Genomic DNA, 144,179 nt, shown 5'->3' on the forward strand with positions numbered 1-144,179 from the left:
TCAGAAAGAGATGCGTAGGGTATGGGAGGGGGGAGGGGGAGATGCCATGCCCCCTCTCTGAGTATGCCAACCTCCCAGCAAACCTATGTCTTCACCAACCCAGAAGCTCCCTGAACCCCATTGTTTAGGGGTTTTTATGGAGGTTTCATTATGTAGGCATGATTGGTCACACTATTGGCTATTCATGATTAAATCAGTCTCCAGCCTCTCTCCCTTCTGAGGAAGTTGGCCGGTGGGGGGGGTGCTGAAAGTTCCAAATGCCTAATCAAGGCTTGGTCTTTCTGGTGACAAGGGGCTCCTATCACCCTTATCACTAGGGAAATTACAAGGGATTTAGGAGCTCTGTGCCAGGAACTGAGGACAAAGACCAAACTATCTTTCTTATTATACTACCCCATTATATTCACCTGCCTTGTAAAAGCTTTCTAGAAATGTCTCCTTAGGGTGTTAGCCTTTCTGGCTATTTCTGGCTCTCCCTCTCTGTGTACTCTCTATAACCCCTTAAGAGATTGACCAGAAACCTCCTTTTTGTTCTTCATTAAGCTCTGCAACACATAAGTAGTTCCCCTGTGGCAGACTTCTTTATCTGTCCCCTCCAAACAAACCATTCATGGGAACAAGCATTCTCAGAGCATTGGAGTTGAATGCCCATGCTACCTCTCTTCCTTCCAGAAGAATCTTAGGATGCCTATGGTAAGGGTGAACTTAAATGGCCAAGGAACTCACCCCCCAGGGCCCCCTTTCACACAGTCATCTTCCCTACTATCCTGGGCCACCTCCATTGGCCTCTGGGTCACTGATGTCCCATAAAGGAGAGTTGAGTCATTTTGAGTGTCCAGGGAGGCCTGTTGGCTCTTATTTGTTCAGATCTCTATTGGGAAACTCTCAGAGCTGGGTCCTGAGATTCTGGAATGGAAGACCAGGAGCTTGACTCGTTAAGATGGGATGGGATGGGTTGAGGACCAGTTTGACTGAAGCCCTCTTGCGTTCTGCCCCCACTGCTGCAGGTTTCTCTCCCGGCACATGGTGAACATAGACAAAAACAAAAACACCACCACAACAACAAAACTCCCGGAAACAAAGCTATTTTTAAAAACTGTTATCAAGAGATCTTCCTTCTGAGGCAAAAACCTCACTCCCTCCTCGTTGGGCTTTACTAATCTGTGGCCCCGGAATGTGTTGGAAGGTGAGGGCCTCAAGCTCACACTGGTTGATCTGAAATCCGTGTTTATGTCCCAGCATGTGGCAATGTGCTCCACTCTGATGACACTTTTCGTTTCTAATAATAGAGCAGATGAAGTAATATTGCAATTGATGTTCCCGGGGATTTGATTGGATAAGTGCATAAACCCTGGAGGGGGAAGGGGGGTGTATGGACGGATCACATTAGTATTCCTGTCCTATCAATGTGCGGGGCCGCGAACAACGTCAGCCGGACCGATTCCCTGCGTCTGCCAGTCCCGCCACGGATTCATTAGGGATCCTCAAACAGATGAGCCCCGTGGAGACGAGGAATCAAGACAACGACCAACTGCCTGCTTCGGGGACTGCCAGCCCTTCCAGGCCTGGTGACGGGGGAGGGAGGAGATAGACGAACGGAGCGCCGCTGCGGGAAGACACCCGAAGCTAGAGCGACAATCTCCCCCTGCCCGCCCTCCCCTCCACCTGGCAGCGCAGGCTTTGAAAGCTGCTCACCCATCTGAATGGAAACTAGGAACCGCCGGGCGGCGTGTTCCTTCTCGCCCAGCCTTGCGATCCATGCCGAGCGGAAGGCAGTGCAAGCCCGCGCCAGCGTCCAGCTCCCGGGACAGGGCCGGCAGTGCTGCTGAGCAGAACTTGACCGAGCTCCTTCCTCGCTGCTAGTGGAAGCGATGCTGCACGGCACAGCCAGCGCTTCCCCGGCTCTCCTTCAAGCTGAAGGTTACCCACCCGCGCAGCCAGTCCCAAGCCTGTGAGCGCCGCGCCTCGGGTCCCGGCTCCGGCTGCTTGGCGGCGGCGCGCAGGGCAACTACCTGGCCGCCCGCGCCGGGGCGCACTGCACCAGCGGCTTCGGCTTGGTGGATGTGTATGCATGAGTTCTGCACCGAATGGGCGCAAAAAGCGCCCCAGCCGGTCCACCCGCTCCTCAATCTTCCAGATCAGCAAGCCCCCGCTGCAGAGCCGGGATTGGGAGCGCAGGGGCAGCGGCTCCGAGAGCGCCCACAAAACCCAACGAGCCCTGGACGATTGCAAGATGGTAGGTGGAAAATGCGCCTCCTTTTGTTTTTTTGTTTTTGTTTTTGTTTTTGTTTTTTTTGGAGAGGTGGGGGGAATCGTGTACGTTAATCTTTTGCCTGAGTGCCAGGAACTCCGCCACCCTCAGCTCCTCAATGCCGGTCACGTGCACATGCACTATTTTTAAATCTGCAGTCCCCCAGATTCGGGGTGACACCCGGGTCGTATTGGCCCCGCCAACAAGTGCCGCGGAAATGGTCTTGGGGTCAGCGGCTGTAGGTCGTGCCTCTACCCCCTCGGAGAACGGCAGATAGGAAAGACACGGTGAACTGGCTGGCTCACCAGGGAGGGAGGGGCTGAGTAGGTAAGAGTGCTGCTTTGTGGGGAGACAGTAGCAAACAAACCCAAATAGAGTGCACGGGGCTCTGCGGAGGGGACGAAGGTTCCAGCTCAGAGTCTGTAGCCCGTCTTCCCGTCAAGCTCGGAGCCCGGCCGGAGCGGTTCAGTGGTCCGGCAGGAGGTGAATGGTTTGCCTAATATAACCCACCTTTGGCCTTTATCCCCAGGCCAGTTCAAATCCACATCCCAGCTGTGGTAGAGGGGAGAATTCTATGCGAGAGTTCCCAGCATCACTCTCTAGTTACCTGGGAGTGGCATGGTAGCTCTCCAAATATGCTCTGGCTCTTCAGAAACTGAGTCTGAACGGGTGGCGGCAAGTAGGTCTGGAAACAGAGCTTCCATGACGAGACTTACTGATGAAAAATAAACACTTGCTTTGGATGAAGAGAACTTACATCTTTGTGCCCCAATCTTTAAACAATCTGTAGGCTCTTTAGCAGGAGATTTGTGGAGGTGGCTCAGGGGTCAGCGAAAGCCTCTGTTTAGGTACGCAAAATAGGAAACTCCCTGATCAGTGTCTTACGAAAGAAACTCGCTCTCTTTTCCAGCTTGTCCAAGAGTTCAACACGCAAGTGGCCCTGTACCGAGAATTGGTCATTTCTATCGGGGACGTCTCTGTCAGCTGCCCCTCACTCAGGGCGGAAATGCACAAGACAAGAACCAAAGGCTGTGAAATGGCCCGCCAGGCACACCAAAAACTTGCTGCCATCTCGGGGTAGGAGACTCTTGGCATTATTTGGTAATTCATATACATGATGTGTGCATGCGGGCAGGTATTTATGGTGACCGAGGCCTGAGAGATGTTCTCTGCAAATGTGAGGTTTTAACCAATCACCCCGAGATCAGGATTTTCTAGAGAGCTATGAACAGACTGTAGACCAAATTATAATCCAAAAGTTGTGTGATTCTTATATATGTATTGAATATTCGGTTTATTAAGTGATTTTTTTTAAAATTAACTTTCAATATGCTGGCCACATGTTGGAATTTGGGGCTTAAGATGTTTTTGCAGAATGTTTGGGCACCAAACTGAAGTTAAATCATCATGCCTCAAGATTATTTTGTCATCTGCTGCTAAACATCTACTGCACAAAAGCCCACAAAATTTACTAAACTATTTACACCATGAGATAAATTCCTATGATATCATTTAAAATAAATTCCCTAAAATAAAGTCTTGGATATAAATTACTCTCTTCACTGTAGTGTATGAAAGGGAAGTTTTAACATGAGGAAACCTTTTTAAAGATTGGGGAAATTCACAAATCTAACTAAATTTAAGCTTTTTGTGCCCCCCCAATTATTTTTATTTCTTTTTATCACATTTATGGATTCTCATGCCTAATTTAGGTGATAAGACAGTGAGTGAAAACTTCTCTCCTGAGACCGCACTCACTCCTTCCCGATCTCTCAATAGTGGGAGAAAAGTTAGTCCTGGATTTTGTTAACAGTTCCTATTTTCAGATAAGTACAGAGAGCAAGGAAACACAGGACTCCTTATGCAGATACATTGATTTAAGTGTTTGATTCAGTCTGGATATAGCTTTTATCTATTTGTCTTCGTGAGTATGGTTTTATCACAGTAGAAGTTCTAGTTAGTCAGACTCTCCTGATAATGTTGCAGATTGATCACTTGTAGGGATTGTATCTAATTTACTTTTTTGAAAGAGTCACTCCTTGTTATCTTTAATGCCATTAATATATATAGTGACAATTATTAGTATATAAAGGATAGCCATATGTCGCCTCTCTTAGTAACTAGTCTACGTTTGACAACAGGCATTTTACATGATGAAAAATGATTCACTGTGCTAACCTCCTTGAAGTGAGAGATACATAAAATATGTTGCAAACCTATTTAATTTAGTAGAAATATTGAAAAGTATTATCCTTTTCTGTTTTAACTGTTATACTGTACTTAACAGGAAGTAAATCTGGGAGTGAATCTAGGAGGTGGAAAGGAATTAAGTGTTTAAGGAATTGGGGGAAGAAATGCAGCTGTGATAAATCTCAGAGAAGAAGAGAGAAAAACAATCAGAAACACAAAAGGGAATCATGGTGGACTGAGAACTGTGGAGAAACAATGATTCAGAAGGAAAAAGAGGGCTCAGGGCTAAGGAACTGCATCTATGTAAACTCTGTGTCCAAGAGTGCATGGTGTGCTTATATCCAGAGTTCCTTTAACTTGGAACTCAAATTGATATGTTCTAATGAGAGAAGATGGACTGGAGAAATGAACAAGGAGCTCAATTTAGTCTATTCTGCTACACACATGAAATTCAGGTTCTTCTAAAGGTTTAGGAAAGAAAGAGTCTGAAACTATTGGCTAAAAGTTGAGTTTTGAGGATTTGAGGTGAATTTTATGAATTCAGGGGGTTATAGCCCTTTACTACTTACTTACATGTTATCTGAGGGTTGATGTTATTGGAGGCAGTTTTATAAGAATTAGTGGGAAAATAGGCTGTTCTTAGAGGCTTGCGAAAGTAAGGCCAACTCTGTGGAATGTTCTAGAATACAATTCGAAACATTTTCCTCCTTAAAATAACAATGAAATACAGTTTAACCTTCTTTCTAAAAAATGACAGCAATATTGAAGGAAATCCCTTTAGATCCTCACCATCTGGGCTCCATTAATTAAGGATGTGATTCCCCTTGGCGGAATTCCATTCCTGATATTGCTAGTTATGTGGGCTCTCATTTCAAGCTTCATGTGAAGGCTGGTAGGGAGGCTGTAGGATTCACTTTACAATTTAATGCAGGGGTAAGAAAACAGTGATTCCTGGGGAATGTGGACAGAAAGACTAGATTTCTTGACTGCCCACTGTTTGCTGGCAAACATTGGCAAACAAATCCATTTAGTTGATAGAATAATCCTCTGAGGGAGGGATTAGTATCCTTATTCTACAAATGGGTCTTAGAGAGGTTAAGGAAATTGCCCAAAGACACACAACTAAGAAGTGGTACAACTTTGATTTGGCCCCAGGTTTGCATGCTTCTGAAATCTGTGAACTTTCCTCCATATAATGCTGCCATTCAAAAAGGTGTCACGTAAAAAAACAAAGTACTGAGATGTGCTAATGTATAGATGAACCTCCAAAAGAGTACACAAAATGAAAGAAGCCAGTCACAAAATACCAAGTATTATATGATTCCATTTATATGAAATGCTGAGAGAAAGCAAATCTATAAGAAACAGAAAGATTAGTGGTTGCCTAGGGCTTGGAGTGGGAACAGGGTGTGAGTGCAAATGAGCTTGAGGTATCTTTTTGGGGTAATGGAAATGATTCAAATTTGAATTGTAGTGACGCTTGTACAACTGTATGTTTTCTGAAAATCAATGAATTGCACACTTAAAATGAGTGAATTTTATGGTATGTAAAGGATACCTCAATAAATGTTTCTAGAAAGGTATGATCACCATCAAAAAGGTATGATGAACTCATCACTTGACTTTCATTGGCTTTATTCTTTTCTACATATGTAGCTTTTAGCGAAAGGGATACGAGCTACAGGGATGGGATAAAGTAAATCTTGACTCTCTGTGCATTCATCAAGATGCCTGCCTGATAGTGGTCATCTAAGCACCAATGCGTTGTTCTTTGTAGGAATACAGGTGGGGGAAAAGGCAGGACTTGAAGGAGTAAATGAATTGTCTCATTTCTTACCAACACAGACCACTCCTTTCTTCTCTACCACCTGGCTCTGGGGCCAGAGGAGGAAGGCAGTGTTGAAAGTGGACAGGGTAAAAGGAAAATGAGGCAAGATAAACAGAGAGGAAGAGCAAAAACAGAGTTGGATTAAACCACACAGGTAGCCCATGGCATTGTGAGACCTCTCTATTGAGACCCACAATTTCATCATCCCTAAGGTCTTTAACATTTTAATGTCTCTGAATTTACAGTTCATTTTACAATGGATGATGCATCATATTGAGTGGCAGCATCTTTTCTTACCTAATGGTACATAAAACAGTGGTGTTTCTTACAATGGATGATGTCTAAATTTAATAAAATACAGTTTGGGTTAAAAGTAAAAAAAAAAAAAAAAAAAAGAATTAAGCCACAAATGCTACATCCCTTTCATCCCTGACCAGTTGAAACCCTCAAGGAATGGTGAACACAAGAGAAGAAAACTTGGACTGTGTTTCTCACTAGCTGACCCTGGGTAAGAAGGCCATCTTCACAGATACAACTGAAACACTTTCTCAAATTGTGTTTAGATCAGCAGAAGTTCAGGTACAGCCCTTTCTTTCAAAGGCATTGGATGCTTTCTGGGCAGAGCCAGCCAGCTGAATCCAAAGTCTCCTCTGAATGGCTTGATTTACCACAGTTATTATACCTTCACCATGCTGATCCTCTCCTAGGCATTAAAGCTAAGAGGGGCACTGCTCGATGTTTCTGTGTATGTGTGTGTGCACACACGCACTTATGTGTGTGCACATGCACAGACATCAAGGGTAGGCAGTTGTCTGGACCCTGTCTCCTTGAACTTCCCTCCAAAAATGACTTCTGAGACATCTTTGAAGAATCCCTAGGGCTCCATGATCCAGAGAGTACTGATTTAGCAAAATATCCTTGTTTTATGTTTGAGGAATCTGAGATTTGGAGGATTTAAAGTGACAGCTTGGTCGAGTGTACATGAGGATTTTACAGTCAGGCAAACCGGAGCTGAATACCATCTTTGCTGACCTTGATGGAATTACTTACTCTCTAAATCTCAACTCCCTTATCTGTAAACTAGTTGTCATGCTCACTCCTGGGGTAGTTGAGAGGATTTAGGGAGCCAGGTGGGTGATGCCTACCCTGACAGGGGTATTCTGCCAGTCCCAGGCTGCTCTAAGACTGGAACCCAGGTTTCATGCTCTCTGGTCTAGTGCCTGTTCTATCAACCACACCATCTCCTGAGAGTGAAGAGAGAAGAGTACAGCATATAAGCCAGGAGGGCCTGGAAGAACCAATAACCTCCAGCAAACCCCAGGAGTTTATGCTATGGTGGTGGGCTGGTTATTAGGAGTCCTTTTCCTTTGCTGATGTGGTACCTTTGTTGCACTGGATATTCACACCGTGACCTTCTGTTAGTGGCTGCCGACTAGAGTGGAAGTGAGGTTTGAGTATGCTGATGTGAGAGGCAATATAGCTGTCGTGGGAAAGAGCATTGACTCTAAATCAGATTAGACCTGGAGAAAATCCTGTTTTTACCACTTACCAGGGATACATGTGTACTGATATTGCAAATTGCTTCATAGGGTGGTAAATGGCAGTGCGGCACAGCGGTTAAGTATATAGACTTTGGCGCTAGACTGCCAGTGTTCAAATCTCAGCCTTACCACTCATAAATAGTGTGACCTTGGGCAAAGATGCTGTCCTCTCTGCCTCAATTTCTTAATCAGCAAAATAGGGCTAATAAATAATGGGACCAAACCATACAGCATTCTGAGGATTGAGTAAAGTAATATACAGGAAGCGCTTAGAAGACTGCCTAGCATACAGCAAATGCTATTATTAAGTTCAGATTAGTGTTACTGTAATTACTAATAAGACATTTAAAATTCAGGTGGTCAAGGTACATTTATATAAAAAAAAATCTGCCCCTCAAATATTTTTCAAATAAATATTTACCTGAAATAAATTTTTGTTTACTTTGGTTTCTTACACTATGTTCTGAGGAATTTTCTAGGTTGAAACTTCCCAGATGGCTACCAAAAGGCCTCTTCTATAATATCTTAAAAGCAATATGGAGATGTGAAAGTTCAAAAGTAGTTAAGTTTTGAAATACTTTCTTGGTATATATCAACCTAGATTCTTCATAAATCATAATATTTACAAAATATTTTGGCCTAGCTCTGGTATAAGCTATGTGGACAAGCTTATGCCATTGGACAAGACTATTAAATTCTCTGTACACCTCAATAATTGAACTGAATGATTTCTGAGTTGTCCGGCTTCATCATTCTAGTGTTCTATGTTAATTCGTGTAGAATCACATAGATTTTGTTTACAGAACTGAGCTATGAAAAAATCAGCACGTGCAGGAAGTTTGATGATTGAAGTCCAGAAATAATTTGTCAGGATGTGAACATACTATGATCACAAGGAGAATCTTAATCTCCTAATGGCTTCTGGGAACAACAGAATGATTATCCTAGGGATCCATATCCACAGATTTTAGGTTTTTCCTTTCAGCAATTACTTTCCTGGCCAGCCATGCCTGTGTTTTTCTCCTTTCTCCTTGCATCTCTCCTTGTGTTTTTTCTTCTAGTTTTTTGGTCTATTTTAATTTTGTTTGATTCTTATTTGACTCTTCTGCTCTGTATTTTCCAGCCCCCCTTTTTGTCCATTCCCTGTTGTGTTTGCTAGGATGCTGAAATGGGAGAGGGAGAATACAGAACTGCAGCTTAGTCAGTGATGCTTCCTCTCAGCACTTTGGCTGAAACTGCAGCAATTACGTGGGGTGGTAGAGAACGGAAGGAGTATTTGTTGACCATGGAGGCAGCTCACTCAGCTTTCTTTAATCCACATGATGGAGGAGGCCTGAGGTATAGTAAAATAAGCCTGATTGGCAAGCATGCCAAGCCACCTACACTGTCCTTTATGTTTCCTTCCTATTACAGGTGTTTGGGTTTTTAAATTTTAACTCTTACTGGTCAAATAGTGAAAGGTGAGTTATGTCTGCACCAAAAGAATATGCTATCCATCTGAGGTAATGATGGGAGCACAATTCTGTGTCAGTTTTCTAGGGCTATAGTAACAGAGCACCACAAACCGAGTAGCTTAAACAGCAGAAAGTTCTCGCCTCACAGTTCTCGAGGCTAGAAGTCCAAGACCAAGGTAAGGCAGGGTTGGTTCCTCCTGAGGGCTGGGAGGAAGAGTCTGTTCCTGTCTCTAGCCTCTAGTGGTTTGCTAGCAATCTTGGTGTTTCTTGGCTTGTTGGAGTATCTCTGCCTCCATCTTCACATGTTCTTTTGTGTGAGTGTGTGTCCATATTTTCCCTTTTTATAAGGACACCAGTCTTACTGAATTAGGGGCCCACTCTACTGTACCAGTATGACTTCATGCTAACTTAACTAATCACATCTGCACCAACCTATTTCCAAATAAGGTCACATTCTGAGATGCTGGGTGTCAGAGCTTCAACATATGAATTTGGGGGGTGGGGAGAAGAAAGTTCCACCCATAGCAAATTCCCTTCACCCATCTGCAGTAGAATACACACTTTCGGTTGTTTGTTTCGCCCAGTGGGGATGGTGTTTTGCCCAACACTATCTACATACTTTCTCAACACTTTTGCACACAGACTTCCCAGCACCCAGTGTTTTATCATTTGCAAGACTGTAGCTCATATTAGGGGTGGGGTTTGTGACCATGGAATAGAATGCTTTCTGTATGAAATGGATGTGTTCACAAAGAATCCCCAATATGGTTAGCACTTTACTATAACCAGTTTAGTTACTGCTGTCTGAAGGTGGAGCAAAATCCAACTGCCAAAGAGAATGTTAGGAGGAGGTATAGATGCACCTACAGTCCACACGTAGGACGTTCACTTTCTCTGATCTGCATGGCTAGACGTGATTAGGTGGTGGTCCCTCAGTGGTGCTGATTCTGTTGCTTCAGGGCCGTAGCATACTCAGGAGCAAGTGACAAAGGACTGCCTCACACCAAATTAAAGAAGTGTGCTATTCTTATCAACCAAACTAAACGTGATAGGGAATCTAGATACATGGTCTCCCACTGCCAGTTGAAGTTTAGCCTTTTTATGTTTTGAACAGATCTAATGACTTTCACCTTGTTAGAGCTTTCTAATAGATGTTCCAATTAGAGGGAAAATTAAACCTAAAACAAACTCTAGGAAACTCATCATCACTTTATTATTTATACCGTGAAGTACAAGAGGGCAAGGCTGTGTTTCATTCATGTTTGCACCAAGTGCCAAGCTCGTGAGGAAATGTGCATCTTGTTTGTTCATTAAGTTTACTTGGTAATTTTAAATCTATTCTTAAAAGACACTGTGTTATATACTTCAATTTAAAAATCAACTATACTTCCCTGGTGGTGCAGTGGTTAAGAATCTGCCTGCCAATGCAGGGGACATGGGTTTGAGCCCTGGTCCAGGAAGATCCCACATGCCACGGAGCATCTAAGCCCGTGCACCATAGCTACTGAGCCCGTGCGCCTAGAGCCTGTGTTCCGCAACAAGAGAAGCCACCGCAATGAGAAGCCTGTGCACCGGAACGAAGAGTAGCCCCCATTCGCCGCAGCTAGAGAAAGCCTGCGTGCACCAACGAAGACCCAACACAGCCAGTAAATAAATAAATACATACATAAATACTTTTAAAAAACAATAAAATAGAAAATGTTGAAAAAATCAACTGTAGTTCAATAAGAGGAAAAAAAGAAACTGTGTCTTGACACAGACACACACTTTAGTAAAAAAGGAGCAAATACATTAGCTTACATTTTATATTTCTATTACATTTGACTGTTATTTCTTTCTGGTTTGTAACTATAAAACCAATGTTGGTTTTTAAATGAGAGGACTTGAAGAGCACACTTAATAGTGTTTTCTGAGGCATAGGGGTTCCTTATTATAAGGAATCAGTGGGCAGTGTGTATTTTAGAATTACTCAGAAGGTAATCATGTTTGAGGTTATTTGATAAAATATCACCCTAACATCTGCTTGGTGGCTTTTTAGTGAATAGTTAAATAACCATTTTCTATTGAGGTCATTTTTAAAAAACCATTCTTTAAACTTTTAGCCCTTGCAAGTTTAGATGTGTCTCATCCAAAAAGATATCTACATACAGCAAGCTCCAGAGCAGTAACTAAACCACCAGTCAGTTCATTTATTTCCTCTGCTCTAGAAGACATGACGTTTTTTAAGAAGTAAAAATCTCATGAAAAACATTCAATTGCTTGTCTATACACATATTTACACATATGTATATTGCTTGTGCATATACATATATTTAGATATATTTATAAACAAATACTAAAATTTGTGAAATAGACTCTTGCTAGGATAATGTGTCTAAGTCTTTAAATAGAAGCGTTGATTTAGCAAATAATGTTTCCAATCTAATGGAAAACTCTAGATACAATCAGGTTAACAAAAATTACATTTGCAGGTGTAGATAAACAGTAAACTAATAATCTACAGCAATTTAACTGAGTTCGAGCAAAAGGGGGAAGTACATACTAACCCAGAAGTCATCAAACCCCTAGGGTATTATTCAGTCACTAAAAATAAGTATCTTAAAGTCGCCCTCGGTCTTATTCTGTCAGTTAGTAAGTCCTGTAGCATTTTATCTTTTTCAGTGTCTATTGTATCTTCCCCTTTTTCCCCCATTTCTGTGGCCACCCACTTAGTTCAGAATCATGTCCCCTCAGGCCATCAACTATTGTAGTACCTCCCAGTTGTTCTCCTTACCACCAGTCTCTCACCTCTTCTTTTCAATTTATTCACTAGATCCAGACTAATCCTCCTAACACTCTCCTCTGATCTTGTCACTTCTTTGTTTTAAAACTTCCAAAGATGCCCCATTGCCTAAAGCAGTGTTTCTTCACATGTGTTCCCTGCATTGCCTGTCTCAGAATCACCTGGGGTGCCCTCGGACCGAAAGAACAAAAATTCTGGGGAATGAGCCCTGAAAATCCAATTTTTTTAACATGCACCACCCCATCCCCCAGGAGATTCTTGAACTTGCTAAATATGAGGACTGTCAGCCTGAAGCAGTGATTCTCAACCTGGGCTGCACACTGCAATCACCCAGAAAACTTAAAAAAATTGTCGATGTTTGAATTCTATCCCTAGAGTTTCTGATTTAAATGATCTGGGAGGCAGCCTGGGCATTGGGATATTTTTTTAAAACTCCCCAAGTGAGCATTTGTATAAAAATGGATTACATTTGCCTACACTGAACAAAAAATTCAAAGACACCAGTGTTTATTCTCTCACAGAAAAGAAGCCCTAGAATGGCCAATTCGGAACCGGTGTGCTGGCTCCAGGAAGTCAGCATTTCTGTCACCCACTCTTTGTTTATGTCTTCCATCCTCAATCTGACTTTATGATGTGAGATTATTATAGGAGCAGCAGCCATGAGTCCCAGTTCCAGACTGGAAGAAAGGATGAAGGGGGAAAGCCACTCTTCCCAGCTGGGTCTGCTCTTTTTAAGCAGACCCAAACAAAACTTCTTCCAGAACTGCATCATATGGTCACATCTAACTACAAAGGAGACTAGGAAATGTATTCTTTTATCACTGCCACCTTAAATAAAAGGAGGACTTTATTACTAAGGAAAAGAGAGAGAGCAGATATTGGGAAACAACTAACGATCTCTCTCCCCAACCTGTATTCCCGGACTTAACTTTTACCATTTAACTTGTAAATGCTTTACTTACTCGAACTAGTCTGCTTTTTATTCCTTACGGGTGTGTAATAGGATGGCCCTAGTCTATGAGTCTACATCTATGGTTTTTATATGAAAAAGCACATTCTAGCTATTAAAAGAAATAATTTACTCTCCTAAATGTCAAGGTCTTACTTGCAGTCTCATTGCCTGCCATGCTCCTCGCACTGAAATTCAGAGCAGATGGAAGGGTCCCAAAGGGATTAAGAAAATTTTGCTGTTTTTAAATGGGCCCATGGAAAAGATTAGAGGTTCAGGAACCACTTGGGAGGACAGGAAGTCAGGCAAGGTGCCTTTGAAAGGGCTTGAGTATAATTTTCACAAAGCAGGATGTGAAATTAGATAGGGCCTGTAAGGAGGATAAGTAGTGGCACTCAAGAAATCAATTTTTAAAAACCTACCAGAGATTGAGTGGGACTCTTCTTTTAAAAAATAAATTTAAACTTTCTTTTAAATCAAGGAAAAAAATTCCATCAAGGAGTTAAAATCTGATGAGCTATAACAGGAATAAAAGGGAGGGAGGCAGGGTTTTCTGGATATGGGGATAAGATGATCTGTGATCAAGATTATGAGTTTATTAAAAGAAATTGAACTTGAAATTCATTATCTCATGTAAACAATGTTATATCCAGTAGTCAGTACATAAATGGTATTTAATCTATAATTTCCTAAATTATAAACCTATTCAACACATATGACATATATTCGATGGGGAAATATATTCATTTCCAACTCTGGAAGTCATCTTCCTTTCTGGGAACCTATTCATAGAGCACCCACCATATGCCACATGCTTTTCTAGGTGCTGGAGACATAGCAGTTCTGAAATAGAGAAGGGCCCTGCATTCATGGTGAAGATAATCAAGAAGTGCTATGGTCTGAAGATTGGTGTTCCCACAAAATGTGGATGTTGAAATCCTAATGCCCAATGTGATGATACTGGTAGGTGAGCCTTTGGGAGGTACTGAAGCCATGAGGGTGGAGCCCTCATGAATGGGATTAGTGCGCTAATAAAAAAAGGCTCCAGAAATATCCCTCACCCCTTCCACCATGTGTGGACACAGAAAGAGGACACTGGCTATGAACCAGGGAGAAGGCTCTCACAAAACATGACCAAGCTTGTGCCTTGATCTCAGACTTCCTAGCCTCCAAAACTGTGAGAAATAAATTTCTGTTGTTTTTAAGCCACCCAGTCTGTGGTATTTTGTTATAGCAGCCTGAATGAACAAAGACAAAAAGAAACATGCAAAGGATAGAGCATTTCAGAGAGTGATAAAAGCAATGAAGAAAATAAAACTGGATAGTATTATTAAAGAATGATGGATGCAACGTGGTGACATCTGAGAAGGTGACGTTCTAACTTGATATCTGACTTTGAGAAGGGACAGTCATGTGATCATCTAAGAGAAAAACATTTCAGGCAGAAGGTATAGCAAGTGTAAAAGTCCTAAAATGAAGTGACCTTGGCAGGTCTGAAGAAAAGAAAGGAGACTAGATTTTCAGTTTGGAATTGTCTTCAGCTGTAAGTAACATAGACCAGATTTTAGTGGCATCCATACATAAAGGTTTATTTTCTCACATAATTATAAACCCAGGGATAGGGGATAGCACACATTGCTTCATGGTTTAAAGATATCAGGCCTGAGATTTCTATAATCAGGCCTTTTCCTCTAGGTCCCAAGATTGCTGCTTCACCTCCAGAAGTTCTGTCCATGCTCCCAGCAAGTAGGAAGGACGGAAGGCAAAAACATAAGATAATTGTGTCCCTTTTAAAAGAGCTTTCTCAGAAGCCTCACACGACAACTTCCATGAACATCTTGTTGACCAGGACCGTGTCTTGTGGCTTTCTTGGCTACAAGCTTCATGATTCGATTTACATATATCTCTCTCCATACTAGCTATCTAGTGAGGACAAAAATTTCCCAATCTGTAAGCCAAAGTGATGCTTCCTGAGGCCTAGGTTAGGGGAACTTTAGCAAGATTGGGGAGACAGGAAGGGTAGGGAGCTTGGATGTGAGAAGTGAGCAAAGGGGTGCTAGAGGGGGAGAAAGTAGTGGGAGGACATGCCCTAGCATCTACCTCTCCTTCCTGCCCATTTCCTTCTTGGTTTATTGGTCCATCCATTCCTTCATTAAACATTGAAGGGCTTCCCTGGTGGCGCAGTGGTTGAGAGTCCGCCTGCCGATGCAGGGGACACAGGTTCGTGCCCCGGTCCGGGAAGATCCCACATACCACGGAGCGGCTGGGCCCGTGAGCCATGGCCGCTGGGCCTGCGCGTCCAGAGCCTGTGCTCCGCAACGGGAGAGGCCACAACAGTGAGAGGCCCGCGTACAGCACACACACACACACAAAAAACATTGAACACCTACTATGGGTCAGCCACTGTACTAGACTCTGGAAGTATAAAGATAAATACAACACAGCTCCTGCCCTTTGAGGAGCTCATCACCCAGCATCTGTGTAAGACAGGCATGTAAACAAATCATTGCAAAACAGTGCGATCACTGCTACAATAGAAATATGTGGATGATATAGGAGAGGCATAAAGGAGGCGGCAATCAGCTCTGCCTGGGTGGGTGTAGGCAGGAAAGACAACTTCATAAAGGACAGGATGCCACTTGGACTGAGCTTTGAGAGCAACGAGCAGTGTACTTTCGCTTTTATTTGTGTAGCCTTGGGCTTCCTGCCATGAGCATACTTTAAGGGATGCTATTTGTCTGTCTTGAGCCAAGGGGAAGCAGAAATAGTTTAGATGTGCTGAGAACCAACTGTGTGCTATACCCTTTGCATACATTCCTTCATGATTAAATGAGTTCATCTGAAATAATATTTACTTAGAACCCAGTGAGATAACGTTTTAAAGTGAGATGTGTTGGCTAAGAAATGCATTTACCTACAAGTAACAGAAACTAGCCCATAGTGGCCTAATCAGAGGCCACTCTGTAGGTAGGTGGGAGCTGGGATTATTTTACAAGTTGGAGCATGTCAGGACAGTGGTCCTAGTGATTCTTGTGGTCCTAGTGACTTGTCCCTTGTGGTTCCAAGATAGTGGCCCCATCCAGAGCCAATAAAACACCAGGGCTGGCTCTTGATTCTAGATGAAGCATGCCTCACCTGGAAGCTTTCCAAAGCACGCATACTGCTAAATATTTTTTAAATTTCCATTTTTTAGTACATTTAGTTCAGAAAGTTGAGGTATTTGGTCAAGATATTGGGTGGGGCTGGGGTTTGAACACTGGTCTCTCTGTGGCCAGAGTCTTTATTCTTGACACTACACTGGGCTGTTTTGTTTCCCCAGACAGCCCCTTCCTTTCTTGGAGAGGCCCCAGGATTGGCCGACCTGCTTTCCTTCCCTTCCACTGTCACAAAGTATTATTTCCACTCAGAGTCTCTCTCCTTCCCTGGACTCACTTCAGCACAAGGACCTCTTCATCCGGCACACAGCTGATTTGAGGGTTTTTAAGGTTTCCTCAGTTAGTAAGGAGAGGAAAACAGGCAGGCAGGAAAAAAATAACAAAATTATGGCCTTGCTGAAGCTGCCAGTGGAATGTGAATGGATCTCGGCTCTGCATTCTCGGGGCCTCAGCACTTCTCTCTGGGCCCTGAATTTTTCAGACTTCCTCTCTCAATACTGTGTCTATCTCAAATTGCTCCATCCTTGAGCACCTTCTTTCTTGTTTGTTTGCCTACATAAGTCCTAGAAATGTTGGACCCAGGTCAAGGTGGGCTGAATTCTGGGTTTCAAGAAACAACCTGCTTCTTCCCCACAGAAGACATTTAAAGAAGAGGGGGACACTCCATTACCACAGTGACACTGACCACCCAGCTCCTCTCCAAGGCATCAGTGAGTAGAGGGGTGAAAAGAGAAATGGAGGTGAGGGTGAGGAGTGGTATCCAGGGCTAGAGAGCTTCCCACTGGGTGATGGGAACACTCAAGAAAGTAACATTGAGGCTGGGTGAAAGGATGGGAAGGACTCATCGGTGACAAGAATTGGAAGAGATTACCAGACCAGTCTCAAAACATCACTTCTTTAAATACCCAAATCTTGTCAATAAGCCCACAAGAGGTCCTGCTTTCCCGAAAATGGAGTTTAAAATCATAATACATAGTAATTATCTAAATTGCCCTCTTTGTGGGATTTCTAGTTTTCAGCCAGAATGATGGCTTGTTAGAGCTTCAGGCTCTGAGTTTTAGGCCCTTTTATTCCCTTAGTGGGTCTAATTTTGAAGCATTCAAATTTGGCTTGGAATTCTCATTTCCATTCTTGCCATCCACTCCCTGAGCTGAGGAATTATGCAAAGCTGATGGTTTTTTCTCTCTCAGATATTCATTATCACTATACAGATAATTTTTGATTTTTTATCTTCAATATCATATTCCTATGAGTCCATTACTATGAAAATTCCTATTTGTCTTAGAATTAAAGAATAAACCATTCCCCTTCACCCTCACCAAAATATTTCTGATGTAGGAAAAATTTAGGTAGAAAATAGAAATTAATTCCTAAAATTACCTCTGGTGTATAATCATGTATAATTCATGCTTCTTGAATTATACACTTCAAACATTTTGGGGGTTTGTGTCATTATTTCTGTTTAAAGGGGAATTATTTGGAAAAAAAAAAATCCACTCCTGTCTGTCCTGTTCTGCTGTAAGAAGAAGCAGATGTGGTAAGAAATGAGTATTGGGAAAGTGAGCAAAGGATAAATCACCTGAAGAGTCTTGTTCTTGTTCTTACTAGCACTTTATTAACTTTTATAAAAATCTATTTGTTTTGGTTTTGTGATAATCCGCATCTGGGTCCTGCTCAAAAATAGTGGCAGATATAGAAAAACCTTCTCTCTGAGGACCACGGCAGAGTTTTCACTGCCAAATGAGCTATATGAGGCAAATGTAAATGATCAGAATCTGTCTGTGGTTGTGATTTGGGGATGTATAGTTTGGATGAGCACAGCTGTCCTCACCGTGGAAGAGAGAAACACTACTGAGAGGTGAGTGGAAAATCTTTCCCAAACTGGGCGTATTCGGATTCTCCAGAGAAACAGCAACAATCAGGAGTGTGTGAGCAGGGGCTGGGGGCTGTAATATAAAATGAGGAATTGGCTCACACAACTACGTATGGAGGAGGGGCAGTCCCACGATTTGCCATCTGCAAGCTGGAGACCCAGGAAAGCCAGTGATGTAATTCACTCAGAGTCCAAGGACCTGAGAACCAGCGGAACCAATGGTGTGAGTCCCAGTCTGAGAGCAGGAGGGGAATGATGTCCTAGCTCAACAATCAGGCAGAGGGAGAGAGAATTCAACCTTCTTGCACCGTTGTGTTCTATTTGAGCCCTCAAGGGATTGAATGATGCCCACCCACACTGGAGAGGACCACCTGCTTTACTCGGTGCGCCAATTGAAATGCTAATCTCTTCCAGAAATGCCCTCACAAACACACCCAGAAACAGTGTTTAAACACATATCTGGGCATCCTGTGGTCCAGTCAAGTTGACACATAAAATTAATCATTACACTGGGTCAGTTGCCTTGACCATAGCAGATGGCTGAAAGCCCCAGAATTCATAATTCTGAGAGTGGCTATGAGGAGATCACCTGTGGACATTTGAGAAGACTTCTCTCTGTGCATGGTGAGAGGGGAGACTTGACGTGGTTCCTGCCCGTCAGCACATAGTCAGGAATCAGGACTCAGTTGGTCCCCACCTGAGAGTACAACAGTGTTTAAAGGAGACAGCCGTATCTTCCAAGCTGGGTGACTTCCACGAACATTTTTTGCCGTACACCATGTTCTCTTACTATCTGAAGTTTGAGCTCAAATGGCTGCCTCTGTTTGCGTACTGTACCATCATTGAATAATGAGGAAACTGCTCAGATTATTTTAGGCCACAGCATGTACCATAATGCAAAATCACTCAGCAAATGTTCCCTCCAGGAAACAAGCCCTATCAACTATTTTTATATTCATGCCTTCAATCTTTTGTTTTCTGAGGAGGAAATATGTTTTAAGCTACCAAGTCTGTTCAGACTCAGAGTAGCTTGAAATTATTCTCAAAATTTTCATATTAGGTTACCGTACAGGCACCATGGTAGATTTGATGTGAAAATGTGAAGCAAGTTAAAATATCTATTTAGGTGTGATCTTTCCAAAAGACATGTCATCACAGTTCATTTGGGGGAAAGTCTTGCTTCATGGTTCACCTTTATAAAGACAATCTCCAACTTCTGAGAAAGAAATGTTGTGGGATGTGAGGGGGGAAGAGGCAGGAAAGGGGAATGATTCAGCTGGAAAAGAGGAAAGAAAATAGGGAAGGAGGAAGTAATTAGTTCTTTGGGAACTATGCTGATTAAGGAGTTGGCACTGCCAGGGGATAAAAGGAATGAAGCTAAAGGGAAAAGAAAAGGGAAAATGCAGTTGTAGGATTGGAGGCAATGTGCAATTCAAGGTCTCCAAACCCAGATCCATCAGGGGCCACAGAGGTGATGTGAAAAAGTGAAGCGGGTCAGGTGGAGTGCTGGTGGTCTGGGGAACCCATGCCTGTGGGTCTGAAGCAGGCTGCCACACAAGCTCCACTGATTACTGATTCCCATGCGGAAAGATGGGCCAAATGTGCCACACTTGTGGCTTTTTTTTCTTAAGAGAGTCCATGAATTCATGTTTGTGTGTGAAATATGATTTTTTAAAGTTGGCCAACAGAAAATGTCTGCCGACTGAAAGTGGCCCTCAGCCATTAGTGTCTACCTCTGTTAATTAGCATGCACTTGCTTGCTCAGAATATTTGCAGATCAGTGGATGTGAACAATTAGAGAGATGCCAGGATGTCTTACCATTTTCTGTTTATGTTAGTAACTGTATCCACTTCTTAATTTCTTTGTTACTTTCCGAATAGCACATTGTGGAGTATTAAAACTTGTCAATACCTGTCACCTCAATAAACAAAAACAACCCCCCCTGCAAAAAAAATCCCTACCAAATATAGAAAAAAACAGAGATATGTATTTTGGCCTTGAATTGTTAATGAAGGTTAAACATATTTAATTAGCCTTAGGAACATGTTAAACATTTTTGGAATTGAACCTAAGGAAAGAAATTACAATATTTGTACATGTGTCCTGAAGTCAAATTGCTTGAAAGATCCTTTCTTTTGCTAAGACAGTTATTTAAATTATCATATTACACATTACTCTTTCATATCACACAGGACCCATTGATCTTATTAGGATCAACATCAAGACAAATAACCTGTCAGGCATATAACAGAGTCTGAGTTCTACATGAAAGTTAAATATAGGACATACATATTTTACTTTATCTAAATGAGATCCTAAGGGGGGAAAATACTCTCTTAACCTGATTTCATATTACTTATATGATTTACTATCTAGTAGGATTTAACTGAAAGAGGATGTGGTATACAAAATAGTGACAAACGTCAATTTGCACAAAAGAGTTAAGGCCATTTCTAGATAGCTATTTCTGAATTCCCAGCAAAGAGTATTCATTCTCTGATCAGTTTTCTCTGCTTACGAGTGTGGAACCTACATCAAACATTTCCTTTAACTCAATGTGTCCCTTCCAGACTCAAGATTTAATGTAGCCCAGTGGACCATCCATTCTTCTCTTGCCCTTCCCCCTGCCCCACCTCTCCCTCCCTCAAGCAGTTGGAAGAACAATTACTGGGGCTCATAATCCATCCCAGGTGGTCTTATGAAGACTGTTCCCTTGCCTATCATTGCAGGGGTTCTTTGGGCCTACACCTTTAGAGCTAAAGTGGGTGCTGTCTAATATTCTAATATTTCTTGATTTCTTGGAGCCTGAGAGGCCCCTGAGAGGTGCAGTTACCCTTTACTAAATAAACAGAACCCCTGTCATGATGGATATCCACTGCTTTACAGGATGCAAAATGCTTCCACAAATATTAAGTCATTTAATCCTTTTTATACTTCTCTGAGCTGGAATTATTATCCCTATTTTATGTATGAGGAAACTGAAGCTCTGAGAGGTGAAGTGACTTGTCTTTGGCCAGATAGCATGCAAGTGACAGAGCTGGAATGAGAAGCCGGGTCTCCTGCCTTCCAGTCCATGATCCTGTCCACTGACCCCCAGGTACCACTCTCCAATCATCCTGTTATTTGTCTCTAAGGAATTTCTGGAGAACCAGAGCTGAGACCATGGAGGTTTTTCTCTCTCTTGTAAATGGACATGAATCACCTCCATTTGTAAATATTTCCTTATTTCCCTTCAGCTGGTGTTCTGCCGTATTATACAGATCTGAGGAATCCAGATCATAGCCAGGACAGCAGGGAGTCCCCAGGAACAAATCCACGATAAGGAAGGAAGAATCCGGCACTTTTCTGTAATTTCTAAGAGAGTAGTATTCTTGATATAGCATGGTCCCTAAACTCTTTCCAGCCCAGGCCCTGGGATAGAACCTGTGGCTTTGAACTGGAAGCTAAATCATTAAATGCTACAGTTTTGCAGTCCAACTAACTTTGCTTCCAGATGTTTCTCCAAATAAATAGAAGACATAGCAAACAGTCTTTTTCTAACTTTCAATCTCTGACCTGCTGGAATGATGGGTGAGCTTCACTTTCCCCAGCCTCAGGATACAATCAATTTCCAACTCCACTGCAGCCAGAAAGAGACCATGGCAGTGATGGCCAGTTTTAGTTCGATTGGCACCTTTGTGGGATAGTTGGGACCTGGGGCAACAAAGTCTCAGGCCAGCTTACTATGCCAGTGAGCAACTAATGTGACTGTTTAGACACCTACCGGTATTTTCCAGAAACACAACCCTGGGGTTCCTGGAGTTGCCTCGGGAGGCTGGCTGCAGCCAAACAGCTGGGAGAATCAGAGCCTCTGAGATCTCAGGGCTAATTCGAAAGGGCTTTGTAACTGTGAGTACATGAAGGCACTCATATTTCCCTCAGGCTGCAGCTCCTCATTTGCCCTCCAGCCCTCCCCCTGTACCTGCTCTAAAGCAAACATTCAAAGCTGTCTAAAACCTGAGCAGTTACAAGAATATGCACCTGTCTTTCAGCTTTCAAGACCAAATGCCCCATGAAAATTGACTAAGAAGTCACGAGAGTAACATACTCGAGTGCTATTAGCTCAAGAAAGAAAAATTAATTGTAGGATGTTTCGCTTTCCCCCTTTAACTTGCGGAAGTGAATGCCGAGAGGATCCCAGAACACCTCTCTGTGTGCCCTTGATTCCAGAAGCCCCACGGTGTCAAGCAGTGGTTCTAACTCTGCTGCACATTAGACTTCCTGGAGGAGTTTTTGAAGATACTGATACCTGGATTCCACACCCCAGATCAATTACATCAGAATGTCTCAGCGCGAGGTCTGGACAGAATATTTTTTTAAATTTCTGCAAGGTTGAGAACCACTGGTGTAGAGGAACGAGGCCCAGACTGGTAGTCAGTTTAGAATTTCAGCCAAGCTTTCAACTGAGTAATTTTGATCAATCCCTTCCCTACTCTGAGCTGTAGTTTTCATATCATTTCTAAGTTTCCTTCAAGCTGCAAAAACGTGTGTCTGTACATTACAGAATCACTTGTCATGGTCAAAAATGAGTAATGATCTAAATATCCAATAGAGGATTCATTAAATGAAAAACAGTGCACCCAGGTGCTGGAATACTGTGCAAACACTGAAAATGACAGTAAGTGGGAAAAGCAGATCATAAAACAGTTTTACAGTATGACCCCATTTTTGAAAAAAAAAAATGAAAATTATACAGCTAGATATAATTGCAAAGATATGCACCAAAACCTTTACAGTTTTTCCTTTCTGGATAAATGATTTTCATTTTCTTTTTTATATACCTGTGTTTTCTAAATATTCCATATTAAACATTATGGGAGAAAATCGACTCACATGGCAAGCGTTGAATATCCATTTTGAACACAGCTGTAGAAAATCTCAAAAATAATTATATTTGTCTATGTGGAATTCTAGCTCTTCTATTTATTGGGCAGATATATGCAAAAACCTGATGCTTTGCTTGTCCTCTACGTTACCTTCAAAACTGTACTAGCTTTAGACGCATTCATTTTCCTGATTTGGAACTACTGATCTAGAGAAAAAAAAATGGGAGAAAGAATTTCTCCTGCAGTATTTGTTCTGGGTCCTGGCGGGGCTGCCCCCATTTCACTGGAGAGAATAATTAGAGAGGAAGCAGGATCGAGAAAGTCGGGAGGACAGAGAGCCAGGAAGCTTTTGATCTGTTCTTCTTCCCTAGAGCATCCTGTCATATTTTTTGCCTGTGTGTCAGTGGTTATGAAGATAAAATGAGAGACATCAGAGCAAGGACTTAGCACACCTTTCTGTACACAATTGCTCACTAAACTTCCATTCATTCACGCATGCCTCTGTGAAGGGAATAACTTAGCTACTTACCAAGAGCGTGACCTCACAGCGTCCTCATCCCCTGCAAGCCTCAGATTCCACCCCTGAAAAAGTAACAGTAATAATGGCACCAACCTCACTGGGTTCCTGTGAAAATTAAATGATGTGATGTAGGTAAAGCACTTAAGCAAAACATCAAACACCTCATAAGTGCTATTATTATTATTATTATTATTACACCTTTTTCCAGTATTCCTTAACCAAAAACACCTTTCGGTACGACTTTCGTTGTACTCCAGAAAAAGAGAATGGTACAAGCTTATAGCTTTAACAATTTGGGAGGGAAATGATAAAAATAGCTTGGAAGATTATATTTTGATTAGAAAAATGTATTTTTCCTACCATTTCAGTACTAAAAAAAAGAGTTTTATTTCAAGTGCTCAAGAATAATCCTTCTGTGGTTTGACACCAAGAATAGAATATTTCATTTCAGAAAAAATGCCTTAGAGAAATAATGAGCCACTGATAAAGGCAGTTACACTAGAAAATGACTTTGGGTTTAAGGCAAGTCTTTTTCTTTTATAAAAGTGGTTAGGCCTTTAGAAATGTTTTCAAAACAACACAATATATGCATATAATATAATGAGTGTATCTTGGCCTTTTATTGTCAGACTCGAAGTTCAAGAGGACTAAGAGGGGAATGGGGAAAAAGAAACTCTGACATTGATGGCTGCAATTCACAAGCTTTAGTAACATAAACAGGATCTGAGAACAACATAGACCAGAGGTTCCTAAACTTGTGTTGCCTGCTAGAATCACCTGGGAAGCTTCAAAAAATATTAGGGCTTGGGTCCCACCCTCAGAGGTTCTGATTTAAGGGTAGGGGGCATGGCCTGGGCTCCAGAATTTATTAAATATCCCCAGGTGATTCAGATGCGTAGACAAGTTTGAGAACCACTGGCACAAAGAAAGGATCCACCAAGCAAACATGGCTCCCAGGCGTCTCCCTTCCTTTTTCCTCAAGGGGATGTTCCCAGGCTGTGGCAATGGAGGGCAGCCCTACATGGGACCTTCTTTCCTTACCCCTCCTTTTCCTGCCCTCTGCTGGAAGGGTTATATCAACTGCCCGTAAACAATTTATGCTACATCATCTAAGATCAATGACCAGACTTCAGACTGTAATCCTTGCTGGGCCAGCATCATGCCACCTCCCTTTCTCTGCCTCAGTTTTCACAGTCTTCCTTTAGCTGTGCCTGCATCACATGACCAGAAAACTTCCATTTATGTCCCACTTAAGAGCCTCCATGGGCAGGCCTTTAGTTCTATACTAAATGACGTCAATAAACTGGGAAAACATGTTTCAATCACAAATTTTAGGTAGAAGCCAAAGTTCAAATGGTAGCTTTGAAGGATCTGGTGATCAATAGGTAAACAAGCTATGGTTTGAGCTCTGCTCTGTCTGTCTGTCTGTAGGGGAGTGACATAAGTTGGGTCAAATATAAACTCAGCTGTTGAATTGAGAAGGAAGGAAGTCATCTACTCATATTTTCAACAGAGTTTTAGCTTTATTGCTTACATTGGAAGTAATAATATAAGGTACCTTTTTGAACAAGAATTTGAAGCCATAAGTATTTCACCTTTCAGGCTATACCCGAAGAAGAAACTAGGAAATACATAACAGATGTGGACTATGGACAAGATGAGATTCTATAGAAGAGACTGGTTGGCCTGGAGTGATAAAATAGCTTTAAGATTTAAAACTGCTTTAATGATAAAAATAATCTCCTATTGTCTTTAGAACATACCTGTGTGATATTTTTACTCTTGTGCTATAAGTGAGGAAATGGAGGCTCATAGAGATTAAGTGTCTTGCCCAAGGTCACATAGTCAATAAATGGTAAGGTCAGTACTTGAACTCATGACCTCTTGATTCAAAGGCCACTAGATTTTCCCCTGTGCCACCACTGGAAGAACATAAATAATGTCTGAATGTGATTCAAATTTATTTGATAATTTATAATTTTTTACTTTCCCCTCCATTTTTAAATAACTGCAAGGAACTGTTTTGTTATTGATCAGTAATTGTAATACCAATTTGGGTTTTCGTTGCAAGTAAGAGCACCTTGCTTTAGATATCTTAAGCAAATAGGAGGATATTTTGGAAGGTTATGTGGGGATCATACAATCCAATGGGGAAGTGTGAGGGAGGGCTTGGAAAATGGACATGAACCAAGGAGACTGTATAGGCTACATAGCAGAAACAGGCTGGCCAGGTTGTTGCCCTGGCCAATGCCACTGATAGACTTTGCTGCTCCAACTGAGTCCTAACCACCCTTTCCTCTTGGGTCACACATGCAGCTTCAGAGCCCTGGTAAGATTGCCCAGCTTGTCATGTGCAACATCCTGGCTGCAGGGAGTAAGGAGAGAATGGCTGACCTCCTTTCAGCTTCCATAATGGGAAGCAGGACACTGTGACCCCTCAGTACCACTGATAACGGGGAATGTCCCAACAGGAAGAAGGGTCGAATGTTGGACGGCTAAAGAAAGGACAAACGTCTTCTGCAAAACAATGGTTTAAAAGATATATCTGCATTTTTCTATTTTCCTGCAGTGTTAGGAAAAAAAACCTCACAAGAGAGGTTTCTAAGGAAAATTACAAGCTATTACAAAAAGAAAAATATCTATATTCATTCTTTTAATTTGAAAAGTCTGTGGTTCATGCCCCAGAGTCATTGGAGACATCAATTTGCATAACAAGAAGAAAATAAAACTCCGCACTTGGGGAGTTTGTTATCTGCCATCTCCCAAGTTCAGAGGTGTGTGAGGGCCACACTCTCTTCAGGGTTCTAATCCAGCTCCAGTGCATGAAGAGTCACCCCACGTAACTGGGTCATGGCTGCTCCAAGCCAGACTCTGGAAACGCCCTCCTTGTTTGTTCATTTATTCTTCCTATAGTCATCATGCACTTCTCTGTGTGCTAGGCACTGAGGCTTCCAGTACCTTGTTCTGGGATTTCAAAGTTAAAAATTCATAGATCCTTACAAACAATATCTTGTTTGTTCATGTGTGTGGTGGGCTTGTCCTTGCATGTATGAATTTGCATGTATGAGTCCTCTGGTCTTAAGTATGCTGCGATGTAAGAATTAGAGATAATCTCATTTTTAAAACCACACAGTGGACATAGGTAATTTAGAGAACCCCGTAGTGATAACACTGGAGTGGTAGAGAGACTAATATGTTTAAACAGTGTTAAAAATGTTCATCATCTTGGAAATTCACCTCCTGTTCTATCTTCTAGTTTCCTACTTGCTAGGTTTTCCCCCCTTTTCTGCTACGTGCATACACGCACAACTAAAGTGTAAAAATTCCGTACTGGTCAGTGCTGTTTTTAGAGAGACTCTTAGGTCTTGAAAGATTTTGTTCCATAAATCTTTTTGACATGCTTACTGCCTTTCAGAAAAATTCAAAGGAGGGAGCTCACTAAAGACAAGTTTATACTGAAAGTCAGACTAATTTAGATGATAAAAATGGAGCTGGAACCGTAAATGGGAAGAGCTGTACAATGACTTAATGTTATCATTGTTTAAATCTTTTTCTAAACAGTGCAAGCACCACCACAGTTTGTTGTAATATCCTTTTTTCCTGAAGCTGAACCTGGGTTGTATCAGCTCCGTGTCTGTTTTCATAAACCAAAACAGAAAGAGCTTCCTAGAACAAAGGGGCTTTATCTGTAAAGCAGAGAGAGGCAGAATGGGCTTTATAAAGAGCATTTACTTTTAGGAGAAATTGTGTAAATACCTTTTCAAGTGTCAAAATAATAACCTTTTGTTTCAGGAAGTTGAATTGTTAGAGCATCTATGTTTGCTTTTCTAAGTATTTGGAAGGCCATTTGCGTTTAAAAACAATGAGTAAAAAGAATGATGATCTAGTCTCCTACTTCACAGAGAAAGTAAAAGCATCAGCTACTCAAATACCTCTATAAATAATGAAACTATGTTTCTCTGTTTTTCAGTCCCTGGGGAACTACTCTTACCTTTAGTCCACCTCTGACCTTCTCTGGGGAGTCTGGTGCTTCCCGGACTCCCTTTCCAAGAATTCTGCTCTGGTACATTTGGCTAACAGGGAGCTTGTCCTATGTGCGCTGCTGAGTCAGCCCATGCTGCAGCCTGAATCACTAATGTTACCAGACTACCCCACTCCAGGATTGCTCTTGGCTCTTGTGTCTCTGAATCTCTTTCCTCACAGCTTCATCCTATACACATACTGACTGAAATCGAGACTACTGCTCTGTGTCTTCATTTCTCAAGACACTGCTAACATGAGGCTGCTGTTACCAGTTAATCTCTCCTCCTGCCCAAGCATCCCCCGGGTGTTACCCCTGAGAACTCTTCCATCTATTGATATGGTCCAGGAGAGAATCATTCCAATTTCTCCACTGAATCGCACACGTAGCCCCTTACTTTCTTGCCTCTTGAGTGGAACATCATCTCTTAACTGCATTCAATTCTCTTCTTATTGCTTCTGAAATGTCATCAGCCTTTTTGTTGCCTTCCCAGCTTTAGAGAGACTGATGTGGTTGGTGATACTGAAACTCAGCCAGGATATAGTAGGCCTTTCCAACCCTGGTTGTACTAATGAATAAGAAGCTGTGGAAACCTCAGATACTAGGTTCTAAGACAAATGGCTCTATTTTCAAGATTTCATGGGTTTTGGAAACCATATTTCATGAGGTCAAAAAATATCCCCTAGAACAAAGATTCTCAACTTTGGCTGCATATTAGAATCACCTGAAAAGCTTTTAATAACTACTGATGCTCAGGCTACAACCCACATCAGTTATAGCAGCATCTCTACGAGTGAGACACAAGCCAGGCAGGTGATTCCAGGAGGCAACCAAAGTTGAGAACCACTGCCCTTGAAAGTGGCAGGGTAAGGAATTAAATATGGAGATCATCACCTGATATTTTTTCTTTCATAAATGAACTTATATACCTTCCAGAAGCCTGGATTTTAAGAACAATTTCACACCCATTCAAAGCTTTATGCCTCTTTGTAATTCAACACAATGCAGTAAAACTGTGTCCCAAGTAAAAGTCGGAGGTTACTCCAATCTTTTTCTCATGCTTATTTCTGAACTACAGTTACTCTTTCAACAAAGATTTATTGAGCATCTACTATGTAACAGGCACTGGGGTTATCCCAGGAAATAAAGCAGATGTGATACACCCTCATGGAATTTATACCTGCTAGAGGAGACATGATAAATAAGAAAACAAACAAGATAATTACAAAAGTGGTATGTGTTCAAAGAGTATAATATAAAAGGACAACGTGACAAGTGTGTCACATCCAGGGCAAGGGAAAGGCAGCTGGTTTGCGTGGACAGGGAAGTCCTCTCTGAAGGGGTGACATTTGAGATGAGACCTGAATGGTAAGAGGAACTAGCTCTACGAAGATCTGGGGCAGAGCATTCCAGGCAGAAGGAGAAGCAAGTGCCAAGACCCTGAGGTAGGAACAAGCCTGGTGAGCTCCAGAACCTGACAGACTGGGGAGTGGTGAGAGGGTGGGAGAGCAGGGCAAGACAAGATCAAGGAGGGACTTAGAAGCTAGCCCAGCAGGGCCTTGTGAGGTCACAGGGTGGATGGGATTCAAAGTGCAGTGAAAAGCCATAGGAGGATGAGATTTATGTTTTTTTAATATACGGGAGAAGACCGTAGAGGACAAGAGAGGAATCAGTTCCGCGGGTGGGAGTGGCTTATTTTAGAGGTGAGGCCAGAAGGACTTCCAGATGGACTGAAAGCTGGAGGGGGTGAGGTGGGGGAAGAGGATGAGTGGAAGGGGAGAATCAAAAATGAGTCCTTCATTTTTGGCCTGAGCAGCTGACCGGATGGTAGCGCCTTGTCATGGAACAGGGAGGTCTAGGTGAGGCGCATTTTGGGGGATGAGAGAGCAAAAATCAAAAGCTCTGTTTGAACATAATAACTGTGAGATTCCTTTAGGCATCCATTAATATCCATTAGAAGCTAATGTCCATTAGGACAAGTCTGGAGCTCAGAGGAAAGGTCGGGACTATACATTTAAATTTGGAAGTCATTGGCATGGAGGTGGTATTTAAAACTTTGGGACTGGATGAGTTGACTTAGGGAGATAATGTAGATAGACAACAGGATAGAGCTCAGGGATGAGCCAGTTTAGGAAGAAAGGAGAGATCTGGTCAAGAAGACGTAGGAGGAGCCAGGAATTTCGGGTTGGAGGGCCCTGGGAGTCAAGAGAGAAAGTGTCTCAAGATGGAAGGTGTGACTGTCGTGTCAAATGCTGCTGAAATGTCAAGTAAGAGGACAGAGGGATCAGGGCAGTTTGTGAGAGAGAGGTTCTTGGTGACCTTGATGTGAGGAGCCAGCAGAGCGATGGGGACAGAAGTCCAGACTGGAGAGGTGAAGACACAATGGGAAGTGAGGAAGTGGAGACAGTGGCTATTGACACACATACCAAGAAGTTTTGCTGTGCCTTAGAAGCATGTATTTATCTCTGTCCTGATCTAGATCACTGAAGAAACCCATTACAGTGTATACATTTCTCTTGTCAAGGCAGGTGAATACATCAGATGCCTGATCCCAATTTGAATGTCATATATTCAAGGCATCCCCTGGTTGGCATAATGGCTGCAAAAAACTTGAATGAATGCTTGGGATAGGATTGGTTCTGCTCTCACCCCAAGCGTGAATAACTTCTGGAAAGTTGCTTCCTACCAGGCTCACCTCTCCAGCTAACCATCATAATAGAAGAGCAAAATATATGGTCAGCTTAAAAGCTATAAGTAAAAGTTGATTATTAAATGACAAAAAGGCTATCTAGCATAGCTTAGATATTAAATAGCATAAAGTAAACCTTCCTCAAATTCCTATTCATTTCCATTTAAAACTTTTAGCTGAACTAGATTTTTCACCCTCCTTCTCTAGCAGATAGGAAGATGCACATCTTCCGTTACGGAGATTAAATTGTCCTGCCAACACCTTTTAGGTGGTGGCCTCAAGAAGCAATTGAATGTGCTTGACTAGTTACTGTCAGTGGAACAGCTTAATTTCAGTTTTTAAAAAGGCAAAAATCTAGTCTTTTGAATTTATTTTATTTTTGGCTGTGTTGGGTCTTCATTGCTGCGTGCGGGCTTTCTCTACTTGCGGCCAGCAGGGGCTACTCTTCATTGCGTTGCACGGGCTTCTCATTGCGGTGGCTTCTCTTATTGTGGAGCACAGGCTGTATGCACGTTGGCTTCAGTAGTTGTGGCACGCAGGCTCAGTAGTTGTGGCACACGGGCTTAGTTGCTCCACGGCATGTGGGATCTTCCCGGACCAGGGCTGGAACCCATGTCTCCTGTATCGGCAGGTGGATTCTTAACCACTGTGCCACTAGGGAAGCCCAAAAATCTCGTCTTTTGGAAGAGAGTCTTGGGAATCAAAATGTAAAACACAAAAAAGATTCAGAGACTTAGTTTTCTAGAGTGTCCATATAGATAAGCCTTTAGGGTGCAGTCATGATTGAAAAAAAAATGCTATGGAGGTACCAATTTATCCTTTTCTCTATTTTGCAGAAAAGGATAATTTGTAACTCTCAGAGTCAAAATTGCCTTGCCATGTATAGCAGGGCTTTCAGAACTGGAGTCCAGAAGTCTCTTCAGGTAGGTAATATCCTCATTAAATATCAAGGAACAGCCAAAAAGTGGATCATAATCTTGGAACAGGGCCACGTTTAAAGACAGAAACCTGTAGTCGTAGCAGTAAAAACAAGATATTTCTGATTTCTGTGGGCAAACCTCAAGTGGGAGCAGGAAGTGATGATCATGGTGAGGAAGAGGAGAAATAAGAAAATTCTGAGAGGGACCTTTTAAGCATCAGATATCCTGGGAGAGGACAGCATGAAGAAAAAGAAATTATGTTAATCACGATGATTATGTTCCTTCTGGTGTTCATTGCCATGTACACTCACAATTTTTAAAAATCCAAATATGTGTAGTAGTAGTAGTATGAAAATCTTAATCCTGTTTGCACTCATTCCTGCAATTTATCTTTGTTCGAGGGGTTGATCTCTCATCAAGGCAAGGAATACATATCACACACTTTACTTCTCAAAAAAAATGTGTATAAAGCATACATGTCATGTCATCTGTCAACCAACAGCACAGAATATCTACATTTCAGCTACTACAGGTATCCTTCTATTTTTTTTAACATCTTTATTGAGGTATAATTGCTTTACATTGTTGTGTTAGTTGCTGCTGTATAACAAAGTGAATCAGCTATACGTACACATATATCCCCATATCTCCTCCCTCTTGCGTCTCCCTCCTACACTCCCTATCCCACCCCTCTAGGTGGTCACAAAGCACTGAGCTGATCTGCCTGTGCTATGTGGCTGCTTCCCACTAGCTATCTATTTTACATTTGGTAGTGTATATGTCCATGCCACTCTCTCACTTTGTCCCAGCTTACCCTTCCCCCTCCCCGTATCCTCAAGTCCATTCTCTATGTCTGTGTCTTTATCCCTGCCCTGCCCCTAGGTTCTTCAGAACCTTTTTTTTTTCTTTTTCAGATTCCATATATATGTGTTAGCATAAGGTATTTGTTTTTCTCTGAGTTACTTCAGTCTGTATGACAGACTCTAAGTCCATCCACCTCACTATAAACAACTCAATTTCGTTTCTTTTTATGGCTGAGTAATATTCCATTGTATATATGTGCCACATCTTTATCCATTCATCTGTCGATGGACACTTAGGTTGCTCCCATGTCCGGGCTATTGTAAATAGTGCTGCGATGAACACTGTGGTACATGTCTCTTTGAATTATGGTTTTCTCAGGGTATATGCCCAGTAGTGGGATTGCTGGGTCATATGGTAGTTCTATTTTTAGTTTTTTAAGGAACCTCCATACTGTTCTCCATAGGTATCCTTTTAACTGACCTTCACTTACTTGAGCCACTGGATTAAGGGAAGCTCTCCATTTCCTCTTATAGAACCTCCAAATGCCCACGTTAGCAAACATCTAATACGTGCCATGGACTTCTGCACATCCCCACCCCACCCCAGTTGAGTTGTATGCTTATCAAGAGTCAGTTATGTTGGTTTCCAAATATGTTTATTTTTACACTGTAATTTTGATTAGGTAAACTGATGAGATAGGAGGGGCAAAAAGAGAGCTGTTAACATACAAACTAAGTAGTTGAACACCTTAGAAAGTGACCATAAATGTGAGCTGGTAAGAGAAAACTACTATCAAATTAGGCATGCACAAGATAACTGTAAAACACTATGACCAACAATCATAAAATTTTAGGAGGATTCTGCACTTGGTGTGCATCAAAAGTGTCTTTAAGTTCTTGCTGCACTTTAAAGAAATTGAAACTGGAAATTGGAGATGATGTTATGGGTGTGGGGTTTTGTTGTCAGACGAAGAATCCCAATCAATGAATCCACATTTAAAGGGAACCTTAGCCTTTCATCAGAAAACTGGTGGATGATTGTAAAATTATGTCTCAGCTTAAAATAACAGTTTAAGATATAGAGCTAGAGCTGACTTACTAACCACACAATGACCAGTCTCAGTGACACTGGATAAGAGAGTTCTACTGTACCTGATAGGGTTGCTCATTTTGGAGTCTCTGAGCTTTACTTCTCACTAGAAGCTTGGCTAAATCATTTAGATTCAAGAGAGATATCCTAGAAATAGGTTAGCCATGAGTTTCTCTCAGTTCTATCCCTGGATCAAGTCAGATCCCCAGAAAGCTACATCACAGACCATTTTGATCTAGATTATGCTGGATATTCCTTCAGAGAAATGTTTCAGTGTTAGGCTCTTGACTTTTATCAAGAATCCATAAAAGAGATGATCATATGAAGACTATCTCTGCCTGGTCTGTCAAACTGCTATTCTAAGCTTTCTGATATACTCTTCAAAGTCCATGAAGACCCACAGGAAAACTTCACGCAGCGTTAAATGCCTGAAGGCAGCCACATGGGAAGAGTAGGAGAGAGAGGGAAGGAAGAGGAGAAAGATCACAGCCTTTGATGTAATTGTCTCAACTGATTAATTATAAAGCTCCTCTTTCCCTCTGCTTTAACATGTTTTCTTGTGGGTTTGTGAATTTTAAAAGTTGATAAACCTAATAAATATGCATTATTTTATCCACTTAATCTAAACCATACATATAGCTAATTTAATTAGTGTTAGATCTGTTTTGATAGAAAACAATTTTTTCAGCTTCAACAATTAACTTTTTCCAAGCTTTTCCATTTTAGTGCCCCTACTTTATTTATATCTTTTAAAAATTTATTTAACTTGTATAGAGTAAAATTTACTTTTTGCTGCACATTTCTATAAGTTTTGACAAATACATACAGTTATTTAAGCACCACCACCATCAAGATACAGAAGAGTTCAATTACCCCAAAACATTCTCTCATGCAGCCTTTCATAGTCAGTCCCTCCGGAAATCCCCAGCCCCTGGCAAACGTTGATCTGTTCTTTGTTACTCTAATTTTGTCTTTGTCAAATGTCATGTAAATGGAATCATATAGCATGTGGCCTTTTAACTGTGTCTTCTTTCACTTCTTTCACTCCCTTGAGGTTCTACTTGATTCTACTTGAGCTTCCACCATGTTGTTGAATGGTCATTCCTTTTTATTGCTCAGTAGCGTTCCATCATACAGATATGCCACCATTTGTTTATCCTTCCACCAAATGAAGGATATCTGGGTTATTTCCAGTTTGGGTGATTATGAATAAACCTGCTGCAAGCATTGACATACAGGTTCTTGGGTGAACATAATTTTCATTTATCCTGGGTAAATACCGAGGAGTAGAAGGTCTGGGTCACGAGGCAATTATGTACTATGTATTTAACTTCATAAGAAGCTGCCAAACTGTTTTCCCAAGTGATTGTAACATTTTGCACTCCAGCCAGCATGTTTAAGAATTGAAGTGTCCCTGCATCCTTGCCAGCACTTAGTATTGTTAGCTTTTGTTCATTTTAGGCATTCTAAAAGCATATAGAGGTAGTTCGTGTTTTTAATTCGAATTTCCCTAATGACCAATGATGTTGAGCACCTTTTTTGTTCCATTAATTAATTCATTTATTTATCTTTGGCTGCGTTGGGTCTTTGTTGCTGCGTGCAGGCTTTCTCTAGTGCAGCAAGCAGGGGCTACAATTTGTTGCTGTGCTCGGGCTTCTCATTGCAGTGGATTCTCTTTGTTGCAGAGCACAGGCTCTAGGCGCACGGGCTCTAGACCACAGGCACAGTAGTTGTGGCGCACGGGCTTAGTTGCTCTGCGGCATGTGGGATCTTCTGGGACCAGGGCTTGAACACGTGCCCTCTGCATTGGCAGGCGGATTATTAACCACTGCACCACCAGGGAAGTCCGTGAGCATTTTTTATGTCCTTATTTGCCATGCACATATCTTCTTCTGTGAAGTGTCTGGTTAAGTGTTTTGCTTATTTTTTATTGGGTTGTTTTCTAACTGTTGAGTTTTGAGAGCACTTAGTATTTTCTGTATAAGCCTCCTTTGTCAAATATGTAATTTGCAAATATTTTTTCCAGTCTGAGGTTTGTATTTTCACTTTCTTTTATTTATTCATTTATTTAGTTAGTTTAGTTTTTCAATTTTATTTTATTTATTTTTTTGTACAGCAGGTTATTAGTCATTAATTTTATACACATCCGTGTATACATGTCGATCCCAATCACCCAATTCATCACACCATCACCCCCACCCCCTGCCACTTTCCCCTCTTCGTGTCCATACGTTTGTTCTCTACATCTGTGTAGCTATTTCTGCCCTGCAAACCGGTTCATCTGTACCATTCCCAAGGTTCCACATATATGAATTAATATACAATATTTGTTTTTCTCTTTCTGACTTACTTCACTCTGTATGACAGTCTCTAGATGCATCCACATCTCTACAAATGACCCAATTGCGTTCGTTTTTATGGCTGAGTAATATTCCATTTTATATATGTACCACATCTTCTTTATCCATTAGTCTGTTGATGGGCATTTAGGTTGCTTCCATGACCAGGCTATTGTAAATAGTGTTGCAGTAAATATTGGGGTGCATGTGCCTTTCTGAATTATGGTTTTCTCTGGGTATATGCCCAGTAGTGGGATTGCTGGATCATATGGTAATTCTATTTTTATTTTTTAAGGAACCGCCATACTGTTCTCCATAGTGGCTGGATGAATTTACATTCCCACCAACAGTACAAGAGGGTTCCCTTTTCTCGACACCATCTCCAGCATTTATTGTTTGTAGATTTTTTGATGATGGTCATTCAGAATGGTGTGAGGTGATACATCATTGTAGTTTTGATATGCATTTCTCTAATGATTAGTGATGTTGAGCATCCTTTCATGTGTTTGTTGGCAATCTGTATATTTTCTTTGGAGAAATGTCTATTTAGGTCTTCTGCCCATTTTTGGATTGGGTTCTTTATTTTTTTCATATTGAGCTGCATGAAATGCTTGTAAATTTTGGAGATTAATCCTTTGTCTGTTGATTCGTTTGCAAATATTTTCTCCCATTCTGAGGGTTGTCTTTTCGTCTTGTTTATGGTTTCCTTTGCTGTGCAAAAGCTTTGAAGTTTCATTAGGTCCCATTTGTTTATTTTTGTTTTTATTTCCATTACTCTAGGAGGTGGATCAAAAAAGATCTTGCTGTGATTTATGTCAAAGAGTGTTCTTCCTATGTTTTCCTTTAAGAGTTTAATAGTGTCCAGTCATACGTTTAGGTCTCTAATCCATTTTGAGTTTATTTTTGATATGGTGTTAGGGAGTGTTCTAATTTCATTCTTTTCCATGTAGCTGTCCAGTTTTCCCAGCACCACTTATTGAAGAGACTGTCTTTTCTCCATTGTATATCCTTGCCTCCTTTGTCATAGATTATTTGACCATAGGTGCCTGTGTTTATCTCTGGGCTTTCTATCTTGTTCCATTGATCTATGTTTCTGTTTTTGTACCAGTACCATATTGTCTTGATTACTGTAGCTTTATAGTATAGTCAGAAGTCAGGGAGTCGGATACCTACAGCTCCGATTTTTTCCCTCAAAACTGCTTTGGCTATTCGAGACTTTTGTGTCTCCATACAAATTTTAAGATTTTTTCTTCTAGTTCTATAAAAAATGACATTGGTAATTTGATAGGGATTGCACTGAATCTGTAGATTGCTTTGGGTAGTATAGTCATTTTCACAATGTTGTTTCTTCCAATCCAAGAACATAGTATATCTCTCCATATGTTTTTATCATCTTTTATTTCTTTCATCAGTGTCTTATAGTTTTCTGCATACAGGTCTTTTGTCTCCCTAGGTAGGTTTATTCCTAGGTATTTTATTCTTTTTGTTGCAGTGGTAAATGGGAGTGTTTCCTTAATTTCTATTTCAGATTTTTCATCATATACTGTATAGGAATGCAAGAGATTTCTGTGCATTAATTTTGTATCCTGCAACTTTACCAAATTCATTGATTAGCTCTAGTATTTTTCTGGTGGCAATTTTAGGATTCTGTATGTATAGTATCATGTCATCTGCAAACAGTGACAGTTTTACTTCTTCTTTTCCAATTTCTATTCCTTTTATATCTTTTTCTTCTCTGATTGGTGTGGCTAAAACTTCCAAAACTATGTTGAATAATAGTGGCGAGAGTGGGCAACCTTGTCTTGTTCCTGATCTTAGAGGAAATGCTTTCAGTTTTTCATCATTGAGAATGATGTTTCCTGTGGGTTTGTCGTATATGGCCTTTAATATGTTGAGGTAGGTTCCCTCTATGCCCACTTTCTGGAGAGTTTTTATCATAAATAGGTGTTGAATTTTGTCAAAAGCTTTTTCTGCATCTATTGAGATGATCATATGGTTTCTATTCTTCAATTTATTAATATGGTGTATCACACTGATTGATTTGCATATATTGGAGAATCCTTGAATCCCTAAGATAAATCCCACTGGTTGATGGTGTATGACCCTTTTAATGTGTTGTTGGATTCTGTTTGCTAGTATTTTGTTGAAGTTTTTGCATCTATATTCATCAGTGATATTGGTCTGCAATTTTCTTTTTTTGTAGTATCTTTGTCTGGTTTGGGTATCAGGGTAATGGTGCCCTCATAGAATGAGTTTGGGAGTGTTCCTTCCTCTGCAATTTTTTGGAAGAGTTTGAGAAGGACGGGTGTTAGCTCTTCTCTAAATATTTGATAGAATTCACCTGTGAAGCCATCTGGTCCTGGACTTTTGTTTGTTGGAAGATTTTTTATCACAGTTTCAATTTCATTACTTGTGATTGGTCTGTTCATATTTTCTATTTCTTCCTGGTTCAGTCTTGGAAGGTTATACCTTTCTAAGAATTTGTCCATTTCTTCCAGGTTGTCCATTTTACTGGCATAGAGTTGCTTGTAGTAGTCTCTTAGGATGCTTTGTATTTCTGCAGTGTCTGTTGTAACTTCTCCTTTTTCATTTCTAATTTTATTGATTTGAGTCCTCTCCCTCTTCTTCTTGATGAGTCTGGCTAATGGGTTATCAATTTTGTTTATCTTCTCAAAGAACCAGCTTTTAGTTTTATTGATCTTTGCTATTGTTTTCTTTGTTTCTATTTCATCTATTTCTGCTTTGATCTTTATTTCTTTACTTCTGCTAACTTTGGGTTTTGTTTGTTCTTCTTTCTCTAGGTCCTTTAGGTGTAGGGTTAGATTGTTTATTTGAGATTTTTCTTCTTACCTGAGGTAGGCTTGTATAGCTATAAACTTCCCCCTTAGAACTGCTTTTGCCTCATCCAATAGGTTTTGGATCGTCGTGTTTTCATTGTCATTTGTTTCTAGGTATGTTTTGATTTCCTCCTTGATTTCTTCAGTGATCTCTTGGTTATTTAGTAACCTATTGTTTAGCCTCCATGTGTTCATGCTTTTCACGTTTTTTTCCCTGTAATTGATTTCTAATCTCATAGCGTTGTGGTCAGAAAAGATCTTGATATGATTTCAATTTTCTTAAATTTACTGAGGCTTCATTTGTGACCCAAGATGTGATCTATCCTGGAGAATGCTCTGTGCGCACTTGAGAAGAAAGTGTAATCTGATGTTTTGGATGGAATGTCCTATAAATATCAATTAAATCTATCTGGTCTATTGTGTCACTTAAAGCTTCTGTTTCCTTATTTATTTGTATTTTGGACGATCTGTCCATTGGTGTAAGTGAGGTGTTAAAGTCCCCTACTATTATTGTGTTACTGTCAATTTCCTCTTTTATAGCTGTTAGCAGTTGTGTTATATATTGAGGTGCTACTATGTTGGGTGCATATATATTTATAATTGTTATATTTTCTTCTTGTATTGATCCCCTGATCATTATGCACTGTCCTTCTTTGTGTCTTGCAACATTCTTTATTTTAAAGTCTATTTTATCTGATATGAGTATTGCTACTCCAGCTTTCTTTTGATTTCCATTTGCATGGAATATCTTTTTCCATCCCCTCACTTTCAGTCTGGATGTGTCCCTAGGTCTGAAGTGGGTCTCTTGTAGACAGCATATATATGGGTCTTGTTTTTGTACCCATTCAGCGAGCCTGTGTCTTTTGGTTGGAGCATTTAATCCATTCATGTTTAAGGTAATTATCGATATGTATGTTCCTATGACCATTTTCTTAATCGTTTTGGGTTTGTTTTAGTAGGCCCTTTTCTTCTCTTGTGTTTCCCACTTAGAGAAGTTCCTTGAGCATTTGTTGTAGAGCTGGTTTGGTGGTGCAGAATTCTCTTAGCTTTTGCTTGTCTGTAAATCTTTTGATTTCTCCATCGAATCTGAATGAGATCCTTGCTGGATAGAGTAATCTTGGTTGCAGGTTCTTCCCTTTCATCACTTTAATTATATCATGCCACTCCCTTCTGGCTTGTAGAGTTTCTCCTGAGAGATCAGCTGTTAACCTTAAGGGAGTTCCCTTGTATGTTATCTGTCGTTTTTCCCTTGCTGCTTTCAATAATTTTTCTTTTTGTTTAATTTTTGCCAATTTGATTACTATGTGTCTCGGCGGTTTTCTCCTTGGGTTTTTCCTCTATGGGACTCTCTGCACTTCCCAGACTTGGGTGGCTATTTCCTTTCCCATGTTAGGGAAATTTTCGACTATAATCTCTTCAAATATTTTCTCTGGTCCTTTCTTCCTCTCTTCTCCTTCTGGGACCCCTATAATGCGAATGCTGTTGTATTTAATGTTGTCCCAGAGGTCTCTTAGGCTGTCTTCATTTCTTTTCATTCTTTTTTCTTTATTCTGTTCCACAGCAGTGAATTCCACCATTCTGTCTTCCAGGTCACTTATCCGTTCTTCTGCCTCAGTTATTCTGCTATTGACTCCTTCTAGTGTAGTTTTCATTTCAGTTATTGTATTGTTCATCTCTCTTTGTTTGTTCTTTAATTCTTCTAAGTCTTTTTAAACATTTCTTGCATCTTCTCAATCTTTGCCTCCATTCTTTTTCCGAGGTCCTGGATCATCTTCACTATCATTATTCTGAATTCTTTTTCTGGAAGGTTGCCTATCTCCACTTCATTTAGTTGTTTTTCTGGGGTTTTATCTTGTTCCTTCATCTGGTATATAGCCCTCTGCCTTTTCATCTTGTCTATCTTACTGTGAATGTGGGTTTTGTTCCACAGGCTGCAGGATTGTACTTCTTCTTGCTTCTGCTGTCTGCCCTCTCTTCCATTTCTTAACAGTGTCTTTCACAGAACAATTTAAATATTTTTTGATGAACTTCAATTTATCAATTTTTCTTTTATGAATCATGATTTTGGTGTCTTGTTTTAGACCTCTTTGTCTCATGTAAAACATCAAGGACTTTCTCCTATGTTTTCCTTTAAAATTTTTATAGTTTTATGTTTTATATTTGTGTCTGTGATCCATGTTCAGCTAAGTTTTGTATAAAGTATGATGCATAGGCTGAGTTTATATTTTTGAATACAGATGTACAATTATTCAAGCACCATTTTAAATTGATTTGCATTGTTTTAAAAAATCAGTAAAATCTAATTTTAATGAAGATTATTTTTAATATTAGAAAATTTTAAAAATTCAGGAGAGTAAAGAAGAAATATTAGTCATAATATCATCACTCAAAGAATAACTGCTAATTATATCTTGGTATTTTTCCTGTTTTTTAAATGCCTATATAGGCATAATTTAAGTAACATGTATTTTTACCATAAGGTAATGTGTTCATTGCAGAATTTAGAAATTATAGGGAAAAGCCCAAAGAAGAAAATTAAAATTACATCCTTGAATATTACTTTGTTCTTTTGTCTACATATATATTTTTTTTTTTTTTTACTTTTTTTTTTTTTTTTGCAGTACACGGGCCTCTCACTGCTGTGACCCCTCCCATTGCGGGGCACAGGCTCTGGACGCGCAGGCTCAGCGGCCATGGTTCACGGGCCTAGCTGCTTTGAGGCATGTGTTATCCTCCCGGACCGGGGCACGAACCCACGTCCCCTGCATCGGCAGGCAGACTCTCAACCACTGCTCCACCAGGGAAGCCCTACATATATATTATAATAAAATTGTACCCCTTGTAAACTTTTTTACGTTAATAAATATAATAAGTAACATCCCATATCTTTAAAATTAAGACCATATATACTGTTTTATTTTATAGGATATTATAATTTATCCAATCCTTTATTAGTTTATTTTCACTTTTTTCAATTATAAATAATACTGTCAGATAATCCCGCATAAAATTTATAAATATATCTGTTAATTTCCTTAGTGTCAATTTCTAGAAGTGAAATGTGGGTCAAAGAGTATTACTATAATGACTTCCAGAAAGATTGTACTAATTGATTTTCTTCAGCATGAAGTTAGAAATGCAAGATATTTATTGGGGGAAACATTTGTGAAAGATTAAGGGGAGCAGGAGCAGCAGTACAAAGGGAAAGCTTTCAGCAGGACTGACACCTGTGAAAGAAGAGTGGGAGGAAAGGAGGAATGGGTAAGCAGAACCTCAAACTGCAGTGCAACACTGAAAAATTCTCAGCCAGGCCAATGAGCAGCCCTTGAGCAAAGATGGCCTTTTAGAGGAATCTTGCATTGGGCAGGCGTGGCCCAGTTCTAATGGCCCACTGTGCTCAGTCACTTGCTAGGAGCTCTGCAGAATGTGTCGTTGGCATGTACACCTGGGTGGATCCCAGAGGTACAGCAGCCAGAGGCCCTGAGCTCGCTGCACTCCTCACAGCATGTTCTCTCTCCTGTAGCTGCCACATTCAGTTCCAACCATAAGGATGTTAACATTACTCTTAAGCATGGCCAATGTAGTAGAAAATAATATCTATTTTTTAAATTTATTTTGAGTTTTCTTGATAAGTAATGTAGTTGTACTTATGTTCATTGATAATTTATATTTTTGCATTTGGCCATTACTTGTTCATCACTTTTTCCCTTTTCCTACAGTGGTATTAATTTTTTTCAGTGCTTTTTAACTCTTAGTATAATAAATCTACTTTCGTTAAATGCAGTGCAAATACATATCCTCAGTGTATTCTTTGTCTATCAATCTTTTCTCTGCTAGTTCATCTTTTCTGTTTTTTTGGCTTAGAAAGAGCTTCCCTAAGTCAAAATCAGATATATTTTCATACATTTTCTATTTCATTCTATTTTTTAATGATTTTTCCTTTTTATTTTTTGTTCTAGTATATAATCCAGAGTAGGAATCCATTCATTTCTAAATATTAACCAATTTTCACAGCACTATTTTTATAAATAATCTATACTCTTTTTCTGTTCTGTTACGCCACATTCATCAACTTCTTGTCTCTTGTGTATACATGATATGTTAGCCAAAGAGTTGAAAGATCAGAGCAGACTCCTGAGTATCATACATCTTACCCAACACCAAGCTTTACAAGTGACACAAAGCATACTGATAAGAACCCATCACAGATGATACCTATTCCTTTCTGGAGAAGCCTGAGTCCATCAGACACAGCTTCCCAAAACTGTCCCTTTTTCCTGCATTAGGATATGTTTTGGTTTCAGATTGACAACTGAGTTCTGAACAATTTATGTGAACATGTTGTTCTCACACACACAAAACAAAACCCATCATTTTGATTTTGGGGTTCCCAGTTTTATACTCCTTTAGTTGGACAGAAAATGCTTACATGACTCCCTCTCAATCTCCAGCCAGCCTTGCCACATCAAGCCATAAACTGCTGGCTTATTTAGAATACACATTCTAGACAGACCAGGTCTATGCTGCCAAAAAGCATTAGTATTTCAGATAAGGACTCTCGGGTATCTTTCCACTAATAAGTACCATCAGCATGTTTATAAGTACCTCTGGCTGTGGTCAATCCTTTTCCCCTAGTAAGGAGGGCGGGAGTCGCTGGCCTGCTGTTAACTCTTTATTTCCCATGTGAGTATCACTTGATTTACCAATGAAAGGTAACATACACAATTTCTTTTGTATCCAATTTCCATGTCCCTTCCAGCACCATGAATTTAATAATCTGAATTCTGTGCCTAGAATTCATCAGCATTTTATGGCACCACATTTTCATCACAAAAATGAATGAATACTGCAAATCAAAACTATAATACAATGAGATATCACCTCATACCAGTCAGAATAGCCATCATCAAAAAGTCTACTAACAATAAATTCTGCAGAGGGTGTGGAGAAAAGGGAACCCTCCTACACTGTTGGAGGTTCTTTAAGAAACTAAAAATAGGGCTTCCCTGGTAGTGCAGTGGTTGAGAGTCCGCCTGCCGATGCAGGGGACACGGGTTCGTGGCCCGGTCCAGGAAGATCCCACATGCTGTGGAGTGGCTGGGCCCGTGAGTCATGGCCGCTGAGCCTGCACGTCTGGAGCCTGTGCTCTGCAACGGGAGAGGCCACAACAGGGAGAGGCCCGCATACCGCAAAAAAAAAAAAAAAAAAAAAAAAAAAAGAAACTAAAAATAGAGCTACCATATGATCCAACAATCCCACTTCTGGGGATATATCTGGAGAAAAACATGCTTTGAAAGGATACATGCACCCCAGTGTTCATTGCAGTGCTGTTTACAATAGCCAAGACATGGAAGTAACCTAAATGTCCATCCACAGATGAATGTATAAAGAAGATGTGGTACATATAATATATACAATGGAATATTACCTAGCCATTAAAAAGAATGAAATAATGCCATATGCAGCAACATGGATGGACCTAGAGATTATCATACTAAGTGAAGCAAGTCAGACAGAGAAAGACAAAAATCAAATGATATCACTTATATGCAGAATCTAAAAAATAAAATGATACAAGTGAACTAATTTACAAAACAGAAACAAACTCACAGAGTTAGAGAATGAACTTATGGTTACCGGCGGGGGGGGGGGGAGAAGGGACAGATTGGGAGTTTGAGATTGACATATACACACTGCTGTATTTAAAATAGATAAGCAACAGGGACCTACTGTATAGCACAGGGAACTCTTGCTCAATACCCTGTGATAACTTAAATGGGAAAAAATTTGAAAAAGAATAGATATATGTATAACTGAATCACTTTGTTGTACACCTGAAACTAGCACAACATTGTTAATCAACTATACTCCAATATATAAAAAAAAGAACAAAAAATAAATAAATACAAAGTTACTAAGCATATGACACTTGTCTCTTGTACATGCATCATTCCTTTTTGGTCCCATATGGCTCTGAAGTCAGTGTTGGGGGAAAACCCCTTTAACTCATTCCAGACATTTCCTTCCATGTGGAAGTAATGTCCTAATTCTGATCCATAACAGGAGGCATATCCCCATTTTATAAGTGGTACTACATTGGAATTTCATAATAGTTAAATGGAAAATGCTTTGAATACATATGATATATGCAGGAAAATATATAACTCTTTCAGTAGAACGTGTCTTAAACATAGAAAGTCTACTTAAGTGTGGCCAAATACACAAAAACCTTTATAACTCTAAGCAAAATCCTTTTTACTTTGCACAAGAAACATCAGTATAAAAGTATTAGAAAACTGAGGAGAGTTAACATACATCAGAAAAACACATTGAAAATAATCAACATTTTAGAGCCAGAAATAGGGTAACGACAAGAATTTTTCACAAAGAGTCACCCACTGAACAAGTAAAATGAAGGAGGAATCACTCTGTGGATACACACACAAGGTTTATGCTAGGAAAGACATATGCTGGTAGAATTGGACCATATTTTCCATAGTTTGTGTATTGATTACTTGGCCAGATTATGAGATGTTTGGGGAGCTTTCTTGTAATAGTATCAGCAAAGACAGAAACACTTCACTGTAAATTAGATAAAATTCTTTCAATTATGAGGGACAGAAACCAACACTGAACTAACTTAGGATAAAGGAGGCAAGAATATACAATGGAGAAAAGACAGGCTCTTCCAATAAGTGGTGCTGGGAAAACTGGACAGCTACATGTAAAAGAATGAAATTAGAACAGTCCTTAACACCATAAATAAAAATAAACTCAAAATGGATTAAAGACCTAAATGTAAGGCCAGACACTATAAAACTCTTAGAGGAAAACAGGCAGAACACTCTATGACATAAATCCCAGCAAGATGCTTTTTGACCCACCTCCTAGAGAAATGGAAATAAAAACGAAAATAAACAAATGGGACCTAATGAAACTTCAAAGCTTTTGCACAGCAAAGGAAACCATAAACAAGACGAAAAGACAACCCTCAGAATGGGAGAACATATTTGCAAATGAAGCAACTGACAAAGGATTAATCTCCAAAATTTACAAGCAGCTCATGTAGCTCAATATTTAAAAAAAACCCAATCCAGAAATAGGCAGAAGACCTAAATAGACATTTCTCCAAAGAAGATATACAGATTGCCAACAAACACATGAAAGGATGCTCAACATCACTAATCATTAGAGAAATGCATATCAAAACTACAATGAGGTATCACCTCATACCACCCAGAATGGCCATCATCAAAAAATCTACAAATAAATGCTGGAGAAGGTGTGGAGAAAAGGGAACCCTCTTGCACTGTTGCTGGGAATGTAAATTGATCCAGCCACTATGGAGAACAGTATGGAGGTTCCTTCAAAAACTACAAATAGAACTACCATATGACCCAGCAATCCCACTACTGGGCATATACCCTGAGAAAACCATAATTGAAAAAGAGTCATGTACCACAATGTTCATTGCAGCTCTATTTACAATAGCCAGGACATGGAAGTAACCTAAGTGTCCATCGACAGATGAGTGGATAAAGAAGATATGGCACGTATATACAATGCAATATTACTCAGCCATAAAAAGTAATGAAATTGAGTTATTTGTAGTGAGGTGGATGGACCTAGAGTCTGTCATACAGACTGAAGTAACCCAGAAAGAGAAAAACAAATACCTTATGTTAACACATATATATGGAATCTAAAAAAAAAAAACTTGTTCTGAAAAACCTAGGGGCAGGACAGGAATAAAGATGCAGACGTAGATAATGGACTTGAGGACACAGGGAGGGGGAAGGGTAAGCTGGGACGAAGTGAGAGAGTAACATTGACATATATACACTACCAAATGTAAAATAGATAGCTAGTGGGAAGCAGCCACATAGCACAGGGAGATCACCTCGGTGCTTTGTGACCACCTAGAGGGGTGGGATAGCGAGGGTGGGAGAGAGACGCAAGAGGGAGGGGATATGGGGGTATATGTGTACGTATAGCTGATTCACTTTGTTATACCACAGAAACTAAACACACCATTGTAAAGCAATTATACTCCAATAAAGATGTTTAAAAAAAGAGAGAGAGAATTAATTGGCACAAGAACTCTATGAAAGTGTTGAAATCAGGTGTAGGAAGGATAGGGAGGTCCCTGTCCTTTCAGGAATAACTTGCATAATAACTGAATCCAGAACTTAAACACCATGAGGAGTCTCTGTTTGTCATCTCTGTGACAGTTCATCCCCTCACTCAAGACTAGCTCCCTCCACCTGGAGAGAAAGTGAAAAAAAAAATCTTGAAGACGGAACAGATTCACTCCCACCTCTAGGCTAATCAGCTGGGGGCAAGGGATGGGTACTGTGATGAAACAGCTTAAGTCTGCTGGCCACCTCTATCAATTACTGTGTCTAGGGAAGCAGGGTCATGAAAGAAAATGACAGATATATAGGAGCTGCATGAATGGAGCAGGGAGAGGAGTTGTTCCCAGGGCATCGGTGCTCAGGCAAACATGGAGAGTGTGGAGGGCAGAGAAAAGGGTACCCACTCTATCCTTCCTGTAAAGAACAGAGAAGGGGGAAGGGCAGAGGCCTTTAAACCATGGTCTTCAATCACAAACTTTACGTTTTAGTTTCTGTGGCCAAAATAAAGTCTTTGGTATCTCTCTACAACCAGTGGACTTTGAGTATTAAAAAAAAAAAAAATTGAATTGAGTTCCCTTTCCAGAAATGCCAAAAAGATGATGCTTTAGACACCTCTGATTCACTACTTCCTGTTAGTAGCACAATTATGCATATAAATACACTAATAATGTTTAAAATATAGTACTTTAAAAATGGTTGGCTTATTCTTCACTTAACAAATACTAAGCCAATGTGTCAGTTACTGTATCAGGCACTGGGGCACGAAAGTGAACAAGTTACAGCCCCTGCGCCCATCAAGCTTACACTGAAGTGGGAGATAGAGAGGAGCAAACAAGCAATGATAATACAGCATGACACATGTCATCCGAGGGATAAGTTATCTCACAGGGATGGCACTTAATGCAGGTTATGGATTTTAGGGAGAATTTCCCAAAGAAAATGATGTTGACATCTGAGACTTTAAGAATGTATAGGAGTTGGAGAGGATAAAGGAGTTTAGAAAAGTGTGACAGCCAGTGGAAGAGCATGTGCAAAGACCCTGAGATGCCAGAAATGATGGCACATCTTAGAACTACAAGTAGTTTTAATATAAGGCTGTAGTGTAGTAATCAATGAGCAGAAGAGAGCGATTAGGCAGGAGAGGTAATCAAGAGCCATGTTGTAAGCCATATTAAGTGGTTGGGTTTTATCCTAAGGGCAATAGGGAGCCATTAAAGAATTTTAAGCAAAGGAATAATATGATCAAGTTTGTATTTTAGGAAGTTTACTCTGCGGGGGCGGGGAGCAGATCAAGGTGTAGAAGGATGTGGAGCTCACACTCTCCTGCGAATCTGTCAAAAATACATGGGAATGGGTAAGGTAGGCCAGGGCAGAACCTTGAGGAACACCAAAATTAAGGACAGACAGGTAAGAGAGTCAGCACAGGAGACTAAGAAGCAGCACCCTCAGAGGTAGGAATAAAAATAAGAAGGCAGCGGAACGGAAACAAGAAAGAATTTCAAGGAGGAGGAAGAAGTCAAGAGTGTGGAATGCTCCAGAGAGGTCATAAAATAACAAAAAGTTGTCCATTAGGTTTGATAGCAAGTATAATAGGAACTTGGAAAGGGTTTCAGGAGAGATAAGAGGACAGTGGTTGAAGCAAGTGGTTGGGAGATTAGAAATAAAAAAGTGAATATAGACATCTTTGAAAGAACTTTGACTATAAAGGAAAGGACAGAGATAGGAAGGTACTAGGAGGGGACACAGGATTAAGGATTTCTTCTAAGCTGGAAGAAACTTGAATATATTTATTCTAACCTTCATACAGTTAAAACCATCAAAAACAGAATTTTTTTCTCATATGAGGCAGAATAGTGAGTTAATGCACTAGTCTTAAGTGTACAGTTTATTTAATTCCTACATGTGAATAAACACCACCTAGATCAAGATGCAGAACATTCCCAGCTCCCCAAAAGGCTCCCTCATGACTCTTCTCACTAATCCTCACCCCCAAGAGGTAAATAACCACTATTCTGCTTTCTATCACCATAGATTAGTTTTGCCAGTTCTTCAAGTTCATGTAAATGAAATCATACAGCATATCTGTGATATGCATCCATGTGTTGCACGCAGCAGTAATTTTTTTTAATTGCTGTAAAATATTTCATTGTATGAATGTATTACAATTTATCCATTTTCCTGTTGAATGACTTTGAGTTGTTTCCAGTTTGGGGCTGTTATGAATAAAGCTGCTATGAATACTCTCGTATATTATGTTTTGGTAGACATAGGTTTTCCATTCTCTTGGGGAAATGCCTAGGGGTAAATGCTGGATCATAGGATAGGCATATATTTAGCTTGAATAAATAAAGCCATGGGGTTTTTTTTGCTTTTTTTTTTGTTTTTTTAGCCATGTGTTTTTGAAGTACCAATTATACTCCCAAGATATAGAAATTCCTCTTACCAAAGCTTGGTACTGTCTGTCTTTTTAATTTTACCTTTCTGGTGAGCAGATATTTTGAAAGTCAGGTTTTCTGAGATTACAAACCACAGCTTCTCATCTGGTACTTATAAAAATTACAAAGAATTTTACCTTAAGTATTTCCCATCATTGGCTACTGCCCTTCAGTAAACCAAATCTAATATTAAAAACATGTAAACATAAGTCAGGATGCTTCATAAGAAAGAGGTAACTTAATTCTCCTTTAAAGTTAGCTAAATTATAACATAATGATCAGGAAAGTCCTGTCAGAAAGAATCTCAGTCCTAATTATGAAGATGTTGGAAATATTACCATCCAATGTACAAGTAGGAATGGAGTGGTTTATATGATGATAGAAATTCTTCATTGATACATAATTCCAATTTACATTTTGTGTAAGTAGTGAGTTTGGAGATAATGGCTCTGTTTCCTCTTCTCATTTTCATTTAAATGAACTGTATTTGAAATCATCACTCACTATGAACGGAATTATGGACTCCACTATTTTGAAGAATACTAGTGAGTCTTCTGGGGGAAAATAATGAAATAGAATAAACTGTGGACACAAAATTAAATACTGATTATTTTGTAATCTGACTCACAATCTTTCCCTCTGTTTGATGCAGTTTCTGTTTGATGCAATATCTGAAACCTGACAAAGAAAATAAATATATGACACTCAAATAACATTACCTGTATGATTTATTGTTGCATTAAACAAATGTTTATTCATGTTACTATTACACACAAAATTGGTTGTCGATGTCATCACCTAATAATTTACTTAATTCTCATAAGTATCATGGTAAATCTATTAAGAAATCTGTTCACAATTTTACCAAAATAAGATGGTTACAGATTTAAGTGTAAAACCTGAAGTGATAGAAGTACTAGAAAATAATAGAGAAACACATTTATGTAATTGTAATGGGAAAGGCCTTTCTAAAAATGACACCAAAGCCAGGACCATAAGTAATAAAATGTTTGACACGTTTAACTATTTAAAAGTTTTAAATTTGTGTATTTGAGTAAAATAATGCCACATAAAAACAGATTCAGAATGTGAAACATTTTACTGGACAACTGACCTGGTCTCTTAAAAAAAGTCAATGTCATGGGGGAAAAAAGACAAGGGACTGAAAAATCAGAACCAACATGGCAGAGTAGAAGGATGTGCTCTCACTCCCTCTTGCAAGAACACCAGAATCACAACTAGCTGCTGGACAATCATCGACAGGAAGACACTGGAACTCACCAAAAGGATACCCCACATCCAAAGACAAAGGAGAAGCCACAATGAGGGTAGGAGGGGCACAGTCACAGTAAATTCAAATCCCATAACTGCTTGGTGGGTGAATCACAGACTGGACAACACTTATACCACAGAAGTCCACCCACAGGAGTGAAGGTTCTGAGCCCCACATCAGGCTTCCCAACCTGGGAGTCTGGCAATGGGAGGAGGAATTCCTAGAGAATCAGACTTTGAAGGCTAGTGGGAATTGATTGCAGGACTTCAACAGGACTTGGGGAAACAGAGACTCCACACTTGGAGGGCACACACAAAGTAGTGTGCACATCGGGACCCAGGGGAAGGAGCAGTGACCCCAGGGGAGACGGAACTAGACCTACCTGCTAGTGTTGGAGGGTCTTCTGCAGAGGCGGGGGTGGCTGTGGCTCACTGTGGGGACAGGGACACTGGCAGCAGAAGTTCTGGGAAGGACTCCTTGGGGTGAGCCTTCCCAGAGTCTGCCATTAGCCTCGCCAAAGAGCCCAGGTAGGCTCCAGGTTTGTGTTGCCTCAGGCCAAACAACCAACAGGGAGGGTACCCAGCCCCACACTTCAGCAGTCAAATGGATTAAAGTTTTACTGAGCTCTGCCCACCAGAGCAACAGTCAGCTCTACCCACCACCAGTCCCTCCCATCAAGAAACTTGCACAAGCTTCTTAGATAGCCTCATCCACCAGAGGGCAGACAGCAGAATCAAGGAGAACTACAATCCTGCAGCCTGTGGAACAAAAACCACATTCACAGAAAGACAGACAAGATGAAAAGGCAGAGGGCTATGTACCAGATGAAGGAACAAGATAAAAACCCCCAAAAACAACTAAATGAAGTGGAGATAGGCAACCTTCCAGAAAAAAGAATTCAGAATAATGATAGTGAAGATGATCCAGGACCTCGGAAAAAGAATGGAGGCAAAGATCAAGAGGATGCAAGAAATGTTTAACAAAGACTTAGAAGAATTAAAGAACAAAGACAGATGAACAATACAATAACTGAAATGAAAACTACACTAGAAGGAATCAATAGCAGAATAACTGAGGCAGAAGAACGGATAAGTGACCTGGAAGACAGAATTGTGGAATTCACTGCTGTGGAACAGAATAAAGAAAAAGGAATGAAAATAAATGAAGACAGCCTAAGAGACCTCTGGGATAACATTAAATGCAACAACATTTGCATTATAGGAGTCCCAGGAGAAGGGAGAAAGAAAGGACCAGAGAAAATATTTGAAGAGATTATAATTAAAAGTTTCCCTAACATGGGAAAGGAAATAGCCACCCAAGTCCAGGAAGCAGAGAGAGTCCCATACAGGAAAAACCCAAGGAGAAACACGTCGAGACACATAGTAATCAAATTGGCAAAAATTAAACAAAAAGAAAAATTATTGAAAGCAGCAAGGGAAAAACGACAAATAACATACAAGGGAACTCCTATAAGGTTAACAGCTTATTTCTCAGCAGAAACTCTACAGGCCAGAAGGGAGTGGCATGATATAATTAAAGTGATGAAAGGGAAGAGCCTACAACCAAGATTACTCTACCCGGCAAGGATCTCATTCAGATTCGATGGAGATATCAAAAGATTTACAGACAAGCAAAAGCTAAGAGAATTCAGCACCACCAAACCAGCTCTACAACAAATGCTCAAGGAACTTCTCTAAGTGGGAAACACAAGAGAAGAAAAGGACCCACAAAAACAAACCCAAAACAATTGAGAAAATGGTCATAGGAACATACATATCGATATTTACCTTAAACGTGAATGGATTAAATGCTCCAACCAAAAGACACAGGCTTGTTGAATGGGTACAAAAACAAGACCCATATATATGCTGTCTACAAGAGACCCACTTCAGGCCTAGGGACACATCCAGACTAAAAGTGAGGGGATGGAAAAGGATATACCATGCAAATGGAAATCAAAAGAAAGCTGGAGTAGCAATACTCATATCAGATAAAATAGACTTTAAAATAAAGAATGTTGCAAGAGACAAAGAAGGACAGTACATAATGATCAGGGGATCAATACAAGAAGAAAATATAACAATTATAAATATATATGCACCCAACATAGGAGCACCTCAATATATAATGCAACTGCTAACAACTATAAAAGAGGAAATCGACAGTAACACAATAATAGTAGGGGACTTTAACACCTCACTTACACCAATGGACAGATCATCCAAAGCGAAAATAAATAAGGAAACAGAAGCTTTAAATGACACAATAGACCAGATAGATTTAATTGATATTTATAGGACATTCCATCCCAAACCAGCAGATTACACTTTCTTCTCAAATGCACATGGAACATTCTCCAGGATAGATCACATCTTGGGTCACAAATCAAGCCTCAGTAAATTTCAGAAAATTGGAATCATATCAAGCATCTTTTCTGACCACAACACTATGAGATCAGAAATCAATTACAAGGAAGAAAACATAAAAAACACGAACACATGGAGGCTAAACAATAGGTTACTAAAGAACCAAGAGATCACTGAAGAAATCAAAGGGAAATCAAGTAATACCTACAGACAAATGACAATGAAAACACAATGATCCAAAACCTATGGGATGAGGCAAAAGCAGTTCTAAGAGGGAAGTTTATACCAATACAAGCCTTCCTCAAGTAACAAGAAAAATCTCAAATAAACAATCTAACCCTACACCTAAAGGACCTAGAGAAAGAAGAACAAACAAAACCCAAAGTTAGCAGAGGGAAAGAAATCATAAAGATCAGAGCAGAAACAAATGAAATAGAAACAAGGAAAATAGCAAAGATCAATAAAACTGAAAGCTGGTACTTTGAGAAGATAAACAAAATTGATAACCCATTAGCCAGACTCATCAAGAAAAAGAGGGAGAGGACTCAAATCAATAAAATTAGAAACGAAAAAGGAGAAGTTACAACAGACACCGCAGAAATACAAAGCATCCTAAGAGACTACTACAAGCAACTGTATGCCAATAAAATGGACAAGCTGGAAGAAATGGACAAGGTCTTAGAAAGGTATAACCTTCCAAGACTTAATCAGGAAGAAATAGAAAATATGAACAGACCAATCACAAGTAATGAAATTGAAACTGTGATTTAAAATCTTTCAACACAGCTTCCCTGGTGGCTCAGTGGTTAAGAGTCCACCTGCCGATGCAGGGGACACAGGTTCATGCACCAGTCCAGGAAGATTTCACATGCCGCAAATTGGCTAGGCCTCTGAGCCATGGCCACTGAGAATGCACGTCCGGAGCCTGTGCTCTGCAATGGGAGAGGCCACAACAGTGAGAGGCCCACGTACGGCAAAAAAAAAAAAAAAAAAGAAAAAAAAATCTTCCAACAAACAAAAGTCCAGGACCAGAATGCTTCACAGGTGAATTCTATCAAATATTTCGAGAAGAGCTAACACCTATCCTTCTCAAACTCTTCCAAAATATTGCAGAGGAAGGAACACTCCCAAACTCATTTTACGAGGCCACCATCACCCTGATACCAAAACCAGACAAAGATACTACAAAAATAGAAAATTACAGACCAATATCACTGAGGAATACAGATGCAAACATCCTCAACAAAATACTAGCAAACAGAATCCAACAACACATTAAAAGGATCATACACCATGATCACGTGGGAGTTATCCCAGGGATGCAAGGATTCTTCAATATGCGCAAATCAATCAATGTGATAAAACATATTAACAAATTGAAGAACAAAAACCATATGATCATCTAAATAGATGCAGAAAAAGCTTTGACAAAATTCAACACCCATTTATGATAAAAACCCTGCAGAAAGTAGGCATAGAGGGCACTTTCCTCAACATAATAAAGGCCATATATGACAAACCCACAGCCAACATTGTCCTGAATGGTGAATAACTGAAAGCATTTCCACTAAGATCAGGAACAAGACAAGGTTGCCCACTCTCTCCACTCTTATTCAACATAGTTTTGGAAGTCTTAGCCATGGCAATCAGAGAAGAAAAAGAAATAAAAGGAATACAAATTAGAAAGTAAGTAAAACTGTCACTGTTTGCAGGTGACATGATACTATACATAGAGAATCCTAAAGATGCTACCAGAAAACTACTAGAGCTAATCAGTGAATGTGGTAAAGTTGTAGAATAGAAAATTAATGCACAGAAATCTCTTGCATTCCTATACACTAATGATGAAAAACCTGAAAGAGAAATTAAAGAAACACTCCCATTTACCACTGCAACAAAAAGAGTAAAATATCTAGGAATAAACCTACCTAAGGAGACAAAAGACCTGTATGCAGAAAACTATAAGACACTGATGGAAGAAATTAAAGATGATACCAACAGGTGGAGAGATATACCATGTTCCTGGATTGGAAGAATCAATATTGTGAAAATGACTATACTAACCAAAGCAAGCTACAGATTGAATGCAATCCCGATCAAATTACCAATGGCGTTTTTTGCAGAACTAGACAAAAAATCTTTAAATTTGTATGGAGACACTAAAGACCCTGAATAGCCAAAGCAGTCTTGAGGGAAAAAAGTGGAGCTGGAGGAATGAGGCTCCCTGACTTCAGACTATACTACAAAGCTACAGTAATCAAGACAATATGGTACTGGTACAAAAACAGAAACATAGATCAATGGAACAAGATAGAAAGCCCAGAGATAAACCCACACACCTATGGTCAACTAATCTATGACAAAGGAGGCAAGGATATACAATGGAGAAAAGACAGTCTCTTCAATAAGTGTGCTGGGAAAACTGGACAGCTACATGTAAAAGAATGAAATTAGAACACTCCCTAACACCATACAGAAAAATCAACTCAAAATGGATTTGAGATGTAAATGTAAAACCGGACAGTATAAAACTCTTAGAGGAAAACATAGGAAGAGCACTCTTTGACATAAATCACAGCAAGATCTTTTTTGATCCATCTCCTAGAGTAATGGAAATAAAAACAAAAATAAACAAATGGAACCTAATGAAACTTCAAAGCTTTTGCACAGCAAAGGAAACCATAAACAAGATGAAAAGACAACCCTCAGAATTGGAGAAAATATTTGCAAACGAATCAATGGACAAAGGATTTATCTCCAAAATATTAAACAGCTCATGCAGCTCAATACTAAAAAACAAACAACCCAATCCAAAAATGGGCAGAAGACCTAAACAGACATTTCTCCAAAGAAGACATGCAGATGGCCAAGAAGCATATGAAAAACTGCTCAACATCACTAATTATTAGAGAAATGCAAATCAAAACTACAATGAGGAATCACCTCACACCAGTTAGAATGGACATCATCAGAAAATCTACAAACAACAAATGCTGGAGAAGGTGTGGAGAAAAGGGAACCCTCTTGCACTGTTGTTGGGAATGTAAGTTGATACAGCCACTATGGAGAACAATATGGAGGTTCCTTAAAAAACTAAAAGTAGAATTGCCATATGATCCAGCAATTCCACTACTGGGCATATACCCAGAGAAAACCGTAATTCAAAAAGACACATGCACCTCAATGTTCTTTGCAGCACTGTTTACAATAACCAGGTCATGGAAGCAACCTAAATGCCCATTGACAGATGAATGGATAAAGGAGATGTGGTGGGCTTCCCTGGTGGCGCAGTGGTTGAGAGCCGCCTGCCGATGCAGGGGACACGGGTTTGTGCCCCGGTCCAGGAAGATCCCACATGCTGCAGAGTGGCTGGGCCCGTGAGCCATGGCCGCTGAGCTTGCGCGTCTGGAGCCTGTGCTCCACAATGGGAGGGGCCACGGCGGTGAGAGGCCCGTGTACCACCAAAAAAAAAAAAAAGATGTGGTATGTATATACAATGGAATATTACTCAACCATAAAAAGGAATGATATTGGGTCATTTGTTGAGATGTAGATGGATCTAGAGACTGTCATACAGAATGAAATAAGTCAGAAAAAGAAAAACAAATATCATATATTAACGCATATATGTGGAACCTAGAAAAATGGTACAGGTGATCTGGTTTCCAGGGCAGAAATAGAGACACAAATGTAGAGAACAAACATATGGACACCAAGGGGGGAAAGCGGGGGTGGAGTGGGGGTGGTGGTTTGATGAATTGGACGATTGGGATTGACAGGTATACACTGATGTGTATAAAATTAATGACTAATAAGAATCTGCTGTATAAAAAAATAAATAAAATTCAAAAAATAAAAAAGACAAGGGACTGTTATAGATTAAAAAGAGATTTAGAGATTTAATCTTGTGTGATGAGCCTTTATTGATTCTTGGTTTATAATTTTTAAAAATTATTTAGGGACCATTGATAAAATTTGGAAGCATATTAGTATTAAGAATGCTTTCTGTATTAATTATAAAGTTAATTTCTTTATGAATCAATTTCTGTAGCTATTTATTTATTTAGCAATTAAAGGATAAACATACTAAGAAAAATAGTTTCAACAAATGTTTTTGAAATAAGTTTATAACTTATCTTTATGGCTTTTAGAAATCAGTAAAAAAGATAAACACTTTGTGAATAAAATAGGCAAAGGACATGAAATCCCAAGTCATGAAAGAAGAAATAAAATGATCAGAAAATTTGTGGAAACATTTCTAAGTTTCTTGGTAATCAAAGAAATGCAAATTAGATCACCAAATGTTGAAAAAAATTATGAAATCTAAATATTAGCATAAATGGCTGGTAGAGAACATAAATTAGTTTAATCTTGATGGATGTCTATTTAGCAATATAAAAGCCTTGAAAATATTCCTACCTTTCATATAGTGCCTCTTGGCCATTTGTATGTCTCCTTTTGAGAAATGTCTCAGCACTACTTGTCATAGGGAAATACAAATCAAAACCACAATGAGATATCACCTTACATCTGTTACTATGACTATTATTAAATGACAAAATATACCAACTATTGATGAAGACGGGGAAAGAGGGAACCCTTGAACACTATTAGTGAGAAAGTAAATTGGTACAGCAATTATGGAAAACAGTATGGAGGTTCCTCGAAAAATTAAACAAAGAACTACCATATGATCCAGCAATCCCACTTCTGGGTATATATATATCTAAGAGAAATGAGATCCAGTATATCAAAGAAATATCTGCCATCCATGTTCACTGCAGCATTATTTATAATAGCCATGACATGGAAATAACCTAATTGTCCATGGATGAATGAACAAATAAAGAAAATGTGACATATGACATTTATTTAGAGACTTCCCTGGTGGTCCAGTGGTAAAGAATCCGCCTTACAACGCAGGGGACTCAGGTTTGATCCCTGGTCAGGGAACTAAGATCCTACATGCTGCGGGGCAACTAAGCCCACACACCACAACTACTAAGCTCATGCACCTCAACTAAAGAGCCTGCGTGCCACAAACTACAGAGCCCACACGCTCTGGAACCTGCATGTCACAGCTAGAGAAGAGAAAACCTGCACACCACAACTAGAGAGAAGCCCAAGTGCCACAACGAAGAACCTGCAGGCCACAATGAAAAATCCTGCACGCCTCAATGAAGATCCCCGTGCTGCAACTAAGATGACGCAGCCAAAAATAAATAAAATAAATAATCTTTAAAAAAATTGTATTTATCACATATATGCCATGTATACTGGACAGCTATATATATATATATATTCCATATATATAATGGAATATCATTCAGCATTAAAAAAGAAGGAAATTCTGCCATTTACCACAACACTGATGAAACTAGAGGACATTACGTTAAGTAGAATCAGCCAGACACAGAAAGACAAATACTGCATGATCTCGCTTATATGTGGAATCTAAACAAATTGAACTTATAAAAGGAGAGAGTAGGATGGTAGTTGCCAGCGGCCATGGAGTGAGGGAAATGGGAAGATGTTGGCCAATGGCTACAGAGTTTAATTTATGCAGGATGAATAAATTCTGAAAATCCATTGTACAGCATGACGACTACAGTTAACAATACTGTGTTTGTGGCCTTGAAATGTGCTAAGAGAGTAGATCTTAAATATTCCCACCACACAGACACATAAATGGTAACTATGTGAGATGATGGATATATTAATTAGGTTGATTGTGGTAACCATTTCATAAATCTATACATATATCAAAACATCACATTGTACACCTTACATATATATAATTTTGGTCAATTATCCCTCAATAAAGCTGTAAAAAAAATTCCCACCTTTCATTCAGAAATTCCAATTGTAGTGACTTATCCCAAGGAAACAGTCATGCATTTTTTCAAAGATTTGTGGATGTTTTCCTTAAAAAGGAGGTCTGTGGGTATATTAACACAGAAAAGTGTTCACAATGTAACATTTTTCTTAAAGCAGCTTTAAGCTTAAAGCAGCTTGTAAAATATTTACAATGAGTATGCAGGTATTCTTTGCACTATATTTTTGCAACTCTTTTTATAAGTCTGAAATTATTTCTAAACAACAAAAATTATCTCATTTTGAAATTCATGCAGAAAGGAATATGTAGGTTCTTTTCAAGGTGATGTTCAGTAAACGGTATAGTCATACTGGTTTCATGAGTCAGTCCCTGAAAATAACAAATGTAAGCTTAAAGCAGCTTACATAGTTATGATATGATCCCATTGATTCTAAACTTATGAATTTTATATTTATATATTCACTAAGGAAAACATATGAAAAATACAGTAAATTACTGTGTGGAATCATGGGTGGCTTTTTGTCTTCCTTAAGGTTAAGTTTCAAAGATTCTAGGATGAGTATGTGTTAATTTCTTATTAAGGAAAAAGTGTTACCCTTAAAAGAGTGACCTATTGGGTAGCTTTGTCAGTCTTTTGAGAAAAGTGTTTTCTACTTCCTTTTGCTACACAGAAAAGTGTCCAAACCCTACTTGATTGTAGCTCCTGCTGTATTTCTGTCTGATCTAACTCTGTATCTGTAAGCGTGAAGTACTTTCTCACACATTATCTCCACAAAGCCCTATGAAGGCATTTGAAATAAGTCTGATCTCATAATTTTATAATTAAACAAAGAGAAGGTCATAGGGATGAACTGCCTTCTTTCCTTGTGTCAGAGGAGAGGGGTGGGGAGCGGGGGATTAGGGCTCCTGACTTTTCCGCGGACCCTCAGGAGTTGTTTTTTTAAGCAGTTATCTAAGAAATGCATCTTACTAACAAAGCCGATTGTGACTGGTTTGTTATTTTCAGGGACTGACTCATGAAACCAGTATGACTATACGGTTTACTGAACATCACCTTGAAAAGAACCTAAATATTCCTTTCTGCATGAATTTCAAAATGAGATAATTTTTGTTGTTTAGAAATAATTTCAGACTTATAAAAAGAGTTGCAAAAATATAGTGCAAAGAATACCTGCATACTCATTGTAAATATTTTATTCACTCGTAAATATTTTACCCTATTTGCTTTATCATTATATATGTACATGTCATTATATATATGATTATTTTCTGAACCATTTGAGGGTAAGTTGCACACATCATGGCCCTTTATGCCTAAATATTTCAGTGTATATTTCCTAAGAATAGGGCTACTCCACATAACCACAGTATAGTTACCAACTTCATAAATGTACAGTGACACAAGAATCATCTAATCTGTCATCCATAGTCCATTTTTGTCAGTTGACTTAATACTGTCTTTTACAGCATTTTCTCCTTTTCCAGTGCAAGTTCCACTCTAGGTCAGGTAATGCATTTAGTTGCCATGTCTCTTTAGCTTCCATCAATCTGGGATATTTCCATAAACTATTTTGGGTCTTTTATGACATTTCCATTTTTGAAGAATATAGCCCTCCCTTTTTAGTAGAATGTCTTAGCCTGCTCAGGCTGCCACCCAAAAACTACCATAGGCAGACTGCTGAAACAATAGAAATTTAATTCCCACAGTTCTGGAGGCTGGAAGTCCAAGATCAGGGTGCTGGCATGGTTGGGTTCTGGTGAGAACCCTCTTCCTGGCTTGCATATGGCTCCCTTCTCCCTGTGTCCTTACATGGCAGAGAGACAGAACAAACTCTCTCTAGTGACTCTACTGATAAGGGCACTAATCTCATCAGACCAGGGTCCCACCCTCATGACCTCATCTAACCCTAATTATCTTCCAAAGGCCTCATCTCCAAATACCAAAACCTTGTGGGTTAGGGCTTCAACATATGAATTTTGAGGGTACATAAACATTCAGACCATAAATAGAACATTCCTTATTTTGTAAAACAAACACACTTTTAAATATATTAAACATGAAGCAGCCTAAACCTAACAAAATAGTATTTTCTAAATCAATTAAACCAGAATAAAATCATATCAGCAATTTCTCAAACAAAATGCTCACTGAAATGATATTTTATTTTGTTGAAACCCCAGTTATTACCACCTTGTCTCTGTATCGGGATTTCCATTTATTTGTTACCATCGTTCTAGAATGTGACCCCTTTTGCCAACACAATACTAAAATAGACAAAGATTACTCTCTACAGAAACATACTTTGTCTTAAGGATGTTTATGAGAGTCAGCCTATATCAGAACAATAGAGTGTGCTTCAATTCATTTTCAGACATCAAGTATTCAGAAAAAGTATTTCAGATCAGCACTTGGCTAATAAGACCAAAGGGATTTTTTTCCATGCAGCTTCTGATCTTTCTTAAATCAGCATCATACAGTGTGCTTTGCTGCAATTTTTTGTGAAACATTGCATCTTTCTTTTCTTTCGTTATATATTAAGCAATTAATATTGAATTAATTAGTCCATTACATATTAGCATACTATTCTTTGTAGTTAATCTAAAATCCTTCACTTTTTAAATTTTAGGACAATTTTTCAAGTCTTCCAATTAAGTATCATCTTGTTCACAAATAGTTTCTTTTTAAAATGTATTTGTTAACCTGACACCCTCATATTAAGTTTACCAGTGTACCCAAACAGTATCAGGTTAACGTACCATCTCCATGTCTGATATCTTACAAACTTGACCTTTTCTCCTTAATCAGAATCTGGATATGCAACTTTGTCAAATATTTTTGAAAATTCAATGCATCTCTTCATCTCTTATCTACAGAATTCATTTTCCTTATTTTTAAGGTATATCTTAAAGCAAATTACCTCCACACTCAATAAACTATGTTTTGATGATCACAAAATGTTGATAATGTGGTCTAATGTAAAAAGTATATCCCCTGAATAACAGTTCCCCAAATGATATTTTAAAATATACATATTAGGAAAATTATCTTTTTTATTTTTAACTCCTTTTTCTTCTATCAATTCTGATTATTTTTCCTAAGCAATATTTTCTAAATAGCCTTCCAAAATTCATTCAGTTTTCAGCCTATATTAGCTACTTCTGACATATTTTTGATTATTTGGCCTTTCAAGTAGAATGTATATGACTGCATTCCAGGGGTTTTTCCTTTTTCTTTTTCTTTTCTTTTCTACTCCCCCACCCTTTTTTTTTTTTTTTTTTGCCTTTGCACTAATTTCTCAACAAAGCAAATTTTTTCTTTGCTTTTGTAAAATAAACGTTTTAAAATATAACTGGCCTAATATGCCTAACACATCTTCATATTTAATTTCTTCTACACATGAAGCAATTATGTGATCTGATTCAACATAATCAGGAATCAGAATTTCTTCTTCGTGGTCTACATCAAATTTTTACACCTGGGTCTGAATTTAAATTGAAGATTTTTATGGACTTTTAAATGTTGCTTTTTTCTTTCTAAGGTGGCTGTTGATGTTTTTATCTATTTGGAAGCTTTTGATTCTGTTTTGAAGTAACATGGTCATGGTATAGTGGTAAATGCTCAGATAATCTTAAATCAGGGTATTTTTGTTTCAAGTCTCGTATTGTTCAAAGAAAAATAAATGATCAGGATTCACTTTTTTTCCTCTCCTAATGATGGCTTCCATGGAAGAATCAATGTCAAATTCAAACCTGCAAACATAACACTTTAACGCTAGTTCTTACGTTAATGAATCTCTGGTGTTTTTGTTTTTTAGCCTTTTTATAGTTTTTTTGTAGTTTCTCTTTTTGTAGTTTCACAGTTAATCTTACAGATGACCTAGTATTACTTGAATTTGTAGACCTTCCTTTCTTCCTTCCTTCCTCCCCTTCCTCCCTTCCTTCCTTCCTTCCTTCTGTGGAAAAGATAGTCCATGCATAATGTACCACCAGCACAAGTAACCACGATGTTTACTTGACTTGGCCTTCTAAGAAATTATAACCAGGATTTACTCTGCTATTGTAGTGTAAAAGCAATACTTCTCAGGAATATACAGATAAAGTTCTGCTGAAAATGAGAACAAGCTTAAATTGTAAAACACAAAGAACCTAGCAAAGGTAAGAATAACATGCAAAATAAACAGTAGGATTTTAACTCTCCAAGAACTTTAGTTAATAGCATTACCCGATAATGACTTAGAGCATGCATGTCTTAAATCATAATAAAGACACAAAAGAAGAATTAAAAACATGGGACAAAAGAAGGTATGTAGAAAGACCAACTATATTTGGAGAAGAACTCACTCCAGACATGAAAAATATGATCATTAAAATGAAAACCTAATGGATAGATGGTAAACAGCTAAAAAGAGTTAACCGGAAGATGGATCTAAGGAAAATGCTGAGAATGCAACAGAGAAAAGTACAGAAAATATAAAAGAGGGGTTAAGAAGACATGAAGACTAAAATGAGACAGCCCAACATATTTCTAATAAGAGTATCAGAAAGAGAAAATAGAATGGAATGATACAACAGGACCCAAGGAAAAAGGAAGACCTTAAGAGCAACCAGCGAGAAAAGACATTACCTACAGAGGAACTACAATTAAACTGAGAGCAGGTTTCTCCACAACAAAAATTGAGGCCAGATGCCAATGGAATAAAATGTGTAGCAGATAATAGGCACACACACACACAAAAAAATGAGCAAAAAACCTTGCTACACCTCTCAGTGGATTGTTTTCTTATGAACTGAATGAGTTTCATATATTATTCAAACATCTTTGTCCATTTTACTCAGTGCAATCGCTGTTTGCATCTTTCTCTTGTTTTAATACTAGTTTAGTTTTTATACAGGCAAACCTGTTAAGCTTATTAAAATTGTTTTAAACCCTCGAACAAGAAACTGTAAGTAAAAATGCAGAAATATTTTAATGCTTATTAAAAAAATACAATGGAATTTAGTAGGAACTATTGCCAGAAATAAATACAGTGCATGGGATTTATAGCAAAGACTTCAGCCTAAAATAGACAAAGGGCATAAACACACAATTGGAATAAGCAAACATGAAGGAAAAGATTCAACTCTGCTAATAGGTGATAAAGCACATGGTAAAATAATATATAGAATCTTACACAGTGTAAATTAGCAAAATGTCAAAAAATAATTACATCCAGGTTTGGTAGTAGTTCTGCAGTGAAATTGGTATACTTATATAATGCTGGAGACATTGAAATTTAGATTTACATAAAATTAAAAATTCAGGAAGGACTGGGAGTTTGGGAATAGCAGCTGTAAACTATTATATATAGGATGGATAAACAAGGTCCTACTGTATAGCACAGGGAAGTATATTCAATATCCTGTGATAAAGCATAATGGAGAAGAATATGAAAAAGAATGTATGTATGTATAACTGAGTCACTTTGCTGTACAGCAGAAATTAACACAACACTGTAAATCAAGTATACATCAATAAATTTTTTTAAAAGTTAAAAATTCAGTTCCTCAGTCACATTAGCCTATTTCAGAGGCTCAGCAGCCACATGAAGTGAGTGGCTACCACACTGCTCAGCGCAGAAGACTGTTTCCATCATTTCAGGAAGGTCTGCTGAACAGTGCTGCTCTGGAGGACATAATTCCTAAATAAATAAATAAATAAATATTTCCTGTCCACCCAAACACCTGGGAAAGAATGGGCTAAATTCCTTGTTTCACTGCAGGTTTAGCAGCCAGCATGCATAACCTTCCACCATGAAATGTAGTTAAGTCCCCACACAGAATTGTCCCCATTGGTCCTTCCCCTCTGTCTTCGTGTCAGCCAGGCTTCTATTATTCTTCCATTTCCTGCCTGGATCAACTTTTCCAGTTTCCCTGTTACACTCCGCTGAAGGATGTTTCTCACCCTTGCAGCAGGTCCAGAGAACACAAGCAGGATTTTTACCTTTCACAAAGCCAGAGAGGAGCTGTCTTTACTTTGCACTGAGACTGCAGGCCCCTGTCCATGCCACAGCCTCACAACCATCAGCTGTAGGCACGTTTGGTTTCTGTTATGAGTCTCTGGAATATTAGTAGTGTGAGCTGGAACATAATTTTATGCATTCCCTGCCTTTCCCACTGGTTTCCAAATGAGCACCCCTGTAAGGGATTTATTCAGAGCAGGAGGTAGAGGTTATCATCCTTGCCCTTGCCCGAACAGTGTCACTTTCCAGTCATCTCAGCATTTGGGGGCTCTTCATTAACCCATATACTAATTTGTAAAGTCGGTGTTACTGCACTTCCTTTGGTTTGCAATAAGATGTCAGTTTGTATTAAGAGTGTTGCAATGTGAGTTCAAAGACAAGAAATGAAAGAAGGCCAAAATGAAGCAAAACTTTTAAAACAAGACGTTTTTAAAATTAGGATAAAGCCTTGCCCAGTAAAACCTGGAGAGCAAACCAAATAGGATTTTCAACTTGAATGCTCACCCTCCAGGAGGCCTCTCAGAAGAATCTGCCAAGCCATGCTTGGCTTCTCAGGGGTGTCTGCCATGTGGGATGCTGTATCACTTCAGTCCTGGAACCTCCCATGGTCTTCCATCTGCTTAAGTTTGAGCTAAGGTGTGGGTTTGGATCTACTTACTAAGATTTCCTTAATGTGTATCTGGAATGTTATCTGAAAACATTTTTCTCTCTTTGTGCCTGGAACATACTTGGATTCCATTAAGCGACTCTTTTGCTTAATGAAATCATCTCTGTGGCTGTGTGTTATGATTTGGGGGTTCTCCACAGGGTCGTCTGCTTTAAATATCAGCCTTTCTACTGGCCATCATTATTGCTTCTTTCCATTGGATGCTGCATACCTTCCCTAAGGGGTAAGGCTGTATTAGGCTAACCTGTTGCATCTCAAAGTGTGTTTCCTAGATCAGCTGGGAACTTATTAGAAATCAAATGATCAGGCCACAGCCCAGACTCTAGGGATGGAGCCCAGCATACTATGGTTTAACAAGCCTTTCAAGTGATTCTAATGCACATTTAAGTTTGAGAACCTCTGATCTTAGCCTGTGGGCTGCAAATGGTGTGCAAGATGATCTGAAAGAAAATATTATAACTTTATATTTTATGGTCTCTTTTTCTAATTCCTATTTTTTTACATTTTAATATGCCCAATATGTTAATATCATTATATATGTATGGTTTATCAACAAATACATGTATAGTAGGAGCGCATACTTAATTTTTTTATGGGTAGGGATGTATGATATACAAAGTATGAAGACTACTTGTCTAACTATAACATTTTAAAACGCTTACGGTCTAAGTCGGTTGAGCCATTAGCCACCAACAATGTCATATATTTGCATTAATATATTTATCTCACTGCTCACTTCTAAAATGCTTTGCAAATGATCTATAGTGTTTATTCCTCCTCTTGTGCAGAGAACTCTCACATTTATAATAAAGAGCCCTCTGCATTAGATGCTGGAGACTTCTCCCTCTCGGTAGGCAAAAGAGAGAATAGTGACGGCCCATGAACAGCATCAAGGGCACCTCCCCACTCCCCACTCAATCCATTCATGTTTGTGCATCAGAAAAGAGCACAAAAAGCCAGAAAGAGAACTCCATACCTAATATTTAACACACGCTTTCCCCACTCTCATTGCTCTGCTTAGATGGAGGGACCCCTGGGGGCTTAGGGGACACACTATCCTCACTGGCAGTCTTCCCCGCTCCCCCCACAAACACCAGCTTGCACTAGCCTGGCATGCATCCTGCGTTATACACTTATGCTCCCTTAGTGTTATGCATTTCCCTGAGCCAGGCAGAAAATATCACTGTGCACTTATTATAAATGGAAAAATTGAAGAACTAGGAGTAGGGCCAACTTAAGCTACAATAATTAAGGGCCTCAACAAATAAAAAGTAGAAAAAAAGTTACTTCATTCCTAGCACAATATTTTGCATAAAGTATGCTCTCAATAACTATGCATGAGATGAGTGACAAAGATATAAATACAGTTCGGTTCCTGAGCACTCAGTTCTGGTAATATTACAGAGTACTTAAAAGCATAAATTTAGGTTTGAGTCTTATCACTGTGGTTACAATTAGTTTGACCTTGAGCAAGTTCCTTAACCTCTCTTAAACTTCATTTCCTTCAATCGGTAAGCTAAGGATAAGGACAGTAACTACTTCACAGATTCACTGGGAGAATTAAATGAGATGTAAGTGCTTGGCATGGTATCTGGCACCTAGTAAACTCCCATGAAATGTTCTTTTTATTGCACTTTGCTAATGCTGAATCAAATGCCAAGAAATAATAAAGCGAGTTCCTACCCTCAAGTCCTGTGACAGTGAAGCCCACGACCCTTTTTGTTTTTTCCTAGCTAAAGGCTAATGATCTTACATAACTCATACTATTTTAAAAATCAGAAGTAATGCCTCTATTGGAGAGACTGACCTAAAGATTTGTTGATCACTCTCTCCTGCCCATATGTCTGTCTGCTTGGAAGAGCTATTTCTGTTCTTGAGCTGACTATTGGCAGGGGTGCAGAGTCCTTTCATTCTGTTTCACCTAATGGCACATTATACTTTACCATTAAGAAAGAAAAAAAATTATATGCAGATCTCCATGATGGAGCCATTAAGGTGAAAACCCGATGGCAGTAAAATGATACCACATCAAGGAAGAAACAAAAGACTGCAAGTTTCCTGTCACTGTTCAGAAAAACCAATGTCTTAGGGGAGACTTTACAATATGTTATCACCAAATAAAAACACCATAGGATAATAATGGGAGTTTCCATGAACTCTTAAAAAAGGACTCCAGAAAAAGTGCCGCTTTCCTTCTTTTTTTCCAGATTCTCCCTTTGTTAATAGCAGGAAATCAATAAATATTATTTGAATTAATAATTAAATAGGAAAAAAGCCTGTAACAAAGTTGTAAAGATGTCTAGGCATTACATGCAGAATTGCCTCCCTGGAATACTTCCCCCATTCATTTGTACTTGTTATGACCATATAATTCCCATCTATTATTTCACTTAAATCTTTTCAATAATGCTATGAATCAGGTATTACTATCCTAATTCAGTTTTTGAGGCACTGAGAGGTTCAGAAAGTTGCCTGAGATCACATAGTTATAAGTAATGAAATCAAGATCTAAACCCAGAACTGTTTGTTGCAGGACCACTTATGCTTTATATGGAGGTTGGAAGGTGGCCTTTATGTTAATATTTTTTCTTTCTTTGAGAAAACATGAGCTACTGCTGTAAAATGGGCTCTCCCCCTCAGGTAGTCAGATTACCGTTGCTTCCTTCACTGACTTGACCACTCTGAAGGTACTAGCCTTGCCCCTTTGAGAACACTACATGTAACACACTTGGATTCATACATGGTCAGCCTTGAGCATTCAGTTTGATTCATTTAAACAATCATGGATTGAGAGCCTTCAGTGAGCCAGGCACTCTGCTAAGTGCTTGGGGAACAGAAGTAATGGATAAAACTTCCTGCTCTTGGGGATATTAATCTGGAAGGAAATATACCAAAACATTAATAATGGATACCTCTGGTATTAGTATAAGTCATCCTTTCCTTTTTTTTTACTTATCTACATAAAATGTCTGTTAATATGTATTATTTTTATAAAACAGCTTAAAGAAAAAAAAAGAAGGCTGCAAGAAAGGAAATTCTTAAGAAACCAATCTCTAATTGTGAAATGGAGCTGGTGATGGCAGAACCAAGCACTGTAATTCCAGACTCAGCTTCTTCATATCATGTAGGCGCTACTTTTTAAGGCTGCCTTGGTGAACTGTTTAATTGAGAATGTACTATGTACCAGACAATCGTTAAGGGTTGGAGGTTATGGAGATAAATAAGATAAACTTTCTGGCCTCAAGGAATTTATAGTCCAGTGAAAAAAACTCATGGTAGTATATGATATTTTCCATGTGTATAGATACTGGTCTCTTCTGTTTGCATAAAGCTTTTGCCTTTTTGTAGAAAATAGCTGTTACATCTGTCTTAGAAACGCACATTAACATATTGTCATGAAGTGTCATCTTTTGAGAGTTATGCAAAAAATACAAATTATCATTGCATGCCAATAGAAAGACAGAATAACACGAGAGAATCCCATTAGGTATAATGTTTGAAGAACTTCTAGCATTGGGTAGGAGTCTGAAGTTGGAAAAGTAGACTGCAAAATGCTAAAAAAGTTCTAACTCTTCTCAAGATCCTTCATGTAAACTGAAAAACGAGCCAGAGAGCTAAACTGGCACCACTGAAGCTCTGGCACATAGGAGGAGCTATATGTATTTGCCATTGTTATTTATATGATAAACAGATGCCATCTTTCTACCCTTTTCCTAAATGCTCCCCAAAGAGCCTTCCTGGTTTAATCATTTTGTGAGGCTAAAAAAAAAAAAAAAAAAGAAAGAATTTCAGGCCTGTGTGAGCTATATTTTGGACTCTCATGACATTTTGTCACCTCTCAGGCCATCACTCTAGATAAACAGTCTCTCACATATAAGAAGAAGCCACAACCACAATGGATTTGACAATTAGTTACTCTGTAACTATATATATTAGTATATGTAACTATACTGAATTGTCATCATTAGATATTAAAGTACTGATCAACATTTTGTGCCGTCCAGTTAAATGAGATGAGGAAATTTCTTTTTCTTTTCATCAAAAACTCTCTTTTGGATTAATTGAATAAGTTAAATTTGGTCAGCCCAGTTACCTCAGGTTGTTTTAAAGTCATGTCATTGTTCTGGCAATATTGATGAAGCCTATAGCTTTAGGTAAAGAAAAATATAGCATCACCTAGCTTAATGACATAATTAAGAATGAGGAGCTAATCGCTTCTCGGCCTTTTCGCTAAGATCAAGTGAAGAATGAGGAGCTAGGGCTTCCCTGGTGGCGCAGTGGTTGAGAGTTCGCCTGCCGATGCAGGGGACGCGGGTTCGTGCCCCAGTCCGGGAAGATCCCACATGCCGCGGAGCGGCTGGGCCCGTGGGCCATGGCCGCTGAGCCTGCACATCCGGAGCCTGTGCTCCGCAACGGGAGAGGCCACAACAGTGAGAGGCCCGCGTACCGAAAAAAAAAAAAAAAAAAGAAGAATGAGGAGCTAAATGCCATTTAGATAAAGCAACAGTTTAATATGTTGAACTCTAAAATTCCAGTGGATAAAAGCAGGAATTAACCAGTTGCCGCAATTAATGACCCAGACTTTGAATATAATGAAAATTAATGAGCTGAATTCTTTCTAGTGTAACACATGATCACTGAATGATAACTGATCTTTGAAGATCATTGCTACCAGGTGAAAACAATAAGCATCAGAGGTTGAAAATCTTGATTTTTGATGCAAAAAAAATTTTCTCATTAAAATGTGGAAACATATATATATACTTCTTTAATTTAAATATAAATGTAAATATGTATATACTTGTATACTTAAAAATAAACTGATCCTAGCTACAGTCAGTGGGATAGGGCTGGCTGTCGCCATGTAACCCATGGTGCTGACTTGTCATCTCAGCACAGACTCCACCAGCCACAGGCTTCCATCTGCTAGCCGTAAGAATCACAAGACCTGGAGAGCCAAGGCTTAAAGAGCTGTTTGCAGACCCCACATAAGTCCCAACCAGAGACCATAAAGAGAAAAACACTGAGAAAATCAGAGGGAAAGATGGAAAGGCCAAAAGACCCTCAAGCCAAAAAGGATGGAAGGTTGGGAGAAGAAGCCAAGACAGAATAAGATATTTTATTCTGGAAACGGAAGGAATAGTGCCTTGTAAATGTTAGTTTTCTCCTGATCAATAAGCATGAGTTTCAGGTATCAAGAAAAAAAGTTATGATGTTCAGTCCATTAACTCCTTCAACCTCAGATGCCCTGGGATATGCCCAAAAAGGCCCTTCAGCATCACAAAGGTCACCACCTGCTCCCAGCTCTCCTCAGTAATGCCTTAAACAGTAACATTTAAGACGAATAAAAGATGATTTACAATTCAATAGTAATATTTTTAGTCTTATTTCATTGTAAGTATCACAATGTCAGGAAACTGATGGCTATTGATTTTTTTGAAAGTGCTTAAATATGTTTAAATATAGGTTTTACTTTTTTTTTTTTTTTTTTGCGGTACGCGGGCCTCTCACTGTTGTGGCCTCTCCCGTTGCGGAGCACAGGCTCCGGACGCGCAGGCTCAGCGGCCATGGCTCACGGGCCCAGCCGCTCCGCGGCACGCGGGATCCTCCTGGACCTGGGCACGAACCCGCGCCCCCTGCATCGGCAGGCAGACCCTCAACCACTGCGCCACCAGGGAAGCCCGGTTTTACTCTTTAAATAGGAAAAAAAATGAACAAGGTGCTTGGTAATGCTACCCATTATTTATCAACTTCTCAACTGGGTCATGGGGAAATGTCAAAGGTCCTGCCAGAGGGCAGACCAAAACAACAGGGAGATGAAGACCAGAATACAGCCTTAAATCATAAAAGGTGTGGCCCCTCTGAGGCCTGTTGCTTTGCAAAAGGTATGCAAAGTAGCTACCAAAAGATAATTCTGTGGCACTACAGGTTTTACTCTGCTGTTAAAAGTCAAGTGTCATTTCTGACTGAACCCGAATAGCACCAAGGCAGAATTTGATCCAGACTCGTGTTCAGTGGCCAGGAAAGTCACCAAGCCATATGTTCCCATGAAACTGACATGCGGTGAAGTGAGGGGATTACTGCAATTACTTCTTCAAAGGCTCCTGGGGGAGCCAAACTTGCTATGACTCTCTGTGAAGAAAATACAGGAGGTTACCACTCAAAACACAAGTTTCATAAAAATTCACTAAAAGGAAGATTATGAGAAAATTGGAGACAAAAGAGAGAGTCAACTATTATTATATAAAGATACCTTGAAAAATATCTTGTTTCTGTTCTTCTGCTTAACTGGGCTCCTCTATCTATTGCAGGGCTTATTTTGTTATGAAAGAGTATAGTCATTTAGTAGGTACCTGCCATCTGTTCTGTGTTTATGAACTTGCATAGACCCTGTAATTACATTTTAAGAATTTGAAACCTAAACTAATAACTGGGTCTCACACACGCACATGCACACACAGACACACAAACTTGTGCCCTCTCTGCCCTCTGACTATTCACTGATTATGTAAACTCATGGAGCCTCCTTGAGAAATCTCCTTCATGAAACCGTATGAAGGCTGGGCTCTGAAGCCTTCACTGAATTTGGCACAGAATTAGGATATATCCTTGTATAAGTGGAATCTATCTGAGAGGAAACCACTGGGGGTATTAGAAGATATCCCAGAGATCACTATCCTAGGGTAGGTCAGTTAATCCCTTTCCTCCCCAGCTATTTGCTCTGAAAAATAAAGCAAAGAATATCATCCCTTTCCCTCATCCCATTTGGTTCCCTGAGTCTTTCCTTGCCATTTGGCTTAACAGCCAACAGAGGTGGTTCTGAGAAGAACTACTTGGATATATTTTCTGCAACAGGAGTTCTGGTTTCCATCTCTGCTAGCTGACAACCCCCAAGTGCTTATCTGTCATCACCAAAGTCTGTGAAATGCTGAGTGGTTGTCAATGGGGTCACACCTTTCTTTCTCAGCCTAAGGGTATGTTTATTTAACCAAAGTCTCCTTCAGCTCCATATATGGTAGCTGTAAACAATGTTTTAGAATGTCAGAGAAGTTTTAATACTAAAGATTATACACAACCATAAGGCTTGTGTATAAGATTATACACAACTTTGATGTATTTAGATGGGTTGCAGCCAACTTCTAACAATCCTTCACAGTTTTTACTTGTTTTCCCATGCATGATCTCATTTGATCCTTGCACCAACCTTGAGATACTTTGGTTGTGAATAGTTGTTATGCCTATTTCACAGCTGAGGAAACTGAGTCTTGGAGAACTTAACATGGTTTTCCTACAATCACGATTCTACACAGCAAAGTCTATATTTAGAACTAAGTTTTCTGACTCCGGAACCCATTTTCCTTTTATTATGTCTTTCTGCCTTCATCTAAATATATAAACCACTGCATTAGGGACAGACTTTCAAAATAACAAACATTTTGCTGGTTTTCAAGAAGCTATTAGCAGCTGCACAAAACACCAAGTCTGGCAAGCTTGGCAAAAGAGCAGACAGATGCAGGGCCAAGGCATTTCATAACCAAAATCCCCAGTAGGCTAATCCCTGAACTTGACCTTACTAGTCATAAAGCTTCCCAGTTGTTTTGTTCAATTTATGCCAAGTTATACTTGCTTTACCACACATCTATCTGTATGTTCATCCCTCTATCCCTTCGCAATCTGTATTTTTTTTCTGAAGTTGCAGACATCAGGACACTTTACACCTAAACAGTTCAGCATGCTTATCTTTGAGTGGAGTTCAATATTTGCCTATGGTTCTTTTTTTTAAATTTCATTTATTTATTATGCCTCAATTGAAAGGGTTGAAAAGGATAAAGGAGAGGATATACAATATGTAAAAGAAAAGTGCTTATAACTTAATTTAAAGTCATCTTAACATCATCTTCTGTGTGAAACATGCTTTAAAACATCTTAATACAAAATTAAGGAATAAGTGTTTTGTAATATACTGAAAATCTCTCTGACTACAATTTTCTCTTTCTTTCTTTACACTTAAGTAATACTTTCCAGGTACATGTTGCAAAAGCTTCGGGACAAACTTTGAACTCATCTGTACTTTCCTTTATGAAATATCACTGCCTATGGTTCTTTTATAAAAAATGAAATTTGCATATAATCCAATGCACAAATCTCAAGTGTACCATTCAATAAGTTTTGCCAAATGTGTACACCCAGGTAACTCAAACTTTTATCTAGATATGGAATACTACCCTCACACTAGAAAGTTCCCTCTCATGTCCCTTCCCAGTCGATACTCTCTCCACCACTGTTCTAATATTTATCACTATGGATTAGTTTTATCTGTTCTAGAACTTCATATAAATGGAGTCATACAGTATTTACTCTTTTGTATAAGGATCTTCTCACTCAAGATTATGTGTTTGAGATTTATCAGTATTGTTCTGTACATAAGGAGTTTACTCCTTTTAATTATTGAGTATTATCCTATTGTAGAAATATTCTAGTTGCTTTTCTTTTTAATTGAAGTATAGTTATGTACGATATTCTAGTTTCTTTATCCACTTTCCTCTTGACAGACACCCAGGCTATTTCTAGTTTTTAGTTATTCTAAATAAAACTACTATGAACACTCTTAAAAAGATCTTTTTATGAACAGATTTTCATTTCTCTTGGATAAATACCTGGAAGTGGAATTGCCAGGTCATAGGGAGGTATATGTTTAGTTTTATAAGAAACTTCCAGAACTTTTTTCAAAGGCGTTGTACCATTTTAACTCCTACCGACAATGTACGAGATGTTGTTCCATATCATCATCATTTGGCATTGTCAGTCTTTTTAATTTTAGTCATTCTGGTGGGTGTTCATCATATTACTTTTGAATTACAAAATAAGAATATTCACATTATGGGCTTCCCTGGTGGCGCAGTGGTTGAGAGTGCGCCTGCCGATGCAGGGGACACGGTTTCGTGCCCCGGTCCGGGAAGATCCCACGCGCTGCGGAGTGGCTGGGCCCGTGAGCCATGGCCGCTGAGCCTGAGCGTCCGGAGCCTGTGCTCCGCAACGGGAGAGGCCACAACGGTGAGAAACCCGCATACCACAAAAAAAAAAAAAAGAATATTCACATTAGAGAGCATTTCCATTATCAAGGGGTGACTTAGGCAATGTCTGTGTCCTTGTCCCCCTATTACTACACCAGTGCAGGTCTCTTAAGTCCTAACATTAAGACATTAAATCCTGTTTCTCATCCTTAAAGAGTTGATTGAAAGATTCATAACTTGGCAGTTATTTTAAACGTTTTTGGATTCAACTTGAGCTCTAAATCACTGAAATATTGTCGAAGTTAATTTTTAGGGTGTTTTTCTATTAATACTTAGGCTTTCAAATGAATCAAAATGATCAGGTTAGCTTCTGACTTCTGCTTAATAGAAAAATAAATAAATAATCACACCTAAGTCACTAACCTATGAAATTTCTTTCACTGAATTAAATGAGCATCCCCTCAGGGTGACTCTCATGGACCTCAACTGGATCAATAAGAGTAAATCATTTTAGACTAAGCATCAGTCACACATGGTAAAGTTACCTCCAAGTTAAGTTGCTTCCATCCCTGGGGTAAGTATGTAGGCCTAATTTTGTTTCAATGTGAAATCTCCCCTAGGCCTGGTAACTTATCCCTAGGAAGTTTCAAGTTTCCACATTGTTGTTTTCTTGACTTTTCCTCCATTCTCCAGGCTCTGACTCTTGTTCACTTGTTACAAAAATAACCTAAATGCTTTTAATTCTTCTCAAAAATGTATTTCAGCCCACTGATCATATTAGACGTATTATAACCCATTCAGCAGTTTTTCTTTTAATGAACTTTTAGTAATCAGTAGCAGTAATACAGCTTAAAGCTCTTAAAGTGGGAGAAATAAATTGTACAAGACCTGAGGCTAATGTAGCCTAGTCAAGGCATTGGGAAACACTGACACAAAAGATAACTTGCCCGTTGCTCTTTGACTAGTTTCTTTCTTTCTCTATACTTCAATTTTCCAAGATGTTAAAGGATAATATATGAGCATATGTAAGAATTTTTTAACCAGAAAATTTACAACGCAGCTTTAGCATCAATTAATTTTTGTTAGGCTGATTTGGCAGCATCCATTCAGTTTCCTCCCATAACATGTAAGAAGGGCAAAATGGTTCCACAGTTTAGAGAATCTCCGTTGGTTACAGAGGCATTAAGAAGCTGGCACCCAAGGAAATGACAGGAGTTAGGCATTTTAATCTCTGTTCTGACATGCCTTTTTTTCAAAAGCACTTAATACATTGCTTTGTCTCTCACAGTCCAGCTGTAAAATAATATATTGGCTCTAAAGATTTGTTAATACAGTAATCATTTGTTTAAATTATATAAAATGTCATATATATATATGAAGTTTGCATATTTTTGGAACTAGGCCACAAAACACATATTTTGTACTTCTGAAAATAAGAATACTCCATGGTTTGGAATGATACTGTACTGGCTAATTGCCCCATTCATCAAATGTACAATACATACCACAGACTCTTTATAGTTTTTTTTTTAATCTGCATATGAACCACTAGGGCCAATGTTATGCCTAGGTGAAAATAAGCAGCTATGATGGAAATGATGACGCAGCACGGAAAAGACCTGCCTGCTTTAAAATATTTTCCCTCTAGCCTGTCTTTGGGACATTCCCTTCAGATTTTTCTATCAAAATCAATGTTAGCAGGTAATATACCAGGATCACTTTTTATTATGTGAACCACTGATGCCCATTATTCCTTCAGAGTCTGGCAGGGCCATGAGGAGAGGGGAGGGGACAGACGCAGAGACATTTTGAAAGGCTGAAGATGATATGAAATAATGAGGCGTTGTGTGTGTGTGGCAGAGGGATGGGGGAGAACTCCAGCGAGCAGGAGGATAGCTTGAGGGTGGAAAGCACCTGGGGGAAGAAGCTCTGCAAGAAAATCTGGGACTTCCGCCAAAGATATACTTGATTCCAGTGTTGGCCTAGGGCTGGACCCATGAGACACAGATAAGAAAGTAATATAGGCTCTTATTTTTCAGATAAAGCCAAATTTTGCATATAAGCTCTTTTGAGGTCCTTTGTTCTGACACAGGAAAGACATAGAATAACTTTGCAGGCATCATTCATACTCAGAGAAAGAATTCTGCATTTTCCTGTGTTATATAAGCCATATTGTTGAATAATGCTGGCTCATCTACTAAATAAGTATTCAAAATGTAAACTTATTATCATTGTAAAGTGCTATGTAAATACAAATTCTTTATAGTGTGATTCCAGAACTTAAATAAAAATGAAGCCACCATCTTTTTTCTGATAATAGCGCCTGACATTTTGCCACTGACCACTTTACAAAAGAATCAAATCCAAATGCTGCATTGTTTAGTCAGATTTCATTGCATTTTAAATGAATGGAGATAAAAATAAAGATAACACATTAGGACATTTGACAGAGTTCCCTTTTAGACTTCTTTCATTTCTAATCTATCTCTAAATTGTATCCCTTTGGTTTAGTTTGCTTTATTCAATACATGCTATTTTACCTGCATATAAAATATTGTTCTATCAACAACTAATTCCTCTCCTCTTAAAAAGTGATCACTCCATGTTTTATCATATTCACATTTGTTTGCTTTACCACAGTTAATAGAGAAAGGCTCAAGTACTTTATAATAAATTTTAGAGCATAAATTCAGTATTTATTTAGGCTTAGATTGTTAAGCAAAATTATTAGAATTTTATTACTTTTCTTTTTTCATAAATTTTTCATTTTTTCACTAAAAACACTTAGCCTTTGAAAAATTAACCATAGCAAACAATAAAGGATGTCCTTTAGACTGAGACAAAAGACTGATAAAAATAATTTGTATCTTGGCTCTCTAACCATATTATGCTAGGGCCTTAATATTAAAGAGCTATCTTCTAACTGGTAACTGAATAGCTCTTCATTAGTTTCTCTAAAAATAAGAGTTTTTAATCTCTTCTTGCAAGCTAGGATAGTCTTATGGTTTAAATGTATTTTGGGAGTTTGTTCCAACAGTTAAATTGAAAATGTCTGATATTTTCAATTACTTAAAACATTTATGATTTTAAGCTCCTAGCAGAAATCTGCTGCTGAAGGGGAAAAATATTAAGAGCTGTTATTCAGAAAGACACTTATGTAAGAACTGTGACCTTGGTTATTGGTTTGAAAGCAAGAAGTCCTATATTTTAGACCCAGGGCTTTAGAAATCTTTAGTGGGCATTTTCCCCTCTCAGAGCCGAGACAAATGGCTGATGAGCGAAATCTTGAGAATGTTCACAGCTTTTCTCTTTCATTCTGTTGCAGCCCAGAAGGTGGTGAGATCCATCCAGAAATCTGTCGGCTCTACATTCAGCTGCAATGCTGCTTAGAAATGTACACAACAGAGATGCTAAAATCCATATGTCTGCTGGGGTCTCTTCAATTTCATCGAAAAGGTATCTTCATTTAATATATTGCCATAAACACTGAGAAATGTTAAACAAAACCTCATCTTTTGCAAAGGCCTATATGTACCATTTGTCTATCTACACACAATTGGAATGGATATAAATGTTCAGGAAATGTTTGATATAAATGAATAAAAGAAGTCTATATCAGTACTATCAAAGTACATAAGAACATTGACCATCTTGAATAGAAATTGTGGTAGAAACAATTCTCAAATTTATTATTTTACCACTTGTGAACATGACTTTGGCTAGAATCAGCATGGGCAGCCAAATTATATAATGATCTTACTAGGGTAGAAAATGCTATCCAAGATTGCTGCTACTTCCCTAAATGTATTTGGTTGCAAGATGACAAATTATAAGTTGTGTCCCAAAGATTTAAAAATAGGAGGAACTCAACAAACAAAATCTCATTCCCTGGTTTAAGCTATAAAGAGACTATATTGGCTTAAATGAATGAAACCTCTAGAGGCAGCAGTGGCTTCAGCATGGCTTGATCAGACTTCTGACTCCCATTTTGAGTGATGTTCTGCCTTCTGGTGGGGGGAGTTGACTTTACCCTCACGCTGCCCTTCCCACACATTTGCAAACTGATTCCAACAGTTTCAGTCATCACATATGCATACAGAGAGAATTTCTCCCATTATAGACTAGCAAATGTCCTGAGCTTCGTTCCAACTGGACCAGGTCAGACCACATGTCTACACTTGAACCAATCACGGTAGCCAAGGGGATGGAATTAAACTGATTGGTTTAGGCAATCAAGGCCCATTCCTGGAGCTAGGAGATGAGTCAACCCCACCCAACCAGTGGCTACTGCATAAAGGGACAGGGTGGAATGGAATGGATGCTGGGGAGGAAGCCAAAAGTTTCTGTCACTGGAGGATTCAATCTATATTTTCTTTGCTAATTCATTGAACAATAATTTTTGGGAGCCTCCTGAATGCAAACATTTTGTGCTTGAGATCAAGAAATAGAGGGATGAACAGAAGGTATCCTTTGTCTATGATTTAAATTCAGAGATAGAAAAGGTCAGTAAACTGTAATAATCAGGGAAAATCTTTTAGAAAGCGTGGGACTTGAGCTAGGTTGTGAGGATAGGGTTCAGACAGTGAAGGAAAAAGAAAGACCCTTCAGGTGAAGAAGCAGCTAAAGAAGAGATATGAAATCAAATGAGCATGCAATTTGAGAGGAACTAGATGACATGATAAAGTACCTGTAAAAATCAAATCTTGCATACACATGTATGCACAAGTCAGAACTAAAAGTAAGATTATGCTACGCTGCTCCAAAGAGAGATTATTTTCTCGATACATGAATATTATCTTTTTCTTTTTCCTTCTAAAGGCTGAATTTTCATGAGTTTCCACCTTTACTTCATGTTTGGAGAGATTATCCCCTTGACACTAAAGAGTCCTGATCAGAAAAGTGAATACTCAGACACACTGATGACCCAAACAGTTGTCACTGGCCCAATGTCTTTGTTTGTCCTCTCTGTTCTCATACACTGCCACCATCACCCCCCCCCACACACATGCATTCACATATGAACACACACACAGAGTAGTATTTGCATTCTTTCTAATCATGGTTGACTAGACTGGGTATGGGTCATTTTTTTCCCCAGGTCTGCATTGGCTGTGCTTGCAGTATTTCATGCCCGTGTTGCCCCTGAAATCTCCCCTGATGATTGTCCGTAACACCATGTGACCCCCACTCCCTGTCTCACTCTAACTCCTTGGTTTTTCACCTGGTCTCGCTACCATCCACTCCTACTTTCTGTCTTTTCACAAATGACTTTTGAAAGGAAGACCCTTCTCTGCTAGCTCTCTGCTTAAAGGTAACAGGGATTCCCTCATCCAGGTTCTTCCTTATCGTATTTGGTCTTGACCACACAAATAAAAAACACATCATCTCTTAACTGATCAGCTCATGTGGTCTGCACTGCCTCCTATCTTCACTGTCCGTCTCTGATCCCTGTCCTTCCGTGCCTCTTCCTTTAAAAATAATAAACCTCTGCTCCCTGCTCTAGCACCTAACACTCTAAGTATGACTCTAAAACGAATATACCTGATGGAATCTTTGATTTCTCCCCATTGTAATTAAGTCTCCAGATGGATTTCTATTTGATTCTTCTAAAATCATTACTACTTAAAGTGCAAATCCTTAGAAAATGCGCTTCAAAATTATCCAGGGTGCTGGATAAACATGGAGACTCATGAATCCTGTCCAGGACCCACTGAATCAGAATCTGGGGGCACTCCAGGTGACTCTGAAACACAGTAAAGATGGATAACTGTTTTGCTACCTTTGAAACAAAAGGAAATCACCCCATCATATGTATAAAAATGGAAACTTTCAAGCCCTTACCTGGCTATTCTTACTCACCTAAGTACATACTTTCAACTTTGTTGTATGCTTTATTCTTTATCACCACTAGACAGAAGCCTGTCTACCAAGAATTAAGATGCCAGATAATATACTCTTTATCCAAACAGTGGTATCTCTAGTGTGGCCTTGGGCTGGAAGGGGTCCTGTCTAGATGAACTCACTCAGTCCCTTCAAGAAATCAAATAGAGTTGGCCCTCACAGATTCAACCAATCGCAGATCACGTACTATGCTTACAATCTATGGCTGTTTGAATCTACAGATATGGAACCACGGATACAGAGGGCCAACTATGGGACTTGAGCCATGGATTTTGGTGTCCATGGCAAGTCCTAGAACCAACCCCCCATTCTCCCACACACACATACAGATACTGAGGGATGAGTTTCGTCCTCAGAGTCTTAGGGGAATGGTGATTCCCATTCTAGTCTATAACACTCGAAATCTCTTTCTGCTTAGAATCTCTTTCTGGTATGTTTCTTTTAATGCTATGGTAAAAATTCGTATTTTGATAAGTTTTAGGTTAGCTAATTTTTTCTCCATCCTAATTTCTTATTACAGCTTGGCCAATTCTTCTTTACTCTTTGTCTTCTATCAAGGAAAAACAGGAATTGTAATTGAGTCATTATTTGGGCTCTATATGAGAGTCTCTGGTCAATTTTTTGTTGTGATTAGATTCTGAAGCCAAATTGTTTTCCAATTCTCTGTACTTTTACTTTTTTAATTTATTTATTTAATTTATTTATTTTTGGCTGCGTTGGGTCTTCACTGCTGCATGTGGGCTTTCTCTAGATGCAGCGAGCGGGCACTACTCTTCGTTATGGTGCACAGGCTTCTCATTGCAGTGGCTTCTCTTGTTGTGGAGCACGGGCTCTAGGCACATGGGCTTCAGTAGTTGTGGCGCACGGGCTCAATAGTTGTGGCACGCAGCCTCTAGAACGTGCAGGCTCAGTAGTTGTGGTGCATGGGCTTACTTGCTCCGTGGCATGTGGGATCTCCCCAAACCAGGGCTTCAACCTGTGTCCCCTGCATTGGCAGGCAGATTCTTAACCACTGCACCACCCGGGAAGCCCCTTAATTTATTTTTATTTCTAATTACCTCCCTGACTGCCACCATAAGTCCAGAAAGTATTGAATATCACATTTAATTTTACTATTGTATTGAGTAGTCATGTTTTTACTCTTTGAAGAAAAAGGTCACACAAGGTTACCGCAGGGGCAAGGAGTATGGTTTGTTTCTGGGAAAAATAAGCCTGAAATCATTTTAAATCTCATTTTCTGCAGAAAGCTTGAATTTAATAATGAAGATTGTCCTTCTCTCCCAATTAAGCAAATTATAAATATCCTTTGTCCTTAACAACATCTTCAGTGGACCTTCATGATTTTTGCATGCACCATGTTTCTGAATTTTTGCTGTCTCATAAGTCTGATTGGTACAATCTACTTGGAAATCTTTTATACTTTATAAGATCATGCTATTGCCAAAAAAATGAAGACAAACAGTACTAAGATGATTGTCTTATTTCATGGCCAAGAAAGTTAAAGTAAATTATGGTAATATAAGATAAAAACCCACATTTAATAAAGGCTATTGGATTATACCATGCAGAGTGTGGTTCTGAAAACCTGTGGAGAAGATGACAGATGGGAATAATTTCAGGCATTGTGTAATCTCATATTTTAACACTTAAAGTTTTAGCTTGGGCCATTACTTGACAAAGTCTAATTTCTATGTTTATAGTGAAAAATAGTTTCTCTCACTTCTTCACAGTTAATTAGGTAGGAAGTCTTTCCCCACAACTGAATCCATGTATCATATTGACCATTATTGCTTGTTTCCTGACACCAGATAAAATGTGACCACGGGTTTCATTCACTCTATTGACAGAAAGTGAAGCCAGATTTCTAAGAGAATTGATGATCCTGCCGTTTGGACCACAGCTTTCCTCTCTCCCATTCTCCCCACAGTCAGTCAGTTTTGACAACCTTCCCATTCTGAAAGCAGCAGAGAAGAGAGAGCACTCCAGTGCAGCCCCCCTTCACATGTGAACTTGCTCCTTCATCTTTATTTTCATCTCTCCTTGCTCTCTCAAGGGTCTTCTCTGACTCTGCTCCACTCTTCTGCCATCACTTACAGCCAGATTGTCCCCAGGTCCTTTGAGGTATACGATTATCCCTTCCTCCCCCTAAGATAAGATGGGTTCTTCCCCTGCAATGTGCCACCAGGATACATAAAGAGAGAAAAAATGTGGAGGAAATGTAGTCACAAAAGGGGAAAGAAGAGAGAAATGTCAAACTCTAGTGGGAGTTGAGAGCTCAAGATGCTCTCATAAGAAATTAATGAACCGCCATCCATCCAGCAAAATACAGGATAAACTTAAGACAAAGAATAGAATATGAGCAGTAAAGACTCCAGGGTATTCAGCCTCCTATTAAGAAATGTAAAGAAAATGACCCACCAATAAAAGAAACAAGCAATGCAGAGACAGAAATAGAATAAAACCACAAGTAAAGCCTTATTTTCCAATGTAATGAGGCAATTGATACTAAAATAGAACATTAGGTTTGAAGAAATGAAGCAGAATAAATCTTAAAATAGATTATGATTCAAATTATGAGTGGAAACATGCATTTGTTCTTTGAACAAATATTTGTTGAGCACCTGTGTAAGGTACTGGGAGACTGAAACGATCAGGGCTGAAGAGATCCCTGTTCTTATGGAGTATATAGTCTCGTGAAGAGAAATATTCACGAGAATTTCTAAAATTTGGGGGGAAAAATTTCTAAAACTCCCAAACACTAAAATTACAATGTCAATAATTAGAATAGGTAATGTAATAGAAAGTGACCATGCCTGGGTGGCTACTTTAGAAGGGATGGTCAAAGCTCTCCGAGGAGGTAGAACTTAATCTGAGATTTAATGACAAGAAGGACACAACTTCATAAACATTGGTATCTAATGCAAAGGACCCAAGACCAGAACAACTTGTACTATCTGAAGAACCCAAATATAAGCAACTTCTGGAATGTAAGGGCAATCTAACACCATCTATTACTCTGTCTCCGTGTCCTCATATATCAATACCAAACAGTGAACAGGACACAATATTCATCACCTTTTGTCAAAGTAGATGTCAGCTGAGGACTAGGATAACAGCAATGATAATAGCTTCCACTTATTGTATACTTTTTACTTGCCAGGGGCTTTATACATGTCATCTTATTTCATCCTCAAGTATCGTTTTTCCCATTTTACTGATGGAGAAGCTGAGGCTCAAAGAGGTAACTTGTTGTTCAAGGTCACAGAGCACATTAATCCTGCTGCAAAGTTCATGATTGTTCCACTACACCAGACCATTTCCCACTAAGCTACATTGGAGAAAGGCAAGAGAACATATCAAATCGGGAAATGAAAGATACTAGCACCATGGGCTGAATTTTATCCACACATCTGACAATGATTGGTGCGCAAATTCCAAAATACCATGTTTAATGGCTAAAATTTATTGTATATTTAATTTCTTACCAAAATAAGTTCAGAGAGTTACTTTTAAGATGAGAGGGAAAGTTAACTCCGTAGATCATTTAATGATTTATAAGATATTTGCTGTGATCCAAAGGGAGCATGATTTAGCCATGATGCCCATTAAAGGAAAGTTGAAATTAATTAACTATACAGTCAATACCGTCTGCACATTGTTCTGCTCTACCTTAGGGGCTGGAAATGGAGAAGTGAAAGCCTCACAGGGACCTCCCTCAAATGTGTTTCCATTGTCTGCTCTTCTCCTGTGCCCTGTGATTCTGCTTCCTCACTCAGCTAATGGAACCACCAAGATGACTACTACTCTGGGGTCAATGATAGGACTACAGTGTCACAAGGAGCACAGAGAAGGACACAGGGTGGGGGAAGGAAATAGCTCTGTATCGGAAAATGTTTATTTCCCAGTGTATGGGCAAGAATGGATTTCTGTTTATGGTATAAGTATTATTTTCCGCTATGTGTTTATGGCACTATGAATATCTTCTTACCACAGTGTAGAAAAGCCTTTGAAACTATTTTTTAATATAGGCAAACAACTAACTGAACTAATATAACTTATTTCTATTTCAATTACATGCTTTTTGGAAATGCAAGAGTAAAAGTGGATTACTTAACAAACAGCTTCCATTTCCCCAGTCCTTTTCACACTGGATGGAGTTATAAATCTCCTACCCGTCATGAAAATGCATGAGAGTGAGAGTAACCATGTGGATAAGCTTCCACGCATCTCATGTAAACTGTGTTCATTTAGTTGTTCACAGTCAGTATGAAAACTGTCCCGAGAGCCTTCCCTGTGGATAGTATCATAGCAGATAATGTGTCAAGAGCACAAAGGACATAGGAAATTTGCCCCTGCCATCAAGGAAATGATAGTGCAGTGACAGAATATTAGCTCAGAGAAGATTAGTTTGTTTTGTTTTGATTCCTAGGGAAATTTACACAAATGGATAAAATTGACTCTGCTGGCCATCGGAGTCCAAACTCGGGGCCTCCAAGGAGACACTATGGCAATGCTTCCTACTGTCACTATAGGCTGAAGACAGGCAGGCAAGAAAGGAGTGGAGAGGAGAAGGGGAAATGGAGAGAGGAAGATATGAATAGAAAAGAAAGAGGATGGGAGAAATGAGATCAAGAGGAAGAAAGAGGTCTCCAGAGTGGAGTGTGATAAAGGGGCCTCCACTCTAAATAAAGGACCCCAGCTCAGTCTTCTGGGACTCTTGAGGCTGCCCCACAATCACATGTGTTTTTGTTCCTCCTAAACAACTGACCATTTCTCACAAATATAAGAATAACTAGCCTTCCAAACTGGTATGTGCTTCATGTGTGGTTTCCCTTAACTTTTCCTCAAACATGCCTATTATATTATCCATAAACAGGCTAAAAATACATGGAAATCCCAAAGGAGCTGAAGGCCAAAAGCTTTGTGAGGCCCTGAGGAAAGCGGCCAACTTTTTGACATCCTGGTTCTCAACAGTGGTGAAGCCAGCTTAGTGACATTTTAAGGTGCTCTAAAGGCTCCCCTTCTCCCCTCCCCCTCCATCCCCTCCCCGAGAAAATACTTGTTCACTGAGGCCTGAAATTGATGTTTCAGGGAACAGAGTTTTTCATTTCATAATAAAAAATGATTTTAAATGCATAGTCACTCTTGGGCAAAGTAAAACTTTGACTTGAAGTTACCATCTAGAAGCAGCTTGACCCTTTCCTGAGAGCAGAGCAGACAGCCCACCTGATGTTAGAAACAGGTGCTCCTTCTAAGGATAACTGGTCAAACGGGGGAAGCTGGGGATGCAGAACTCAGGCCAACATTCAGGTTTGTGAGGCGCTCCCCTGCCAACTTTTTAATGTGGCTCAGAAGAACATCTATGGAACAGCCCTGCTAGCCTCTCCAGCCTCATCTCTCACCAGCAACCCCATCTCAACTGCCTCGGCATCTTGAACTACTTCGAGGAACTTGAACTTAGAAGTTCTTTCCAGTTGCTCCCTCTGCCTGAAACATATTGTCCACCCTGCCCCACTCCACAACGATCCCTTTCACATGGTCTACCCTATGCTTTCTTTGGTTTGTAACTTAGATGGGACTTTCCTGCAGAAAGCTTTTCCTGGCTCTCCAAGGCAGGGCCTATGCCTATGCAATGTGTCCCCCAGGCACGTGTTACATTGAGGGGTAGACACCTGATTTGTTGTCTGCTGTCCTCTCCAGAGTTGATCACCCTGAGTGTGTTCACCATTGTATCTCCGGCATTTAGTACAGTGCCTGGAGCAGATAAAGTTTCAATTAATAATTATTGAATAAGCAAAGGAATTTGCTTTCATTCTGCATCTGTTGTTAAATGAGAGGGAGTATAATTGGAGAAAAAGAAGCTTGTCCAGAGATGTTGGACTGAACTCATACGTATATTTCCCCTCCTACTAAAAACCCATCGAAATAACAGCAAAAGATATAATGAAAAGAATAAATCCATAATAGTTCTTATATTTGTCAGGGTAGGGTAACAGCTGCATGAAACATCATCAAATCTCAATGGATTAGAACAATGAGAGTTCATTATTCACCATTGTCATAGTCCAGTGCCAGAGCTAGGGTGGGGTGGGTCCTTTTATTCTTTCCATTCCCCAAATCCATCCAATTGTCAGGGGAGAAAAGAACGCATGGATGTTCCCATGGGAGGATTTTTAGAAGCCAATCTGGAAGAGGCATACATCACTCTTACTCAGAATCCATTTGCCATAACTCTGTCAAATGGGCCCTACTAATTGTAAGAGGAAAAAAAAAATAGAGGTCGGCAGACACAAAACAGTCTCCCATGGCCCTGAAAAACAAGGAAGTATGATTTCAACAAACCAGAAATTGAGGAATTTCTCAAAGCTAGAAAGCAACAGGGATTGGATTGGTAGATATAAATGAAGAAATGAAGCCACAACCAATAAGAAACTCAAGAAACAAAAGAAATTCAGGCAGGAGAAAAATACGACAAAAATAAAATCAATTCCAGACATACTTCAAAGTAGAAGTCAACAAATACAAATCACAGGAAGGATTTCTGGAGCTGTTGTCAGGGAAATAAATGTTTGAAATTGCATTCAGGAAAAGCTGGGCTGCCCCACACTGAGTAACCAAGACCATCATTGCTTACCCCAGGAGGACACCTGCTGTGAGTGTCAGGACCAGGCAGCAAAGCAGAACAGAGGGTGAAGTAACTCGAATCCTCCATAAGGACTGCTGCAGAGGAAGAAGAAAGTGAACACATGACTCCAGTGTTTTTTCCCAGGCTAAATTGTTCCACATATCTCTTTGGAGTAGGAGTTGTAAACAGGAAACTCAAAGCAAACACGGGACCCAAAAAATAGGCTGTGTGCCCAGGTAAACTTATCAACGGAGATGAGAAGCACCCTGAAGACAAGCTTTAGACACACATTGTCCAGCCACACATCCTGCCCCTTTTCCAATCACCAGAAGGAGGATACTCATCAGAATGATGGGCAAAAGAGATCCTCAAAGACAAAGCTAAACAGACATCCAGGGATGAGCAGATTTTTAAGAGAAATCAACACCCTGAAAGGGAGGTACCAAATGGCAACACGCAAACAACTAATACTTGATGAACAAATTTTAAAGTAGAAACAGATGAAGAATTTAAAATATAAACGTAATCAACAGATTTATTTTAGGCCTGTCATACCTCAAAAGCAGTAACTGTAACAGAAAGGAAGCAACGGGATTTGTTGGAAATGAAAGTGTTATCCATCAAATAAAATTTTAATAGATGGGTTAATTAGTGTTGGGAGACAATTCTCCTTCAGGCTCTTGCATTTCAGGGAACAGAGTTTTTCTTGCAAAGTGAGGCACTGACTGCCCTTTGTTTTACACTATCTTTTCAAGGATGTTTATTTAGTAAATGTTCTTGAAAAATAGACACAGTGCCTCCCCTCCAGAGCAAGGCATGCTTACGATTCGGCATAATGAAAATGTTTCCCTCTGGCGCAAAGGGCAGACATGCTTATAGAAGACTTCAGATCCTTAAACTCAGGGTTCCTGAGATTAAGGTTCCTGTGTGTGTGTGGAGGTATAATGATCTGGCTCTTTTTGTGTCTCCCTGTGGGAATTAAAACTCAAGAAATTAACACAAATGCTGATACTCTACTACAATTTTGTGAGTACTAAATTTTCTTTGTCTCTAACCCAGAGTCTCGTGTCTCTTTCCAGGATCCATGAGATTGTGACAAGTTAATTCACAGGTAGAGGGAAATCTCAGACCCTTCACAGTTCTTAACAATTATTATAATGGAAATACTGAGAGCCTAAAATAGGGACCTGAAAGGTCAAGTCTAGGTAGTCTCCCAGAGCTCAGCCCCCCACAGTGACTATAGAATATAGGGCTAATTAAGATCCAGAGACTCTAACATGAAATAGGATTCTCAAAGAATAGGGAAAACAGAGAGAAATAGATAATTAAGAAAAATAGAAAAACTTTTTGCAAACCTAAAGAAATATTTATATTGAAAAGGCTATAACATCTTAATAAATCACTCCATAGATTACTTAATATTTACAAAGGGAAAAAGAGTCCTCTACCATGGTAAAAGCTGGAAGAAATCACCTTAACCAAGTAATCAATACTTAACTAACATCATTAATAATGGGACAAACACATACGCTTTCTAATGCAATGCACTAAAAAGGACACAATATCACTTCTATAATATTCTTGCCAAAAGTGTTTACTCTGAACCTAGACTTGTGGAAACAATCAGACAAATCCAAATTTAAAGACATTCTTTAAAACAACTGGCCCAGACTCTTTATTCAAAAATATCAATGTCATGAAAAATGAAAAAAGACAAGGATGCTATTCTAGATTAAAAGAGAATAAAGAAACATGACAATTAGATGTGGTACATAATCCTTATTTGGATCCTTCAATGTAAAAAAAAAAAAAGCTATAAAGGACATTATTGGAACAAATGGGGAAATTTGAATATAGAATATATATATATTAAATAATAGCATTGTATCAAATTGAATTGAAACATTTAAATCAAAATTAAAGTTTTTCATGTGCTAATTGTTTTAAGGTTATGTAGGAAAACATTTTTGTTCTTTAGGAGTTATATGTTGAAGTATTTGGGATAAAGTAACATTAATGTCTGCAACTCTTAAATGATTCAACAAAAAATTATATATATATATTATACATTTATACATATACACGTTATACACATAATCCATATATATGAAACCTATATATATGTATATATACACACACCCACAGAGAATGAGAGAGATAAAAGAAAAATATGGCTAAATATTAAAAATTGGTTAAACTAGAATATTTGGATGTTCATTGTATTACTGCAAGTTTGCTATAGGTTTGAAAATTTTCAAAATAAAAAATTGGTGAAAGTAGATTGCAAATGCCAATCAAATGCCAAAAAAAGGAGTAATATATAAAGCATCCATAGCTAGACATATTTAGGAACCATTTCATAACTCAAAATGTTTAAAGATAAAAAATTTTCAGAGGGCCATAAACAGGCTACATACATAGCATCCTTGGGTATAGATAGAAGAAAGGGAACAATATCATCCAAGTTGTGAGAGAAACTTAGTTAGAACATAGATTTTTATATCCAGCCAATTAGAATTTAAGTGTGCCTACAGCAAGAGAGAGATAGAGAAGAAAAAGTATTTTCAGTAATATAAAGACTAAGAAATTTTGTATTCAGAGATCTCCTCTGAAATAATTAAAGATATGTTCCAGCAAAATGAAAATGAATCAAAGAAACAGGAAGATATGGAATCCAAGAAACAGTGGAATACAAAGAAATTGTAAGCCATAAATACACAGCATTAGAGATATGAAACAGTTACAACAGAAAACCATACTATTAAAAATGTATTTAGTGAATAATTTTCTGGGACAAATGAGTTATCAAATTTAACTCAAGAAGAGTAAAATCTTTTAATAAACCATTAAACCTAGACAGTACTGAAAAAATAATCAATGAGTCATCCTTCAATACAGTTCTAAATCTCAGATGGTAGTAATTTATAGTTTCACCTGCAGTGGAAATTATCAGTATCTATTACATAGAGAGAATTCTTACAAATCAACAAGACAGCCCTATTTTTTTTTACCATCTTTATTAGAGTATAATTGCTTTACAATGGTGTGTCATTTTCTGCTTTATAACAAAGTGGATCAGTTATACATATACATATGTTCCCATAGCTCTTTCCTCTTGCATCTCCCTCCCTCCCACCCTCCCTATCTCACCCCTCTAGGTGGTCACAAAGCACCGAGCTGATCTCCCTGTGCTATGCGGCTGCTTCCCACTAGCTATCTATTTTACATTTGGTAGTGTATATATGTCCATGCCACTCTCTCACTTTGTCCCAGCTTACCCTTCCCCCTCCCCATATCCTCAAGTCCATTCTCTAGTAGGTCTGTGTCTTTATTCCCATCTTGCCCCTAGGTTCCTCATGATATTTTTTTTCCCTTAGATTCCATATATATGTCTGTGAGCATACGGTATTTGTTTTTCTCTTTCTGAGTTACTTCAGTCTGTATGACAGACTCTAGGTCCATCCACCTCACTACTCAATAACTCAATTTCGTTTCTTTTTACGCCTGAGTAATATTCCATTGTATATATGTGCCACATCTTCTTTATCCATTCATCTGTTGATGGACACTTAGGTTGCTTCCATGTCCTGGCTATTGTAAATAGAGCTGCAATGAACATTTTGGTACATGACTCTTTTTGAATTATGGTTTTCTCAGGGTATATGCCCAGTAGTGGGATTGCTGGGTCATATGGTAGTTCTACTTGTAGTTTCTTAAGGAACCTCCATACTGTTCTCCATAGTGGCTGTAGCAATTTATATTCCCACCAACAGTGCAGGAGGGTTCCCTTTTCTCCACACCCTCTCCAGCATTTATTGTTTGTAGAGTTTTTGATGATGGCCATTCTGACCGCTGTGAGATGATATCTCATTGTAGTTTTGATTTGCATTTCTCTAATGATTAATGATGTTGAGCATTCTTTCATGTGTTTGTTGGCAATCTGTATATCTTCTTTGGAGAAATGTCTATTTAGGTCTTCTGCCCATTTTTGGATTGGGTTGTTTGCTATTTTGATACTGAGCTGCATGAGCTGCTTGTAAATTTTGGAGATTAATCCTTTGTCAGTTGCTTCATTTGCAAATATTTTCTCCAATTCTGAGGGTTGTCTTTTGGTCTTGTTTATGGTTTCTTTTGCTGTGCAAAAGCTTTTAAGTTTCATTAGGTCCCATTTGTTTATTTTTGTTTTTATTTCCATTTCTCTAGGAGGTGGGTCAAAAAGGATCTTGCTGTGATTTATGTCATAGAGTGTTCTGCCTATGTTTTCCTCTAAGAGTTTGATAGTGCCTGGCCTTACATTTAGGTCTTTAATCCATTTTGAGTTTATTTTTGTGTATGGTGTTAGGGAGTGTTCTAATTTCACACTTTTACATGTACCTGTCCAGTTTTCCCAGCACCACTTATTGAAGAGGCTGTCTTTATTCCACTGTATATTCTTGCCTCCTTTATCAAAGATAAGGTGACCATATGTGCATGGGTTTATCTCTGGGCTTTCTATCCTGCTCCGTTGGTCTATATTCTGTTTTGGTGCCAGTACCATATTGTCTTGATTACTGTAGCCTTGTAGCATAGTCTGAAGTCAGGGAGCCTGATTCCTCCAGCTCCATTTTTCTTTCTCAAGATTGCTTTGGGGCTTCCTTGGTGGCGCAGTGGTTGGGAGTCTGCCTGCCGATGCAGAGGACACGGGTTCATGCCCTGGTCTGGGAAGATCCCACATGCCGCGGAGTGGCTAGGCCCATAAGCCATGGCCGCTGAGCCTGTGCGTCCGGAGCCTGTGCTCCGCAATGGGAGAGGCCACAACGGTGAGAGGCCCGCGTACAGCAAAAAAAAAAAAAAAATTGCTTTGGCTATTCAGGGTCATTTGCATTTCCATACAAATTGTGAAATTTTTTGTTCTAGTCCTGTGAAAAATACCTGTGGTATTTTGCTAGGGATTGCATTGAATCTGTAGATTGCTTTGGGTAGTAGAGTCATTTTCACAATGTTGATTCTTCCAATCCAAGAACATGGTATATCTCTCCATTTGTATCATCTTTAATTTCTTTCATCACTGTATTATAATTTTCTGCATACAGGTCTTTTGTCTCCTTAGGTAGTTTTACTCCTAGATATTTTATTCTTTTTGTTGCAATGGTAAATGGGAGTGTTTTCTTAATTTCACTTTCAGATTTTTCATCATTAGTGTATAGGAATGCGAGAGATTTCTGTGCATTAATTTTGTATCCTGCTACTTTACCAAATTCATTGATTAGCTCTAGTAGTTTTCTGGTAGCATCTTTAGGATTCTCTATGTATAGTATCATGTCATCTGCAGTGACAGCTTTACTTCTTCTTTTCCAATTTGGATTCCTTTTATTTCTTTTTCTTCTCTGATTGGTGTGGCTAAAACTTCCAAAACTATGTTGAATAATAGTGGTGAGAGTGGACCACCTTGTCTTGTTCCTGATCTTAGTGGAAATGGTTTCAGTTTTTCACCATTGAGGATGATGTTGTCTGTGGGTTTGTCATATGTGGCCTTTATTATGTTGAGGAAAGTTCCCTTTATGCCTACTTTCTGCAGGATTTTTTATCATAAATGGGTGTTGAATTTTGTCAAAAGCTTTTTCTGCATCTATTGAGATGATCATATGGTTTTTATTCTTCAGTTTTTTAATATGGTGTATCACATTAATTTGTGTATATTGAAGAATCCTTGCATTCCTGGAATAAACCCCACTTGATCATGGTGTATGATCCTTTTAATATGCTGTTGGATTCTGTTTGCTAGTATTTTGTTGAGGATTTTTGCATCTATGTTCATCAGCGATATTGGCCTGTAGTTTTCTTTCTTTGTGACTCCTTGTCTGGTTATGGTATCAGGGTGATGGTGGCCTCGTAGAATGAGTTTGGGAGTATTCCTCCCTCTGCTATATTTTGGAAGAGTTGAGAAGGATAGGTGTTAGCTCTTCTCTAAATGTTTGATAGAATTCGCCTGTGAAGCCATCTGGTCCTGAAGACAGCCCTATTTTTTAAATGGGCAAATGATATGAATAGAAAATGAAAAGAAGAAATACAGGCAGCCAATTCACTTATGAAAAACAAATTTAATCTCAGTAGTAATAAAAGAGGTGAAAAGAAACTTCAATGAGAGATTCTATTTACCCTCATCAAATAAGCAAAAATTAAATATTGATAATATGAAGTTCTGGCAAAGGTGTAGGGAAATAGATTCTCTCATTTACAGTTGGTAGAAGGAAAATATAAATTAGCATAGACTTTTCAGAGGCCAATTTGGCAATATATATTAAGGTACAAAATGTGAATACATATACTTTGTCCAAGTTTTCTGCTTTAAAGGATCTGTCCCATACAAATACTGGCATACTCTGGAGAAAGGGAAGAATTACAATGTAAATTCCTTACTAGGGGATACTGTGCATCCATTTAAAAGCATAAAATAAATCAGAATGCATTAACATGAAAGTATCTCTAACCATAGTAACGTGGGAAAGAAAGCTGTATAACATATATAGTATAATTACTTTTTTTGATGCTGTATATCTGTTGAAATCATCTGATATGTAAGCTTTCATCTGGTACTGGACTTACAGAACTGAAGAAAACAGATAAGGTTCCTGGCCTTACATACTTTACATATCCAGTTTGGGAGATGGGAGATGAGAGTGGGGCTGGGGTGAGCAAATAATAAACCAGTTAGCAAATACATAAGTTTCTATTAGTGATAAGTGTTCTATTAAAGCAATAAACAGGGACTGTAGTGGGAGAGGATGCCCAGCGTAAAGTTAGTGCTATCAGTAAATGAGAGCAATTATGATCTCCCCACATATGTTCTGGAATTGAAAACCCCTACAATTCCTATCAATCTCTTGTCTTTCAAGATGTGCCAGCCAGAGAAGATGTAATATAATCAAAATTCTGCAGAGATTTTGTAAGCTGACAGAAAGCACCAAACTGCAAGTCCAGCATCCAAGTTTTTCATTCTTGTGCATCTGCATTAGCAGAGTTATATCTAGTCTCTGAAAATGAGGGAAAGGAGGGTGTACTTGGCATTGCAAGCTCATAGGCATGTTTCAGGAATACATGAATAATTATGTTACCTTTTTTTTAGGATGTTTTTGTCTTATGTAAGTAGAATTAGTACAGGAAGTGTACACAAAGTGATTGTGGATTGGACTTTACATATGTGTTTGTGTATAAGAGGAGTACATATGAAGGAGATAGAGGACTCCAAGAAGGAACATCACGCTATCTTGAGTCCTCCCTGTTTCCATGAATGAAAGTTTTGGGCTCTACAGTCCTGACCACAGGGTAGGGGCTACAGTGGCCCCACGCCAAGCAGAGCCCATAAAGCAGAGAATTTCTTTGTGTGAATCTTCTTCATCCACCATTTGCTATCCAAACCATACTCCATGGCATTTCAAACCCAAAAGAGCAGAACAGGAGCCATGTGTGCTTTCAGGTGGCCCTCTCCTTTAGAGCTCTGAAAAGCAGAGGGCTGTTTTGGGGGACACCCACCCTTTTGTCCCTCTCTCAAGTGCTAGCCACTCTTGCTCAGACTCACATCCCAAGGCTGACTGCTCAGAGATAGGTGCCAAGTGGACTGCATGTGTGCACTCTACCAGGAGATTCAATGCAAGTGCTTTTAAGAGGTCAGTGCCCTCCCACTGGGAAATGGTAATATGCTATGTACTTAATGGTAATATGCTATGTACTTAATTAATTTCTACCCAACAGCAATACCATAAAATTGGAAAAAACAATTCCATCACCCAGGATCAATGTGTATAAAGTATACACAAAAGGATCAAAAGTTTTCATCAGTAAACTTGTGTTTGTGCTTTGGTTGAATATTCAGAGGTCCACTTCTACTATAGGCTGATGAATGCTGTACAGTTAATTACCAGTTAATTGCTTGTCTCTTTCTCCTTGTGTTGCTACTACATGGGTTAGAAATGACAGGGATGAGATTTTTGCTAGTCGCCTTCAGATCAGGAATCCAAGGGAAAAGCTTCCCATTAGATTTTACCATAAAGAGCCTTCCTTTTCATAAGTGTTTTTGTTTTATTTTTTTAAACATGCAAAAACAATCATATTATGATTACGGAAATTGAGCTACGAGGTAACCAGGTGGAGCTGCCATCTCATGAATGTTCAATGATACAGGCTGTAACGATTTCTTAACAACCAGTCTGGAGATGTAGCTACATAATACAAATAAAACTGGTTGAAAGAGTGAAAGCAACAATATAGCTACCATTTATACCAGACTACATAATATTATACAACAGCTTTGTAATTATTTGTTTTTTTGGTTTTTTTGTGGTACGCGGGCCTCTCACTGTTGTGGCCTCTCCCATTGCGGAGCACAGTCTCTGGACGCGTAGGCTCAGCGGCCATGGCTCACGGGCCCAGCCGCTCCGCGGCATGTGGGATCTTCCCAGACCAGGGCACGAACCCGCGTTGCCTATCTCCAGCACTTTAAGCTCCATGAGACAAAGACTATCCTTTCTTTCACCTCTGTCTCTCTAGTACCAAGCCCAGTACCCGATACTTAGCTGACACGCAGGAAATATTGTGAGTGAATGAACAAGTGATTAATGAACAACTGAAAAAGCCAGGTTTAAAACCCAGTTCTTCGAAACTGAGTTATTTGTAATGAGGTGGATGGACCTAGAATGTGTCATACAGAGTGAAGTCAGAAAGAGAAAAACAAATACCATATGTTAATGCACATATATGGAATCGAAAACAACAGTACTGATGAACCTAGTGGCAGGGCAGGAATAAAGATGCAGATGTGGAAAACAGACTTGAGGACACAGAGTGGGGAGGGGAAGCTGGGATGAAGTAAGAGAGTAGCATTGACATATATACACTACCAAATGTAAAATGGCTAGTGGGAAGCTGTTGCATAGCACAAGGAAATCAGCTTGATGCTTTGTGATGACCTAGAAGGGTGAGATAGGGAGGGTGGGAGGGAGGCTCAAGAGGGAGGGGATATGGGGATATATGTATACCTATAGCTGATTCACTTTGTTGCACAGCAGAAACTAACACAACATTGTAAAGCAATTATACTACAATAAAGATATATTTTAAAAATGAAAGTAAATAAATAAAACCCAGTTCTTGAGAATTCCCTGGCAGTCCAATGGTTAGAGCTCGGCGCTCTCACTGCTGGGGCCCCAGGTTCGATCCCTGGTCAGGGAACTGAGATCCCGCAAGCCATGCGGCACAGCAGGAAAACACACACACACACAAATAAAAAATGAACACCCAGTTCTTGGGCCTCGTATGCCATTCCCACGATAGCAAGATACACCCTTGCAGATACCCAGAAGTTCAAGGCAGAATAAAAGACATTAACAGAGGATATCGGGGCCATGGACTATAACTCCCATTTAATTTCATATGAATGTATGGCCTAACCAATTCGGAGATTTGTTTCCAGAAAGTATTGATTTATTCCCTTGAGATCAGTCCCGGTAAATACAAGTCTTAGTGCATTGGCAGTTCACTACTGTGGATGGCTCCCCAGTACATGGTGCTTTAGTTGATTGCACTTTGTGGTCTCAGCAGAGTGGGGCTGGATCTTGAGACTGGGCTCTTTCCTCATAGAATGATACCCTGAAGGAGGTCGGAGAGCCAAGGAAATGGAAGGCAGGTCCATAATCTCTGCCGCTTCTCACAGGCCCAGAGGGCTAGTGTCAGAATCAGAGAGAACGGCAGGAGGTCCTATTTCTTCTGCTGGGTGTCACCTGCCCCTGGCCCTTTTACCTGCCCCTGCATCTGAGGACCGAAAAAGCAGCACAATTTCACAGGCTGAATCTCCTCTCCCTAGCTGATCCGATCTAACTCACGAAGAATGGGTTACAAAGCACCAATACTCCATCAAAGGCAGGGCCCTTACTTTAATCTTGATCTTCAGGTTGCATTGACCTCAGATAGCTTTCCCAGAATGTTGTGAAAATATGCTACACACACACACACACACACACACACACACATTACTTTAGTATTCAAAGAAGTTTCTAGGGTTAATGGAGCATTTGACTCAAAGCATAGCCAACGTTTGCAGTGATATCTTGGGTATACAATTTGCATTTATGATTTCTTATCCTCTTCTCTTTACCAACACCAACCCCCTTAGGAAAGGAGCCTGGAGGGGGAACCAAGAGTTTGGATTGCAAGATTGAGGAGTGTGCTGAAACACCTGCTCTAGAGGACTCATCATCCCCTGCGGATATTCAGCAACATTCCTGGCAGGTTTCCACAGACATTGAGAACACTGAAAGGTAAGTGGGAAGTTACCCTAAATAGACTGCCAACCCTCCTCTAGTTAACACTCAGGGGCTAGAGAGAGTCGAGATTTTCTCTTTCAGATTCAGAAGCAGAGCTCTCAGTAAACGGAGATGAGAGACGGTAAGGGTTCCAAATCCATCTGCGGAATGACAGCAGAGCCTCCAGGAGATGTGGGCTCCCAGGCCTCTGCTTTTCCCACTCCACCAGTCTTGCATCTCCATGGAGATGAAAATGGAGTGCTTCCTTGGGAAGGGAGAAAGGTGGATCTATATACCCATCACAGCTCACCCACCAGGATGGGTCCCAAAATCTCCATTTGTTTAAGGGAGAAGAATTCAAAATCGTGCAAAGATGTCTCCAGTAGATTCTCAGATTTCAGGTGTATGGCATGGCCTATTCAGTTGCCAGTCAGGGGCTGAGTGTTCTGTCCAGTTCACAGACAGCTTTCCAAAGGGCTGTCTCTTACTCTCCCAGGATGTAGATGATGGCCCCTTAGTGGTCAAAGTGAGTTAATGCATTTGTCTTAACAAGCAGTAGCTCACGGCTAGAGAGGGAGTTTCTTTCTTGGGAAGAAGAGATTCTACAGTGATTCTATTTCATTTGGGAAAAGGAAGCAATAACAATAATATAATCATAAACGCATCTAGATGCTAAAAATTCCATTCTGTGAGGCAGAGGGACAAGCCCCTTGTTTATTGGCCTTCACACTGATATCTTGTCCTTTGCTACTGATGTCCCCAGAGCCAGCACGAAGCCGCTGAACACTAGGCAATTCCATCTAGGACTCTGTGTGTGTGGGGTTGAGTCATTGACAAGATAATGAACGCTATTTTTTTATTTTTAGAAATGTATCACACAGTGACATTTAGAGCCATTGTAGTTCTACTTTCAGATTGTAATATAATTCTAAAGCTAATTAACCAAATTTCTGTGTTTATAGAAAATTGAAGCATGTGGTAATTACGTGCTATTAATAAAACTGGGATTTTGTCTAAGCTTGGAAATCCAACAATTCAAACAATAAAGCTGTTTGGCACAGTTTGGTAGAGCCATAGACAAATGATGAGTGATTTCTCTTAATTTATAAAGTAGAAAATGCTTTGCTCTATTCCCAGGAATATCTGCCAAAGTGCCATGGTCAGTGTGCAATCCTTCAGCAAAGCCATGTTCCTTCTCAGAAACCTCGCACAGAATCTCTATCCAAGCCTTTTAAGCTTGTCAGAGAGCAAGCTACGGCTGATAATAATAATAGGAGAGTCTAGCCCTCAGCGTTGGAGGTATTTCAGTTCAGCCTAAAAGTTCAGATTCTGGTCAAAGGCGGTGGGAGTGACTGGGAGAAGTAGGCACAGTAGACCTGGTCTGGGAGGGGGCTTCCTTGCTTCTCCCTATCACTTCGCCCTAAGAAATCCGTGGGTCTCAAACTGGGCTGCACATTAAAAACATTCCAAGCCAATTTAATGTGTTGACCCTTGGGAATGCTTAACACCTGTGTTGCTGTGAATTCCAATCACGATAATGAGAGACGACAGGGAGTGAAACCACACAGGCAGGACAGCCCTTGGACCAGATGAGAACATCATCACCCAGCCTCAGCTTTGCCCAGGGTTCTCCTGTTGTTCTAGTTGCGTGCCCTTCACCTGCCCTTGGAAACGTGAAGTACTGTCCTCATTACCAGAGGCTCTTCTCTGATCTCAGCCAGGTCCAACTGAAGGCAGATATGAGGGCTCCTATAGCAGAATGCCCTGCGGAAACGTGTGTCAGAGTAATTCTTATTCCTTCCAGAGCCAACCCAACTCAGATTTTCTTTTTTCTTATACAAGCAAAATAAATGCAATATTTGCCTACTGGAAGCTCGAGCTGGTACAGTTAGGCACAGACTTTGTCCTTCAGTTGTCTCACAGAACAGACGGTTTGAGATTACATTTCAAAACTTTACAGCTGATAGTTTTTCTTTTTATCAATTTTACAGAGACATGCGAGAAATGAAAAACCTTTTAAGCAAACTCAGGGAAACTATGCCTTTACCATTGAAAAATCAAGGTGAGTCTTGTCATTTCTCTTTGAGGCAGAGGATGTTTTTAACATGATAACCTTGGGTCTTGTTTCTTCAGAAATTAAAGCAAGTTTGTTGTTTTTACACAAGCAGTAGAAGGCATTGAGCCTACAGTTGTCTTTCCTCGAGAAGACAAGCGAATGAGAAGTTTATCAGGTGAATGCAGTTTTGCTCTGAGGGGGAGCTGAGAAACACTCTGATGACACAACAGACACCTCCTCCACTGGCCCTATCAGTCAAGAGCATTTATTCATTGTATACGCTGTGAAAAGCACCACACCATGTGTGGCAAACACAAAAGAACTGAAGACTTGGCCCTTTAAGAAGTTTACAGCCAAGCGGAAGAGACTTAAGAACACTTCCAAAGGAAGATCCCTGCCAACCACGTGTTGTGTTGTTATCTAAACAAAGTAATAGTAATAATTAACATAAATTGCCACTGTGATTTTGCATCCAATTCCAATGTATGGGGGTTTTTCCAAACCACCAAGCAATTATCGGACACCAGCTGGGTGTCCTGCAGTTCAACTGAATTCTGACACTAACTGGGGACAGCGTCGGATTCCATGAGTTAAGGGTTCAGTAGTCCTAAAAGACTGCCCGCCCTCAGCCCCAACTTTAGACACCAATCCCAAGTCCAGGTTGTCACCTGAGCTTCTGACATCCAGCTATAGATCAGAGGGTCCAATGAACTCCTTCTTAGGTTCAGTTAGTTCACTAGAGCAGCTCACAGAACTCAGAGAAACATTTTACTTACCAGATCACCGGTTTATTATTACAGGATATAACTCAGGAACAGCCAGAGAGAAGAGATGCACAGGGCAAGGTATGGGGAAAGGGCACAGAAATCCCATGCCCTCTCCAGGAGCACCACTCTCCCCAGTCTCAGAAGCTCTCCAAACCCTGTCCTTTTGAGTTTTTATAGTGGCTTCTTACACAGGCATGACCGATTAAATCACTGGCCATAGGCAATTGATTCAACTTCCAGCCCCTCTCCCCTCCCTGGAAGTCAGGGGGTGGGACTGAAATTGTTAACCCTCCAATCACATAGTTGATTCTCCTAGCAACCAGCCCCCATCCTCAGGTGTTTTCCAAAAGTCACATCATTAACATAACAAAAGACATCTTTATTGCTCTCTAAGGAAGTTCCCAGAGTTTTGGTAGCTCTGTGCCAAGAATGAGGTCAGAGACCAAATATATATAAATTACAATATCACAGCCACTACCCTAAATACCTTAGATGTATTAACTACATTAACTTATTTAATTCTAATAACAGCTTTGAGGGAAATGCTATTCATGTTTCCCAATTTACAGGAAACTGAGGCACAGAGAGGTTAACTAACTTGGCCAAGGTCACACAGACTGTAAGTAGAAAGGCTGAGCTGTGATCCCAGGTAGCCTGTCTCCGGAACTATCCTATGGGCGTATACACCAGAAAAGGAAGCAGAAACACAGAAAGGGAAAGGGGATATTCACTAGAATGTAAGTTCTGTGAGGGGAGGGCCTCTGTATGCTTTTGTTAACTGTTTTATCTTCAGTACCTAGAGAAATGCTCGGAACATAGTAGAATAACACCCAGCATAAACATTAAATGTTTGTTCAACCTGCACCCAACTTTGCAGCCCCAGAGTCTGAAGATATGTACAAAGGACTAATAATAATCACTTTCACTAAGCACATATGGCCAGAGCAGCCTTAAGGGAAGCATCAGCTTCAGAGGGTGGTCCATAGAGGGTGGAGAAAGGGTTTTTAGAAGTAAGAAAGATACACCTTGTTTCCACCGAGCAAAGCCCAGGCGGGAGGGAGGGCAGGGTGCTGCTTGCCTCTGGGTGAGGAGGGAGAAGATTTGGCAGCAGAGCGGGAGCTCCACTTGGCTCAAGGAGCAGCGTGGCAGAAGGTGGAGAGGTGGAGGTGAGAACACCAGACAGTGTAGTGTGACCTGAGCTGCAAGGGACGGAGGCAGGTAACAGAAAATAAGAGGCGGGCGATTGACATATATACAATCATAGGTATAAAGTGGATAACTAATAAGAACCTGCTGTATAAAAGAAATAAAATTCAATTAAAAAATAAATAAAATTTAATAATAAGAAAAGTAAAAAAAAAAAAGAAAGAAAGAAAAGAAAAGAAGAGACCAGCAATGTGGTGCATCAGGTAAACTGCAAGCACCCCCAAAGGGCCTGGTGACCGAGGGTTCCTGGCTTGAGCCGTCGGTACAGTGTTTGGGAGGCCTTGTAGGGTTTTAAGAAAACAGTGTTTTACTACAGAGTGTTGTAGTAATGAGAGCCCTCTGGACACAGCCTGCAAGTTTGCTGCTAGAAATAAGCATGGTTAAGGCTAGCCTTGGGTTCCGACGCTTGCTCTGCCATTTTCCTGGAACAAGTAGTTTAACTTCTGGAAATGTACATTTCCTTATCCCTGAAAAAGAAATTAGACCACCTACTTCAGAGGCTTGTTGTAAGGATTAAATGATTAAACGCATGTCAATGCCCACTACCAACCTTACAGAGAGCAAGCGCTCAACAGATGCATTATTATTATTGTTATTATTGATATTTACCAGCTGGCCCACCAACCTAGTTCAGGAAAACTCCAAATCATCATTAAATTGAACAATACCTGCTACATTTCACTCTGAAGCAGACTATGTGTAGCATCCATGAAAGGTTGATCCTGAGCCAGCTCTCCAGAATATTGATCTCTGAGACTTTGGATTTGGGGCTCATGTCTGAAGCTATCCTCACCTTTGTATTATGTAGGGCAAGTCCCCCCCACCAACAGGATGTGGTTGGTCTTCTTTTACTTCACATCCAGTTGCTTAGGAGGATGACAACCCACAGCCCCCCAGGCTGAGTTTCATGGATGCCATAGCCTATATTTTAAATTAAATATCTGAAACATTCCCTCTATATTTAGTGAAAGTTCATCCAACAGTTTTTGAATCGGGCATTATTGGAAAAATAGAAATTTTATTTTCTTTACTTAGGACATTTTTATAATCACAAAAAGTATAATAGAAATACTGGGACGTCCCTGGCAGTCCTGTGGTTAAGTCTCTGCGCTTCCACTGCAGGGGGTGTGGGTTCGATCCCTGGTCAGAGATCTAAGATCCCACATGTCAAGTGGTGTGGCCAGAAAAATCCAAAATTATAGTAGAAATATTTTGTATGACTTTGTATTACTTTTATAAATGGAAAAAATAATTAGAATTTTAAATACATTTTAAAAATATAATAATAGTAATGAATGATTGATAATATGAGTGAAAACACAAGTGAAAAGGGAAAAATCGAAACAAGTGATGCCTAGGACTTGAACCCTAAATCCATTTGGGCCATGCAAAGGAAAAAGCTAGGAGATAGAAGGACTTCTTCAGGAGGGAGTAATGCTGTATGATTTTAAAATAATTTTTAAAATTCAGGTGAAGTCTTGTGGGAAATTAAGGTTTCTTCATTGGGGGGAGAAATGGGAACCCTTAGCACGTGAAGATACATCTCTGTTCTGAGCATGTTTAATGGGTACTCACAGCAAGACGTCACTGGGAGCGGAGCGGTGGGGAAGGGGAATGCAAGTCTCCGCTGGGATGTCTGAGAAGGCCTGAAGGAAGGAGAGCAGGTCTGTTGGAGTCACCATGGGAACATTTTTTAGCAGATGCATGCGGCACTATTTTAATCAGCAGATCAGCCAGATCCCTCTCTCTGCGTATACCAAGATAGAGCATAGAGGCTGCCCCATGACCTTCCTGGAATTCTTTCCAGGAGATTGATTTATTACACAGGTCTAATCTATGCAGAAAATGATGTGGGGTGAAATGTGGGAAAATGTGTTCCAGTTTTTTTCTGTAGGACCTTATTGTCAAAACATAATTCTAACTGGATGAAAAGCATTATAGAGAGCCATCTGTTTTCCTTCTGCCTGCTTCTTTCCTTTCTCTTTTCATTCCATTTACACGTGAGTTTGAAGCAGAGAGAAAAAGGGAAAAGATACTGCTCCTGGTCCCCCTTTTTCCTACACAAACCCTGACCATGTGGAAATCCTGCCAGGCACGTACAGGGTGCGGGTGGGGAACCCACACTGGAAATGCTCTGAATCCCCTGTTCTCCAGACTCCATCCTGTCCCGCAACTCAGAAATTCTTCCATGTTGATTTGAGCATTTCAAGATTGAATCCTATCTTCCCGCCTTCCCACCACAATCAAAACTTGACTCAACAACAATATGCTTTAAATTGATTTCCAGTGACAAATAAAGGAAGGTGGCCAAGATCAGGAATTGTAATGGATAGTGATTATGCCTTTATTTGAGATGGGACCTTTGCTTCTGTGCTTCCAGTTTAAGGCTGGAGACAGAGGTGCACAGAAGAAAACTCCCTTGCTCGGCTGCAGCTCCCGGCAGCCTCCCGGCAACGTCCAGGTCTCCTGGCTCTCAGCCCTCTGTCCTTTCCTCTGCTTCAGCACCTCTCCTGTCCTACATTCCAGGTCACTGGCAGTGCTGTAGGGAGCTTCATTAATTATGAGAGTCTTGCTGTGTCAAATGGATTACAAATGGAACCACCTGTGTAGAGCCCACAAAGTTACCGACAAAGGCTAAAAGGAGATGGGAAAGTGAAGGACAAGCATCTTCTAAATGCAGGCTGTAATCAAACAAAACACTGCAGAAATAATTTAAGCCTGAAAGACAGTTTCACCTTTTCCAAAATTCTGACTTCATGAATGCTGTGTGGTGTGTCAATACATTTACTCTTGCCTAGAATTCGGTTGGTGGTACCATGCATTAGAGTCTGTCTGAAGTGGATCAGTCAGGAATTGCAGCTGTTCTAGAATGGGCCCCCTCCTGCAGACAGTCCTACTCCAGACTAAACTGGGCCTAGGAACAGTTCCCCCATTCTCTATACCCCTGATCCACTCCAATCTGGACGTGCATAACTAGAACCAACATAGCCATGGCAAGCGGAAGAGTTCTCTGGCATCTGGCTGAAGAACATTGAGCAGTTATGTCACCTGCTAGCCTGGAGATGACTTTTTAGGTCCTTCCCCAGCACCTCATATAAAGACTTTCTGTGCCTCAAGTTGGTGTCTGAATGTCACTCTGGGCAGTTTTTTGTTTTGTTTTTTAATTAATTAATTAATTTTTGGCTCCATTGCGTCTTCGTTGCTGCACGTGGGCTTTCTCTAGTTGTGGCGAGCAGGGGCTACTCTTCGTTGCAGTGCGTGGGCTTCTCATTGTGGTGGCTTCTCTTGTTGCAGAGCACAGGCTCTAGGCTCACGGGCTTCAGTAGTTGCAGCACGCAGGCTCAGTAGTTGTGGCACACGGGCTTAGTTGCTCTGCGGCATGTGGGATCTTCCCAGACCAGGGCTTGAACCCATGTCCCCTGCATTGGCAGGCAGATTCTTAACCACTGTGCCACCAGGGAATTTCACTCTAGGAAGTTTTACTGGTTACCCCAGATCCTTTGCAATCTCTACAACATTTTGCCCAGGATTCAGCATGACATATGCTATCCCTCCCCCGCTCCTCCAATCTAATCCACTCATCACTGATCACACATCAGTTTCTAAATACATTACTCTAATTATGTTGAGCCACTACTCAAATTTTATGTGTCTACACATTGTCCATTGAAGGAAAAACAGACTTCTCACCTCATCATTTCTTGTCCCCACCATCATCCAACATGTGATAGTCACTTACAATATGCCAGATTCTGTGTCAGGTGCTGGGGATGATTCTGCCTAGAGGCTTTCCATCTCAACAGGACAGAATGGGATGAGAATCACCTGGGAAGCTTTTTCAAATGACATAAGCCTCCCCTTGCAGAGATTGTGATGGAGCCTTCAGGGTATGACATGTGAACTCTGGAAACAACTAACACACACACACACACACACACACATACTATTGGAAAGACAAAAAAATAGCTCTTAAAATGCAACTATTAGTTAGATACAGGTTGCTATAAGGGTATATTAATAGTTAGAAACAGGTTGCTACAAGGGCATATTGGATTCTCACCTAGTCAGATTTTAGTTGTAAATGGGGAAGGAGAAGACAGGAGTAATTGAGAATTGCTTTTTGGAAAGTATCTGAGCTGAGATTTTTTAGGATAAATTGAAATTAGCTAAAGAAAAAGATAGAAAGAAGAGAGTCTAGGCAGAAGATTCTGAATGTGTGAAGGTGTCTGAGGAGATGACAGAGCAGGGCATTTTGATGAACTATAAATACTTCATTATTTGGGAAAGTGGTTAGAAAAGAGGCTTAAGGACTTCCCTGGTGGCACAGTGGTTAAGAATCTGCCTGCCAATGCAGGGGACACAGGTTTGAGTCCTGGTCTGGGAAGATCCCATATGCCATGGAGCAACTAAGCTTGTGCGCCACAATTACTAAGCCTGTGCTCTAGAACCCGCAAGCCACAACTACTGAGCCCATGTGCCACAACTACTGAAGTCCGCACACCTATAACCCATGCTCCGCAACAAGAGAAGCCACCGCAGTGAGAAGCCCGCGCACCACAACAAAGAGTAGCCCCCACTCACCGCAACTAGAGAAAGCCCGCGCACAGGAACAAAGACCCAACGCAGCCAAAAATAAAATAAATAAAATAAATAAATTTTTATAAAAAGAGACTTAAGAGAGAGATTAGAGGGAGTCTTTCAAGATGGTGGAGTGGAAGGACCTTGAGCTTACCTTCTCTCATGAACACACCAAAATCACAACTAACATCTGAACAGCCATCGATAGAAAAGACTGGAACCTACAGAAAAAGATCTTCTACATCTAAAGGCGTAAAGAAGAAAGCACAACGAGATGGTAGGAGGGGTGCACTTGAAATATAACCAAATCCTTAACCTCCTCCCCCACCCCACCCTACCTTGGGTGACCTTGCAGAGGCTCTCCCACAGGAGTGAGAGTTCTGAGGCCAACATCAGGCTTCCCAGCCCAAGGGTCTGGCATTGGGAAGAGGTGCCCCCCAGAGCATTTGGATTTGAAGGCCAGCAGGGCTTATTTGCAGGAGCTCCACAGGACTGGGGGAAACAGACACTTAACTCTTAAAGGGATTGCACAAAATCTCACATGTACCAGGACCAAGGGCAAAAGCAGTAACCTCAGAGGAGCCTGGGCCAGACCTACCTGCTGGTCTTGGAGGGTCTCCTGGGGAGGCGGGGGGGGGGGTGCTGTGGCTCATGCTGGGGCCATAAAAACTGGTGGCAGATATATTGGGGATTATTCATCTGCATGAACTCTCCTTGAGGCAGACATCTTGCTTGGGTCTTTAGCACAAAGACCCGGCCCCACCCAACAGCCTGTAGCCTTCAGTGCCGGATGCCTCAGGCCAAACAACTAACGGGTGGGAATACAGCCCCACAGCCCCACGCATTAGCAGTCAGGTTGCCTAAAGACTTCTTGATCACACAGCCTGCCCACCAGAGGGCCAGGACCCAGCTCCACCCACCAGTGGGCAGGCATCAGCCCTTCTTGGCAGGAAGCCTACACAAGCTTCTAGACCAGCCTCACCCACCAGGGGGCAGAAATCAGAAGGAAGAAAACTACGATTCAGTAGACTGTAGTCTGCAAACACAGGCCAGACACTACCCTGGGACCGCTGGCCCCTGGCCCTTGGGTGAGTGCACTGCTGGGACCCATAGGACGTCTCCTACAAAAGGCTACTTCTCCAAAGTTGAGAAACGTAATTAACCCCAAATGAGGTGGCAGAGGAATGTGTTTCAGATGAAGGAACAAGATAAAACTCCAGAACTAAGTGTTGTGGAGATAGGCAATCTACCCGAGAAAGAGTTCAGAGTAACGATTGTAAAGGTGATCCAAGAACTCAGGAGAAAAATGGATAAGTTAGAGGGATTTTTTAACAAAGAGTTAGAAAATATAAAGAACAACCAAACAGAGTTGAACGATACAATAACTGAAGTGAAAAACACACTGGAAGGAATCAATAGTAGAGTAAATGAAGCAGAATGGATCAGTGAGCTGGAAGACAGAGCAGGGGAAATCACTACTGTGGAGCAAAAAAAAGAAAAAAGAATGAAAAGAAATGAGAACAGTGTGAGAGACCTCTGGAACAACATTAAGCACACTAACATTCACATTATAGGGGTCTCAGAAGGAGAAGAGAGAAAGAAAGGACCAGAGAAAATATTTGAAGAGATTATAGTTGAAAATTCCCCTAACATGGGAATGGAAATAGCCACCCAAGTCTGGGAAGTGCAGAGAGTCCCATACAGGAAAAACCCAAGGAGAAACACGCCAAGACACATAGTAATCAAATTGGCAAAAATTAAACAAAAAGAAAAATTATTGAAAGCAGCAAGGGAAAAACAACAAATAACATACAAGGGAACTCCCATAAGGTTATCAGCTGATTTTTCAGCAGAAACTCTACAGACCAGAAGGGAGTGGCAGGATACATTTAAAATAATAAGTGAACAGAGTATCTGTCAGGCAAGAGCTGCTGTGATGGTTTATGACGATGCAAATAAAAAGTGGGTGCCAGCTGGTGGTTCAACGGAGTTCATCTGAGTTCATATATATCATCATACAGGCAACAACACATTCAGAGTGGTGGGCAGGAAGATTCAGGACCAGCAGGTAGTGATATATTGTGCCATTCCTAAAGGGTTGAAGTACGATCAAGCTACTCAGACCTTCCACCAATGGTGGGATGCTAGACAGGTGTATGGTCTCAACTTTGGCAGCAAAGAAGATGCCCATGTCTTCGCAAGTGCCATGATGCATGCCTTAGGAGTGCTGAATTCACAGGAAACAAGGCCAACATCGCCTAGACAAAATTCACAACTACCTGCCGAAGTTCAGAATGGCCCATCACAAGAAGAATTGGAAATTCAAAGAAGGCAACTACAAGAACAGCAATGACAAAAGGCGCTGGAGCCGGAAAGGCTGGAGAGAGGAAGAATGCAAAGGAAGAGATTGGAGAGGGAGAGGTTAGAAAGGGAAAGGCTGGAGAGACTGGACTGGGAAAGGTCAGAAAGAGAGTGGCAAGAGCAGCTAGAAAGGGAGCAGCTGGCGTGCGAGGGAGAGCGAAGAATGGCAAATGCCGCTGCCCCTGCCTCTGTGGAGACAACTCCTCTACTTCTGAGCCAGGCTGGCAGGCAGCCTCTCAGCCGCGGAACCTCCAGCCCAACGGGGCATTTTCTTGGGACCACCTGCACCTCCACCCCCTCCTCCACTCCCACCAGGTCCTGCCCAGGCATCAGTCGCACTCCCTCCACCCCCAGGGCCCCCTCTACCCCCTCCACTTCCGTCCTCAGGACCCCCCCTCTGCCTCCTCCACTGCCTTGTCTGAATCAGGTACCCCTCCTCCCCCCCCACCTCCTTCTGCTCCCTTCCCTGCATCTGGATTTTTTTCGGGATCCATGTCTGAAGACAATCGCCCTTTAACTGGACTTGCAGCTGCGGTTGCTGGAGCAAAACTTAGGAAAGTGTCACGGATGGAGGATGCCTCTTTCCCAAGTGGAGGGAATACCATTGGTGTGAATTCGGCCTCATCTAAAACAGATATGGGTCGTGGAAATGGATCCCTTCCGTTAGGGGGTAGTGGCTTAATGGAAGAAATGAGTGCCCTGCTGGCCAGGAGGAGAAGAATTGCTGAAAAGGGATCAACAATAGAAACAGAACAAAAATGAAGATTCAGAGCTTGTAACTTCTAAGGCCTCTTCAACAAGTACACCTGAACTGACAAGAAAGCCTTGGGAAAGAACAAATACAATGAATGGCAGCAAGTCACCTGTTATTTCCAGACGGGATTCTCCAAGGAAAAATCAGATTGTTTTTGACAACACGTCCTATGATTCATTACACAGACCAAAATCTGCGCCCTCGTCACAGCCCGGTGCCAACGGAGTCCAGGTGGAGGGACTTGGACTATGACAGGCTGAAACAGGACATTTTAGATGAAATGAGAAAAGAATTAACTAAGCTAAAAGAAGAGCTCATTGATGCAATCAGGCAGGAACTGAGCAAGTCAAATACTGCATAGAGAATCAAACTAAGGAGAGACAGGACTTTAATCTGGAGAAAGGAAAAAAAAAAAAACCAACAAAGAACAACTGTGGTAACAACAAAAAAACCCTTCATTTTGTGAGCTGTAAGAAGAAAATGGAGACAAAGCAGGGAAAAACCAACATACTCTGAAAGACTTCAGACATTACTACCCTGGTGATAAGCTGTTTCCCTCCCAGTTTGCTGCTTTTTTCTGACCTTTACAACAGGATGGAATAGAGTCGTATAGGAGTTCCTGTATCAGTTATGCAGAAAATACTGAATCCATCAGGCAAGATCACCGTGCATTGAGATATTTTCATGTCAAGAGAAAATTGCACATTTTCCACAATCCATTGCTAAAATAAAGAGGAGAAAGGCTTGAGAAGTTTTCTTCAGAGAATGGTGATGAGGAATTTAGCAAGTTATGCTATTGTATTGTTTCTCTCAGGTTTGTCTTCCTATCATATTTGATATTCCATGAATAATTGAGTTCAGCCCTATGTAGGTTAAGATCATAAAATGTGGAACAAATGGAATGGTATGTGCTTTCAAAGGGTGATATTTATAAGAAATGTCCTAAAAATGATTTGTTCGGAGTGAGGAATTTTAGAATGATAGGAAGTCTCTCGAGTTTAGCCTTCATGCAATTTTGTAGATTCAAACATAAAATTTGTCCATAATTTAAAGATTTAGATGCCTTCCTAAATTGTTACTATGCTTTACCAAATCTGTGACTCCTACATAACACAAAGCAGTGGTCAAATGTAAAACAATATATTGTAGATTCACTGTAGGTTTTCAACTTTTTTAGATTTATGCATGTGGACATATTTATAATGTAACTATAAATTATAAAATTAGAAAACCACCACAAAATTAGCTTTTTTAAATTGCAGACAGTAATGCATGTCAAACTAATATGTAGTGGCCTTTTCAAGGCCTAGTCCCAAGGAAAACATTTTGTAGAGTATAGGGGAGTGGAAGGAAGGGAAAGAATAATTTTTTATTCAAAGTTAATTTCTGCACTATCTTCGTTCTCAGTTATCTGCATGAATAATAATGAGGAATATTTTGTGACTTTAATTGGTAAATATGTTAACAGCATCAAGTACTTAATCTTTTACATCATGTCTTCAGCTATTTGTATTTTAACTTGAGTAAGTTCAATGGTCTGAAACATGATTCTGAGCTTCACATGAATTACATCTTACTGTGGAACTCAAAAGTTCCATCCCTGAATTTGGCAGTTGTTATTACCTTGATGCCCTGCAGTTGTACAGGTGTTCAGGCACACGTTCCTGACTACAAAGCTGCTTTTGAATCTTATGTTGAAATACTAGAAAAGTAACAATGATGGCAGCAATTAAGGTCACAGAAATCATTCGATAAAGGGAAAACAGTGAGGGGGGTCCTGCATAATTTTCTTTTAATAAATAAAGTGAGATTTAGGTGGTGGGAAGAAGGAACTAGATACTCTACTTACCACCGTGTGTGCATGCATGCGTGCGTGTTTGTGTGGGCACTCACGTGTGTGTATGTTATCCACTCCCTTTTCTTTGAAACTTCTAAGATTAAAATAGGGAAGAAATCCTGTATGTTGCAATGATATAATTTTTTGAAATTTTAGGAAATCAAAATTCTCCAGGCTCTCCATATTGATGTGCCATATTTGCTTTGAAACTTTGGATTATCAGTAGTTTTACTAAAATTTTGAAGAAATAATCCACTTTCATCTGCTATCTAGATTTCTTAATCTAAATTCTTAAAAGCAGAACTTGTTGATAGCATAGTTTTCTAAGTGCTGCAAGTTTGCAGCCATTACCACTTCAAAGAGGTTTGAATGAGGGAATTTTTTTCCCTTGTTAAAATAGTTTTATTTCTGTAGAAACTTCAGTTTTAGATCTGTGATGGAGGAGCTATCATAATTCATGTATACAGTTCTTTTTTTCTATCAACTATTCATTGTCATCCAATAGTGAAGACATTAAAGATGCAGCAAGCTTATGAAGTACTACTTTCTAAAAGAAATAGGAGGCATTTTCATCTTCATTATTGTACTTTTGGTTATGCAAACACTTTGATGATACAAATGTTTATGTCCCCCATAAATCTGCTCAGAAATCGCTTTTGATTTTGTTGATTAAGTTAAGCAGTCTCTAGTAGGATAGAGTACTGGGTACAAGTGGTCCAAAGTAAGATAAAAGACTACAGTAAAAATGCTAGATCTTAAAAAAGAAACTGGTTTATGCACTAAATGTTTTGTGCCTTGGTCTAATATTAACATGATGTCTGTGTAAAATGACAAAAAGAACCAGTGTTGAATCACATTTTATTTCCTGTCATTCTGCATTGTCCCAGATTGCTAAATGTGTTCTTTCCAAGAAGTTTGATTGAATTATTGCATCCATTTACTGTCCTATGTGACAGTTTTGTCCTTGTTAGAGATTTCAGTAATTAAAATGGGAAACAGAAGCTTAGGTTATTTTCCTTATCAAAACTATGTTCCTTGGAGGCACAATATTATGGTGGTTTTCATGCTCTTGTACATTGGATGTCTTAAGCTGAGCGCAGTTTAGGGGATCCTTTCTAATTACAGGCAGGTACTTCTTTCCTTCAACACTGTGATCTGACCTGTGACAAATCTGTACTATACACGATGTAAATGGCTAACAAGTCAATTGCAAACCAACTGAATGTACAAATCTTAGTGCCGGTGCTGAAATCTCTTCAGAATAGATCTCAAAGTTTGTTTCAAAATTTTGCAAGCATCAAGTGTCAATCAAAACTGAAGATGAAACACTAATGAATGTTGAATTCTCATGCTTTAGGTGTACTTCCTTATTAGAGTTTTTGGTTCTCTGCTGTTTTTACCATACTGTTCATTTAAATTTCCTACATGCTAACTTCGTTTGTGCAATTGAAATAAAATTGCAGTATATATTAAAAGAAAGAGAGAGAGAGACTAGAGAGGTTGGGGGAGGCCCCTCTAATTCATGTTAAGAGGTTTAGACTTTATCCTGAGGTCACTGGAGGGATTCAGTTAGTAGGCAAGTACAATAAGACAGGTGAGAAATGCTTACAATCTGACCTAAAGACCAGGGCTTGGAGAAGAGGATATGACCAGTTGGACGATGTACATAAGGCCAAGGCAGAATCAAGGATGAAACCTGGGTTCAGACTTGGAAAGCAGAGTGAATGATGGTGTCAATCACTAAACTAGAACAGAGCAGTACCAGTAGAGGTAGAGGACAGGACAGTTGAAGTTCTGGATGTGGGGGGACTCCAAGAGCGATGCTCAGTGGTTGTGATGGATGTACATGTCTTATGCTGAGGTGAGACATGCGAGCTAGAAGGACAGGAAATACAGATGTAAACGTCAGCAGTGTAGTGGTAATCAAAGCCCTAAAAATGGTTGAGACCACCCATGAAGAGTACATAGAGAAGAGCCCTGAAATACCAAAATGTAAGAAGAGCAGTTTACAAAAACTGAGAAGAAACTCTACATGGTATAATAAGAAAGCTGCAAGGAAGGAATGGCTAATAGTGTGGGGTAGTTCAGCTAGATAAGAACTGAAAGTGTCCATAGGATTTAGCAACAAGGGAGTCACTGGTGAGGTTGGCCAAAGTAGCTTACTTGGAATTGGGGGCCCGGAAGCCTAATTAAGGAGGGTTGAGGAGTAAGTGGGAGCTGAAGACCTGGGCAGCCAGGGTAAATTTATTAAGTCTTTCATAAAGAGTTGCTCATAGAATGGTGGCTAAACAGGGTTGGAAACAGACAATGTACCAAGGGCTATAGCAATTGTATGGAAGCATGAAGGAAGGTAGAAGCACGGAGCAGTCAGAAAAGACTTTTCTGAAAAAAGAGATGGTGTGTGAAAGGACAGGGAGGCAAGGGAAGGAATGGCCTTATTTAGGGAATTCTAAGTAGTTCTGTTTTAGACCATCCCCTCCTTCATATGCCTTTCATTCCAGCCAGACTGGACAATTTACTTGGACCCAAATTCAGGCTGCCTTTGACCTCCCTGTCTTTGACCTGCCCTGACCTCCTCCTTTGACACTGTTTTCTCCATCCCGAATGCCTGCCCCCCTACTTCACCAAATGTCCAAGTTCTCCCCATGCCTTGTAGCCCAGCATGAACATGGAGCCCCCAGGAATTTTCCACAAATGTCTTCTTTACAGATGGGAGTAATTTCCCCCTCTGGGAATTCTCAAAGCATTGTATTTGTATCTCTGTAATGGCATTTCTAATGAAGCCTCCTAGTTACTCAGACAAAGATCCCTGAGGCCAAGGTTCACCTTTCTCTTAGGACCCATCTGGTATTACCCCCAGCACCTGGCATAGAGCCCTACACTTCATAAGAGCTTTGATTAATTCAGTGGCTCTCAAAGTGTGGTCTCAGGACCAGCCGTATCAGCAGGTCCAGGAACTTGTAAGAAATGGAGATTGCCTGGCCCACCCCAGACCTACTGATTCAGAAACTCTGGAGGTAGGGCTAGCAATCTGTGCTTTAATAAGCCCTCAGATGAAGCTGATGCAGCTTATGTTTGGGAACCCTGGGACTAGCTGAAGTTCTCCTTTTTTAACAGATTAGAAATGTGCAACTGCAGTTCCATTATAAGCACTTCTCTTGACTTAGAGAACATAGCTTTAAACTCAAACACTCAGTTTATTATTTGAAAACTTCTCATTTTCATGTCCTTCTTTTTCTTAACGTATCGTTTATGTAAAAAATATTTTATTGGCAAAAGAAATTTGAGAAATGGTATTACTGTACCTTGGGGGACTCCAGCATCCCTGGCTTTAATAGGGATTAAACATTAAACATCCAAGAATTAAACATTAAATGACTGGGGTTTGAATTTACTGATGACTGAATACCCTACTCTCCTTTTCTTTCACTTTCTGCTATCCTTTCCTGCCTCCTCTTCTCTTTCTCACTTTTTATTTTCACATTTAAAATTCTCCTAAGTTACAGTTCTCTGAGGGTATGCACTTTGGAGAAAAGATACCATAAAAGTCTCAATCATTTCCAATAAAAAGCAAAGATTTCCCAGCAAGTTCAGATGGATTAGCGCAGAAAGTTTAGAATGAGTGGGGAAACATCCCATTTTGCTCACATTCTGTTGACAGCCCCTCACTTCAGAGACAGGATTTCAGTATGTGGGAAGACATCTTTCCTTGGCTTTAAATTGACTTCAAACCATTCCAGGCAGACTTACTGCTCAGTGAATTTCAGCATTTACTGCAGATGTCAGCTTCCTAGAGTGTAGAAAGCTGCTCTGAATTTCTGCCAAGAATTTTTGAGCTTTTGTGTCACCTCAGCCCTAGGTGATGATCAGACAAGCTCCAGGCTAGGCAAAGGTGTCACAAATGCTCAACTAAGATGCCCCAAACCAGCAGTCATCCTTAATAGGCAGTCTGTCCTTTGCTTAACGTCTGAGCACTTTCTCATCAATCCTAACACTTCCTATTCACTTATGAATGCTATATATGTATGTGTGTGTGCATGTGTGTATATAGCACTCACAAGTGAATGTTATATATATATATATATATATGTATATGAAAAGAAGGCTGAATGAGGAGAATTTCAATAGCACAAAGGTTTTTTGATTCACTGTAATGAATGCACAGATACAAGGGTCAGTCTTGATACAAATCTCATAATACCTGTGTGCTTTTAATACCTAAAAAAGAGAGAATGGGAGCAAATATACCACCACAGCACACACATGCACACTTTCTTTGTAAATACAACATACCAACGTATGTAGATATTTCCTCATGTAGTGGGAATGATACACACCAGAATTGCATTTTATTGTGTAATATATAAATACAAATGAGGTCACTCCCAAATCTCTTAAATGACTGAAGAAAGGCAAGCATATAGGGAATTCAGGAAATAAATGGGAATTCAGGAAATAGATCTCCAAGTCTCATAGAAGTAGAAATAAGATTTTTCTTTGCTATTAGTATCTTCATAGTTTTGGTAATTCTGTTCCAAGGAAGCATTAACTTCCAGTTGAACTTGAGTTTTGGGAAGTGTAGTCAGTATTCAAAGAGATACCAAAAAATAAAATTCTTTACCCTTCAGGGTCTGCTGTATCTTGGCCATATCCAATTAGGTTAAGTTCACTGATCATTTGGTGGTTAAAGAAGTTAAGAGTCCTAAAAATGATGAGAGAGTATGGTTATCGTTTCTATCTGCTCCAAATATATTATGATTCATCTCAGAGATTCTTCTGAGAAATCAGGTTTATATATAGGATTTGACATTGCTTTCAGCATCTTAACTGTTTGGGGCAAGTTTAACTGTAAAAGAGAGATGTCCTATTTTTTTGCCTCCAAATGTTGACATCCAGATTATAGTGAATTATTTTTCACTATGAAAAAGACAGAGTCCTGTTTTTCTCCACATTAGCAGAGTGTGAGTATTAAGAGAGGAGTTTAATCTGGGGAGCCTGGGGGAGGAGGCTGTGTTTGATTAATCTGATGTGCCCAGCTGGGGCACCTGTTTTCTTCCCCGGCTCTGACTTGCTACTCTAGTTTCATCTACGTGTGTAACATAGTGCAGCATTCCAAGGAACACTGTCAACTCGGTGGGTGATGCTAATTTACAAATAAATATGACACATGGGAGCCTTGGGGGATGGGGAGGGAAAGCCAGGGCACTTGGATGACAATTTATGTACGAGGACCAGAAAGCCAGGACTCATTTGTTCCTGATAGTTTCCTGAGCGTCTAGGCTCTCAGTAATCAAGAAAAACAACGCTCATCTACAAGCCAGTTTTATTGAAGTGGGGCATAATTCTTCACTATATCAATCACTTCATCTAACTCCTGATTCTGGGCTGTTTTTCAAGGTCCTGCATCTTCAACGTTAGGATGGGGAAAGGAGGGAACATTTTAGCTCTGCTCTGGGAGGGCAGTGGAACTAGTTCCAGCAAAGCTTAGGTATATAAGGGTGGCCAGCCAACCAGCCATTTTGTTGCCCCTAGTTCCATTCTGACCATATCTTAGCGCTGCCCCAGCTAGCAATTTCCAGATTATTTCCCTGCGGTCCTTCTCCAGCCTCTGCAACCCACATTGGCCAGTTCCGCTCCAACAGGCTGTTTCTACCCACACTCTCTGTTGAACTGCACTATTTCCCAAAAACCCAGCTCATTAAACTGTATTTGGTTTACTGGTTTATTTCTTTCTCTACTTGTCATCATATTAAAATTTTCAAACCACAACTTGTGAATTCAACAGCTGACAATCTTCTCTGAATGCCCTTGTGTGCAGATATTTATAGAAAATGCTAGGGAGGGCTTCCCTGGTGGCGCAGTGGTTGAGAGTCCGCCTGCCGATGCAGGGGACACGGGTTCGTGCCCCGGTCCGGGAAGATCCCACATGCCGTGGAGCGGCTGGGCCCGTGAGCCATGGCCGCTGAGCCTGAGCGTCCGGAGTCTGTGCTCCGCGGCGGGAGAGGCCACAGCAGTGGGAGGCCCGTGTACCGCAAAAAAAAAAAAAAAAGAAAGAAAGAAAGAAAGAAAGTACTAGGGAAATACTCAACAAGAAATAGTTGAAGCTTCTTCCCGAGGCATAAAGTAGGTGAATGGAGGTAAGACAAGGTCCTATGTAAAGGGAAATAGTTAATAATAGCTATATTTACTGTTTCCTCCATGCTAGGCACCAATGTCCCCACCCAAGCTAAATGTTTTTAATAGATTATTTCATTTAATTCTCACCTAGGATAAGTATTACTGAGCCTTATTTTACATATGGGGAAAATGAAGCCTAACCAGCTTAAGTGACACTTTCAAAGTCACAGGACTAGTAAGTGGTAAAGTATAAGAAAAAAGCCAGCTTTACTCCAAAGCATGGGCTTTTTCTAAGAAGTATACATCTCCCAAGTGAAAAACTGCCTCTAAGCAGTTTAGATTTAACTTTAAGCAGTGGTTCTCAACTGTGGGCTCTTTGCTTCAACCTCACCACCACCCCAGGAACATTTGGCCATATCTGGGGACATTTTCGGTTGTCACAACTGGTAGGGGAGTGCTACTGGCATCTAGTGAGTAGAGGCCAGGGATGCTGCTAAACATCCTACAATGCTCAGGACAGCCCCCAACAATAAAGAATGATCTGGTCCAAAATGTCAATGGTGCCGAGGCTGAGAAAGTTGGATTCGAAGGATGGTGGATTTTTAAGGCCAATTCATAAAAAACAAGTTGTTTTGTCTGTACCTCACTCATATGTACATTCTATCCCATCACAGATGACAGCAGCCTTCTAAATCTAACTCCCTACCCCCTGGTTAGAAGACGGAAGAGAAGGTTCTTTGGGCTGTGCTGTCTCGTCTCAAGCTAGGTGATTCCTCCTGGAAACCACCACTAGGAAGACCTGAAAATATCACTGAACCCGAGGACCTCCATACAGCTGAACCACAGTTATTGGTTTTTGACTATGTTTTCTATGCTTCCTTATTACTTTTATCCACCTCCCACTGCCCTTTGAAATGATTTTACATTTGAAAGCAGCTGCCGTCAAGAAAAAAAAAAAAGATTCAAAAAGCAGGCTGTTTTTAAAAGGATTTTTAAAGCTGACATTGTGCATGTCTGCTCCAAACCACACCATGACAGATGCAAGAATTATGATTTTTAAATTATTTAAAGGTTTTTCTAAGTATTACACAGAGAAAAATTATTTCATGTATAATAGTATATCTATAGCTCTTGCTGATGTCATGTTAACAAATGATCACATATGAGTCTTTAAACATAGAAATCTATTTAAAACTGCAAAACTGTTCAAAATCCAACCAATATTAGGAATAATATTATAATCAAACATATACCACCTCAACCTATTGCTTTCTCTGCACTCATTTACGTTTAGTCTTCCATTCTGTCAGAATCTAAGAGCTTCAATGTAAAAATATCTTAATTTATAATGCAACAAGGACATATATGAAAAGTATTTAAATTTTGTAAATACACAATAATCCTAATAACTTCATACAATGCATATGGGCAACTAATTTCCTTTCGATCCAATGGTGTCTTTTTCAGCTTCTTGGAGAATGAAGTAATCCAGTTAGGAAATGGTGTAGTGACATATACAATTACCCTCAAATGTAAAATTGAGTATTATCATATTTTGTTCTAATTGAAATCTGAAGCATGATGTCTGCACATCAGCATAGTGTTAAATCTTATAGGGCATGCTGGAATTAGCTCAGATCGTAAAAATACTTAACATTTTACATTGTTAATAAAATCTTTTTAGTTAAGCTAAGTTTGTCTCATTTTAGATGACTATGCAGATAGGACTTTTCCAACGTGTACTTGGTGTCTTGTCTTATGCTTAGAATCTTAAAAGCAGGACACATTAAGCAATACTCTATTTTAGAAAGGAGGAAGCCACACTCTTTGTTTTTCTGCTCACAGCTCTGCTGTGCTCTTCCTCCACTAAACTTGTAACATGATACAGATTTTGTTATATTTTCCCTTGCTCTTCCTTTGGCCCGTTTCCCAGACAGAGTTTCCCATGGGTTGAAAGATCAAGCCTTTGGACAGCTTTTCTTGTTTTCCATAGTCTGAAATTCCTAAAGTCAGACAAGAGGCACCAGAGTCCAGCACAATAAAAGGATGACCTATACATGGTTTATCCAAGATGCATCTTTAATCCCAACCCTATAATGTCTCAGTATTTATGTGCACAGGCGTTTGTAAGTCCACCAGTATTTTGACCTGAAAAGTAAATATACTCAAGCTTTTAGCTTTAGTGAAGAGCAAGAGAGGTACAGACAAACTACTGGAGTAATTATCGTATTAGGTTGAATTATATGAAACTGCTGATATTTGACTGTTTTTGACCTAAAAAATGGCAGCTTCATATAGCTCAACCTAATATCTGATGTTGTGGAAATTATCCTTGAAATTGTCTTCTAGATTTTTGATTGAAAGTGAAAGGATTAAAGAGTTGGAAGAGATCTCAAAAGGCGATGCATACCTCTATTTAGATCACACCAGCTGGTTTTTGGCCTTATTCTTGGAGTCCAGAGATGTATTCCAGTGAGTTGGCAATTGACGCATGGCTATAGGTATGAATAGCTTCATATCAAGACGTACCCTTGAAAGTTATACGAGAAAAATCACAATTTTCTAAATCAAATACTTGTAATACAGTGTGGGAATATGCTATTTAAAAACTCCTAGGGTGACTGATCCTTTGCAAAGCAGGTAACCTCTCCCAAATTTACCTGGTCCTCAAATCCTGATTTTCATAAATCTGGTTTGATTCAAGTTTAATATCCTTTCCTGAATGCAGTTCATTTTTATCCCCTGAAGTTTAATTCACTTCAGGTCCATTGTTTTAGAAATTATGAAGGAGCCCAATCTGGCACGCTCTCAGCTCCCATCTCTGCCCTCTCCCACCTTCAACTATACTGAACCCTTAGCTTCAATCTAGTTCCTACTAAAAAAAATACATGCAGAGTTATTAACAGATAAGCCCAGCCTTGGTGTTCAGCACCTTCTTCTAAATGCCAGACCTAAATCACTTCTGCTTGGTTAATTTGTGCTCACTCTTGCCTTAGCCTCAGTGTGAAAGTGACACCTTCCGTGCAATTGTCCTTTGTAAAACTGAAGACTGTTAATAAATTCAGGTCTCACCTCCATGTCTGGGGAGGGCTATAGTAGCTATTCATGGAGATGGGGATTTGTCTAATTCCCTAGCTAGGCTTTCCATATCTAAGATAAATAAATTCAGCCACCTTATCTTTTCTTCATAGTGCCTGTTTCCTGGCCTTGGATCAATTTTGTAGTTCCCGTGGACACACTCCAAGATTTATAGATCTTCTTTCACTATAGCAGGTCCTAAAATTAAATTTAGCGCTCAAAGTCCCAATAACCTACCCTGGCTCAGAGCTGCAATGGGTAACTCACCATCTCCCATTAGGTATGCCAATGCATCTTGTTAGGAGCTGACCCTACTCCCCTGTCACCTACCAAAGGACTTTCTCAGGTGTAGTTCCATGAGATAACTGTCTCAGCTTCCTGCTGGTAATTTTCTTTCAGATTAGCAATAACACTGAGCTGATCTCTAGGGATAAAGAGAGCCCACTGAACTCATTTTGTTGCATGTACGCATATTCTTGAAACAAAAAAGAATGTAAAGTTTTTTCTGGCACACAACCACCCATTTTACCACCATATTTTTCATATCCTGTGTTGATCTTTTTTTTTTTCAGATTACAGAGACAATACATGTTCTTTGTGGAAAATCTGAAAAATACCACCAAGTATAAAGAAAATAAAAATCACCTGAATCCTGCCACAATCACATTGTTTAAAACCACATTTCCAGGCTTTAAATCAGTCATTGGCTGGGCCCAAAGGCACTTTTGGATGAGGTATATGAAGAAATGCCCAGAAGGCCAAGGTGCCGCTTTAAAAAAAATCCATCCACTAATGTTTTGCACACATCTAGGAAGAGATTCAGCACACACTTCTGATTGTGCCATTGTTCAAGGGTACAAAGATGACTTTAAAAGTAGCACAGCCCTGATGCCTCCTCTAATGAAAGCTCTTGGGGGAATTCTAAAATCCTGCCAGATCATTTTGTTCCTCGGTGCTCCTGCAAGTTTGGATACTTACTGTTTGGCAGTACTGCCATCTACTGGAAGCTAAAATTATACAGAGCATAAAAGCATCTAACTGATTTTAGACAGCCAACAAATGGGCCAGATTAACAATGATCCCATGTGGAATTTCAGACTCTGGAAGTCTCAGAATCGAAAGAATTAAAGATATCCATCCATAATAACTTCCCACCTACCCACACACATACCTTAGCAATGTCTACCATTTCTTTGTGTTCTAGAACATCACCAAATGCAAAATGCTCAACTTTCAGGTTACTATAGAAAGGATGAAAAATGGTCCAGGATAAACCACTAATATTAAATATAAAGTCCAGAAATAAACCCAAGAACATAGAAGAATTGAGAACATTAAAAAGATGACATTTCAAATCTGTGAGAAAATGTTGGATTATTAAGTTATATTGGGATAAATGGTTAGCCATCTGTTGAGGGATATATTAGATCTATACCTCATAACTGTCATCAAAATAAATTCTAAGTGAAGTATTTAAATTAAATATTAAAGCACATAAATAAACTGGCAGTATTGATGAATATATATGTAATTTTAATGTGTGTGTGTGGGGAAAGCCTTTCTAAGCATGATAGCAAAGGAAGAAACCCCAAAGGAAAAGATGGGTGGATCTGACCAATTAAAAATGCAAAACTCCTATAGAGTAAAACAAACAAACAAACCAGATTAAGAGAAAGCCAAATTTTAAATATATGCAACAAAGAGTACAGATGTCTAATAACATATATCAAGAGCTTAAATTCCACTACCTTTGGGAAGTTTCCATGATCTACAGCTCCTTCCCCAGCCAAGTGTTCCCATTTTATTCCTTCCCTTTCCTTATTACATTTTTTTCATTATTGCTTGTTGAATTGTCTATCTCCACTAAACTGGAAGTTCCAGATGGCAGCAACCAGGTCTATTTTGCTTATTCTTATATCCTCAGCACAATGCTAAACACGAAAGCAAATACTGAAAACATATTTATGAAATGAGTGGATAATGAATGCATGAATAAATGACATTTTATGACTCAAAAAGAATCAAACTTTCCAGTAGAAAATTGAGCCAAGCACACAAACTGGTGATGTACCATAAATTAGAATAATGCACTAATAATATGAAAATATTTGAACATACTAGTAATCAAAAATGCAAATTATTATGATATACTCTTTTCCATGTATCAGAAAGGCAAGAGTATAAAGAATGAATGTTTCCAGGGACAGTAAGGAAGTCTGGAAGTGAACATCCTCTTACAGAGCCCACAAGTAGGTAAATTGATTCCACTTTCTGGAAAATAATTTGGCAATATAGTTTTCACCTCTACCAAGTAATTCCACTGTAGGGAAATTCTCCTCAAAAAGATCAGAGAAAAATGAGCTAAAATATATTCATTCATTATTCAAAAAAATATGCAAGAAAGAATGCTTATTTGGAAGAATGAGGAAAAAATGTAAATAAACCCACAGTATACGGTTGGTTAAATATGGTATATCCTTTCAGTGTAATACTGTGTACCAGTTAAGAATAAGCAACATATGTATATTTATTGAAATGAACTATATTGATAAATGAAAAAAGCTACAGAAAAGTATCTACAGTATCATCCCATATTTAACATATACATATATATGTGCGCATTAAAGAGTCTGAAAAGATATTTGCTAAAATGTTAACAGCATTTATCTCTGGGAGGTGAGATTTGGAGCAATTATATATATATATTTTTTGCATATCTGTAATTTCTGGTTTTTCCACAATGAGCATGTAGTACATGTATAATTTTTTTCAGGGAATAAATAACAATGTTCACAATATATATTAAATGAAAAACATGTTATAAAACAGTATGTATAGTATGACAGAATATTTGTAAAAAAGAAAAATATATATAAATATTCTATGTATGTATATATATGCATAAGAAAGCTAGAAGGACATACACTAAAATGTTAATAGTAGTTATTTATGGGTAGTGGGATTATGGGTGATTATTTTTTCTTTTTGCTTCTCTGTGTTTTCTAATTTTTCTACAATGAATATGTATTACTTGTGTAATAAAAACTAATAATAAAAGTTAAAAAAAAAAGAATGAAAAAGTGAAAGAGACATTGTGATTCACCATTTGCCCAGATCCTATGCACCCCCTCACCCCACCCCCTTGACATATTCGTTGTCATCAAAATGATGGCAGTGGAGATATGGAGAGGAAACACCAGGGCACCGTAACTTTTGAAGAGAGAAGATGCAAAACAGACAGACAAAGCGGGGGCTGGGGAGAGGAAAGAGAGAAGAAGAAAGGAAGGAAAGAAGGGAGGGATAGAGGGAGGGAAGAAAGAATTAAGTGAAATCAGTGGAGGAAGGATTAAAACAGGCTTTGGAAACTTTCACTAACAATAGCAATATGTCTGAATTGCACTCAGTTTTCCTGATAGTTACGACATAAAAAAAAACCCAACAACGTTGAGTTAAATAATTTTATTTTCTGATAAAAGGAGATGGTACACACATCTGGAGAGACATCTAGGAATTAAATTCCGACAGGAATATATCCCAAGAAGTTTTTCAAAATGCAAACTGTTGAGTGCAGCTAGTTGTCAAGGATTGTGCAGTATAGTCTGGAGTTACACAGAATTTTGTCTGAATCTCAGATGGGCTGCAACAAAGTACACAGCTATGGCTAGCAGTTCCATAATCTGTTCTCTCCTTTTTACCTTTAGTAACAGAGATCCCAAATTTCAGGGAGACACTGGCCCCACCTAAAGTAAATACTCCATTTCCCAGGCTTCCTTGGTTGTGGGTGTGGCAATATAACTGAATTTTGGCCAATAGCTTATGAGTGAAATTGCACAATTTCCAGGTAACATCCCAAAAATAAGGGGCATGCACTTCCTTCCCTTCCCACTAGGCTGCGAGGAGAACATGAGGGTGGAAGCTGAAACAACTGTCTTGGACCCAGAGTCAGACACCATGCAAAGATGACAGAAGAGCCTTAGCAGAGATTACCTATCTCATACTGCTATCTGCTTAACTAATTAATTAATAACTTCTATCTCATTTAAGGCATTAATAATGTGAATCTTTGTATAGAAGAACTTATTCACTAATTAGACAACTTCTGTAAGCCTCAGTTTCCTGAGAGTAAAATAGAAACAATATATCAATATCACAAAAGGTTCAACCAAATGACTGTCCAATTACTTGCTTAGAATCAGAGCTCTTTTATGAGAAAAATCAAATGAATCAAACACTGCATGATACTGTGTTGCAGAACAGCAGACAAAGGGAAATCTTTGAAGTAAACAGTGATTTTAAATCAAATGGTCAATTGATTTCCATTTGCAAAAAAGAATTAAACTTCACCCTTGCCTCATTCCAAGTTGATTGTTGATCTAAAAATAAAAGGTAATACAATAAAGCTTCCAGAAGGTAATACAGGAGAATATCTTCATACCCACAGAGTTGTGAAATAGCTCCTAACAGAACACAAAGCATGTACAGAAAACCGTTTAACATTATCTGCTATCATAGAACATACATGTACCCTGTGATCCAATAGTTTCACTCCTAGGTGGAGACTTAGAAATATATGTGTGTGTATTCAAAGACAGTTAAAAGAATATCCATAGTGGCATTACCTGTAATAGGAAAAACCCATAAACAATTCAGCAAAAGAATCCATCAACAAAAGAATGAAAAAGTAAATTGTATAATACTATACAGCAATAGAAATAAATGAACTCCATTACAGCTACATACAACCAGATGAAAGAATAAAACTATTGCAGTACTGAATGAACACATCTAGGTGTAAAAGTGCCTGCTGCCATTAGCAGCCAACATTCACAGTAGCTGAGCGATGGATGCCGTGGTTGAATAAAACAAACATGGGCAGCACCACAGCATCTACTACAGTTCACCCCCAGCACTGTTCCGATCCACTTGCTTCTCACATTGATCTACTCCATCCAGGCATAGCTTCTTCTGGACTCTGTTATCGTAACTCACACACACAAAAGGAGAGACAAAGCACAGCCCCTGCTATGCAGTTGGTCCCAAGATTATATATAGCTGATGTTCATCCTCTCTCTTCTCTACTACCCATTCTAGATTCCCTTCATCCTAGTCTGGCACTGCTGAGTTGCCTGGTATTATGACCCAGACCCTCCCTCCTAGTGGTCTGAGACCCTGCTTACCATGCCTTTCAGTAGAGTATGGTTGCTGTATTTGCCCATTTACAGTGAAACCCGAAAAACCCATAAGCATACCAAGAGGTACCCAGTCACCTAAGTGCCAAACATTCCTCTGTGCCCTCATTATGTTGCAGCAGCCCTCCTTCCTCATGATGATCAGGGCCAATAACCTCTGTCAGTGTAGTAACTCTTTTATTTGTCTTATAGTTTTCTGGCATGAGGAGCCTAAAGTGACCAGGTAGCAGTGGTAGCTTAAAGTTTAGTGGGACTCTGCTCTGTGACCCTCTAGACACACAGATTCTAGACCCCCCAGATAGGAAGCACAAATTCCTCAGTAGATCACTGGGGCCACTCCTACTTACACCCCTTGATTTTTGGACCCATATATTCTATGTATTAGTGACTCAGAACCAAATAGTGACCCTTGAGTTAAGGAATATAGTGCATCCTGAGTATGGTGCGCCCACTGCCACAAGGAGTCCTCTCCTTGAAGAGGCTGTGCCTCTTCATCCCACTCCGTTGGGATGGCAGCTCCTGGTTGGTGGAGTATGTGCAGGAACAGTGGATCCTGGTCATGTCACTGATGCAATCCTTTGCTATTAAATGGGGCCTTTGGTCTGAGGTAATGTTATACGGGATCCCATAGGGGTGGATCAGACACTCTGTGAGTCCATGGGTACTGGTGCTGGCTGCAGCCCTGCAGATGGTGATGGCAAACCCGCATCCAGAAACCAGGTTAGTCCCGGTCAGGCTGATCTAGTCAACTTGTCACCAAGTGGCAGGTTGTTCTCCCCAAGAAATGTTATTGTATCAAGGACACAGGGTCAGTCTCTGTTGCCAACAGGACATACAACAATGGCTGTAAGTAAACTAGTGTTGGTAAGAAAAGCCTGTATTAGTTTCTTACTGCTGTAACAAATTACCACAAACTTAGTGGTAACAACACAAATTTATGACTTACAATTCTGGAGGTCCAAAATCAGTTTCACTGGTCTAAAATCAAGGGGTCAGCAGGCCTGCGTTCCTTCCGGAGGCACTAAGGGAGAATCTATTTCCTTTCCTTTTCGAGCTTCTAGAGGCCTCGGGCATTCCTTGCTCGTGGCCCCTTTTTCCATGTTCAAGCCAACAGTGTAACGTCTTCAGTTCTCTCTGTCTCTGTCTCTGACAGAGACATCATCATCACATATCCTCCCTCGACTCATTCTTCTGGCTCCCTCTTATAGGGAACCTTGTTGTTAGGTTAGGCTCACCCAGATAACCCAGGATAATTTTTCCATCTAAGATCCTTTTAACATAATCAGATCTGCAAATTCCCTTTTGCCAAGAAAAGTGACATATCTATAGGTTCCAGGGATTAGGAAGTGAACATTTTTGGGGAGCTGCTATTCTGTCTACCACAAAACCAGTGCTGTTGGACCCATTCACAGCCTCCATTTCTTCCAGGAGCTGCTTTTTGAATAGTGTATCTTTCTCTGCTGCAGATAGCATGGCCTTGCTCTAGAACCCTAAGCGTCCACGCCATTACTCTCTTATTGGAGTATGCCAGAGTCTTCCTACCACCCTTTTACACCCAGATATTTGTAGCACCATCACCTCTGCCAGATGATATGGCCTAAGTGACAGGGCTGCTTGTACTGAACTCACTTAAAACCCGCTGCAGGGCCCCTCCCTGCTCTGGAACCCACTTAAAACTAGAACTCTTAACATACCCCGATAAACGGGTCAGAGGTCTACCACCAAGCGTGAAATATGCCGCCTCCAAAGTTTGACAAGGCCAACCAAGCTTCACATTTCTTTCTCAGTGGTAGGAGATGCAAGAGACAATAACTTGTCACTTGGGTTGGGATATGCCAGCATCCCCCAGACCACTGGACTCCTAAAAAGTCACTGATGTGCAGGCCTCTTAATCTTTGAAGGCTTATCTCCCATCCTCTGGAGTTTGTGTGATTTACTTACCAAGGCATTCAGAGTACTCAGCACTTTGTGCTCACTAAGTCCAGGTAACATGATGGCATCAACTTAGTGGACAAATAAGATGTTCTCTAGAAAGAATGCTCAGATCAATGTGGTGAGGCCTTCTAGGGATAGAGAAGTTTCAATAAACCATCTGAGGACATGGATTTATGCTAAACCCCAGGTACCCAACCACTCAATGATTAAAGTAAATATTATAAAATAAGAATATATAGTGCTATAGATGAGGGAGGTCTACTAGAGGTAGAGAAGGCTGATTCTAAAAGGTCATCTGAGGACATGGAATTGGACTATACCCCAGGTTCACAGCTGCTAAGTAATAATATTATATAGTGAATAATAGAGTTCTATTGTCTATGTTCTCATTGTTAGATAAAAACCCATAACAATATGGCTTAATTTATAATAGTGCATATGCACTTAATGGTTGATTAAACTCAGCCTGGGCTTTTAGGGATTTCCTCTCCACCTGCCCCAAGAAAAATCTCTACTGGGGACCCTGAAGGATAGTTAATTTGCTGTAGGGAAGATAAAAGTAGTAACTTTCACTGGGGACCCACAGCATCTCTAGAATCTTGGTCCGCTTCAGACTTTTTGTACCTTTTTTTTTTTTTTTTTTTTGCGGTACGCGGGCCTCTCACTGTTGTGGCCTCTCCCGTTGCCCAGCACAGGCACCAGACGTGCAGGCTCAGCGGCCATGGCTCACGGGCCCAGCCGCTCCGCGGCATGTGGGATCTTCCCGGACCGGGGCACGAACCCGTGTCCCGTGCATTGGCAGGCGGACTCTCAACCACTGCACCACCAGGGAAGCCCAGAGTTCTTGTACCTTTTCCACAGTCCTAGTTGCTATTTCTCCCATGCCAGGGATACCACATGAGGCAGTGCAACCCCTCCTACCTATATCCTGTCCAAATTCACAAGAGGTGAAGGTCTTAGCAATTGCACTTCTACAACATCCCAGGGCACAGCTGTTCCACCTACCATCAGGGGTGAAGGTCTTAGCAATTGCACTTCTACAACATCCCAGGGCACAGCTGTTCCACCTACCATCAGGGCTAGGAACATCACGGCCCTCTGTCTGGTAGTAATCCTATCCTTAGAGTCAGCTTCCTAGGACCACTTTTAGTACCCAATGTCTTAGGGTAGGTTTCATAGAAATAGATCCTAAAATAAGAATTTGTGCACATGTGATTATCGGTGGGGGGATGGGATATCCCAGCATCCCCCTCAACCACTGGACTCCTAAAGCATTTGAAGAAATGCTCTTTGGGAAAAACCTGGGAGGGAGAGAAGGAAGCAGGATAGGAAAGAGGAAAGAGTTGAGTAAGAATGTTGTCTCAGGTAAAATCTAGGCTGTCGGGGGTGGGAGAGAGGGTCTGGAGCTTGAACTGCATTGCCTAGTGGCAAGGAGTTCAGCTTCTTATCCTAGTCGTCATCAGTCACTGGTGTGGGCCACCTGGCAAGGGGACTGTGCAGAGTAACCCCTGGAGAAAGGTGGCTCATCAGCTGAGGGCAGCTCTCTAGGAACCATCAGCAGCCACTGGAGGAAAGTGCATGGCCCAGGAAAGGAGATCTGGGCAAGGTACCCACACCATCTCCTATGGTTGCCTTTCACTGGGCTCTTACATGATCATCCTATTTAAAATAGGAGGTCCGGAACTGCGCAGCTTCCTTCCTTGATTTATTATCCTCCAGAGAGCTTATCAACTTCTAACACTTACTTATGTTTACTCATATCTCCCTTGACTAAAATGTAAGCTCCATGAGGGCAGGGTTTATTGTCTGGTTTTGATCACTATGTGACAAGAGAGTGTCTGGCACATAGCCATCCCTGAATAACTACTTTGAATGAATAGCTTGTTAATATTACTGTTTCATCATCTGATGTCAAACAAATGCATACCTTTTCAATTAAAAAAACAATCATTTCTCCACCCTGGGCTTTCCTCAGAGAATTTTACTCTCTAATTGGCAATTACCATTTTCCCATCAATAGTGAGGTTGAAATTGACCAAGAGATTTAACTATGTGTTTTTCCAAGTTCTTTAGGGTGTTGTCATCAGTATATGTTAGAAGAAAAAATTCAAAGCAATAAATTAATATAGATGTCAAAAATAGCATTATTAAGTTACGAGTTTACATTGCCTGGGCCTCGACTGTTAGTTACCTTCTGACTTCTGCAAGAGAAACTTTTATATGAAAAAAAAATTCCACAAAACCCTGCAGGGTGAAAGTCTCCATTATATTACTCAGTGTAGGAAACTTGACTTGGTGGAGAGTGCTCTGAGTTTGGCTTCACAGCATATGGTTTGTTTGTTTGTTTGTGGTACGCGGGCCTCTCACTGTTGTGGCCTCTCCCGTTGTGGAGCACAGGCTCCAGACGCGCAGGCTCAGTGGCCATGGCTCACGGGCCCAGCCGCTCCGCGGCATGTGGGATCTTCCCGGACCTGGGTACGAACCCGCGTCCCCTGCATCGGCAGGCGGACTCTCAACCACTGCGCCACCAGGGAAGCCCCAGCATATGGTTTTTATTCCAGCTCTTGCATGACTGCAGAAGTTTACTTACTTCTCATTCTATGTGATCCCAAGTCACTGTGTTTTAGTCACCTCATCTGTAAGGTGGAATGATGTGCCTAAGCAAAAGCCATCACAAACCCATCTACTGCACTAAGTATCTGACAGGGAAGAGAGAAAAAAGAATTAACTACATCATGCAGAAAAGCTTTCTCATAAAGGATTTGTTCCAATCTAAATCCATGTTTAAAAATCCCCTCTACTCTCTTATTAAAACTCCGTCTCCGGACACAGTGCACTGTTTATTTCTGAGGGCTCTATTTTATCTCTTATTTGTATCAGAATTTATTCTACATATGGATAAGGAGAGGCATCTTCACTCCAAGTTAGGAGTAGAGTGGGGTCAGCATTCACGTTGCCCCAAATGTTCAGAACCCCAACTATGGCACCTGATCTGGGCTTGTCCCTTTCACCTCCACCAGCAGCCCTCTTACAGAGGGCTTCCCCACTTCTCCTCCCTCAGTTCAGAAATTACTTCTGTATTCTATTTTCTCACAGATTTAAAAGGGATTTCTGCACACTCATGAGTTTCTAGAACATTGGTGCAATTGCCTACTTCTCCAAATTTTGATCCATATGAAACTTTACTTTTGCTACATATTGCTATGGTGAGTCTGTCACTGAGCTGAGAAGATTGTATGACTTGTTACAGAGCAGGAGCCACCTTCAGATAAAAGGTAAGAGTCTTAGAAAATAAACTGGAAGATCGTGTGCTTACTGAACATCGAGTAGTTTTGCTTCATGAATATATAACAGAGTATTGTTACGGCAGTGAACAGTTCTACTAAAAATTGGTACAATGATAAAGGGCCATGAGGTGAATAGTTCAAAAACTATTATGCCACAAAATTCTAATGTTAGACACTGTGCTGTGTTCCTGACACATTTACCCTGGAATGAAGCCATTAGTCAACAACTACCACTCACAGCCAGCTTCAACTACTCATTGTTAGCCATGAATAGACAATCAAGGCTCAATGGACATTGAGAATAGTTTACAACTTAAAAGAGAAAGACTATCATCAAACGAACAAACAAATTAGAAACACTGACACTAGAGAAAACAGAAATAATTCTAATTATACTCAAAGGAATTTGAAAAGATGTTACATCCCCATCAAACAAGTACAGGATACTCTGAAAAAGGAATAATTAGAGACTAAAAAGGAGCTAATGAAAATTCAAATCAATTGCTAAAATAAAAATTCAAAAAAGTTATTTAAGAAAGCACTACCAAATCAAATACAATATATAAAAAAGATAATACAGCTGGACCAAGGGGAGATTCACCCAGGAATACATGACTGGTTCAATTTTTAAGAATCAATCAATGTTATTCCCCATATTAAAAAACCAAAGAAGAAAAATCATGTGATAATCTCAATAGATGGCGGGGGGAGGGGGGAAGCATGTAATAAAATTCACCATCCATTCATGATTTTTAAAAAAACAACTCTTAGCAAACTATGAATTAAGAGAAATTTCCTCAAAAGGATAAGGGGTATATACCAAAACAAACAAACAAACAAACTACAGTTAACATTATACTTAATGACAAAAGACTGAATGCTTTCTCTCTGAGAAGAAGAAAGAGATAAGATATTTACTCTTACCAAAATTGAACTGAAGCTGTAAGACAGAAAATAACAAATATTGGCTAGGATGTGAGAAATTGGAACACTAGTACATTGCTGGTGGGAATGTAAAATGGTACAGCTGTTTTAGAAAACAGTATGGCTGTTGCTCAAAAGGTTACACATAGTGTTACCATATGACCCAGAAATTTCACTCCTAAGTATACATCCAACAGAAAATAAATGTCCACACAAAAATCTGTAAACAAACATTCATAGCAGCATTATCCATAATAGCCAAAATGTATTAAAAAACTCAATCAACCGATGAATGGATAAATAAAATGTGATGTAGCCACATCATGAAATATTATTTGGCAGTAAAACAAAATGAAGTACTGATACATACTACAATATACATAAAATTTGAAAACATTATGCTAAGTGAAAGAACCTAGTCACAAAAGACCACATATTGTATGATTTCATTTATGTGAAAAGTCCAGAATAGGTAAATCTATAAAGACAGAGAAGAGATTGCTGGTTGCCTAAAGCTAGCAGGTTGGAGGGGAAATGGCAAGTGGCTGCTGATGGGTAGGGGGTTTCTTTCGAGAGTGACAAAAAAGTTCTAAAATTGACTATGGTGATGATAACTGCACAACTTTGTGAATACACTAAAAGCCATTGAATTCTATACTTTAAATGGATAAATTGTATGGTATGTGAATTATATCTCAATAAAGGTCGTATTTTTTTCAAATGTACTGGTGGTCCCAGTCAGTGAAGCAAAGTAGGAAAGGAAATTGAAGGCATACAGATTAAAAAGGAAGAAATAAAATGCCTCTATTTGCAAATGACATGGTTGTTTATGTAGAAAATTGCAGAGAATCTACAAAAAGTTACTAGATCTAATAAATGAGTTTAGCTAGGTCACGGGATACAAGGTCAATATTTTTTTTTTAAATCAAGCGTATTTTTATACATTAGCAATGAACAATTGGAAATTGAAATTTTGAAAAGTATCATTTGAAATAACATCAAAACTATGAAACACTTGGGTGTAAATCTTACAAAATATGTATAGTATCTGTATATTGAAAAATACAAAAACTGATTAAAGAAATCAAAGATGATCTAAATAAATGGAGTAATATACTATGTTTATAGATTGGGAGATTTAATATTATTAAAAGGTCAATTCTCCCCAAACTGATTTATAGATTAAATGTAATTCAAATCAAAATCCCAGCAGAATTTTTTGTATAAATTAACTTGATTCTAATTTATTTGGAAAAGCATAGAAACTAGAATTGCCAAAATAATTTTGAAAAAGAAAAATAAAATTGGAGAACCACACTAACTGATTAAAGACTTAATATACAGGTAAAGTAAGAAAGACAGGGTAGTACTGGCAAAAGGACAGACACATAGATCAATGGAACAGAGTAGAGAATCCAGGATACACACACACACACACACACACACACACACACACACACACACACAAGTCACCTGATTTTCAGCAAAGAAGCCAAGTCAATTCAATGGAGAAGAAATAGTCCTTTCAACAATTGGTGCTGGAACAATTGGCCATCCATATGCAAAAAATGACCCATATCTTACATTATACTCAAAAATTAATTCAAAATTTAACCCAAATGTAAAATCTAAAACCATAAAATCTTCTAGAAAAAAAAAATAGGAGAAAATATTTGTGACTTGGGTTAGGCAAAGACTTCTTAGATATTACACAAACCATAGAAGAAACATTGATATATTGGAATTCATCAAAATTTAAAACTTCTGCTCTTTGTAAGATTCTGTTAAACAAATAAAAAACCAAACCACAGACTGGGAGAAAGTGTTTGTAAGATACACATCTGATGAAAGGTTGATATCCAGAATGTATAAAAAAACTCTTGAAATTCAATTTAAAAAAGAAGAAAACCAAACAACCCATTTTAAAAAAATAAGCAAAAAACTGATGAAACATTTCATCCAAGAAGATATACAGATGGCTAATAAACATACACAAAGTAATGCTCAGTCATTGAGAAAATGCAAAATAAAACCACAATGTGATCACACTGTATACCTATTAGATGGGGAGTGGGGTAGTAGAGAAAAACAATCATGTCAATACAAAGTGCTTCTAAGGATGTGGAACATCTGGAACTCTATGCATTGCTGATGGGAATGCAAAATGGTACCTCCATTTTGGAGAATAGTATGACACTTTCTTATCAAGTTAAATCATACACTTACCATCCCATTAACCCTATTCTGAAGTATTTACCCAAGTGAAAACATGTTCACTCAAAAACTTATCTATGTGAATGCTTATAATGGCTCTGATCTATAAAGCCAAAAACTGGAAACAACTAAATGTCCATTGTACACCTAATACTAATACAATGTTATATGTCAATTACATCTCAAAAAAATGAGAAGTAAAAATGAATGGTACATACAACAATGTGGATAAATCTCAAATGCATTATGCTAAGTGAAAGAAGTCAGATTCAAATGGATATTCAATGCTTCTATTCCTATGACATTCTGGAGAAGGCAAAAGTATAGGGACAAAAAAGGGATCAGTAGTCTCTGGGTGCTGGAGGAAAAAGGAGGCAATTGATTTATGCAAGAGCATCAGGAGACTTTGAGGGTAAGTGAATGTTCTACATCTTGGTTGCAGTGGTTACCTGACTATGTATGTTTTGTCGAAATTCAGAAATACTCACCAAAAATAACAGTGTATTTTACTGTATTATATTATACCTACTATACATAACTTTAGAAAATCTGCTAAAGTGTCACTCATTTCTTTGCTGAATTTACTTCAATCTGGGGTTCTAGCTCTCAGTCTTGCAAATTTGAGAACTGATTGTCAGCAAAGTTTTAAGAGAATCATATTAACACATTAAGAATCACATTAAGTTCACAAGAATTGATACATAAACCAGAAAGCCAGTTGATTTATTTGTAATGAGAAATGCAATTGCTAATGCTAATAGATAATGTAGGTTTTCTGGTCAAGATGTCCTCTTCCTGTAATCACACTTCATGGGAAACCAAATTATAATCAGATAGTTGTGCTGTGAGCACAGAGTCAGAATAAGGAATGTTAGTTGTAACTTGAATACCTGATCTACCCACCTCCAGATAAAGGACTATTTCTGCCACCAGGACTAGGTTCAGAATGAGACATCCTTTCCCCAAGACAGGCATGGCTGGGCTCTGCCACCACTTGGTTTTTCACTTCTGTGACTCTCATTTTCTTAATCATAGAAGGATGATCAACCTCAACTCTGACTATAACTTCTCCTTCATAAGTGGTAATACCTTCAATTGAGTCATAATTGAGACTGGCAGACCTGGGAATAATTCTGCCTCTTTAAAGGGACATTGCATCTTTGTGTTGTAATTTATAATGAGCTAATGTCAGTTTAATTCTTAGAAGGCAACTTCATTCCCAAGTTCTTAGGGGAATTTTCCTTGTCATTTCCTTGTACTATCTAAAAAGTGATAATGGTTTAATAGGCAACCATGCCCTAAATTACTTTACAGAACAGAATCTTGAAGACAACTTGTCATAACACACAAAAATGACCCCCTAAGAGAAGCAGCACATTATGGTAGAGAGCACTGAGCTACAGGTCAAAAGTTTTAAAAAAATAAATTAGAACATCCTCTAACACCATACATAAAAATAAACTCAAAATGGATTAAAGACCTAAATGTAAGACTGGATACTATTAAACTCTTAGAGGAAAAAATAGGCAGAACACTCTTTGACATAAATCACAGCGATATCTTTTTGGACCCATCTCCTACAGTAGTGGAAATAAAAGCAAAAATAAACAAATGGGACCTAATTAAACTCAAAAGCTTTTGCACAGCAAAGGAAGCCATACACACACACACACACAAAAAAAAAAAAAAACCACCTATGGAATGGGAGAAAATATTTGCAAATGATGCAACCAACAAGGGATTAATTTCCAAAATATACAAACAGCTCATATAGCTCAATATCAAATAAACAATCAATCAAAAAATGGGCAGAAGGCCTAAATAGACATTTCTCCAAAGAAGACATACAGGCGGGCAACAGGCACATGAAAAGATGCTCAATATCGCTAATTATTACAGAAATGCAAATCAAAACTAGAGTGAGGTATCACCTCACACCAATCATAATGGCCATCATCAAAAAGTCTACAAATAATAAATGTTGGAGAGGGTGTGGAGAAAAGGGAACCCTCCTACACTGTTGGTGGGAATGTAAATTAGTGCAGCCACCATGGAGAACAGTATGGAGGTTCCTTAAAAAACTAGAGTTACCATGTGATCCAGCAATACCACTCTTGGGGATATATCTGGAGAAAACCATAATTTGAAAAGACGCATGCACCCCAATGTTCATAGCAGCACTATTTACAATAGCCAACATATGGAACCAACCTAAGTGACCACGGACAGATAAATGGATAAAGATGTGGTATATTTATGCAATGGAATGTTACTCAGCAATAAAAAGGTATGAAATAATGCCATTTGCAGCAACATGGATGGACCTGGAGATTATCATACTAAGTGAAGTGAGTCAGAGAAAGACAAATATCATATGATATCCCTTATATGCAAAATCTTAAAAAATGATACAAATGAACTTATTTACAAAACAGAAACAGACTCACAGATTTAGAGAACAAACTTATGGTTAGGGGGTGGGAGGGGAGGGATAGATTGGGAATTTGGGATTGACATGTACACACTGCTATATTTAAAATAGATAAGCAACAAGGACCTACTGTATAGCACAGGGAACTCTGCTCAATATTCTGTGATAACCTAAATGGGAAAAGAATTTGAAAAAGAATAGATACATGTAAATGTATAACTGAATCACTTTGTTGTACACCTGAAACTAACACAATATTGTTAACCAACTATATCCAATATAAAATTAAAATTAAAAAAAGTTCTGGGTTTCAACCCCAGCTCCACCTGCTGTGTAGCACCAAGTCACTGGGCTCTGTCCATAATTTCTTTATCAGTCATGTCAAGACAATAATATCTGTCCTGCTGGTCTCCAAAACTATCTTTAAATTGTACAATTCTATTCAAATGTAGCAAGCCACTGACAGAACTTTGCCAAGCAGTTGGGGAAAGCACTGCCATTCTAAAGGGTATCTTGATAACTTCCCCACATCCTTTGTGCAGACCATCCCTGACTGAGCAGTGCAGGCTTTCAAGCAGCTCACCATTCAAGGGGCAGCCATGAGAAGAATAATGTGTTGTTAACAATAAGCAAGCATTTAAATGATTAGAGTCAACGTCCTTAATGCGGGAAAAGAGCTACTTTGTAACTTCATCTATCTCAATTCTTGTCCAACCTGCCCTGTGCCCCCAGAGGATGACCCATGTGAATTCTACCAATGGGCTCCCTTGGTCTTTGGCTTCAAAATGTGTTCTGTCAAAGGGGAGCCCTGACAGGAGTGAGGAAGGAGGGAAAAGAGAATGAAGTCAGGGTATATATCATCCTGACCCTGTCTGTGCAGAGGCACAGTGGGCTGGCTACATCCCTTGACTGAACGTCTCAACTCCTAACAGATGACGTTGACCACACAGTTCTCTCTAGGTCCTGCTCCATAGGGGTGGTAACGCCATCTCACTGCCAGTAGCCCTGGGGTACCACACTATCTCTTCTGTTTTCCCTACACCTTGTCCACACTTTATAAGTCCATTTATTAATCTCTCTTCAAATCAACCATCTGTTTCCTACAGATGTAGCTACCTTGTGTCTTATATCCTATAGTTGATACAGACACACTGAGGCTTTCATGCTAAAGGCAGCACCAAACATTAATTTCTTCAGCAAATATTCCCGGAGAGCCTCCTTTGCGCCAGGCCTTAGAGAATACAGCAGAGAACAACATAAATAAATCCTCTCCCTCTATGCTCAGGTGGGTGATGAAGGAAGGCTTTATCCAGGAGATGACTTTGAGGCAGATTTCAGGACAATGTGAAAAGAGCCAGACACAAGGATCTGGAGGAAGAACTTGCCAGGCAAAGGGACAAACGAGAGAAATGACTCTGAGGCAGGAACAAGGTTGGCCTTTTGAGGGGCATACGAATCCATGTGGCTGCAGCAGAGTGAATGAAAAGGAAAATGGCGGGAATGGTAGGAAATGGGAAGCTTTGTAGGTTGTGTTAAGGAGTGTGGATTTGATTCCAAGGGTTATGGGCAGCTCTTGGGGGTAGTGACAGGGGAATGGCTGAGTCTGGTTTAAAGATCGATTGGCTGCTGTGTGAGAATAGACTGTAAAGCAAGAGTGGCAGCAGAGACAAGTTATGAAAGTATTAAAATAGCTGAGGGGGGCTTCCCTGGTGGCACAGTGGTTAAGAATCCGCCTGCCAATGCAGGGGAGATGGTTTCGAGCTCTGGTCCGGGAAGATCCCACATGCATCAGATCAACTAAGCCTGTGAGCCACAACTACTGAGCCTGCGCTCTAGAGCCCGTGCACACAACTACTGAAGTCCACGCGTCCTAGAGCCCATGCTCTGGAACAAGAGAAGCCACCACAATGAGAAGCCCGCGCACCGCAATGAAGCGTACGCCCTGCTCTCCGCAACTAGAGACAGCTTGCTTGCAGCAACGAAGACCCAATGCAGCCAAAAATAAAATAAACAAAATAAAATAGCTGAGGGAAGAGATCATAGTGGCATGGATCAGGTTAGTGATCATGGGAAATGGAGAGAAGTGACAATACTCAGAAAGTATCTGAATTTACTTATTAATTGGAAATGGAGTGAGAGGAAAAGGAAGAGGCTGCTGCTAAAAATTCTGATGTCAGTAACTCAGATGCCATTTACTAGAAGACCAGGTTTTTACACATTGGGATTGCTGTGGAGAAACAAGAATTTGTGTGTTCATTTGATACCCAAATTGAAATGTTGAGGAGGCAACTGAGTATGAGCCTGGCTCTTAGAAAAGAGATGAGAGTTCAAGACACAGATGTATGACCATGCACATATGGAAGTGGATGAGGTTACCCTGGGTAACAGTGTGTCTGGAGAAGATTAACAACACGGACTGAGCCAGGTGGATCAGCTGGAGTTTAAAGCTTATGGAAAAGAGGAGGAACTAGCAAAGAAGTCTGCGAGGAAGCACCAGCAAGGAAGAAGGAAGAGGATTGTCATGGGTGTGCAGGACCCATGTGAGACTGAGAACTCCATCCCTAGTGAAAGGGTGTTTGAGAAAAATCTATTGTGCTAAATGTGGCTGAAAAGTGAAATAAGACAAAGCTGAAAATTAAATCATTGAACTTGCCAACATGTAGGATGTTGATGCTTTCAACACTGAATGATAGAAACAAAAGTAGGTTAATGAGAAAATCGAAGGTTATAGAACAGAGAGCACTAATACAAACAACTATGTGAAGGAGTTTTGCTGTAAAGGGAGCAGCTAGAGGGAAATGTGGATTCGAGGAGGAGTTGTTTTTAAGACAGAAGATGTTAGGGCCTGTTAATACGCTGATGGGATTTTTCTAGCAGAGAGAAAAATAGATCATGTAGGAAAAAGGGGAGATCAGTGAAAGAACAAGATTTTGAGGAGAGGAGAGTGAGGGGGAGCCACTGTATAAGCAGAGGAGTTGCCAACTTATAGGAGCTCAGACATTCTAAATTCTTGGTTCTAAATTCCATCTATATATTAGAATCCCTTGAGAATTAAAAAAAAAATAGATGTCCCATACCAGATTAATTAGTTCAGAATCTCTAGGAGTGAGATCTGGGCATCCGCATTTTAAAAATTCTACCTATAGCCCCCATTGATAACCACTGATGCCTTGAAACAGGAGCAAAGACAGATGGAATACGAATCTAAGTAGTTTGATCGACTTGGTGATGGGAAGACGAGGCATTTCTTCCCTGATTGCTTCTATTTTCTCAATGAAATATGAAACCAAGTCTGAGCTGAGAGACTGTGGTTTGTTTGAAGAGAAAGAGAGGGTTAAGGTATGAATAATTTTAGGAAGTAGGAAAGCAAATTTACTCACGAACTATAATAGGATCGCAAGGATTTTCGGAGGGCTCACTTGAGGTTTGTGGCAATAAATGTAATATGAGACTAAATTAGCACAGCTGTGTTTCGTCTCCAGCCTGTACCATCCGGGACAGGCAAGGAGTAGGTGGAGATGTTCCTTTTGTGATATGTGAAGCAGTTGAGAACCCTTGACTCCTGAGTAAAGTTACAAAGTGGAGAAGAGCCATCTTTAGAAATTTCCTACCCCCTCCTGCTTCCTAAAACTAAGATACTCCAGGCTGACTGACCCCCTACCACCACCCAACCAGAATGTTATCAAAGAGGTGCTAACAAACCGGAATGGAATTCTAATTGGTGGAAAGGTTGATGGAGGGGAAAGGAGATTTTTAACAGTATCTTATTGAGCCACGATTTACATGAAATAGAAAATGTACAAACCTTTGTGTACTGCTTGATAACTCTGCATGTTTATATACACCAAAATGTGATCACCACTAGATGAAGATATAAAACCATTCTCATCACGTCCCAGAAAGTTCCCCTCAGGCCAGCAGAGTCTCTAAGGCTGATTTTCTGATTTCCACCCTCAATCTAGACAGATCCAGGGTCAGAAAGGAATCAGCCCTGACACAAAAGTTTCATTCATTCATTCACATATAGATACACAAATGATACATGTAGAACCTGGATGTCAATGTCGCCTTTTCTTTGTGCCAGAGATTGCCTATCCCCTCCTCCGGGGCATCTCCCAGAGCTGAAATCTTCCTGTTGCTAAATTCCCAAGTTGAGTTCGGGGGCAGCAAACAGGAAGGCATCTGCAAAAGCTGACTTCTAATGTCCCTTCCAGCTTTACCAGCTAATCATTTCAGGAGACCAGCCTCATCCAAAGTCATAGCTCTGTGACAGGTGCTAATCATTGTTGACTCAATTCCTTATAATTGATCTAGCAGCTAAAAAGCCTTCAGGTTCTATACCAGTGACCATACTCACTGTTGTTGATATTTTAAAACATAACTACATTGCTATTGAAAAACAATTTACTTGAACTACACAAAGTGTGGTTCAAAATATGTCCCAAAGATGGCAGTACAATAATACTTTGTGTGCCGTTGTATTTTCAAATATTTTTAACTCTGTTAAATTATAAACAGGTTAGGGGAAAACTTTATCATGAGAGACTAGGAAAAAACAGCATTTTTGTTTTCTGTTATTCTATTGTGCTACAGGAATCTGTCTCCAAATAAATAATATCCCACATCTTCATGGTACTTTAAAACATGCAAAACACTATCACATGCGTTATTTCTCTTCATCCTCACCACAACCTGTATGATGGTTATTTTCATTTTATGCCATGAGATTCAGAGATTAATGATGACTAAATTAAGATCACTCATCTAGTAAAGCAGCAGAACCAGTTTTCCAAAGACCAGAATTCTTTCCCACACCTCTGCTTAAAAAAAATCAAACATCTACAGGTTCATAATCTACTTTAAACATCACAGGTTGTTATGATCCAGCAGAAGTTTGGGATTAAAATCATAGAAGTTAATCTGGAGCTAAAGTTGTCTTGATAAGTAGGGTGACCAACTCATCCTGGTTTGCCTGGGGCTTCATCAGTTTTAGCACCGAAAGTCCCACGTCCTGGGAATCCCCTCAGTCCCAAGAAACCAGGACCGTTGGGGACCAATGCCCTGAATCACCTTGCCCATTGGTTACCCGGTGGTTGCCCAACAGTTCTGTAAGTTCTGCTAAGTGATGCCCAGAACACTGCCTTGCACTTAGTACCATTCAATAAAAATTTGTGAAATTGTGATTCAGTGTTGTGCTTTGTTTGGGAAAAAAAAATTTTTTTTTTTGCTGTTTCCTAGATAAGACATAATCTTTGGAGTCACTCTTGTTGATTCTAGACTCAATGGCTCAGCCCATTTTGGCATCATTTTCCACTCTGGTCACTCCTAGTCTCAGCTTGGTTCAGACTTCCTTGAAGTTTTAATATTCTATTCAGTGGCTGCTTTTTGAGAGGGGGCAGCAAAGCACAGGAACTGAAAAATACTGTGAGTGGAAGAAAAGGACCTTCCTCTGCTTGGCTCTACTCTCACACATTGTAAAAGGCATAACCAAGTTCTTTCCCCTTTCAGATACTTCAACAATCCAGCAGTGTTGAATGTGTGATACACAGATGATCAGTCTTTCCTTACCCTTTATCTTGGATATGTGAAGATTAACACACCCCTGGGAAAATAAAAGCAAAGTCAAGTTTATCAGGAGTTGAAATAGAAAGGGTGTGTGTGTATGTGTATGCGTTTGTGCACGAGCGTGCATGTGTGCGTGTGTGTGCGCACGCGTGCGTGTGTGTGTGAACATGCTCATATAGGAGGCAGAGGGCACACATAAATGTGGGAAAACATCCCCAGACACAATTCCCTGTACACTGCTGCCTCATTCTGTCCTACTCCAGAAAGAAACTCAATTAAGTAGATTTGGAAAGCCAGGAGGCTGGTGGAAAATACTTTGAACCAAAGAAACCAACCCTGGGGCTCTTTGGTGGGGCTAATGGCTGACTCTGGGAAGGCTCACACCAAGGAGTACTTCCCAGAACTTCTGCTGCCAGTGTCCTTGTCCCCACGGTGAGCCACAGCCACCCCCACCTCTGCAGGAGACCCTCCAACACTAGCAGAAGAAAGAACCTTCTAAATCCAGTGTGGAGAAAAAAGTGACCAAGGTTGCAGAAGCAAAAAAAGTAATGAAGAGAAATTTTAAAGTAAATAAGAAAATAACATTTACTGATGAAGGAGAGTTCGTTCAGCAGTGGTCACAAGTGCAGAAGTCTGTCCCCAAGGATAGTGAGGAAGAGGACGACACTGGTGGTATCAACTTAGATAAAGCAAAGGAAAGGCCTCAAGAAGAGGACAAATTTGACAAAGAAGAATATAGGAAGAAAATTAAGGCAAAGCATCGGGAGAAAAGACTGAAAGAAAGGGAAGCCAGAAGAGAAGCCAGTAAGAAACAAGCAAAGGCTAAAGATGAAAAAGAAGCTTTTCTGGATTGGAGTAATGATGATAATGACGGATTTGATCCAAGCACACTTCCAGATCCAGATAAGTACAGAAGCTCCGAAGAATCAGATAATGAAGATATGGAAAATAAAATTAGGTTTCTTGGCTGTGAGGTATGTGGTATCTTAGCTCCACGACCAGGGGTCGAATCCACAGCCCCTGCATTGGCAGGTGAAGTCTTAACCACTGGGCCACCAGTGATACCAAGAAGAAGCAGGCAATGAGGAAAAGGAACAACAGTGAAGTGGAAGACGTGGGACCCACAAGTCATGACAGAAAGACCAAGTGGGAAAACTCAGAGCCTTTGGATACAGGCCCATCTTTACTTTTTTTTGTTTGTTTTTTGTTTTGTTTTTTGCGGTACGCGGGCCTCTCACTTGTTGTGGCCTCTCCCATTGCGGAGCACAGGCTCCGGACGCGCAGGCTCAGCGGCCACGGCTCACGGGCCCAGCCGCTCCGCGGCATGTGGGATCCTCCCGGACCGGGGCACGAACCCGTGTCCCCTGCATCGGCAGGCGGACTCTCAACCACTGCGCCACCAGGGAAGCCCCAGGCCCGTCTTTAGCCGAGGATGAAGAGCTGGTGTTACATCTGCTCAAAAGTCAAAGCTAAATAGTACTTGCTCTTGTCTTCTCTTTGAAACCTCTAGTCATGATTATGTGGGCAAGAAGTTGAAAAAACAGTTGGCTTTGGGGCACTTAGGTAACATGAGTCCCATGCCCAAAGGACCCATTCTTCAGACAGGAGCTATCATACCTCTAAGCCCCTTTCACAGGCCATGCTTGCACCATCCCAGAGCAAACTCACAGTGATGGTGGATTATAAGATTTCCTGATCCCATTTTCCAGCCTGTGCTCTGTTAGATTTTATCCATGGGTTCCTACATCTTATCACTGGAAATGCTTCCTTTGTTTTACTGGCAAGTTCTAGAGACCTTGTTTCATTGTTGGAAATTCCTGTCTTGCTTACCATACATAAGTTTCTCTGTAATATTAAACAAAATTGCTCAGAGGAAAAAAAAGAAGAAAGAAAGAAACCAACCCTATCATTTAAAAAAAAAAAAACCTTCCTATTTGTGACCTGTGCAATACCCGATAGTAAAAATATCCAAGAAAATGTTATTCCAAAAAGGACACTGAACATTAGGTAGCTTCTGTGAAAAGTGAATTGCTATAAACTTTTCAAGTAGCTCCACACATTTTCTCAAACTAAAATTCTAATATGAAAAGTAAATGTAGCTTTTTTATTTTTCTAATTTTCACCCACCCTGAGATATCTTAATCTCTTCAACCTCAACAATTTATTTTCGGTATCAATAGCCCTTTTAGGGAAATTCTGTTTCTCAGGTGCCCCTCCCCAGGCTCATCACCAAGATGGCATTTGGACTTAAGTCCTTGTGGGGCCCTGGGACTTTCTCAGCAATGTGCTCCTTCCCATTGCGCTGGTGGCGTGGACCCATGAAGTCCACGGCTGATGAATTTGTGTGGGTTCCTCCTCAGCCTGGCTCGGGCCACATGTTCCTCTCTGCTGACTTGACCTCATGTTGGCCACCCACCCCCCATGCAACCTCCTGAAGTCTAACTGTAATTCCTGTTTGCTCCCTGCGGCAGGCAGGTGGCCCCAGCTCCAACTGTGGTGAAGAGGAAGATTAGGGAAGAAATGTAATGAAAATGAAATTTAAAAAATATCAGCTGAAAATGTATTTTTTTCCTCTCTTCTCCCCAGTAAATTAAGCTGTCAGGCAGGGAGCCATTCTGTCATTATAGCTCCTAAAAAAGGAGGAAGAGAGGGAGAAAGCCCTCTCAGGAGGAAGGGTATGAGGGAAGGAAAGTTCCAACATGCCAGGAAGAAGTAGTAATCTGGCCTCTTTCAGCCCCCAGGAGATAATGGAGAAGGGAAGAGAGCAGAAGTAGAAAAAGCAAGACTTGAGATGTTTGCTGACTGACTTCTAGGCTGATATCACAGAAGATAGGCCGGGAAGAAAGCTGCAGACTTCACAGAGGTATCTAAGGACCCCTGCATGGCAGAATGCAGGGGGCCAAACTATGTGCACGGCCCTCTCAGCAGCTCGAAGCAGCTGCTTTAGAGTAAAACAGGAAGGGTTATGGGATGACATGGTGTTGAGGGGCTGCCTAAACTTTCTCGGCTCCTGGTGGCATGAAAATTTGCTAGCTGCTCCCCTGTGGCTTGTGGTAGAGCACAAAGGAGTTGATGTTGCTGGCTGGTCAACTTCTCCGGGTCATCCGACTGAGAACCATGTCTCCAGGACCATGACCCAGGTCAAGAACCAAATGGGAGTTCACGGCCAGGTCTTAGGCAAACCGTGCAGCGTCAATAACAGCTGGCCAGCTAAACTACTCCAAGAGAAACCAGACCACAAGTT

At 39.8% G+C, this 144,179-nt stretch overlaps 1 protein-coding gene and 1 pseudogene across 2 annotated transcripts; both read left to right on the plus strand.

The window, feature by feature from the left end:
* Positions 1-1,137: 1,137 nt before the first annotated feature.
* Positions 1,138-117,634, plus strand: RGS7BP (regulator of G protein signaling 7 binding protein). Of its 2 annotated transcripts, XM_022596674.3 has the most exons (6): positions 1,138-2,236; positions 3,162-3,328; positions 77,159-77,289; positions 96,507-96,651; positions 98,628-98,698; positions 116,987-117,634. In XM_022596674.3, the coding sequence occupies exons 1-6, from the start codon at positions 2,072-2,074 to the stop codon at positions 117,076-117,078; spliced, it is 771 nt and encodes a 256-aa protein (XP_022452382.1). In that variant the 5' UTR covers positions 1,138-2,071; the 3' UTR covers positions 117,079-117,634. The 2 variants fall into 2 exon arrangements, with proteins under 2 accessions (XP_022452382.1, XP_089765035.1); XM_089908909.1 differs by lacking the exons at positions 1,138-2,236; positions 3,162-3,328; positions 116,987-117,634 and having other exon boundaries at positions 77,040-77,289; positions 98,630-98,756.
* Positions 106,204-109,147, plus strand: LOC111186262 (protein enabled homolog pseudogene; annotated as a pseudogene).
* Positions 117,635-144,179: the final 26,545 nt, after the last annotated feature.

This window comes from Delphinapterus leucas, chromosome 3, assembly GCF_059928025.1.
Source record: "Delphinapterus leucas isolate spDelLeu-1000000601 "Yukka" chromosome 3, BTC_Dleu_Yukka2, whole genome shotgun sequence".
NCBI classification, from domain to species: Eukaryota; Metazoa; Chordata; class Mammalia; order Artiodactyla; family Monodontidae; genus Delphinapterus; species Delphinapterus leucas.

Coding starts and splice junctions, on each gene's coding strand:
- RGS7BP (XM_022596674.3), top strand. CDS start 2,072: ATGAGTTCTGCACCGAATGGGCGCAAAAAGCGCCCCAGCCGGTCCACC. Junction 77,290..96,506: donor TCTTCAATTTCATCGAAAAG/GTATCTTCATTT, acceptor CAACCCCCTTAG/GAAAGGAGCCTGGAGGGGGA. Junction 96,652..98,627: donor GACATTGAGAACACTGAAAG/GTAAGTGGGAAG, acceptor TCAATTTTACAG/AGACATGCGAGAAATGAAAA.